This window comes from Haemaphysalis longicornis, unplaced genomic scaffold (genome assembly GCF_048455015.1).
Source record: "Haemaphysalis longicornis isolate Haplotype H1 unplaced genomic scaffold, Haemaphysalis longicornis Haplotype H1 scaffold_9, whole genome shotgun sequence".
Taxonomy (NCBI): domain Eukaryota; kingdom Metazoa; phylum Arthropoda; class Arachnida; order Ixodida; family Ixodidae; genus Haemaphysalis; species Haemaphysalis longicornis.
In genome coordinates this window covers 74891299-75035477 of record NW_027526460.1, presented here as the reverse complement: position 1 = coordinate 75035477, position 144179 = coordinate 74891299, and the positions used below count along the sequence as shown (strand labels likewise).

Genomic DNA, 144179 nt, shown 5'->3' with positions numbered 1-144179 from the left:
AAAGCAACGAAAGAGGCATGTTGGTCCGCTGCAGCCTTAGTCGGCATACTTATCATTATTTTCAGATATTTACCGTTTATACGTAATCGCTGAGGCCACGAAGTGCAGGAGTTTGAGGTAAATTGGAAATTTTGGCCTAAATGTTTTATTTGTCAGCGAATAAAGCATCGCTTGCTGCCAAACAAGCGAGGGGGGTGCTATAAACCACCTAATATTTCGAATATAACAAACCTGTATTTGGTCTTCATGGCCCCATTCAAATACTTCCAAATGAAGCCTGCAAATATTTCAACTTTAGGTTTCAAACAGCTAGCAACTCCAATGCTAATCAATAAAGTTCGGCAGATACACAAGAAAGAAATCCAGAACTGTGTAGTGGAGCCGTAACGACCAGGATATTATAAGCCAGAGAATGACAGAGACAAATTTCATAGCAGTACCTCTTAGTATACTGGTATGTTTTAAACAGCTATGTTACGTTTCCTTTTTTTCTGTCTAACCAACATTTCAGTGGCTCATTGCTTAGTCCGAGCCTTCATTTCCGCACGCGAAACTTGTAAAACGTTCGGCGCCCAGTAACACCGCAGACAGCCCAAGCAAAGCTACAAACCATGTGAAAACTTCTGCGACGACTGTAAGCTTGGTTGCTTGTTCTTCGGCTACAACGGCTCCGAAGCCGGATCTTACTTATTTTTCACCGGCGCAGCCCACACACCTGAAATGCATCGTAAATGGTACACTCCCCATATACCCCCAAGATGCCCATACTGTCACACAAGTACCTCAGCATACCTCACTAATCTTGTGTGGTTATGTCCTACTTTTGCCAAACACCGAACATTCATGGCACCACAACTGCACCCTGATCCCCAACAACTTGACAAAAAATTAATCCACCAAATAGCACTTTATTCTCTAAAGAGCGGTCTGGCACGAGTTGTCTGAGCGAAGACCTCACCGGTCCTACTCACAATGGACTATTTTGCCTGGCCCATCAGTTGGGATGGACTCATTTGAAGCGTGAACCTGAAAAGAACTGAATCCTCATAAGCGTGAACACGAAGCTACGCAGTGCAAGCCAAGAACTGCACTACTAGTCCCAGTGCTTTTCTACCCTCTCCCCTTTCCATTTTCCTGTTTAGACCAGCGGTCTCCCGTTTTCAATAAAAGCTTTACTACTAATACTTCTTTTCTTATTCGACTACCACAATTTCGTAGAGAATTCAAGGCGTAGTTGTTAAGCCCAGTCTCGAAGATTTTCTGCAGCAGCGAACTACCGTCTCTTGCCTACGGACATTTTTTTTTTGTAGGAGTTGACGTCGGGGGTAACTAAACCTCTCGCAAGATTCGACAATCTCCAGTCCGAGGTTGCTGTCTGAGCAGTCGCTAAGTGCGGCAGAAGCGCACAAAAAACCGGGCATTTTAGCGCTGTGAGAGCAGGACATGCCTATTTAAACGTAAACTTGGTGTAACCTTCATTAGAGAGTTATAGCTGACCGTTTCTGACGGTCCGCTCCGCTCCGATAGCAAGCGGGAGCGCCATTGCGCATGCGTGGCACGCTAGCGCGCTACCAGCGATACCGGAGCGGGGCCCCGCTTACGGCAGCTTACGCTACCGCGCGGAATTTTAACATGGCTGCCCTTGCAACGCGAGTGCGCTCCGGTGAACTTCGTTTCTTCAGTTGAAACACGACCGACGAAGCCGCGAAAGCGCTTCCGAATAGGCAATGGTGCCACACACCTCAAATATCTTTAGAACGGAAATGAAAAACGTCGACTGAAGCGCGGGGCTGCTTCTATAAAGAGCCGAGGAAGACAGCCTTGGCTTGGCTATTCCAAAGTTTATCGGCTTGTTTATTGTTATTTAGAAAAATTATACCACGTCAGTGACTACATTATGAAAAAAAAACGTTAAATGAGGCCAAGAAACACGGTATTTGTCTTGTTTGGGCGACGAAATACAAATTCTTATGTTTCCTTTGGCATGAAATTTGGGTTTACAGGAGCACGCGAAACGACCAGTCACGCGAATCATTCCCCGTCGAGGGAGATACGGTTATCGCTTAGCTAACAGCCTTTCGGCTGCTGACGCTCCGGTTGTGCTGAGCGGGACGTCGGGAGCATAGCGGAGCGTCAAAAACGGTCAGCTAATCTATTCCTTCCGTACGCCTCCCGAACCTAGGCATACAATCTCGCGTCATTTGTCGGCTTTTTGTCCCGAAGATGCCAGAAGACTGACGAACATATGACGACGCATGAAAGTATTCTTCCCCCTTCCAATTCATCATGAAGTTCGTCCACAGTATCTACGTGATTCGGTGGAAGTTTGACTGTTGAGAGAGACGTCAATGCACCGCGAAAGTACAGGAAAAATTGCTGCGATCCACAAAGCAAAAATGAGCAAATGCTGAGATATAAGGACAGCTGGAAGGTCTTCAATTTGAATCTCAAGTTTCCTCGGGCACTGACAGAGAAGTCCCAACAATAAACAAAAATGAATCCCCAAGTGTAGTAGCCAACGTAGGATGCACCGTACTGACGTCACAGGCTACGTCATGGGCTCTGTACTTATATTGGCATGCGAGCCGCTTGCTTATCGCATTAAACCTTCGCCACCAACTGAGTCCAGCGTCGCCTTGCTCGCCGGCTACAACAGATGGCGACGAGATATGGAACAGGCTCAACCGAACGGCGGGGGCGGATCCCGTGAGCAACGACAGCTGGAAGGTGAAAGGCAAGGTAAGGCCAGATTCCTTCTATGCTTCCCTGGTCATGAAACTCTCGGCCAAGTTTCGTGCGGGGACAAAGGCTACCGCGAGGGGCGCCACCGCAGATTGGAGGGCATTGGGTGGCCGCCGCTGCTCTGAACCCAGACCAGCAGTCAGGAACGCAGTAGCAGCATGCCCGTTCGCACCAAATTTTTTCGCCACTCACAAAATGATAAGTCGATTTGAGCGGCCCACGACAAGTAAAGTGAAAGCGCGCTGCTGATAAGGTGGCGAGCGTCTGTTTTATCTTACTCCGTGGTCCGTTCTCTGCCAAACGCGCTCTGACCACGCCCCAGGCTGCCCTCCGATCAACACCAGCGCCGCGGCGCGGCCTCCCGGGGCAGCGTACGAAGCTCTCCCATAGCGTGACGGCGAAGTTTCATGACCAGAAAGGCATTGAAGGACTCTGGTATGGCGAAGATGTGGGAATTTGACGCCTTCATAGAAGAAGGAGACGAAGATTTCGCTTCGTACGTAGAATGGTTTGGGCACTATTGCAAAGTAGCCGGCGTACAAGACGAAGAACTTAAGAAGTCAGCCTTCATCTCGGCCATAGGAAAAAAAGCGTACAAAACGCTCAAGGACCTTCTTCTACCGGCAAAGCCTGAAGAGAAGACGTTCGAGGACTTGGTGCAAGGGCTGAGTGACCACTACGAGCCTTCAAGTTAAGTCATTGCGGAGCGCTTCAAATTCAACAGGAGGTACAAAGGAGAAGGAAAGTCCGTCGCGGCATTTGCAGTCATGCTGAAACACATGGCAGCCAAGTGCAACTACGGTACGTTTCTCGACAACGCTTTACGGGACCGGTTCGTCGCTGGGTTACGGAATTCCACCATTCAGACGGGATTACTGAAGAGGAACGAGTTGACGTTGGCCTGCGTTTTTGCTAAGAGCGTTGGACTGGCGGAGTGGGAGTCGAGGAGATTCCGACCAACTGCGAGTACGGATGCCAACGTCCACGCTCTAAAGAAGACGGGAAAGAAACCGGAGTTGCCCCCGCACGGGGCACCTTGAGTAATCTTGGTGACGGTGAGTGGCGACACCGCTTACCCCGAGCCCCCCATACTTACGTTGTTACCTACCGTGGCTAGAAGTTGAAAGGTGAAGGGTTAGAAGCCGCGAAAGGTGGCCGTCGGAGCCTTGGTCAAGCTCCGGCCGATGGGATCCCTGCCTGTCTACCAGGCAGGGAGCTCCGGGACCTCTTTGACTACCAGGGTAAGGTCAAAGGAGAAAGTACCCCCGTCTCTCTGCTTTTATACTATGCTATATGGCATTTTCTAAACTCCCCCCCAAACGTGATCGGCCCCCGAAAAGGGGCCGCACCGAAGTGAATTTCCCACCGCTACCTACCATAGAATTCTCCAGACCTGACAATTTTCCCCGTTTTTTGATCATGGAATCTGCAGAAAAATCTGAACCTCTTACATTGAAGTCAGTCTTCCTCATTGCTAAGTTTCTTGAAAACATTCTGGGCAAGAACTACAAAGCAAAAAAGTTAACCAGTGGTGAAATCCTTGTGGAAATACAGAATCAACAACAGTCTAAAATTCTCCTCGAACAGAGCATGATTGGTGACTTGCAAATTAAGGTCACTCCTCACCGCAGTCTAAACACATGCCAAGGTGTAATTTCTCAATTTGACATAAAGGACGAAAAAGACTCCGACTTGCTGGAGGGCCTGCGTGAGCAAGGCGTTACTGCAGTCAGACGAATCACCATCCATAGAGACAACCAGGAAATAAAAACAAAGCTTTCGACCGTTGCAACCTCCCTCAATATGTAAATGCCGGCTTCATCCGTTGTGAAGTCCGTCCCTATGTTCCCAATCCGCGTCGGTGCTACAAGTGCCAGCGCTAAGGGCACGGCACTTTACAGTGTCGGGGGAAACTGACGTGTGCCAAATTTTCTGATCCCGACCACCCTACAGACAATTGTAAAGCCAGTAGCATGAAATGCCCAAATTGTGAAGGACCCAATGCAGCGTACTCGCGTACCTGTGACAGGTTCAAACTCGAGAAACGCATCATTAACTTGAAGGTAACGGAAAACATCTCGTACCCGGAAGCACGCAAAAGGTTTGCCTGCTTTGCTTTTCCAAGGTACGCCGACGCAGCTCGCCGGGGGGCAGAGCGGCGTCTGGTCTCGGTGGCGACCCAGTTCAGTGAGTCTTATCTGGTCCCACCCCAGCCCCCCACTGGGTTGTCTCCGACAGCACAACCCGTCACCACACCGCTTGTTCAGTCACCAGCCGCTGTGGTGGCAACTGAGTCAGTTGGGGGCGCTGCTGCATCCACCATTTCTTCTCCACCTGTCCAAAGCTCAAGTGAGGGTACGGATACGGAGATGGAGATGGGGGATCCCGCCGCAGCTCCCGCCCCTGCCGCACCGCCTGTGGCACTTCTGGCAGTGCCGATGCCATCGGTGGCGGTGGTTGCAGAAAAGAGCACCCACAAGGGTGCCAAGTCCAAGGAGCCCAATCCGTTGGGCACTCCGAGGACGTCAGACGAAGACATGGACGTTGGACCCTATCTGTCTGCAGTGCAGCGGAAGGAACGGGTACCATCGTCCAAACCATCCGATAAGCCCAAAAAACCAAGAGTCACAGCCCCGAAAGACAATACGTAAACACTCATTCTCACACATTTCCAGCCGCTTTTGCAAATAATGGAAAGGGAAAATATTATACAATGGAACTGTAGAGGCCTCATCAAAAATCTTGACGATATATATCAGATACGGCACACCAAGCCAGCAAGTATAATGTGCCTACAGGAAACTCATCTGAGCAGCAAAAACACAAACTTCCTGAATAATTATATGGTATTTAGAAAAGACAGAGATGGATGCACACAATCCTCGGGAGGTGGGGCTATTGTTGCTCGAAAATGCATTGCATGTAATACCATCTCCTTAAACACTGTCCTTCTGTCCTTGAAGCTGTTGCAATTCGTTCAATAATATTTAATAGATTAATAACAGTGTGCTCCCTTTACATACCGCCTGACTTCCAGCTCTTAAGCTCGGATTTTGAGTTGCTGGTAGATCAGTTGCCTGAACCTTACATCTTGATAGGCGACCTGAATGAACATAATTCTCTTTGGGGCTCTTCCCGCACCGATGCCCGAGGTCACCTTATTGAGAAATTCTTAACATCGTCGGGAGCATGCCTTTTCAATAAGAAACAGCCAACACATTACAATATAGGACAATACTTACTCACACCTTGACCTGACTATAGGATCGGCAGTACTTCTTCCGTCTCTTGACTGGGATGTGGACACGAATCCATACGGTAGTGACCACTTCTCTACTTCATTAACGTACATATGCAAAGGCCCTACCAGTTCACCCTCCCATAAAAGGTTCAATGAAGCAAGAGCAAACTGGAATACATTTACAGAAATATCTAAACTACACTACACATCAATAACACACCTACACGTACATGAAGCCACCCAACTCCTTACGGCGCACATCCTGGACGCCGCCTAAAAGTCCATTCCCCACGTCTCTGGTGCCCCTCGCAACCAGCGGAGGCCCTGGTGGAATGAGGACTGTAGGCGGGCGCGAGAGGCCCAGAACAAGGCGTGGGGTATCCTCTGTCGGTACCCCACGTCGGGTAACCTTCTCATGTTCAAACGGGCAAAGGCGTTCTTTGCCCGTTTCTCATAACCTTCTCATGTTCAAAACGGGTGCGCCGTGAAGCAAAACGAGAAAGTTGGCGCTCATTCGTAACATCCATAAACTCGTACACTGACACTCGCAAAGTCTGGACACGAATACGCAAACTAAAAGGACAACAGACACACAGCCTGCCCCTGCTTAGTACGACAGGGGACACACTGGAAGACCAGGCTAACACACTCGCACAACACTTCCAACACGTGTCCAGTTCAGCACACTACACCAACACTTTCATGAAACACAAACAATTGGCCGAAAAGAAGTCTTTATTTGATTACGACCAGTCAACCTCCTCTTATAACTCCGAGTTTTCACTTCATGAGCTGAGGGCTGCTCTGAGCACTTGTAAACCCTCAGCTCCAGGCCCAGACAACATCACATATACAATGACACAGCACCTACACTCACACACTCTTGTAACACTCCTCCACCTATATAACAAGATTTGGCTTTCGGGGCACATTCCAAACTCTTGGAGGGAGGCTATAGTTGTAGCTTTCCTGAAAGAGGGCAAGGATCCTTCCTTTCCCGCTAGCTATCGACCCATTGCCTTGACGAGCTGCCTTTGCAAGCTTTTCGAGAAGATGATTAACCGGAGTCTTGTGTACTTCCTGGAGTACAATGGACTTCTCGAGAGCTGCCAGGCAGGCTTCAGGGCAGGGCGATCTACGCATGATCAACTCGTTGCCTTAGAATCCTACATCAAAGACGCATTTATTCATAAACAGCATTGTATGACAGTATTTTTCGATATTGAAAAAGCGTATGATACTGCATGGCGCTATGGAATTCTTAGCGATCTTAAGTCTTTTGGTTTGTCAGGCAACATGTTGAATACTCTTGCAAGCTACATGTCGGAGAGAACTTTTCGTGTGAGAGTGGGCGATAGACATTCCTGAGTTCACGTCCAGGAAAACGGTGTGCCTCAAGGGGGCGTTTTGAGCTGCACGCTGTTTATTATAAAAATGAACTCGCTGGGAAAAGGATTGCCACCAACAATTTCGTACTCGCTATATGTAGACGACGTTCAAATCTCTTTCAAATCATGTAATCTATCCGTCTGCGAGAGGCAAGTCCAGCTTGGTGTCAACAAACTTGCTGACTGGGCAGACAGGAATGGATTTAAGCTTAATCCAGACAAGTGTACCTGTGTTGTATTTTCAAGGAGGCGCGGAATCCATGCTGATTTTCATATTAAGATTAAAGGTGTCTCAATCCCTCCAAAAAAAAAGAAACACAAATTTTTAGCTGTGGTACTAGATGAAAAACTGACAGTTATTCCCCATATAAAACACCTGAAACAGAATAGCCTCAAAACCATGAATATTCTGAAGTTCCTTTCGCATTGCTCCTACGGAGCGGACAAACAAATACTCCTCCACGTTTTTTCCAGCCTTATTGGCTCACGGTTGGACTACGGGAGTGCCGTCTATGGGTCCGCCTGTAAAACTGCTCTGAAAATGTTGGATCCAGTGCTATACTTGGGTCTCCGTCTTGCATGTGGAGCGTTCCGGACGAGTCCCATTGAAAACCTGTATGCAGAGTGTGATAGGTGGAGCCTTGAACACCAGCGTTCTTATACTTCATTGCTGTATGCTATTAAGGCGACTTCTATAAAAAACCACCCATGTAGTTTTATCATAAGCAACACCTCATCCGATCCGTTTTTCGCAGCACGGCCATCGATACCCGCTCCTTTCTCTATCCGAGTGAGAGCCCTCGCTGAAGAACTAGGGATTTCATTTGAGGAGAGCATGAAATCTTCTATTGCTGACCTCATTTCGCCTTGGGAGAGGTCAGCAATTTTGTGTGATATTTCTTTTAAACATATCAACAAACTAAATGCGCCTGGAGAACTTATACTACAGCACTTTCTTCAGTTACAACACAAATACCCCCACACCACTTTCTACACCGATGCTTCGAAGTCTTCTTCAGCCGTCGCATACGCTGCACACGGCCCCAACTTTACCAGTACGAAGACGTTACACAGAAATAGCAACATTTTTACGGCAGAAGCACACATGGTATCTTATTAGCAGTACAACACATTACACAAACTAGAACAGAACACTCCTTTATCTTCACAGACTCTCTAAGTGTGGTAACAGCCTTACATTACTTCAGACCTACAAAAAACATTGTCCTCCAGCATCTAATCAAAGCTTTAACCCTTGCTCATCACTCAAAACTGAAAATAATTGTTTGCTGGGTTCCAGGTGACAGTGGTATTCTGGGGAACGAAATTGCTGACCAGAGTGCCGCTGTAGCTGCTCTCCGCAGTAGCATAGATGTACCATGTGTTCCCTACCTCGACCTGAAGCCCCTGGTACGGACAGCCTTGCGCAAATCTTGGCAGGAAACATGGGGCACACAAATAGAGAACAAACTCTACACTATAAAGCCACACTTAGGCAGATACATAACAGACAAACAAGACAGACACACGGAAGTAGCCTTAGCCAGGCTACGGATAGGCCACACTTATGTAACACATTCACACTTGCTCACTGGGTCTCCGAGACCCGTGTGCAGCAGGTGTGGAGAGGGCCTATCCGTAGTTCACATACTAATCACATGCAAGGCACTCCACACCACACTTTCCAGAAATCTACAGACAACAAATCCCACTCCACCCATCCCACTTCTTAGGCGATGAACCAATGTTTACTGTCAAACGTGTATTTAATTATCTATCAGAAGTTAAATTTCTGAATCTCATATCGTATCATGCATAATCACAACCTGGCCCTATACACCAGCCATCCTCATTGTCTTTATTTGTTTTAAGTGCAATGCACTTCTTAAGCGACCCTGAACCTGCGTCCACCGGCGATGTCCGCGCACGTGGAGATGGGCGCGCGCAGCCTGGCCGCTGACATAGCACATACCCACGTGGGGGATTGGCCAGGAATCTCCTCGTCTTCCTTGGCAACGGGGGGAGATGGGCGCGCGCTGCCTGGCCGCTGACATGCCACATACCCACGTGGGGGATTGGCCAAGAATCGGGCGTGAGAAGGGCTAATGCACCTGCTTAAAGGAGTACTGACACGAAATTTCAAAGCTGAGATCCGCTCTAGCAATCAAGTACAACGACAACACAAATAGGTGTCTGGGAATAAATGCATCTTTCTTTCTTTGTAGTTGTGTGTGTGTGTGTGATCTCTCTTTCGCGAACATTACCGAACCGCGCAAATTCAACTCGTGCATTCGCACTTTCACATTCTTCCCCTCGGGGAAATGCGGGGAATTTTTTACTAGTGGTGCTATTCACTTTTAGTATTGACTTTTATCTGTGGTAGCTAACCATCTTTTTTTTGGCGCTCTTTGCCCCAGTTGGCCTTGCGCCATTAAAATGCCACCATCATCATCATGAAACCGGAGTTGCCAGCGAGCCGAGAAACAGTTCAAAGCAAAGCCGATATTGATGCGGTGAAGAGCATGACGCCCGTTGCTGCCGTTATCGGAAATTCAAATGCCATGTTTGCAAGCGCATGGGACATTTGGCGTCCATGTGCAGATGCAAGCAGCCGACGACTGGCACCGCCCATTACGTGAACGACGCAGCGAGCGGAGGCACGGAACTGCTATTGCACGGTGTGTATCTGGTGGGCACGGAAAAACAACCGTATGAAGTTGAAGTGCAGATAGCAGGCAAGCTTGTGAAGATGCAAGTAGATACGGGGGCAGCCGCATCACTCGTTCCAGAATGCCTTTACCGGCAGCTAAAGCAGGCGCGCAGCTTGCGAAGTGATGCTCAAGATTTATGTCGGAGCAACGCTAAAAGTCAAAGGCCAAGCAGAAGTGTTGGTCGACTACAAGGGACAGCGGAAAGTTCTACCAATCATCGTGGTACCAGGAGACAAGCCAGCACTCCTAGGCCGCGACTGGATTGCGCACCTCGGAATGGACCTAAGCAGCATTCACGACGTGCACGCACAACCGTCTGTCGACAGCATCATGGAAAGGTATGCCAGCGTTTTTTCACCTGGTCTCGTCCTCATCACTGGAGCATCGCATACCGAATGCCTGGCCCGGGTGGAAGCGGTCCTGCAGGTTTTCATGGAACACGGCGTCAAAGTGAGAAAGGAAAAATGCAAGTTTTTCTTGAATTCTGTCAAATATTTTGGTCATATCATTGACGCAAACGGTGTGCACCCGTGCGCCGAGAAGCTTGAAGCCATAAGGAAAGCACCCACACCTAAGAACATCCGTGAGCTTAAAGCTTACCTGGGAATGATAACTTTTTATTCCAGGTCCATGCCAAACATGTTTTCGAGGCTAAAGCCTTTGTATGAACTGCTTCAGAAGGAAAAGAAGTGGGTCTGGTCCGCAAAAGAAGAAAAAGCCTTCGCGGAGAGCAAGAGCCTCCTTACGCAAGACAGCGTACTAACATTCTATGACCCAAAGAATCCTCTTGGATTAGTCTGCGACGCCTCTCCTTACGGGGTTGGGGCAGTGTTGTTTCATGTCGTGAACGGGCAGGAAAGGCCGATAGCTTACGCGTCACGAACTCTGAGCAAGGCCGAAAGTGGCTACGCACACATAGAAAAGGAAGCTTTGGCTGTGGTTTTCAGAATCAAACGGTTTCACAAGTATCTTTATGGCCGTGAGTTCACCATTTATTCCGATCACCTTCCCCTGGAGGGACTGCTTGGGCAAACAAAGCCAATTCAGCAAATGACAGCAGCACGCATGTAGCGCTGGATGCTAGTACTAGCTGCATATCGCTACAAATGTGTGTACAGAAAGGGAGCCCAAGTAGCAAACGCGGACGCGTTATCGCGATTACCGCTTCCGAACGACGCTGACGAAAGCGACTACGTTCACTTCTTTTCAGCAGTAGAAGCCGTACCACTATCTGCGCAAAAGATAAGTGACGAAACCCAAAAAGACGCAGTTTTGTAGAAAGTGCTAATGTATGTTTTGAATGGATGGCCATCGTACGTGTCAGAAGACAACGTAGCCCCATTCTTCTCCCGGAAAGACGAACTGTCGGTTGACTGTGGTTGCATAACATGGGGAACTCGGGTTGTTATACCTGAAGCTTTACAATCCGAAGTCTTGTCGTTTTTGCATGAAGGGCATCCAGATATCACTCGCATGAAAATGCTATCAAGAAGCCATGTGTGGTGGCCAAAGTTGTGTGACCGCATTGAAGAAACGGTAAAAGGTTGTTCGACTTGCCAGCTAACTCAGAACTCTGCGCCACACGTGCCCATGTTGTCGTGGGGATGGCCAGCAAGTGGCAGAGAGTTCACCTGAATTTCGCCTACTACAAGAACGACTGGTTTTTAGTGCTTGTCGATGCGCACTCCAAGTGGGTGGATGTTCTGCACATGAAGTCCACTACATCACAGGCGACAGTTGAAAAACTACACACTGTTTTTTTGCTGCTTTTGGGCTTCCAGCGAGAATTGAGACTGACAATGGTCCCAAATTTGTGTCGGCTGAATTCACAAATTTTCTCAAATCGAATGCAGTGTAGCCAACCAGGACACCCCCTTACCACCCAGCTTCAAATGGCACTGCGGAGAGGCTTGTCCAGACCGTCAAGCGGAGCTTCATCAGACAGCTACGGGACGAGCAGAACACGGTAGTGACTCGGACGATGCAACATAGGGTTGACCAGTTCCTGTTCACCTACCGAAATACACCGTGTTCGACGACCGGTAAGACGCCAGCCGAACTGTTATCTCATGGAGGCCACGCACGAGGCGGAGCATCTTGCATCCGGAGCTAGCGAAACGTGCCGAAGCAAATATAGCTCGAAGACAGAACCAGGAAACCCATACTTCATGTAGGGAGTTCGAGGTTGGCGACAACGTTCGCGTGCGAGGAAACCGACCGAGCGATCCACGTTGGTTGGAAGGAACAGTGCGACTAGTTAGCAAAGGAACATACGTAGTCCGAATCGAAGACCACGATCGCTTTCTGCATGCGGACGATATTGTTCCTAACACATGCCTTGCTCCTCTTCCCAGAAGCATGTAAATTCCTGAGCAACCCCGCATGGCGCAGCCGGTCGCCACTCCGTCACAACGCGACAGCGACACCGCATCGCCGCCGGACGGGCCTGCAGCAGAGCAACGGCTTCCGCCAGCTGACCGAGCCAGCGTGACGGAACTGCCATCACAGCAGTCGCCTGACGCCAGCTCCCAAGAAACCGTGGAGCCACCTGAATTACGACGAAGCACAAGAATTCAGAAGCCTCCCGAACGTTTTGGCTATGCTGCTAAATAAAGGGGGAAGGGATGTAGTAGCCAACGTATGACGCGCCGTACTGACGTCACAGGCTACGTCATGGGCTCTGTACTTATATTGGCGTGCGAGCCGCTTGCTTATCGCATTAAACCTTCGCCACCAACTGAGTCCAGCGTCGCCTTGCTCGCCGGCTACAACACAAAGACTTGAGACAAAGAATGGCGGTAAAACTGCAAACAGCGACCCAATGAAAGCACAGACCATGCTATGCTTGCGGTGGGCAGTGGCAGCGTCCAAGGAGCTTTTAGGGGCGCAGCACCTTAGAACCTCGCTTTGTCCGTGGCTGTCCCTTGGCGTCCGTGTACACAGTGTTGCGCATGCGCGAGGAGCATTGGATTGGATTGAATAGGAGTTGGACTAGATTTGATTGCATTCGATTAAATTGAATTGTATCGGATTATATTGGATTGGAATTGTAAATACTGTACACACGCGTTGTCACTCTTTATATGCGGAAGTGGGCAATGCAACGGGTGATTTACGGTAAAAACAATCCCCAGTGCTTCGCCCACTCGTCATAATTCACTTCGTGGAGATGCGTGAATTTTTCTAGCTTAATATAAACGCAAAAAAGGTGAAGTTCATTAATATTTTGCTCGCCTTGCATGGAGTGTCGCGCCTGTAGTTGAAGACGTGGGGAAATAAAGCATAGTCGGACTGATCAGCACCCATTGCTATTATAGTAAAATAATGTCTGCTTTACTCAGAATAATGTCTTCAAAAGCTGCATTTTCCCCCAAGCTGTCGCGAATGTGTCTTTACATTGTCCAGCACAATTCGACATTGAATCGCACTGCCTGTACTCCGTGTGTATGTTCCGGTCTACATGTGATGCAAGCATGCGAAGATGCTTTTTAAACTTCTGAACGCTTCTGACCCGTTTATGAGACTACCAATTTTCAGAGAATGTTCTCAGGAAAACACCATTATCGTTATCATGTTCAAAGACAATTCACCTCTGCTTCCGGCGGCACTCATGTGAACGTCTGGATCGCAGGCATGTTGAAAGACACGATGTATAATATATGTTTCAGGGGCATTACAAGGTCATTATTATCGTAGACCACAAACTAATTTTAAAGGCACAAGTGGACCGAAATAAGCTCTAAGATAGCGCCTTCTACAGAAGACAACTCTCTATGTGACACCTGCAGATACACAACTGTTCTGACATTGCGCTTCGCGGTATAGTCTAGAAAGTTTTGGAAGTCAGATACTGTGTTCGACTCCGAGTCGATGTTCTGGAAATATTTTGTAAAAGCGTCACGCCAAGCTGAACCAACTCATCTTTAGAAATTATGCAAGGTCGTCGTTGGCTCCCCACCAATGTTCAAGCCATGTTCACGTGAGATTCTCACGTTGGGGAATATACTTAAAACTGTGAGTGTTCTGACGCATAATAATTATCAACAAACTTATTTTGAGGCATCTGTGAAATGATATGGTTAACATAAATTCTCTCGGAAAAAATATTCGCGAGAAAACTCGTGGTTCACAGTTATAGCGCCAAACAATAATTTGGTAGCCCTTTTCGCTGTAGTTATTTCAATTTTTAGATGCGGAGCATCTTATAGCAGTGGCCTGTCCCTCGCCGGCGTCGGCGCCCTCCGCACTCACACTGCGCATGCGCAACTCTCCTCGTTACACCCACAGCTCCGCGATACTACACTATATAAAAAAAGAAATAGTTAGCGGCGCCCGGTTTCGATCCCACGACTCTCTGGCCGCAACGGGAGGTACGCGGTGCTCTTCCCACTACGCTACAAATCCGGGACAGGAGCAAGTGCTACGAACGCGCCTTATGCCCTTGCCTCATTCAAACTAGATCAAGAAGCTACTGCTACAACGAAGGCACGCGAAGCTGAACGTCAACGGAAACGACGAACTGAAAACTTTAGAGGGGGATGCTGAATTTCCCGTGGGAAAGCTGTGGCGGGAAGCGCCACGCGCCTTGCAGCTCAACCAGCCCCGTCCGCCGCGCCTCTGATGCTGATTGTGGCAGGATGCCCCTAGGGATTGGCCAACCAAAGAATCCATCACGAGATAGGTTCGCGTTCAACCACCGTCGTCATCTTCCCGTAGGGGAACCGCCGAAGAAGAAGAATAACGAGAAGACAAAGCTGCGAAGAGGAGGGCGTGTACATTGCTCTCAGCCGGTGCACCAATGTCAACAACCTTTACCTCACCAAAGCTGACGGAGACTACCGATTCTACCACAGAGACAACATCGACAAGAACATGATGGACGAGTTTCGGCGCCTTGAGAACCACCGCCTTCTCACCGTAACACAACAGCACTTGCGTGCCTTTGCCACCGGTGTGGACCCGGACGCGGAATTCCCTCTGGCGCTAGTAAAAACCGGAACACTCAACATAACGGCAACACAATGGAACCACACGGAACCGCCACGATGCTTCGCATCCTCATCAGGGTTCCCCACGGGAAGATGGTGTAATTTTTTTGACAAACGAATGCCCTGCAATAATAGGCACTGCGTCTATACGCACGTGAAAATTGAATACTTACAATCAGGAATTTAACGCTCACAATAAGAATCGTGATTGTGGATGTGAACGTGCCAGTTTATGAAAACGTAGGGAAACTTTACCTGGAGAAAAATATCGCTAAGCGCCCAATCTAAATTTTAGGAACAACAGGTCACTGCTTTCTCGTAGACCATTATTGCGAATTCCGACTTCCCCGTTGAATTATCAAATAGGTGTATTAGTTCGTATTCCCGTGTTTGCGGCTGCTAGTATTTGAGTTCCCTCTTGGGAGCAAAAATGTCTTGTAATTTACTGTTGGTCTAAGTTACACTGAAACTCACCAATTATAAGATTAGGAGACGCGGATAAACCTTCGAGGTCATGCAACATCTGGTTTTAATAGGTTACAAATAAACAGAACGCAATTTTCCAAGCTGAATCAGACAAGAGGCGGCGTACCGAAAGGTTGCGTTGTTTTTTACCAACTTTTCAAAAGCTGTGATCGATTTGAGAAAGACAGCATTAATTTTACTCCACAGACTAGTGTCCTCTAAGATGCACACGAGGTTAACGTGGCAATTATTTAAATCAATTGACTGGGGGGCTCATCACGACTATTAAGCAGGAGAAGCTTAATCATTTATTTTTTAGCATTTGTCCATGTTAATACACTTCGTTGCGGCGACCAATTCTTTAGCTTACTTACAACAGTAGAAATATCACTTGATTGGTCATTAGAAGAATGCTGTTACAGGCACACCTGCCTATCCAACATCGAACAACATTCCATGTTTTTTTTTTTTAAACCAGTGAGACCAATATTGTCGGAAATATTGTCGGCTGTTTAAAGGCGCATATTTCAGGTTAACAAATTACAGTGACGGTAGCTAAGAAAATCCCTCACAGCGTCAGTTGAGTGGCATGTATGGGCCTGCTCACTGAACTAACAGCATACGATCGTAAAGCGTCCCGGTATAGAAAGGCTATATTAAAAAATTCGCACATACACAGGGTAGAGGCTTTTAGCGCATGACGGTATTTAGTAGCTATTTGAAATTGTTCGCCACTTCGCAGTCCACAACGTTCATTACTCACCCCTTCCATCCGAAGGTTTGACGCGTCGTAGACGCCACTGGGTTATAGGGAGATCTGTTGTAAAATACTGTGTGTGGTATACTTGCGGTATAACGGGGACTTAGCAAATACGTCTATCTGAAAATCTCTTTTGTCGATAACAAGCAGGGGGGTAACAGCGCAGAGAACAAACGTACATTAAGCTGCCGGATTTTTTGTTGACTGCGGACGACACACACAACTTCCCCCGAAATCGATCCTACGTTTGCTTGGCTGTGAAGGGTGAAGCCAGGAGTAGAATTTTCCGAACCCTCACGCAAACGGTAAATCGTGCTTTTACGTTCTTCAAACAGGCGGTTAAAAACAGGACTTATGGGAAATGACAAGGTGCAGACACAACGCCGTGAGAAGTGCTTCAATAAAATCGCGATAAGTAGCAAGATTGAAGATAAGCAAATACCAGCTTACGGCTTTTGCTTTACCGAAATCACAATTTCTTGTATCCCGACTCTCTGTTGAGGCCACCAAAAGACTGTCGATAACAAACTCACAGACCCACGAAACACACCTATACAAAGCTGCCCGGAAACCTTCCATCCGTCACGCCAGCTAGTTTTTCAGCAATGGTGACGTGGCTCAGTGCCGGAAGCCCCTCCATCACGGCCGTAGCCGTGATGGAGGGGCTTTAGGCAAGCCTATCTAGAGCACCTGCTGTATTCAACATGCGTTGCGCCAAAAAACAAAAGGGAATTTCGGAAACTGTGTGAAAACCGCAACCTGGAAGCGAACAAAGAAAAGAGAAATTGTAAGGTCGTCCAGACGACACAGAAGGGGAATAAATGGGCATGCTGAATGCTTGGGTGTTCTGTAGAAGTTAAAATTCTATGGGTTGAAAGCGCCGAAGCAGCGCTCGGGCTATGGAGGGGCGCCCTAGTGTAGGGCTCCCGATTGATTTTGACCACCAGGGAATCTTCAGCATGCACGCGAATCTCGACAAGTGCGCATTTTTTGCTTTCCGTCTCCATCTCAAAAGCAGCAACCGTGGCCGGGATTTAACCCGCGTCCCTGGGCGCAGCCGCACTATGTCGTGTCGAATAACTCCGGCTTGTAAATAACGGACGATTATTCGTGCCCCTGCAATCAAGGCAGCCTGAGGCTCTTTAATTCTATAAATAACTGGAATTATAAAAGCGCAACCCCGGTTATATGTCCCAGGGATTTACGGCAACCCGGATTTTAGGACGGAATGGTCGAACCCGGCGAAGTCCTCGTAAAAACAGCGCATTATAAACCTCAGTTATCCGACGTGATTTCATGCCTGACCCGCGTCATCCGACGACCCACGCGAAGCGCACGAAGTGCCACGGGCCTGTTGCGCAGACCTTGAGCCCGCTCAATTGGTTCTCTCTGGCATAGCTTTCTACTCCGTCTCACGTTTCTTTTGTCTCCCCTCCGGCAGCAAGATATCCGGAGGGGATATCTTGCTGCTGACCACATGAAGGCGGGTTCGTTCGCCGTCCCGAGACCGTTTTTCGGACGTAGACGGAAAACCAGAACTCCATGTGCAGAGATGTTGACCCACGGTAAATATCCCCAAGTGGCTTAACTTCCTCTGTGGCCCTGCAACATAAGCTGCTCCCTTGATCAGAGGTGCAGCATGCGGGCATCAAACGCTCCAATTTTTTTAAAAAGGTGTGTATCCACGGAAAACAACAAAAAGAAAAGGCACCACGCGTGGTCTTAAAATATTACCCGCAAAATAAGGTAAATCAAGCAAGCATAACACCAAACGGTGAATATTGCTGTACTCACCTTCTTTTCTTTGCCCGCCAACCAAACGTGTCATCAATGAATAGGAAATGAGTCCCGTGATTCCTGGTAGAATCGTGAGTTTTTCAGGACAAAACCAACGGGAACTGAACGTAGCAGAGGAAAGAATACAAGGATGACTGCGATCGTTCAGCAACCTAAGTTTAATATCATGAAGGGGGAATATAAACACCGAACATAAAGAAACAAATATCACGGTGCACGAGCTAGAAAAAAGTGAAAAAAAATAGCAGGTGAGCTGGGAAATTGATCAAAACCAGTTTACAAATAGGAACCAAGCAGATAGGCAAAATGTTTTGCGATGGTGACAGACACTCGCGTGACTAACACCTGTGTCTGTCCTCCTGCAATGTTGAACGTTTCCATAACTTCGCAAGGTCACGGGTTCTATTCCCGGGCGTGGTGGCCGCTTTTCTTATGGAGGCGAAAAGCAAGAAGGCCGTGTGTGGAGATTTCGACGTACGTTAAAGATCCCCAGGTGGTCAAAATTAATCCGGAGCCCTCCATTACGACGCGCCTCATCGCCTGCGTTGCGTCGGCGCGTTAAACCCGACAATCAATTCATAACATCACGGGTTATGTTTTGTCGTTGCCTAAATAAAAGTTCTGTGGCAGTAACACTCAATTTCCAGCCGCTAGACTTAGTGCAGTGGGAAGAAGGCCGCGATGATGCGCGGCCTTTTAATGACAAGTCATGTTCTCTGAAACGCATAATACAACGTCCAGTTTGGCCAACTGAGGTTCGGTCAGAAGGCAAAGGCAGGCTGCACACAATACCCGTTGCGCAGGTGACGTTGCGATTCTCATGCTTAACACCAGAAACCACCACTTGATTGTCACTGCCACGCTTCATGTTTCTGTCGAGCCTGCCACATACAGAACGCAACTTGTTGGAGTCAGGATAGCGACTTGCACACCATAGCGCTGCCACACTTTTTTTAGGCGGTGCGTATGGCTGGTTCAGACTGTTGCTGCAACTGTTGTAATAACTTTAAAGAATGACGTCATTTCACGTCTCAGCCTACCGAACTGCGTGACATGTCGTTTTTTACGTTTATAGATCACGATATGGCTTTTGCGTCGGTAGTCTGAACATAGCCTAATAATATGAATGTAAGTGAAGACAGCAACGTTCCTAGGCTTCGGTGTGTCCTATGTTACATCCCGACAGCGGTATTTTGTTTTTAGGAAATTAAAAACTTTTACACAGGTGCATGACCACAGGTGCTGTGGAAATCCTGCCTCCCTTAACGATCACATTGTGCATTAAAATCTGTTTTTCATCAAATCTTTGCACGACTTACTAATCGCTTAGCGAAAGCACGATAAAGCAATAGTGTTCTTAACGAGGTTAGTGTGGCCCAACGCAGCTCATCAAAGGCTTTATAGATTGTGGCGCATACATACAGCAAGTATGTTCCTTTCCAAACACATAGGCTGAAATCCAAATACGACATGAATGACCTTATCTTTGTTTGTTTCAACAGCAAAATTGAGTTCTAATCCCCTTGGCTTAATTATTCTTAAAATGTCCACTGTTGGTCTAAGGCTGGAAGATTCCTCAAAATTAACAAGGTAGTCGTTCACCTAACACCACAGCTTCGTGGCCGTACCATTCAGGTCCCTTTCCAGGGAGCGATCAACTTTGGCCTGAAAACTCTCGAGCCAACACACACGCCCTACTTCTGCTTGTACACCGTAAATGCAAATAACCAAATATTTTAAATGAAAAGTCGAAAGTTTTATCAAAGCTAAAGCAGATAGAGCAGAAAGCTAGGGCACTTGCATTGTTGAATGACATTTTGTCGTCTATTCTAATACACTCTCATGGCAGGAAAAAGAATGTTTTTCCAACTAGCCCTACTAGTAACGTTTCTGGGTTTCAGGGAGGTAGAGTGGACAAGCTGGCGTTTTTGACAGATGCAAATAGTAATGCTAGATATACGCGGCAAAACTGTTAAGGTACTGTGCACACTTATTCCTGTTTCAAAAACTGCATCCCTTGACCTTGCTGGCAGTACATATTTCGTCTTGGAATGAAAAGCAGAACTTCAGCAAATAACACATGCATGAAAGTCAGTGCGGTCTCACACTGTCTCATACTCCTAGAGCTCGTCCGTTCTGCCTCTTCTGCAGTTTTCAGCTCTGTTTTGTTTTCGGAGGTGCCCTTTTACTCACTGCCAAACTCGCTACTCTACTGCTGCTGCTGCTCGTTCCGGAGGGGGTGTACTGCTTTCGACGAGCTAAGGAGCGTCACTCCACAAAACTTCAATCTCGTGCTTCTCTCGTAAAATTACCCTTTCAGTTTGTGATGGCATAATCTGTTATAAGATTACGGATGGTAATGAACAGAACGATGGCCGGGGGCCAGGGGGAACGATGGCATATTCACTGTGATGCACACTTCCATGATAGCTATCGTAAAATGTATTCCAGTGATCAGACCGATAATGCAATGACTGTGGGTTAACTAAAGCATATTTTTATGAAAAGTGTGCGTTACAGTTTCAAGAAGGTGACAGCTAAGCGATTATTCTAAGTAACCAAATAATTGAATTTATTGGTTGCATACACGTGGCTGCCGTAGGAATGTTTTGTTATGATACGCCGCAAGTATTTGCGGTGGTGTTAAATGGCCAAAGTTGAGCGCGTTAGTATCCAGGCCTAACTCTATGGTTAGCTTGAAGGCTGATTTCACAGCGAGGATTTCAATTTCAACAAAAAAAGGAAAGGGTAGAGAATATATCCCACCGTCAGATCTGAACCATTCTTCCGTGTTGGATTGGACCTTCTCGGTCATTTCCCCTTATCCCGATCTGGTAATAGGTGGATCGCCGCTGCGCCCCATTACACCACGCGTTGCGCCATCAGAGGTGCCCATCCCACCAGCGGCGCCACGGACGGTGCCGATTTTCTACTACACACCGTCATTCTGCATCACTGTGCTCCGATCACGGAGCGTGATCGGTCCGTGATCGGAGCACACTAAGAAGCACCGATCACGGACCGTGGTCGGTGCTTCTAATCCCAGGTCGTCGACGACCTTCTTCGGACCTGCCGCATTAAGCGTAATTTCACCACGGCCTATCATCCGCAGACCAATGGGCTCACTGAACGATTTAACAAGACACTCACGGATACACTCGCTACGTACGTGTCCGCAGACGACCGTGACTGTAACGTTCCTCCCCCTTACTTTACTTTCGCCTACACTTCGTCGCGCCTCAGCACTGCCGGCGACTCTCCTTTCTTCCTCCTTTTCGGGCGTGACACTGTCCTGCCATTGGACACCATGTTGCCTGTCTCGACCACTCCCCGAACAGAGTATGCGCGTGACCTCATTGCCCAAGCTGATGTGGCCCGCCAGATCACTCGCGCCAAGATTACGGCGTCACAGGCAAGTCAGTAGCGTCGCTACGACGAGACCCACCATGATGTGTGCTTCCCATCTGGCTCCTTGGTCCTCCTGTGCACACCTTCACGCCATGTTGGGCTGTCTGAAAAAAACTACTGTCCAGCTTCACAGGCCCATTTAACATCATTCGCTTGGTTACTCCTGTGACATACGAAATTATTCCAGTCACGCCCGCGCCGTCAACTGCGCAAGCAACATCTCAACTCGTGCATGTGTTCCGCCTGAAGCCCCACTTCATCCACGAATAAGTTCAGCCCTCAACTTCTACGTATTCAGCACCAGGACGTTGCTTCTACCACCGGGGGTCATGCCACGGGCTCGTTCCCCTGGCTCGTTCCTATAAACTTAACCAGTGACCAACCCCTGTCTGCGGGTATGCGCCCTCTGGGATAAGTGGACCTATAGGCTGGAGGAGAAAGATGCAGACGCTCGCTGATGTTGGTGTGCGTGCAGTGCCTGAAACATCGCAGCTGTCTTGTCTGCGTTTACTACCCCGTTTAATATGTAATTACTATCTGTAAATGCATTGCCTTCGTTGCCACGTCACAGTATTTTATGTTGCATAACAGTTCTCGTGTAATGTGCCGAGCTGGATCCGAGTTGGAACTGTGCAAGTGTATTAGCCTGGTCTTTAGGTGTCCGCTGCTGGGCTAACCAGGGGTAGGCTGTATGTTGTTCTGTGAATTTTCCTGTTCATGTCCATACCTTCCGTGTGTCTGCATATGAATTGATTGATGTTAGGGAGGAGCTCCAACTGCATCGTTGGGCCTCACGGCACGCACGTGGTGGTGGTGGTGGTGGTGGTGGTGTTGGTGGTTATTGTTGTGGGATCAGGCGGCGTTAGCCTGGCTGGATATGCCGGCAATTGCTCCGCTCAAGCTTCTCCTAATTAGGCAAAGGTAGTGTCCTTTTACCACACGTTTGCCAGCTCCGTCTCCTCAAGGAAGCTCAGGAGAAGGCGTGACACGTCTCTTCGCAGCATCCAATGTTCCCTTGGAAAGACGATGCTTCCCAAGTGCTTTTGCCCGTTCAAAGAATATGTAGTTCTTCGACGTAAGGTATCGATGGAGGAAACCCCACGCCGTGTTCTGGGCCTCTCTCGCGCGCCTACTGTCCTCGTTCCAGCAGGGCCTCCTTGGCTTGTGGAGCACCGGAGACCTGGAGAATGGAATTTTTGGCGGCGTCGAAGATGTGTGCTGTAGGTAGCTGGGCGGCCTCTTCAACGTGTAAATGTTTTATAGACGTGTGGTGAAGTTTAGATGTTTGAGTAAATGCATTCCAGTTTGCTGTTACTTCGGAGAACTTTTTATGGGAAGGTGAACTGTTCATTACTTTGCTATGTATGTTAATGTGATAGGAAAGTGGTCACTACCATCTGGGTTCATGTCCACGTCCCACTCAAGAGATGGACAGAGAATTGCAGGCCCAAGAGGCAAGTGAAGTTGTGAATAAGTGTTTTGTCCAACGTTGTGGTATGTGACTGTTTTTTGTGGAGCAGGCATGCTCCTGAGGATGCTTGAAACTTTCAAAAAAGCGACCTCGAGCATCTGTGCGGGAAGATCTCCAAGGGGTGTTATGCGCATTAAGGTCGCCTATGAGAATGAAGAGTTCGGGTAGCTGATTTTCCAGCCCTTGGAACTCAGAACTCGAGAGCTGGAAGTCAGAAGGTATTTAAAGGGAGCACACCGTTATTAACCGGATGAATATTATAGGGAGGACTGCTACAGCCTCAAGGGCGGTGTTTAAAATAGTGGTACCACATGCTAATGATTTCCGGGCGACAATGGCCACACCGCCCCAGGAGTGTGTGCAGCCACCCCTGGCCTTTGTAAATACCATGTAGCAATTTCGGAAGTTTGTTTCCTATATATTCTTTCGCTACCACGTCTATTCAAATCGATCCCCGTTGATCGATGATTTATATTGCCTATTTCTACATGTAGAAATCGTTTCTCGTACACGTAATGCGCCGAGTGGTTAGTTTATGCACTGCATTTTTTTTTTATCTGTTTCAATTTTAATGTCAATGTTGCTACGGCTACATTAAAATTTTTGACGGCGTTTTTTGCAGGCTGATGTGCGTGTGTTTTGAGAAAGCGGGCGTGGCTACTGCAGTGGACAAAAAACCATGCCGCTCGTGGTTAGGCTGCTAGGCAAACGTGTACGTCCACCACCCCAATGCGAACTTTCCGGTGTCCTCAGTGGTCGAACGGTTTGAGTTGGTGTGTTACGCAGACAGTAAGATGCCTTACACGCGGAAGAGAAACCGACAGCTCCATGTTTTTCCACTAGAATAAAGCTCGAGTACTTCAAAATTTTATTGGTCTAAGAGCTGATTGCTCGATCGCAACGTAAACGTGTTTTGTTTTGTACATTTCGTGTACTGCGTACAGCATCGCAGGTCATCCTTCGTGACAGAGTGGAAGGGCACTAAGGGCACTTTGGAAGGGCACTTTGTTTTCCTTTCTGTTCTGCTAGGTCACATATCTACACTCACCCTCTTCCACCCTGCCCTCCTTCAAATCATTGTTTTCTCTTCGCCTTTCACCAGGCATCCCCACCAGGCATTACAGGACTTCATTCTATGCATCCACCCTAAGCTGCAGTCTCCTCAACGTCGTGGTTATTCTGATCTTTTTACTATATCAGATCGTTCTCGGTCATTATTGGCCTCGAGGACATACCGTGGCGCCACCTACGAGTGACGTCACTTGTAGGACGCCGAATCGTGTTGTCGTCTGCTACAGCAGATTTCCCGTGCGTATGCGGAAGCGTTTTTTTCTAGTGGCCACCGTCTCGCCCGCTCCTTGTGGGTTTGATGCAAATTACCAAAAAAAGTTGTCTGTAAACCAAATAATTCGGGCAAGCAATCAGCGACTCGCTTGTTCCCGGCGACACCGCCGCGTTTAGGTAGTTGCTACAATCGCGACCCACAGCTCTTACATACGCAGCCAGCTAACGCCAAGGACGATGGAACTGATGCCGAGAAAAGTACGCTGTAAATTCATTATGAAATACTTGTGACGGGACATGTGTGTGCAAGCAAACACCTTGTAACAGCGACGGAAACGCGTCGCTCACTTTTGATCTCACCGCGCGAACTTCTCGTATTGCCTGGTAAATGAATGACGCGAGAACGCTGATCAGATTGCTTCGCCGCACATGCTTAAAAGTATTTTTATGGTCTGCAGTTTGGCTTGGTCAGAGCCTATTTCCCCTACGATGTTTTTATAGTCGTGCCCGGATTTGATTAACGATCACTGCCGTAGCCTGTACTCTGCACTGCTGATGTTTACTTTTCGCGACTTGTCCGCAATGTATGAACGGTATGAACGCGAGTTTTTAACGCCTTCGAGCGGGTTCGGACAAGGCTATATTTAGTTTTCATTAGGTGCTCGGCGTGGTAATTTATAATTGCAGCGTGTTTTGTATGTTTACAGTAAGCCGGCATTTCTCAAGCATCAATTTCGAAACTCACGACTGCTCACAGAAGGCGAGGCTGCGTACGAGGAGAAACACGTCGTTAATGATTTCGGGTAATGGGGATATTTAGAATAGGAGAACCGAGTGTTGGGGGCCCCCAAGAAGTTAGAGGTACCCAAACGCAACACGCGCGTGCGCGACGGGAGGGCCTTCGCCAACAGCTCGCAGCCGGCTTCGGATGCACGTAATCGGATGTTGGGAACTTTAGGCTTGGCGTCGCAGCATATATTTCATCGCCGTTAGAGTTGCGAATGACAGTCCGTAACAGAACGTTTCAAAGCGCTGGGAACTCTGTAAGCGCGGTGATTTCCGTTGAAGCGATCGACGATCAAGATACCTGCACGGCCTCGGCCGATTCTTGCGCGCAAGCATAGCCATCTTTCGGCCGCTCGCCGCACCGTGCGTGAACGGGCCGGCGCTGCCGGGACCGACCTCCGCGGCCAGTCGGCGTAAATCGCGGCAGATATTTGAGCATCGCTTTGAAAACCACAGCTGATGACACTACCTATCAGAATTTTTCATTACACTAACATCCACTTTCACCAATCTGGAACTTCTTTTCCACGACTTGTGTGATTTTAAAAAGCGGCGACAAGTTGTTGCTGCCGCGACCTGCGTCGGTTCTAGCCGCACCATCGGCTGTGTGGGCAGGCACGGCGGGTGCGTGTGCTTCTGCGAGCAGTTAACGCTTCACGATTTCCTGCTTTATACATTTCTTGCAAACGAGGGAAATCTAGAAACTTCACTCGGCGATCGTCGTAGTCCGCATTGTTGATCGGGGAAGCAAGCCGCTGCTTATGCTTCGGTCGCATGCGTAATGCACCACCACGCTCATGGTGTTTGCGGATAATCTACCACAGTTGATACGGTTATACAGTCACCATTAGGTCGAACTGCGCTTGACGCACTGAGAATTAACTTCAAACGAAGGAAATTAACACGAAAATACATTTAGAACAGGCTTCCTAAGCGAAGTGTCACGCGCTGCAAGCCAACTACGCAGCAAGATAGGAACGGTGATCCTACGAGTGACGTCAAAACGATCGCAGCGCCGGCCTCTCCAGTGGTGGGCCTCGCGGCCAATAGTCATCATTTTTTTCTTTGAACGTGTTTTCGAATTTTGAGAATCAGTTGAAAAAAAAGCCAAATACGTTGTATTCGGCATTGGTTCACAGAAAAACGAAACCACATCAATTGCGTGACCAGGGAATGTCGTGCTAGTAGGTTGTCGTCGACTGCTGTTCGTTGGTAGGCAGGGGCAGAAACAACTGGGCGCACGCATGATGGTATAGCTGTATAATTGTTGTCATGACTTGGCCGTGCAAAAAATCGAAGATGGAAGTATGTCCGCTGTGTCTAAATGTCTCAGAGCAGGATGCAGACCTGAATCCCCCGTTCAGTTCCTGAAGCCGCTATCATCGAGGAACAAGTTTAATAACAGCCCCCTGCAACGATTATGTGGAAATCCACCGTGAATATTGGGGCGCTGCGTTTACGCCGCCGCTCGACACAGCATTCTTTGTCTTGTCCTTTTCACATCGATGCGAAGTATAGAAACAATGAACTAGGGGAACAGAAGTGCCATTATCCACACAACGCGCTTTATGACAGCTCCTCACGCCAACCGCGATGGACTGTCCACTTCCATGGAGCCCAATGAATAGCTGAAGCTTTGTTCTTAATGTAAGTCGTGCTGTCTTCACTGCAATGTCGAGAAAGGAATATATTCGAATAAAACAAGCTGGGCACGCCATACGTTATGTTGGAGATGAAAAAATCCTGGGTACGCACATGAGAATGCGAAATCTACTTCGACATGCATGCCGAAGAATGTTACACAACCGACTTGATGAAGCACGTAGGGAGACGCCCGTAGGAATCGAGTAGATTCACTGGTCAAATTAACGTAAACAGTGCGCACTATTGCGTGAGTAGGCTTTTCCTTACTTTATTTAAAACTTGACTCCGTGGTTTAAATTCTCATGTTGAATGCAACCCGACGGATCTACAGGTATCATATGTGTCGCAATGTTTGGTATGGATTGAATGGATTGCAATTGGTATGGATTGAAAAGTATGTAAGCTACCATAAAAGGTGTGTTCAAAACTTGAGACTACAAACCTGAGATTGTGTAATACTGCGGCTTTAAAAGCACGAGATTGCGCTGTTGAATTCGCATGAAGGCAACGTGAAGCAGGGTTTCGGCTTTCAAACAGAGCGTTTCTCTTCGCAGGTGCAATTTAATCCGTTTAATCAAAGTAAATACAGACTGTTCGTACTTTATCCTGATACCAATCAGGTAGCCCTATATTCAAGATACGTTTGGTGTCTCCTTGCGAAAACAAAAGCAACTCGTAGAGCGCAAATTTCTCTAAACTTTGAGCAGGCGTAGGCAATACCTGCACTATATCTTGTAGTAGATAAGTTGCAGATAACAGCACAATAACTACACAGTCATCTTCACCATAATACCTTCAGAGCAACAGTCATCGTCTTTACAGGGTTCATAAAAGTCCATCGGGTGTCAACATCCACAACTTCTGTAGTAAAATCAGGTTTTTCACTCTAATTTTATGACGGCTTTTTTGTAGTTTAATTATTGACGCCCGGGGGATAAGTGGGTAATACATGGGACAATGAAATCATATAGTTACTCAAAAAAGCACAGTAGCGCATTACAGAATACACAATAAATTAATTCCGCATAGACAATAGGTTTTTACATATTTGGCGCCTCGGGCGTTTCTATAGCGCCGGTCATATTCGATGGCTGGAGTCAGTCCGTGCAGGTTTTTTATTGTTAAGGGGTGGAAAACGTGGGTACTACTGAAAAATTCTTGGCACGATGAGACTCCTGATATGTGAGCATTTCCTAAACGAGCTAATGTCCGAAGCTGATGTGTGAATTACGGTAACATAGGCTCGGCGTGCTGCCATTGATTATAAAATAGTTTATGAAACAATCGGTCCATGGAGAAGTACATTGCATCAAGTTGCTGAAAATAGGTAGTTGAGGATCCATTTTATATTGCTTTGATGATTGATGTCCTATCATTGTAAGTGTACAGCGCACGAACATAAAGTTGCAAAAGGAAAACAAGCATGGGTTTAGTAAAATGAGTTATATTTTTCCCACAGCGTCCATTTGAAACGCACAACATGTTCATATCCCGAAGAAGCAGCCTGATGAGAACACAGGTCTCCGTCCTGGATACTACAGGCCTCGCTGTTTTACAAAAAAGCGGATTTGCTGTAATTCTGACCTCCATGACAGCCCTCGGCCTGGCCGCCACGGCTCATAGCCACGTCACCTATAAAATAGGTAAGCCTGACGACTGTATTCAAAATTTGGTGCCATTATAGGGGTGCGAGCCATTGGCCTGACGCTTCTTCAAAATGGCCAAATAAATTCCGTTTAGCAGGAAAGGGATGGAGCGTATAGCAGATCATCACCATTTCTTTGATGAGTGGTGAAAGCCTTGAAATTAAGGCAGCCGCCATGAGAGGAGGGTGCACTTTAGAGGTTATGAATTAACGAGAATCCTTCTTACGCCGCAGGTCTCCGTACAACTAATATTTTTGCCCATGTAATACCGTTTGTAAGCGGCTTTTATTTATTCGCCAATTCGCACCGCTAAAAGAAGTCACGGATTGAGAAGGATGAAATGCAGAACAGGAAATTAGCAGGGAAGCACCACTCCCAACACCCGTCATCCTTGTCATTCTGGGCATGATGGATGAGTTTACGACTGTAGCGTGGGTTTGACGAAACCATCAAGTGCGCGCGCTTAAACGATGCAAAGGAAATTGTTAATACAAATTGTGAAATACGCCATTCTTTTTTTAACCTCCTCAGCTCTAAGGAAACACAGCGCAATTTAACACTAAAAATGACACTCACAAGACGAATTGCTATTATAAACTCGTTTAATGGTATCTAGCAATGGGATTTTCTATAGGAAGCAGGGTCAGCACGGAACCCAATCGGCGTATTCTACATGGATGCACGTGGATCTGCCTGCTGCCAACTAATGGCACCTTCACCACCATCAGGGCCCCTTAAGGGGTTCTGGCTTCAGTTTAAGGATGTTTTGCCATCTAGAGAATTTTCGGATATTCCTCGGTAAGTGACGCGCAAGTACGGAAGTGTCATTGAAAGTTGTTTTGCGTATGCATGTTTACAATTATCTGCGCAGTATCCTGGTGCCCGATACTACTTTTGATGTGCGCCCAGCTGATGATCGAAAAACCTTCAAGTCTCACTAACGTATAATCTTCATTACTCGGTGGACAAACCTTATGTGCACAACTCAAAGAGTACCGTTCGCCTACTCACTTTGGTCCATTTTGCTCGTTTTATTTCTTTCCCTGGGCCATTTCGTGGTTAGATGTCGGAGATAAGCGCTTTCACTCTAGTATGTTTGCTACTCACAGTACTACTGTGGCCATTTTATTCTAACAGGCATGACACGGCCGCCCGACAACCGTGCCTACACTGCTCACAGTGACTGGGCGGAGATGGCATACTTTCATGCGCGCTACCTGGAGGCCACCATCGCGAACCGCACTGAACTGCCGCCTGTCGCTGTACAATGGATCAACGGCTCGGACGACGTTGACAGTAAGACATCCTCGCAAGGAATAACTGGGGTATCCACAACCATAAATGTTCCTGTGCAAATATCTGAATATGTTGCCATTACATAACCTCGATTTATTCACTGGAAAAGTTAGATGGTGTTTAAATTGTGCTGGGCTGTTACAGCTCACGGCAGCTCGTTTGAATGTATACAGGGAAGCGGTCCTCACGCCAATAGCGCCTTGTTACGACTCAGCGTGCCCCTATCCCGTGCGCACGTGCTACAAGTTTGCTGTAGTGTGGTGAAGTTTCCTGTGCTGCGGTGAAGCCGCCGTCTTGAAAGAAAATACGATACGCAAAAGCATGTCCGCCGCTCGTGCTCTTGCTTGGGAGGACTCATGGTGGCGGCAGTTGCAGAATGCGGAAGCAGCTAGTTCTTACGGTATCGAATGGAGACGCGAATCAGCGAGCGGAGCGGATGCTGCCTGCGGAGACCTCTGTATTCCCTTCTCTCTTAGACTGAACGTGCGCCGGCTTTCATGAGGCCGAGAGAGACAGTTCTTGTGTGTCTGTACTCTTTTCGGACAGTGCGCAAAACACTGGGACGGTGGGGGAGCCATTGGTACTTCTGGGTATAAATTCACCGCTTTCGGTGCCTGATGAAAGAATGCAACGGGTTCTTTTTTTCAGGAGTGCTGCCCTGTGCGAGTCATGCTGTAAGATCGGCCGTCAGTGCGCTGTTGCTGTATCGGCGCTGTTCATTTCTCTCCATGCCATAAAGCAGTTAGTTAAGGGGGCCGGGCAGACAAAATCAAAGTTTAATTGATTTAAAAAATTGCCTGGTATAACAATGACCCCACTTTTAACCCAATGTTCACTCAAATAAGCTATATAATTAAGACAAATAGAATGAACAAGTGACCCTCGAGTTTTTTTTCTTTCCGCAGTAGACCCTATGACATATTATGGGCAGCTGTGCGATTGGCTGTAGCCGGCAAAACCAAACGCAAGTTACTCAGTGCTTATAAGCCTGCAGGACAAGCTTTTTTAGCTTAACTGTAAGGAATATTCATTTTAAAGCAGGAAAAATGCTGGGGTAAGAAATGGAAGTTGTAAAAGTACATGTAGGCATAGCAGCACCGGAACTTACTGTCTCATGGTACTACGCGCAACACGCTTGTTATAGCTGCACAGCAATCCGGCGCTTTGGCGTTGCCTCACACGAGACTGGTCAACTGGCGTAATTGCCATTATCTTGCGCGACTGTTTTTTGTGGACATCCAATGTTTCAGGAAACGATTACTACAAACCGTAGCAAAAACAAACCAGGTGCAAATACGGTCAGAAGCAAAGCGAGGGCAGACAGCTATTCTGAGCACTGTGGTGGCGCCATCTAGAAGGACTTACGGTAAAAAGGGTGCTCCGCAGTCCGCTCCGAACTAAACAGCGTGCTAATATTCTCTTCAATACCTATCCTGGTTACGTCATCGCAGACATCGCCAAAGACAATGTTGTGAAAGAAGCAAAATTATAACCTAAATGGATAGTTTATCAGTAAATAATTCACCGTTTGCTTCCGGACAAGCGTGAGGGCACTGTTTTGTCTGCATGACACCTTTAACACGAATGCAGCATTTATACGTGGCGCTCATCCGCCGCGCTACCACTACACGACGGAGGTGACGGAGCTCGGTACGGGTTTGCCGTCGCCAGTGTAACAACTGGTACCAGCGGGTGCGGGATACAACTTCCCGGTGTCAAAGCGACTGGGACTTTTGAGGATTCTTGGTGGTCAATGGAGCGTGTGGGACGTTCCTTCACTACGTTTAACCCGGCTGCAAAGGATAGCCGGTAGCGTGTGTGTCGCGTCGGTTATTCGCGCAGGACCTTTTTTGGTGCAGTGGAAAAGTAGTGCTATAGGCAGGCATGAATTTAAAAGCATTAAAAAACGCAGTTGTTGAAGCCTGCAAAAGAGTCGTGCTTGGATGCTTCGGACGCGCTGAGAAAGCCAGGGCTGATACAGGCTACACTTGTTGTTGGGTTTGACGACGATGAGCTGTTGGAGTAAATTAGGCTGATCAGAGAGACCCCTAAAGGTCAGACTTCAGATGCTGAGCGCGAGCGATGGGCTGGCTCTTCAAGGAGCGCAAAATAAGCGAGAACATGAAATCCAGCTCGGGAGAGAGGAACCATAATAGCATCTAGAGCGAGAGAAAGGGGAACTTGGCTGTGAGCGAAAAAAAAGCATAGCATGAGCTTCAACGGGACAGACTCCGGCAGGAGGAAAGAAAGCAACAAATAAAGCTAAAGCGGCATGTCTCGACTTCAGCACCAGGCTGACAGCTGAGTGCAGTCCACTGCAACTTAGCGCTCTACGTTTCGAATAAGTGACCAAATGAGACTCTACAAGGTAGGAATGTGCATCGATGTTTTGTGAACCAATTTAGATCGTACGTACTAGAAGGCCCAGTTCAGTCGCCAAACACGACCTCAAAGATTGCTTACACTTTGGCCGGGTAAGGCATCCGACGTGATGGGCCGCTTGCCAAAAGAGAAGGCAGTGATTACGAGAAGGTCTAGCCGTCTGCGTAAATATATGTTGTCTGCTGAGGCGTTTGAGCAGAAATTTCGTGTGGCAGAGAGAGATAAGTGTGAGACGAATTCGGGGTTAGCCTATATACTAAGGGCCAACATGGAAGAGTGGTTCAAAGAAGCGAACGCTCGTAGCGAGCACGACAAGGTGGTTGAGCGTTTCGGTCTAGAACGGTTTTACCATTGACTACTGAAAACATCAGACACTGGATGCAGGACCAGCCGGATATAAACATTGTGGGGAGGGCAGCTCAGCTCGCCGACGAGTTTTCCGAATGTCGCGTTCCGCAGGGGCCGGGGAACGGCGAAAGAGATTTCAGGCAGATGCCTGACAACTGAGGACCGGAAGGAAAGCGGTGTCTTAGGAAAGCGGGGTAGCGAACAAGCTCGTGTTGTCAGATGGAGAAACTGGCCCTGAAAAAGAGAAGGGGCAGACTCAGAGGTGCCGCTCCGAAAGAAAGCTTTGAAACGCGCAGACAATCTGTGTGTTATAAGTGTGAAGAGAGGCGGCATTCCGCTGGGATCTTCAAAAACTGCCACCTTGTCTTTCACGTAGTACACCAGGCTGAGAACAGCAGACAGCTTATGGAGCCCTACTTGAGCGAGTTCTTAGTCAATGGTAAAAAGTGCCGAGTACTGCGCGGCTCCGCGGCGGCGGTAGACGTGATTCACTTTTAGTACGCCGAGTCAGGTCAGTTGAAGGGACGGGTGTTCGGGTGAAACAGGCCGCGCGTAGCGCATAGCGCGGTCCTGCGGATTGCTAGAGTTGGCATTGAAGGTTTGTTTGGTGAGCTGTTCAACGATGCAGCAGTTCCGACGCGATTTCTGTCACAATTTTCGCACCTGTTCTCGACCAGGTTCCACCAGCTCTTGCGGGAGAAAGGTTTCAATTCCGAAGCACTTCCGAGCAAACGGACCATGCTCGCTGAGAAAAGCGCTACTACGGAGAGTGTCGCCACCTGGAAGAGAAATGGGATAACGGAGAAACATAGCCAAGATTGAACTGCAAAAGACTTCAGAGAGAGGGTAGCGCAAGACCACTGGGCGCTATAATGTGGCGGCGTATAGTTCAGAGTGCTCAGATTCACATAAGCCATGCGTACTGCTACCGACCCGAACGTGCACAGTTCTCGAGTAACGACGTTTCGCAGGAGAGCCGAGCCACCAGGCTACCGCGATAGGGTAGCACGAGTCCGCGGAAAAAAGAGGTGTTTCTTTGGATGGGAGTTCAGATTCGAGAGACGTTGTGGTAGAGCCTGCAGGCGAGACTTTACACAGCTTGCATTGTGCAGCTGAGTGCAATGACGATGCCGCAACTGAGGAAGGCGACTTCGTCCTGCTACTAACTCAAGTACGCAATGTCGAGCAACTGCCAGCGGAGCGTGGAGAGATTCCCGTGTCCGGTGTGGCTGAGCTGTCTTCTGAGCCCTGACCGCACGTATCTGGTATAGCCCTGACAGTAAAAAAAAGAACGATAACAACCTTCCCGTGTTCGATTACTAAAGGTGTTGCTAAAAAGGGCAAGCAACGACCAGGCAGGTAACACTTTTGGGCGTACGTGCGGCAACATTTCTAGCGCGCGCATGCTCAGTGGCTGCGCTGCATTGTGCCGGGCTCCGCGGAACTCGCCGCTTTCGACTTCGGGAACTTTCTCCGCGCGCTCAACATTTCTCTCGAGCAATTACCGATATCCTCTCACGTGGTCGCAGCACCCTTCAGAAGGCTGGCGCACCCAACGTGCGCTTTGAAAGGGGAAAGCTTGAGGAAATACTGAGAGCTCGGGTCGCACCTTTCAGCGTGAGAGGTGGTCCGTGCACGACTGACCGTCCATAGCTTTTTCTTTCCTGATGTAGGTTTCGCTAGTTACGATTGCAATTTCGTTTTCTTGGATGTTTCTGTTGCGACGAAATATCATCCTTTCAGATTTATGCTCTTGCATCATACTGCTGGGAAGAAATATAACGTAGTACAGTTATTATTGCCCTATTTTTGTCACAACTATAAGCATGGTAGGACACCAGTGTGAAAGTGTCTTACGCTTTCTGGTGATGCTGTTGTGTTTTCGGTGTTATTTTGTCACTTCCCTGGCCCAGCCAGATAGGTCCTGGGGAACAACTCTCCGTCAAGTACCCGACCCGCTGAAGCACTAGCACTGCGTCTTCCGCAGAATGACCTGACACCGGCACAATGTCGTTCCGCCCTGTCCTGGTGTCGAGCGTCTGCCGAGCATTTATTTTTTCAAAAGCATTTCTCCGGACAACAGTTGCTAACCCTTATTCATCAGGATCCCGAACCCTCGGCACGGAGAAGCTGTTGCGATTGAGAGCGCCGCTACCCTGCGCGCACGGGCTGCAAGTTTGGTGTTGTTCGCGGAAGCTCTGTGTACTGCGGTAAAGCCGCCATTCTCCAATATGTTTTGACAAGCCTGACTGCGTCCGCCACGCGGGCCCACGCTGGCGGTGAACCACAAACGGTTCTACAGCGGATAAGGGGGCTGTCCTGTACGGCCGCTGTTCATCTCTCGCCATGCAGTGAACCAGTTAGTTTGCCCTCATTTTTTTACGTCGTTCACAGCAAGGCATTACTTATGTTCGAAGCTCATCCAATACGCTAGTACTACATGAACGAGGCGACGCTGCTCTTGGTACGGGATGCCTTCGCCAATGTAACAGCCTCCATTATTAGTGTAACGCCCATGAATAACCTGCTTGGGTATTGCAATGACAGTGACACTTTCTATGAACCTAGCGATGTTTTAAGCGTAAAGTTGCAACGGTAGCCCTTAAGGTTAACACAAAAATGGTATCCTAAAACTCACAAAGGAGGCTCTGATCTGTAGCCGTTATGTTTATAATAGCGTATATAGCCCTTGAACAGAGATACCTGCGCCATGTTACGTACTATTTACTGGGACACGTGGTATGGAAGTGATGTCATGTAACACTGAATTATACACGTTATTATTGTATATTTTTATATATATCGGTGGCAGGTTTTCCAATAAATATGTTAATGTTTTAGTTTGTTTCGGGCTGTGGCTGTTTTTTTTTTTTGTATGTGGCCTTTTCGTAGAGTTGTCTTTACACCAACTGTAAGAGGGTGAGATATATCATTCAAGCAATAGATAGGCTGAAGTCAAAACCTCTAAACTATAACCAAGACATCCAATGCTACTCTTTATAAAACTCAGCCAATCTGCCTAAACAGATGTTCAAATGTAGCCGCAATGAGGAAGAAAGCTTCTGCTTTAGCGAAGCGGAACTGCTGAGAAATAAGGCCGATAAGATATATGCGTAGATATTTTTGCTTTCTAAATAAGTACTCACCAAGAAAGTTCAGAGAAATCAATTTAACCCCGTGTTTCTTCACGGAAACTTTGTCCCCTGCTTTCACTATCTGTCCTGAGAACTTGTTCAACGGCTTGCCCGCAGTATGCGAGTTGCGGTCGAGCGGAATCGTGGCGCTGATTTCGGTCGAAGAGTGCAGCGCGACTGCAGCCTTGGCCGCAAAGGCCAGGAGGGCCAAACTGCCATTCCTTGCCTTGCACACCATTGGATGCACCCGGGAGGACGTGCTCTTTCCGCGGGAAGCCGGAAGGGGCACCGGTCGTACAGCACAGAAGGCAAATGATCAGGAATCATGGACAGAGAAAGAAGACCCTGGCATGTTTTTCGAGACTCACCTGGATGCCATGGACATACAGGTCGTTCTGCAGAAGTTGACGACCATGCAAGTGTACCGGGCGCTCGTCGTGTATGACGCGGAATTCGGTACGGCCTTCTGTCAGCAAGGGCGGATTCTTTAGTGTTATGGGGAATAAATGGAAACACGATGGGAAAATCTTAAAGATAAAATTCGCCAGATGCACTTACGTCTGGTTAAGAATAGCAATGCGAAACCCTTTTATCGCCGCTGTGTTGTAGCAAAAATTCGTTGTTGAATTCGAAATTCGTAGTTCTCTGTAGTTGAAAACCCTCCTCGTTACCACATTGTGATACTTGAGTCTTTTTCCTGACGCAATGTCAGAACAGATCAAAAGCGTCGAAATTGGCTTACTAGCTGCGCCCTCACTGGGGCGGAATTCAGGCGTCACGTCATGAATATTTTGACAGTAAAATTGGCACCTAAGAACTTTAGGGGACTAACTCTTTTGTGTAAACTTACAAATTGCTAGAATCTGCTAAAGGCGCCAAATGAAGCAGTAAGCAAGCGGTGTGTGAATACCTGCAGAGTAACCGAAAGTTCTGTTTGCGAGCTGGTCATAAAATTTGAATAGAGGATGCATCTCCAAACTCTTGGTTTTGCTCATGACGTAGCCATAATGAGTTGAAGGCCGGGCCCACAATGCTTGGTTGGGATCTGTTAACCTTGCAAAGTTAACAAAGGATATGTTCCGCGCAGCAAATGTCGCGCTCACTCCAAAATAAAAAAAAACTGCCAGTTGCCATTTACAAATGTATTTCTGTGTTCCTGCTCCGGGAATGCAGGCCGCAACTACTTTCGTAGCTCCCCGACAGCTTCTTGGTTGTTTGTTTGTTTGTTTGTTTACCCATCTGGAACTCGCAGATACCGAAGACCTTACTTTCAGTTACTTTGCTCGTGTGTGCAAGGCAGCATTGGGGAGAAATATTTGCAATGAAGTAAAAGAGGGAATGACGCGTCTCGCTGCCGTTTTTTTTACCTGCAATGCTACTCGCATTTCAAATACTTTGGGAACCCATCAAATACTTAGGAAATCGAATTTCTAGAGAAAAATGTATTCTCAAAACTTCGAGGACACGGCAGTGTAAAAGTACCCAATGCGGTTTTCTTCCTGTCCTATATTGCAGCCATTCACGGCCTGGGGCCGCTGAAGGAGCAGGCCGAAAGCCACAACTTCACCCTTTCTTTTGTGCCTCTGGAAGCGAATCGCACCCGTGTCAAGGAGGTCATCAACCAAACCCTCTGGCGCCTGAAACAAATCAACAGCTACTTCACCTCATTTGCCATGCTCCTTTTTTCTAGCTTCACCATAGCTGATCGCTTGGAAGCGGAGGTGAGTTGCACAGTGAATTTTTTCCTAGCCTCTTCCTATTGCTGTAATGCTGTAAAAAATTAAGTGGTACTCGGCCGCAATCGCAATGCTCAGAAAAATATCTCCGGAGAAAGACCTTGCGTGATTTTCGCAAAATTAGACGTTCTTTGATGTGTAAGCATGTATTTGTGGAAGTTTAACACTTTAAATATCCCATGGCTAAACGTGGTTGAACTAAGTCGACAGATAGGTAGAGAGTTAGGTCGATAGGTAGCTCGATCGAAACAAGGTCGAAAGATAGCTCGTATTTTGCTACGAGAGCACGCAGTGAACGCTCACAGACATCTAAAAAAATGCAGACGCTGCTCGGCGGAGTCACGGCTGCAGGTGAGAATGCTCAGTTGACTTGGATGCACCTCGCGCATCTTACTGATCGTGCGCTCTTATCTTGTCTGTGCCCCAATACATTGAGACGCTTTCACTCCGGAAGCGCACTAGACAATGGCTTGATTTTGGACGAGGTTGAAGGTCCTATTGAAGAAATAAGGCGTTTCACGGGTTTGCAAATCAAATAGTGGATTGGTCCTAAAAGGGAACCATTTTCTTTGATATCTGAGTTCCACATAGTGTGCCTTTTCAGTTTGTCATTTTTTATTGCGTTAAAGCAGCGCGCTCATGGTCAAAATGGCCACTTAGCGCCGTAAATGTTTTATATGGTGCGCAAAAATTTAAATGCATTTGATTGAGGAAAAAATATTTACTATAAAGTTGACTGTAGAAATCTCGCTTGGGATATAATCTTCGTTATTTCCTTCGTGCTAACTCATATTACACGCCATAAGAGTTGCCGGTAAGTTATCAGACAATCCAGAAAGAAGTTCATTTCCTATATGTTTTTGTATATGCAACCTCCTCATACGGGAGCATCTTTTTGTGGCTCAGACCCACTCAATGTTTAGACTAAAATACTGCACCCACGAAAACTATACTCCTCAATGAGAAATTTCTGCGCTGCGGGAACTGCAGTCTTTTCGGTCACGGCGCATATTTGCTGCGTCTCAGGAAGTGACCGCGTGATCAGCGAACGCACGGCGGCACGCGCTACTGTGCCGTTGTCTTGCAGCGCACCACCGCCGCCGGCGAGCAAGTAGTTGCAAATCGTGTTTGATCCTCCCACGCAAATGTCACGTGGTTCGGATCAGCCATGCATAGAGAAGCAGCGAGCCTATTGTTACAAATCGCGTTTGAACCTCCCGCGCAAATGTTCCGTCGTACAGATGACCACACGGAGAAGCAGCAAGCATGTTGTTGCAAATGGTATTTGAACCTCCTGCGCAAATGTCACATTGTAAGGATGAGCCACGCACGGAGAAGCATTGCGCACGCTGTTGCAAACCGTGTTTAAACCTCCCGCAGAAACGTCCCGTGATTAGGTTGAGTGGCGAACGCAGCAGCTCCTGGAAAAAGTGCGAGGTGAAGGACGCTCCTTGTAGGTGACGTTGCTCCTTAGCGGCGATGTATGGCGAAAGTATGAGGGGACGTAGTGAGACAGAGGAATATTCCCATTTCCCCCCTCTGGCCAACCGGCCTTCCTTTCCCAATAAAGGACTTTACTACTACCACTACGCCTTAGCCCCCCGTGCTGCCCTCTCCTTCACACTTTCGCAAGACGCTGCCCTCCGTTTTTTTCCGGCTTCGCTGCTTCGTCCGCTCACTCAGTTACGCAGACATCGACGGATGCCTTCGTCGCCACCACCGCCGCAACGAAACCTAGGTACCGGGCGCCAAAATTCTGCGCCCTAAAACGTCTGTGCTCTCCGCCAACCATTCAAGCAAACTTTAGCCTTAAACGCGGGAAAATTGTAACTGCGAACCACATTGATGCGTACAACAAAATACTTCTCATTCAGAGTGGATTCCGCTTGCCTTTCGCATGCCGCAGCTCATTGATGAGGGAGTGCTCGACCCCAGCATGCGGACCCTAGCCTTCTACAGCGGCTTCGACCTCGGTCTGTCCGGTCGGTACAAACAACACCACATTCGTTACCCGTACGAGAAGGTAATCTACGTCATCCTGCGCCGGTTCCACGAAAAAGCGAGGAAGCTCCTAAAAACGGCCACCGCTCAAAGGAACTCCGAAGACAAAGCGGTGAGGAACGGGCTCTGTTCGAATCTACGAATGATGCGAAACTGGTGGGCTCGTGTTGTAATAAAAACCCCCAAATGAGAACTCTCAACCGCATATGAGGTTATCAAACACGGCGTTTCCTGTGATAAGGGTCACATAGGAGGGTGTTTATACAGGCAGGGTATATAGGACGAGAGCCACAGAGAGGCTATTTGGGATAGGCATAATAGATAACTGCATAGGATATCTGTCCAGGAGACTGCCACAACAGGCCCATATAGAAACTTTGGAGGGGTGATCTCCTTCACAGCTGTCTCATTCATGGTGCACAAATGCTTTATGTGGTAGCTTTGCGCGCGCCAACTTCGTGCCATGACGCAATCCAGGCGTGATCGCGCTGAACGACTGAACAGCCCACGTACTCCTGCGAGACCAAAGGAAAGACAAATGTGCCGTTCGACACTGCGTTTGCATATATATTCTTATAGATGAGTGCTCTAAAACAGATAATTGGACATTCTTTAGCTGCTAGTTGGATAGACTTACGTCCTGTGGGCCTTCATCTATGGATAGAATGCTGCGCATGTGCAATAAGCAAAATGTTGTAATTAGGCACATCCGCACTAGTAGTACATCGCACTAAGCAGAGCGTACGATTTCGCCAATGCCAAGTTGCAACAAGTAGCGCTGCGGAGGGTACTGCAACAATTGCCTGATTTAGAAGGTTAACGATCACACTAAGAGTAACTTCCGGATATCCTTTACCAATAAACTGTGTTCAGATATACCGCGCAATCCTCTGTTGTTACGCAGTCAGGCATTGTGAAGGTATGAGTTTCCTTGTAGCCTTCGGAATGCAGGTTCTTCGTGTCAAGAGAGGTAAGCGTGAAGGGGGAGTATACCTGCGGCAGCTGACGCGGTAAAGGGTGAGCACATCAGGTTTGAGCACAGGGTTGAGCACAAGGGTGAGCACATCACGGCGAGGAGGCTGCCGGTCGGAGATGGCCTGGCGTGTATGCTTACGGGCTGCGGCGTAGCTTGCATAGTTCCCGAAGAGCCCGGTGCGGTGGGGTGCCCGGATGAGAATGATGTCGGAACGATGGGGTAAGCATGAATGATTAGGGCGGAGGGAGTACTATGAAACTTGTTAAAAACAAAGTATTGTTAGGGGGAGCGATAGCCTCCTCTCCCCTTCCCGAAAGACCGGTTGAACGAGCAAAAAGCTTTGATAACCAGGCTTCCAATGTGCCAAAACGGTCACTTGAAAATTGCGAAAAAGGGACGGTTCTTGATAACGATATACACGCAGCGATTATAGAGAAGTACAATAATATACCACTATTTCAAAAACCTCGTATTGGTATGCCTTTAAATAGTTCATAGATATGTTTGCTTAGTGCGCGAAAAATCTTCGCATGGGTTCGTGCTATGTTTGAGATTTGGGTCTTTCAAGGTTTCACGATTGATTGGACGCACTTGAAGCGTAGTTGAGACGCACTTTTAGCGAAAGTTCCGGCGCACTTTTAGCGAAGGCCCTGACGCTGTTTTGACGCCGTTTTAATGTCACAAAGGTTCTTGCTTCCCACAACTTTCTTTTTTAAGGGATGGTAAAGTTTGTATAGCGGCTCAAGGTTCTTGGGAGTCAGCGATGTCAGTTAATTGTCTTAGGCTGTAAAAATTCTTCGCGCAGCGGCTGCTTATTCGGTCGTTGTTAATGCCCGGAAAGTGTCTGTCTAGAGCTGTTGTAGCAGTTGGTTCCGCGTTTCATCACGATGGGTGCTCTAGGTATCTTCTGTTTCCTGGTCTCGACGCAGCTCAGCTTTGCCGATTGCTTCGCCGTGGTATTTCTGAACGTCATCATGGAATACATGTCCAGTGTCCGACTGCCAGAGACAATGGACAGTGGCACTGCAATGGACGACTTCCTCGAAGGAATGAAGAAAAACCTTACAGTAAGCCTCAGCACAGACATCACTGCAACAGGCAGAGAAGTTGGAATGGTGTATAGTTGTTTGCAATGAAAGTCGGGCAAGAAACGCAAAGCTAGGAGAGCACAATATTGCAAATTACAAATTATTTCTTGGGGCTGTTAAGCCGATGATGAGCCTCCGCTGACATTCAGCGTAGAGTAATACTCGGTAGTCGCCGTTAGTTGTTGGGCCCGTTGTTGTGGCTGTCCGTGTCTGCGGAAGCACGACGAAGCCTACTAGAGTGAAGACCAGGTTGAGCGGAGTAGTGGTCACGTCCTCCGTGTCGCTTTTACTTCTGCCTGGGGGGCTAACGAATGTTTTGTGCCTTTTCATGCACTGGCCACATCTTTCCGGCTTCTGCAATGGTTAGCCAAAATGCGCTGCTTAAGACAATTAACAAAGGCCAGCTTTAGCACGCATTTTCTTGTTCAAGAACCGCTCAGTTGTTTTGTATCCCACAGTGCTTTCCAGACCGGTAAAACAAGCGCTGATGCGCATTACGCGCGGAATTTGTAGAGAATATGTGAAAACATCACGTCAGTATCTCGGTTTATGTCCTCCCGAGTTCTCTTAGTTGCTATTAAATTTTCTGTGCTTCCTGCTGATCGACAGCCTGAGGAAACATAGCTTCTTTGCGAAGTCCGGAAGCATTTTAAAGTGGCGGGCTGGGGCGGGGAAAATTGACGGGATAAGTCGTGTCAATTCGACAAGGCAGCAAATGAACCCTTTCTTCTTCATGAAACCACATGACCATGACTCCCGCAGAAATCTTCACAGGATTTAGCGTAGCACGGCGCAATAGATTGTCCTGTCTCCAGCTTTTCGTTAGTTAGCCTCAACTGCTGTACAGGTGATGATGGTAGCCCCGGCTTCAAGTTAGGCAGGCCCTGCAGGTAATCTTGCGTGATCATCTGGCAATTAACGAACCTCTTATTCGGTGCTTCAACGGCGTCTGTAAAGCACTCATCGGTATGTCGCCGTCCTGACATGAACCATGCGGATGCCTTGGTCCCGACACTATGCACACACTAGGAGTAGTTGTCAGGCATGCTGAACCAGTCGTCGTGAAAAACGGCCGCAGCAAACGACTACCGGAAACGAACAACAACATATTTACGAGGTGAAAGCCCCATTGCGGCATTGGCCAGCAAGCAGCCAGATAGCGCGTTCTGTAGACCACTCACGGTGCGGCGCCCAGGGCGCGGCCATATTGGCCGACGTGACGCCATTCGCCATGGCGGGCCTTTCCGAACGCGTTTTTGCCTGTGGTCTTTGCTGGGGCCTGTGCGTATCGGCGAGCGCCGGCACGGCTTGACGAGAAAATTTGAACCGTTCTTTCTTTTGATTTTTGCTATAAGTGGAAATTCACGTCTAAAAGTAGTGCGCGCCAACGTTCATAGGTTACCCCGTGACACGAAATTCCCCATTACCGTTGTATCGGCGCTGTTATGATCGGCATTATTTGCCTAGTTTCCTGCTCAGGCGTTGCGTCCAACAAAGCTGTACGACGGCTCAGTTTTTTTTTTTCGATTTTTACATGCTTTCCTACAGCAACATACTAAAAGCCAAGGGCTGTAGAATCGTGTAATAAAACAACTCTACGTGTATTAACGACATTCTAAAGCTTGTTTTGAAAGCTCTTCTTTCTAGCCTATGCTAAATTGGTGGGCTGTGGAACTACTGTATAATGAATATAAAGAATTGTAAAACAAAATACCTTTGCAGGGGGGGGGGGGGTGGAAGTTGAATGTTTCTACTTGATCTATTCAGCATGTTTCGACATGCGATAAAAAAGCTGCGGCTCTCCACGTATTAATTGTCAGCTGACACCATCGCTCTTGTATACCTGTTCCCCGTAATCAGCTGTTGCCTCTTCGGTATGTTCAAACTGCCAGATGTGGCATACACTGCATGGAAAAATCGCATGTGCAGAGCGCATAACTTTAAGCGCCCACGTGTCCAAATCTCGAAGTAGTACTTAGGGCGTACGGTAAAATTTTCAAGCTCTCAAATCGAGTGATCACATTTTGTTCGAAGATAAAACTTTTTCCCCGACCTGGCATATAAGATCTCTTATGTAAGCACTTTTTTATTTTTATATTGCGCATTGATTAAATATTTCGCAGCACATGCGACGTGACGATTTCTGGTTCCTTGGCTTTTATTTTCACTGAACCATTCGTGCGTTTTTTTTTTTTTTTTGCTGGATCAAGCTTTATTTATTCCCGGCCTAATGGCTTCTCTTAAATAAACATGCATGCTACCGATTCTAGCCTTATGTAATATTTAGATATTTAGTTACTGACAGTCGGAGTTGCTGATTTTCCTTTTGTAACAGCCTTTCACTTGTGGGTCTGCCTCAGACTACTCTGCAAATTATCGTTAGGATAATCTGATTGACATTAAAATACTTTCGCGACGAAATGTATTGCTCAATATATCACAGATATCGCCGTATTTGAGAGTGCCCTTTGAAGGGATCTGACACTTGCTGAAGGCGCAAGCTGTGCATACCACTGAAACAACAGTTGTAATTGATAAATGTGGAACTTTTTTATAGCAGAGCACCTTAGGGTTACGGCATGTCATCGCAGCTCGTCCGCGACACGCTATCTCGCCTCTGCGGCACGCGGCGTCACGGACCCGAACAGAGTGCCGCGGCGTCCCTCACCCAAACGGATGATTTGAAAAGATACCCTCTTGCCCCTCGATTCAGCATTTTTGGCAAAAGTTGAGAGGATACTTCATCAAGAGGTTCATACAAGCAGTACCGTTCGAAAGTCCTGAAAACGCTGGCACTTCTCATACATGTCCCCATTACTTTGCGCAAAGAAAACTGCACGTACGTTTGAAGCAAACCGGGCGGCCCCTCGTTCATTTAGTTTGGATTTCTTATTGGGTTAGTGTTTACGATAGTGAGCGAAAAAATGTAGCCGCCAAAAAAAGCCTCATTCAGGATGTCGCAAAAAGGCTCCAGCACGTGGAGATGAAAGCAAGAACACGACGAACAGACCTCCAGTTCGTTCCGTTGCAGCCAGCACAAAAAACAAAAGATAAAGAAAAGGATGCGAGTTGTCCCATGCCGACGCGCGCGAGCAATTTAAAGGGGGAAAAATTGAATTGCATTGAGGAAACCTTTCTTCAATTAATAAAGACAGAGGTGTGAGACAAAGAGGGGAGAGCGTAAGGGGTGGTTGCAAAGACCGAAAAATGGCCGCACAGCCTCTATGGAGAATCAATGCCTTGCTCTTCCGACGGCTTTCATGTTGAGCGGAACTGATCTAATTTAACTTCTTAAAGGGACTCTGCAACACTTTCGATAAGCGCTTTCACTCTTTCCTTCGCGTCTGGAACCACTGCGAAAGCTATAGTTATCGCGAGCACGGAGCGGCACTGCGTGCATTGCTCGTCGCGCCAGCTACGCCTTCCATTTCTGCATTGTTTTTGTGGCTTTTTTTAATTTTCTATAGAAAAGCGTTCATTGCCGCAACTGAAGGAAAAACGGCAAACAACCGTCACATGTCCTTAGTGACGTAATTCGAGCCGTCGAAGATCGTCAGGACCAGGAAAGACAGAAAAACCTTTTTAGCGAGTTTACAAGTTATCTGATGGGCATGGAGCAGTAATTTTTGGCTGAGGTACTTTGTGACCCCCTAATCAAGTGCTGGGTGTGTTGGGTAACTACGTTCTGCAAGCATTTAGGATTTCAGTAAAAGTTTAAAAAGTTTTGCAGGGTCACTTTAACCATACTTGGCCTGTTTAATCTGTCGTGTTTAGCGCGACAAGCCAGGCATCCTGGGGTAATCTTAACTGTTGCGTGCGAATGACTGAATCACACTTGGTGGTGATGCGCCGGGAAGGTCACTTGTTTCAGCAACTTGCAGCGCTTTTCCGAATTCCCTGTTCCGTTTCACGGCGACCAACAAGCGTTTAACTGCTGCCACGATATTAAATCATGACTTTTCTTTGTGCCTAATCTATTCTGATAACGACGCAATTCGAGCGGACCATGACAGCCTGCGGCGAAACCAAAACTGGAAGGGCCAGTAGTTGCGGCATACGGCGACAGCGCCATCTGGTTGAGGCGGGCCTAACTATTCACGGTAAACGGCCTATAACACTTCGCACTTCCGGCGGCGAACCTTATGAGAGCGTCACCTGCGTCGTTTCTCCTGCAGCTGTCATGTGACTGATGTGCGCCAAGTGCTCGTGGCGTTATTTAGCCACCACCACGACGAAGATGATGATGATGATTGCAACTGCCATCCCCTTTGTACCGGGGTGATGCCGTGTCATCTTTCCAAAAAAAAAGCAAATATTAATATGTTTTACACTCTTAGTTTAATACTAGCGCTGCTCTTTGGGCAGGCACAAAAAGCTTATTAGGCACAAAATACTTATTTTTTTCTGTTATAGGTGGTAGCTGCCCTAGACAACATTCGCCTCTGCTTTTCGTCCACCAGGATTCTAATCTTCGTTTCGCCGTCTCGACAGCCTTGAAGTTAACTCCCTGTGTGCTACCACGAGGAGTCAAGCGGCCCCGTCTCCCTCGTTTCCAACTCCATGGACTGATATAGCTGAGATAATATGCTGCTTTTGTCCTGTATTAAGAAGTCCAGGTGAAGCCGCTCTTATTTGCTAATCGTTTTGCACCGCACGTGGGATTGAACAGCGTGACTGTTTCAAATGTAGTTTCGCCATCCCGCTGACATCGTGGTCTTGGTGGTTTACAGCGTCTAACATCGCTGTGTGATGGGTGCTTGGCGTTGCCTGTCAGAATTTCCTCATCCACTTTTCCTACCTGGCCATAACCCCGCCCATTCGCCTATAAAGAGTAAGCTGCCGGGACCTCTTGGTTTTCTTTTAGGTGGTGTTTCGCTTCCGATAAAAGTAAATGAAGTTGAGCCCGCAGGATGTGATGTCATCGACGCTGCTCTTTCATTCCGTAGTACACAGTTTGAGAATTAAAGTAAAGAAGGTCGGCGCCACATGTCTTCAAACGGTGTTGCGGTTGTGTAGGTTGACGAGTCTGACGCTGTGTAGACGTCCCGGGTTTTGGTACATTGTGGTGGACCTCTGAGTTCCCCAGTGGCGGCGCTGCTGTCAGAGAGTAAGAAGCACACGTTTTGCGAGGCAGAAGAGCTATAATGCAAATTAACAAGTGTTCGAGGCAGGCAACTTCAAAAAGGCAGGCAACTTCAAATTCTTTTTATAGTAATGCCATGTTCAGACTAACGACGTAACAGCCGTATCGTGCGCCATGAACGCAAAAAACAGCGTTTCCCGCAGTTTGGTTGGCTGAGATGTCAAATGACGTCATTATTTAAAGATATTACGACAGTTGCGACAACAGTCTGAGCCTGTCCTAAGCAGTAGAAAGTGTCTCCGTGATCAGCCTCGTCGTGTTCAGTCGGGATTTTCCACCAGGAGTATTCCTGGCTGAATACCAAGAATTTCTACATACAATTGAATTTAGTCTTAGTTTAAGAACTAAGAAGATCGAGGCACATTTTCCTGCGACGCAGTGTTTGCCTAAAAGACAGAAAAAGTAGGCACAACAACACTTGTGTTGCATTCTGACGCCGCATTTGCTTCATCGGCGCCTTCAATGTTTGCCTGCAGAGTGAAATGAAGACGCTGAGGATGCACCGCAGCACGATACGGTACTACACGTTCTACCTGGCTCCCGTTAGGTCGAAAGTGTACCGCCTAAAGCACGTCGATACGTGGAAACAGAAAGACGGACGACTCGAGCGTACGATCGTCATGACGGAGGTGGAGGCATACCTCAAAAACCGAGAAATCAAGGTGGCCCTGCAAGAGGTAAGCATTCCCCGACCCTTTTCAAGGCAGCTGTCCAATTCACGAGCAAACAGCGCACCGACTAGATGAGAAGTAGAGGTAGGACGAGCCACCACTGCCAGTCTCACTAACCTGTGTATTCATAGATTTGCACAAGTTCTATCTATGATTATAGTATAAATATTCGTTTATATACACTAAAAATGGCTTATTTATCGGAGGAACTTGGCAGAGGACGCTATGCCCTGACGGGAATAATTTGTTTACAAAACCTAAAATGGCTGATCGGAGTTGGAGCATAGCTAAAATTTTTTACACCGTTTTACCCAAAAAGGTGTAGCATAAGTTGAAAAAGGGTGTTGGGAACCCTTTACACCCTTTTTCTTGAATCTCAACACCCTTTTCCTAGCTCTACGCCCTTTTTGTGTGAAAAAAAAGGGTGTTGATCAACTTCAACACCCTTGGTTTTTCTTCAGGTGTTGAAAGGGTGGGAAAAAGGTGTTCAGGGGTTCATTGAATAAGGCCATGCTTGGAGGCGTAATAGCACTGTAAAGAACAAGACATCCCCTCATATACTCCTCTACTCGCAAGAAATGTTCAAACGCAAAAAAAATTATTGCTCGTATGAAATGATCGCTCGTTTCCATATGCGGTGCACCTCACGCCTCATGTTTAGCTTTGGCACATGAAACACCAATTTGAACCTCCAATAGTCGTGTGGCGAAAAGGGTGTTTACCGACTGCAACACGCTTGGCTTTCTGCAGGTTGTTAAAACGGCGTGAAATAGGTGTTCAGTCGCAAAAAAGGAACAGGGTAGCTTCGGGTCGACCTAGTTTTTTCCGGTGTTGCTACGTTTTGTTATGTTTGCTAAGTTTTGCAATGTTCTTGCTAAGCTAGGATGACCGCTGAGGGGTGAGACCACAAGGCTGTTCCAGTGTGTCCCCCCCACCCCCTGCCAGGGTATCCAAGGGGGAAACAAGCTAGGTAGGCCCCCAGCTATGCTGTTTCTCCAGCCTTGCACCCCTATTGCAACCTGCGCCATTTTTTTTTTGCCTTTTAGAATCCAAAAAAGACTAGTACCTTTGAAATGGTATAGTAAGAGGTGCGCATCCGCATACGCCCCTTGTGCTCACACTCTAACAGCTGTAAAGCCGGCTTCACTGTTACAATACGCTATCTGCGGTGGTGCACCCTTTACAGGTGCCGCAGTTGTTTTTTTTTGTATTTTTTGCTAACGCCACCGAAACTAGCTCAAGCTGAAAAAGCTTCACTGGTAATAAATTATGCCAATTCATATTGCTTTAAACATCGTGAGGTACAAAACACCCCCCGCTTGTAGAAAATATTCAGTCCACCCCTGTGAACAGGTACAAAATGCCTCCAAAGTTGGAGGTCTCTTCACCTTTTTCTTAGTTGGCGGTCTTTTCTTACACCCGTTTTCTTAGTTTCTAATACCCTAATTGGTAGCTTTACACCCTTCTGGGAAAGAAGGTGTTGAAATAATGAACACCCATTTTGAAGGGTGTTAAGGTGGCGGAAAAGATTTGTTTGGTATTTAATAAAATTATAGAAGTTATGGTACACAAAAACTACCTCGTAATTAAAACGATTTTTGCAAATCCGCGTCTTCATTTGCATATTCTCATAGTAAAACCAATAGTTTCAAAATTAGCGCTAAAATATCTGTTCTTCGCGAGAAGCCCACCGACTCAATCGGGGGGCTTTTCTTTGCTGGATGTAAAAGCAAGAACAGCACATGTATTACCACAGAACAGGCAGGATTTTAGGGAAGCAAAGGTCTAGCTTTGCCTGTACAGCCAGAAAAGCGTAGTGGCGGCGTCGTGAACTACCAAGGACGCCCGCTTCATGGCGCTCTAAACAAGGCTTTGTAAACATGGCGGATGCTCTTTGCACAGGGCGCTTGAGCTCCTCAAGAACATGGGTACCCTTGGCTACTGGCTGGCACGCTGGCCGCGTGTTTATTTGCGCCGCGCTAGTGAAGCGATGTTACGCCAGGGGACCAGATGGCCTCGACTGGCACAGACCACAGTGAGCAGCAAGTGAGAACAAATCGTTTATTGACATCCGCAAGTTTACAAAGCCCAGGACATCATTTCATTTCTATCGCTGCAATTGTACGTCGCTTTCGTGACAACTTTTTTTTTTGCCGAACAACTCGTTCACTTGCGCTAAGATTTCGAAGTAATGGCACATTGCTTCCAATATTCTGCTGCCCGTTCTTTTGGACGTCGCAACAAGTTACGAAAAAATATTCTTTTTAGACGTCGCAACAAGTTACGAAGGAAACAGACGCTTGGAAATTCTCTCGGACTAAAGCTGTAGTTATTGCGAACGCTATCGCTTACTGCGAACATATCGACATTTGAACGTAGCAACGGAACTAAACTCCGTGAGCGAGTGTTCGAGGCACGGTGTTTTTTTCTGTATCTCTTTTGGCGGGTGTGACGGGCCCAAATCACGCGCTAAGGAGCATCACAAGTTGAAAGAAAAATAAAGTAAATACCTACGGCATTAAAAATATTTATCTGACTTTCTTTACCAACAATTTGAAAATTTTAAAAGTACTCCGATATGCACGGTTGCATGAAAATTGCTAACTAGTTTAATTACAGTAATGTTTTTTGCATGCCCCATTATTATACTTGGTGCTGGCATATACAGTAGCTTTACCGTTCAAGAATAGGATGTACATAACGTTGGTATCAGCTGTTTATTACGCTCAGTTAAATTTCGCCTCTCCATATTCTTGGAGAACTGATGGAGACAAAATAATGATGTTCTTTTGATCCGCGAGCCGAGAGGACGATCTCGACTCGCTCCGATGACCGGCGACCGATGCTTGGAGCGGGTGAGGGATGAGGACTGCCTTCCTTGGTGGATATTAGGTTTATTTACACTATTTACATTACTCCAACTTTACATCAGGTCAGAGTGACGGTTACATTGTCACTCTGACAGCAGCAGCCTGTTCGGCCGAGATCTATACTGAACTAGATCCCCTCTCGACCGACCCTCGACCAAACCCAACACTCCGGTTTTGATACCAAAAACCCAGCCTCCAAAAAGGGGGCGTTCAAGAAAGAGAGAAAAAACTTTCAAAACAATTAATACAAACCATTGATTGGCCACAGGAATCAGCCAATCACACACATGTCCCCACCTGCGGTCACGTGACCCAACCCTCTCTCTTATGCACTCAGTGCGTTTCCCACGCACGCTGTTGCACCCGACCAGCAAATACAGGACATCTGCGGCCTAAAGTGGACACCCCATTACGTTCAGCGGGCGGCCTCTGCTCAAAGGCCAAGCCGGAGGCTTACAGCGCTCTTCGCGAGGCTACCATCCCCCCGCGTCTGCCTTGCCCCCTCGTCTGCGCGCGCGTCGGGACAATGCGGGAGTCGGCGCTAATCCCCTCCCAGACTAAGGACGCCGCCGCCTGCCGTCTGTCCCCCGGGAAGAGGCGCTTCAGGCCCAAACGATCGTCTTCGCGGCGAACGACCCGTCAACGACCAGCGCCTCCGCCGACGTCGCAGATTCTCCAACTTACACCGCGTGCCCTTTCGACATTAAGAGACATGACCATTTGGCTTCCCGTGAGCTCGTCATGAGGAATGACCCAGCCACCTCCGACCCCACAGAGGTACTCAGGCTAAGCGCCCCGTCTTTTGACACACAAAAGGACGGGCACAAAACACGCTCTCCGCGGCTCCGAACCTGGCGTCCGTGCGGTTACATGAAAGGGACACAGGATCGTAGCTATCTGCGGAGGCGACGCCAATACATGAGCCATCGGCGGCCTTCATTAATTACCTGCGGAGCCCGAACTTAACACGCTCTAGGGTGGTTACGAATCATGTGCTGTAATATAATACTCATGAACGAGATATTTCACTTGCTGATGACATATAGAATATAATTAAGCACGCTAGGTCTAAATAATTTTACTTGGGTCTAGAGTGGACCTAGCGGCTAGCTACGTAACAATAGCACATCGCACATTTTGATGTGTCTCAATATTTGCAGTACATTGAATACTCGGCCGAAGTTAAATATTTTTAGACATCGAATATTGTGTGCTTGAATTGAACCAGAACTATTCTATTCATACTCAGATATATGCAGATCACATGTATGAACGCATTGATATATGCTGACCTTTTTAACATTTGAGGAAAATACTTAGCACTTTGTAACATTTATCTGGAGGCAACACAATACATTTTCTCGTGCTGAGAACTTGATGTGGTCGCCTTCCGGTGTGTGCTTCTTTGTTCTTTGGTTGTATCTGCAAAACAAAACAAGGAACGAATAAAAAAGGTAAATTAAATTGGAAGAACGAATGCTTAAGAGAATAATGTCACACGAATTCAGGGAAACAACTATAAGTGGAAGTTAAATATACATAAACACACCAGTCAGGAGCATGGCTGTCATATCACGCAAGCACGAAGAGTTGAAATGGCCTGCCAGTCCTTGGTGCAGTTGTTGCGTGCGCCGACAATGTTGAAGGTTCAGCCAGAATGTCTAAATGAACACCGACCTGTGAAAAAAAAATAACGCAGTATTTTTTAGTTCACGCGTATTAATCATGACGCAAGCATCAGCTGTCACAAGCCATGCTAATGTAACCTAACTAGCATCAACACGTCTCTATGAAGGCAAACTTTAGTTGTAGTAAAGCGCTGTTGACTAAATGCTCACTAACGCGTCAAAACAGAAAGGCAACCGTTAGGTAAAGCTCGGCCGAATAACTGTCTTTTGGCAGCCTCAAAACTTCCATCCGAAATAATGCCACACCTTTTGAGGCAAATGAGCCCACAACTTTTCGGGTTCTAGATTGTCAGAAATGTTCGAGAGCGGCCAGGAGAGTTGAGGGGCTGTTTCTTAAGGGTTTTTCTTTTTTTTTCAAGTTTTTTTAGGTAACTGCGCATGCGCTCTGATAAAAAACTCCGAGGAACGCAAATTTTTTATTTGAATCATGTAATAAGACAATATTCCAGCGGAAGTCACGCACAAATGGGGTATTGATGGCGACAACTGTTTCGTTTGCCAAGTTTTTTAAGCGGAGTCCATAACACTACCTTCTGTTGGTAGATTCAAATATTCTGGCCTCTACAGCTGTCTTCCGATGCGGAATTTCCAACATTTGTCACTCCACAAGCACTCAATTCCCTTTTTTTGCCAGTCCTCTGAACAACTGATCGAAGCAAAAGCACATAACAGCAATAACAGTCATGAAACCAGTGCTCCGCGCACATAGAGACGGTGGGCCATTGCAGCATTTTCAATTTGAATTGGCGGCTTTGTGGTTGCGAATTCAGAAGCGAGGAGGTGCTTCTGTCAGCTGTTTGTAAAACGTTGCGTACATTTTTGCTCAGTGGATGTTTGATGCGGAATTTGTTAATAATATTTTTAAACAACACATTGTAAGCGAACTTTATTGGCTCTCTGAGTCACGGAATGAATGTTTTGTATTCTCTACCAAAAGTAACCTTTCGGTTGCGCCATCTGGTGGACTTGATGGTCGAAAACTGCGGTGTAGGTTGGTCACGTGGGGCGTCAATTTTTACGCCGCCTATAGGGAAAACAGGGAACGTCCAAGCTTGAGAGGCCTGGTATTACTAAGTAAGTATGCACTCCCTGTACCACTTGCATCCCGTTGGTTTTCTTGCTCGATTCATTTGGGTTCCAACTGTTTGTGTTGAATGCTACGCGCTCCGCCAATTCACATTGCCACTGCGCATGCCATCACCTTAAAAAAGGAATGTGAGGATGCTCAACACCCTTTTTTTAGTGTGTTGAGCATCCTCAACACCCTTTCTTAAGGGTGTTGAGCTCAACACTCTTTTTTCATCCGTACACCCCTTTTTAAAAAAAAAAACACCTTTTAAGGGTGGTAGCCATGGGACAAGATTTTTACAGCCTTTTCGGCCAAAAAGGGTGTAAAAAAGTTTAGTGTGCGGCATCAAGCGGGGTTCTCTCCATTCTCCCTCGAGGATCAAACACCTTGGTTTTAATACAAAAACTTTGTTTCCAAGTGGGGAGTAACAACACAGATTGAGAACACGCCTGCAGTTAACCCATATTTTAATGGCGCTCATTGGACGCAAAACGCTACAAATCACAGGCTTATGTAGGCCTAGTCCCCTTGCCTGATGGTATTTCCACCAAGTTGCCCGGGAAACTTTAAATGTGTTCCTCGAACACAAGTCAAACTGCAAAAGCAAACAATCAAAACAACTGAGAAGCTCTCAGCACTTAGTATCAAATTTCGGAACGGTACATCTCATGTCGGGATCCCATCCATTAAGTGCACGCCAATTATTGCACTGCGCGCAGTAAATTACTTTTATTTGTCAGCATGCGTCCCCGCGTTCAGATGGCGACACGGGTCCCGCGATCGAGAGATACGACTTGCCGGCGCACCCCCTCGGAAATGCTGTGCATTTGATCATGCCCCTCGCGAGGGGGATGTCTTTGTATCGTCTTTAATTTTATAAGCCGCTTTTTGCATAGTTCCTCACCACCTATCTGGAACCGCTCAGGATCGTGTGGCATTCTTGGTCTATGATGGCCAGGGCGATGGCTGTTTCTTTGGCTATCGCTAAAATCAAGCATCTATGTATTTTTCATTAAAGGAGCCATGAAGAGAAAATGCAAGTTGGTTTTATTCGAAAGATTTCGTGTTTTATAGTGCCCCCAGCGCTTGTCCGGATACAAACGGTGCTTTATTCACTGAGAAATTAAACAATTTAGGCTAACATTTTGATTTTCCCGCTGAATCGTGCGTTTTCGTGGTCCCAAATGGCATCACAGGAACCGACCGCTCTGCAGCCTAGAATACCTTCATTCACGCATCCGCCGTACAGGGTAGAGACCGTATACGCTGGCGCCGCCATTTTCGGTTGCTCGCTCACCGCCGAAGCAAGTCATTGTGTCAAAACCGCGCTAAAATTATCGCCGCAACGCGGTTTACTGAAGAAGTTTGAATCATATTGTCTGTTTCACGTTGCTAGGTCTCGTGGGAAACGAAAAGAATAACGCGTTGAGCCCGTTGGCCCAATTGCGGCGGCACGGGACCGTTCAAAGGTTGTCTCCACTCTGTACAGCGGTGTTGGTTTGCTCCCGCGTTTCTTTACGTTCCGCACGGCCGGTCTGGAGGAGCGGCGAGCACGCAGTTTCATATGAAAGTGCGCGCCCGCCACTCCTCCAGCCCGGCCATGCGTTCCGTAACCTAGATGGCGCCACCATACCGTGGCAAGCGTTTGGTTTGTTTTTGCCCGCATTTAAACCTGGCTTGTTTTTGTTCTGGGAGAAAATATTCGTTCCCTGAAACAGTGCTCGCTCGACAAATGGGGTCACGTAAGACACCGTTGCTTGCGTCAATCGGCCAGTGTCGTCTGAGACAACCCCAAGCCCCGTAGTGCTGTGCAGCTAAACCAAGCATGCTGTGCGCAGTACGAACAGCAGAACGCATCAGTACTTCTATGTTTACATGTGCTTTCGTAACTTCCACTGTTTGTCCCATCATTCTTATTGCTTTGTAAAGAATGTGCCCTAAATTTAAGCGCAAATCGCTCGTTCGTCTAGTTTGTAAGCTCTACCTAATTTTCGTCTGCTTCTGCCAGCCTCCGCCAATCGCAGAGCTTAGCTCATGTGACATCATAGGTTCTGTTGCGGGAAATGAGCTGGTGGGTCGCATGACCATTCCCGTTTTTCCTAATTATGTAGCTTATTTGAGCGAAGTTTACGTTAAAAGTGGTGTCAGTAGGATTATAACGAGACAATCTTTTGAATGAACCAAACTTGTGTTTTCTCTTCATGGCTCTTTTAACACGTACTACAGATATCTCTTAGGTATTGCTGTTTTGCCTCAGATATGCGTGACGTTTCGCTTTTGTTCAGCAATGTTGAGAAGTATGAACAATGCCAACAGACATAGATGTTTAGAAATGGCGTTGCATATATAAATGTCTCGTGAAACATATGCGTTAACTTTGGCAGGAAAAATAAGATGAACAAAGCGGCGCTGCCTTTTTCTAAACATTGCACTATTTTTAGGTCATAGTAAGGGGTGACAGGTGGGGATCACAGAAACGGTGTCGCTCCCATGGGGCGATAAAATAGGTGAGGCAAAAAGGGCAAGCAAGAGGAATGGCGAAGTACGGATATCTGGAAGGAAGAATGGATTTACGCAGCGCAGAAAAAGAAAGCTTGAAGTTCACGAGAAAGGCTTTCCCCACCAGATGTGCAGAGAAATATAGTAATGTTATTATAAACATAAATGATATAATAACGTTATTTTCATTATTTGACAGAGCTGTCAATCTCTCGTGTGCGCAGTACCCGCCTTACGTCGTGTACGAAAAGTCACCTACCGGTGAGACAACCGTGAATGGAACCCTTCCCATTCTCCTGGATTACATTCAGCAGAAATTTAAGTTCAGGTATGAACATTCCTTTCATTCGTAGAATTTTTTATAGACGGTCGTTTTTCGGGGCTAATTATAAACGCGTAAACCTTGGTGTCTGTCTGTCTGTCTGTCTGTCTGTCTGTCTGTCTGTCTGTCTGTCTGTCTGTCTGTCTGTCTGTCTGTCTGTCTGTCTGTCTGTCTGTCTGTCTGTCTGTCCGTCTGTCCGTCCGTCTGTCTCTAACTCTATTCAGCCGTCAGGCTAAAGGGCAAGAATAGTTGACCAAGAAGTATATATAGACTGGAGCATTCCAAACTCCCAAATGTACTGGCACAGGCCATACCTGACCACATTATTACGCCTGTAGAAATCCTGAGGCACATTGGAGGCAAGACGTGATCGCACCATCAAGACCATCGGTGTTATTTGGACTCGTAACACGCGTTGAGTTTCTTTTTACGAGAGTAAATTAAAATAACAGCTCGTTAAACTCCGCGCAGACAGACGCGATATCAGGAAACACTACAAGCTCAAGGTTTGGCTCGTGCTCTTTTACGCAGAACTGTAAAGAAGAGCTAAAAATGATGCCCACTGTCGCATCAGATGGCGTGTCAGCAGTGAAAAGGCACGAAAATTCAATAAACCCGCATCACTTCGTAATCAGGTGAATAGGAGGAGAGGAGTAGGCGTAATTCGATGGAGTGGGAAGGCGAGGATGACCAACGTGGTAGGAGCGGCATAAGATAATCAGGAACAGATAATTTCGTTTTCTCCTTTGAAGAGCGCTAGGTCACATGGCTAAATTGGAGAAACTTCGGCCTAATACTACCCTCAGCTTGATGCTTACAATCTGAGGTACGCACAGTACCCATGCAGCTTTGTGCAAATGTGGTTCCTGCAACACTTGCGACAAATGACACGCAAAGTCAACATACAGATGTGACAGGATCCATCGAGCAGTTTGGTGGGTTAATGCTACACCACTAACCTCGAGCTCCTATAGATTAGCTGCACAAAACCGTGGCAATCTGTTTAAAGGCGAAGGGTATACAATTACGGACGGTAGCCGTCGGGAATAAGAAAGGTTCTTGCGTACAGGCTCCTTTTCTTACTGCCAGGCCGGTAGCTGCGAATATGCTGAAAACCACCAAGGAACAGAGGAGCACACAGCACACCATAAAATTACAAACCAAATAGGGCGGCCAATCTTGAAGCGCAGTCCTTTTTATAAATATCCATGCAGACCGAGAACACTGTCGGTCCAACCAGGGCCGTTCAGGGCAGTGGCAAGCGGGTAACACAATTTCGCTCCCAGACAAGATAGCCGCGAGTGCCCCAGGCAGCATGCAGGCGGCAACAAACCCCAAAAATGGTTCACAAAGCGAGTTCACAATCGTACCATGCTGTGTACAAAGTTATACCATTCTGAAACAAAAGCATGCCTTTGGGGGCTCCCGTTCAATCATTCAGCCCTTGGCAGGGAGGGACTGTGTTTTGAGGCTTCTTGTGGCCTTTCAAGCCTTACTAATGCTTTATCATCAATCATTACGACGACATTCACCATTTAGATTTGGGCCGTATATATACATATTTATTAACTTTTCAAATCTCACAGTTGTACCTTCAATACCGGACGCAAGTGATTTTACAGATTCTTTTTATCAATGTCTAGACGCTTTCCGTCCTTCCTTACCCTTGTGGATGAGCACTACACAAAAAAACAATTGTTCCTCTACTCGCAACAGTACATCAGAACAATTTTTGGTACATTACAATGCTTGTTTACGAAGCGGGGAATCTAAAATATGGTTTTTAAAAGCAGTCCTCCGTAACGAAAACACCGTTTCGCGCCAAATAAATTCAAAGCGAGATATTCAACGCCCCATCTTTTTCTATAAGGTTCTATGTTGTCAGTATTACCTCTTAAAGGATTCGAACTTTTTTTTGCGCTTTTTGTTCGTCTATGGACGCACATCCGACGTTGTCATCAATAACGTTCCAACCAGCCCGAAAAAGAGAATAAACTTTATTACGAGCACTGTAATGTGGTGTGGGTCCTCAGTCCAGGACTCCATTGGAGAACCCTGCGGCCACGGCCCTTTCCACCCGCCTAAGCTGGGAATCGAGACCGGAACTGGACAGCTCGTTCTCCCACTGTTCACGGGAAGGATGTGCGATTCTTTTAATCTTAGGGTTTGTCCGAAACGCTCTCCTCCCGAAACTCAAATGAAAGTGATTGTGTGGTGCAGTTTGTGAAATTTTGCTCCGCATTCCGGAACGTAGGAGGGCCGCGGTACTCTCCAGCCGAGTGACGACCCGCAGACTGCTGGTGGTGACGGTGACATAACCGCGAGCTGCTGTGCTCGTCGGTGTTTGATGGCCGCACAAGCACAACGTTTCCCACCGATCCTGGAGGGGCCGCCAAACTTAGCGGCTAGCGAATATTAGGCTGGGGGTGATGCCACATACTTGTCACAGTAGGTCTTTGCCAAACTGCATGAGTAATCAAAACGACCCCCGCAGCACGCACATGCCACGACTACTAAAACTTCTCCGTACTGTTCAATCCTCAGCAGCTCAAATTACAGCACAAATGCACGTAAAGGGAGTGAAGCCTCTGATGAACATGTATGGTGCCCAGGGCGTCCTACCAGCTTCTCGAGAACGTGACAACTGCTGGCATCCGCCTAGACGAATACAACTGGACCGGAGCACTCGGAATGCTCAACCAAAGGGTGAGTCCAGAGCAAAGCAGCTCATTTGGTTATGATGACAGATGGCAGCCTTGTCTCTCTCACTATAGGTACTACTACGTGTCACAACAGTGTCAAAACATGTGTGACCTCCCAAATTTTTGCAGTCTGCCAAGCGGATATGAATGTCTCTTTTAGCTGGGGCAGGACATTCACGAGCTTGCCAATGCAGTGCTTTTGACTAATGAACTCATATTGCTAGCGGACGTTAACACTGGACGAAGAAGGAAAGGATGAAGCACACGCTAGCACCTGCATTTCGTGTATTCCTTCTTCGTCCAGTGTTAAACTTCGCCAGCAGTATGACTTCTTTAGTCAGTAACCAACTCGCTTAACTCTCCGCCTCACACCACTTTTGAATCTTTATTCATTCTCAGCCAAAATATGAGGGCTTTAACTATGGAAAAACGGTGTATCGGGGCTCACTACGGTGTGCGTGCACCTATATTACGAGAAGGCGAAGGGAGTAGGTGCACGTCAAGCTAATCGAGATTTATGTGGGTAATGAGAAGGATGAGTTGTCTTGCAAGTTGGATACGACACTTGTATTGCTTCAATGATGATTCCAACCTTGACTCACCGTGGCGGCATGTGTGCTATCGCTGTAATACAATGGTTAGGGCCCGTATAACAACTGCTTCCGTTTTAACTGATTCTTGGCAACGCAGACGATGCTTTACCTTCTATCAGTGTGCGTGTTTACAGTCACAAGATACGGAAAAGAAAATCTAGCAGTCAGTTACAGCCTTACGCATAAACATTCTTGTTACCAAAATGCGATGAGGTCAAGTGTAATGAAAGTCATTAATTCGAAACTGAAGTCAACTTCCTTGGGTCAAATGACCGGGGACCCAGTGAACAATAGATGGTACAAAACTGGCCGACGAGTGACTTAGTGCTCGTATCCTTAAACAATGTTCTTATCGTCACCAAATATTTCACGGAAGGTCGTGTAAACAACATAGAGGAATTTATTGTGAAATATACGTAAAGTTTCCTATGCGCGGGACTGGAATCCGGGGCCTCCTAAATGCAGGACATGCCTGAATCCCCAATGCGCACGCACGGCTAGAAGGGTCTCGCTGACTAAAGAATGGACTGTCATAATCGGCTCCGGCCCTATATGGAATGTGAAGGTCGTGACCAGCCTGAAAGGTGCGTGCAGTGGACTACGCGCGTCACTCAGGAGGTGTACCCCCTTATTCTGATCCCCCCTTCCCTCAAGCCCCAGTCGAGAAGATCCTCGAACGCAATCTTCGCATGAAAAGACATTGCGGGACCCCCCCCTTAGTTGAGCCGACGAAACACGTGGAGTGTACTACAGACTAAGAAGGCCGTACATAGTCGACTGACAATGGCCACCGACCACGTTACCAGCAATTAGAACCTAACATGCTTCCACAAGAGGACCTGCTGGTTCATTTATTGAATAATTGATTATGTGGTTTAACGAACTGACGCTAGACAGGCGATGATGAACACCGTAGTGGAGGGATCCTGATTAGTTTTTAATTCAATGACATCTTTAATGTGCGCCGAAATCTCGAACACACGGGTGTTTAGGACCAACTGAAAGCGTCGGAGCCTTCGATGTAGAAAAATATGTTGCAGCCTTGAGCTAAGGCCTTCGTAAGTAATCTCAGCATTGTAATCACAGAGGTAGTAATTGAGCGAGTTTCAAATTACATTTCCGCTGATCGCACAAAGATAAATACAACAGGGGTGATTGGCCAGGGATCTCAGTCATGGTAACTCAGAGAAAGTAAAAACACAGAACTAGAAAAGTACAGATGCAGGTAGAGGGCAGATTCGGCAATATGGCACCAATGCTTTCGAATTCGCTACATCGCAATGAATGCTTAAGGGCTCTCGCAATTGTTTTCTTATAGACGGGATGTTAGTGCATTAGGAATTCAGCCTCTGGATTAGGCCGCGAACACCTACAAATCCTTATATTCGGACTGACGTCATTCACACCTTTCACAAGGCTTTCACGGTGCCAATCTGAGTAGAAAAATTTGCGCTGGCCAACATAGCTGGCAGTGTATGTTTTTCTTATTACGTCGGCGGCGTCCTGTTCTGCCATGATGTTACGCCCCGACAATGGTTACTGACGCACTGCAGAGAGAACTGCACGCACCATTGGTCATTTCTTGTAGAAATTTTTTTTTTCCATTTGTGTGGAAGCTTGTCCTTCGTCCCTTATTCCATTGAGACGTGTTGGTGGGTATCTCGGTGCTGCTCGGTCTTTCCGCTGCGCATAGGATGCCAGCGTTTTACTTCGAAATATACTGCTAAGATATCTGGGGCTGCAGTCATGCTCCGTCGCGGGAACCCAGGACATGTTGTGACTTTCGATTCGTACTCAGCCTCTCCCTCTATTTTTAGATGCAAATCAGCTTATTGTCGCGCCTGTTCCCTCCGCCGTTGTGCATCGTCCACACTCCCACTGCGCATGCGCATCCTCCTCCGCCTCCTCTCCGACGCTCCTCTCCTCTCCGGGATTGCGCAACGAATGGCAACACCTGCGGCTCCGCGTGCGATAATGCGACGCAGCTTAGGGTTAGAGGCGCGACGGTAGCCGCAGCATACTCCGCTGGGGGCTTAACGGAAACTACGAACTGAAAACTAATTGGAACTTGAGTCGACCCCATGGCTGCTTCGCATACTACTCGGGGTTCCCTTCGGGAAGATGGTGAAATTTTTTAAATGCAGAGCATTTCAGTAACTCACGATGTCACCCGCGTTGACGTCCGTAGTCGTAGTCCGCACCCCTCCCCCTACACTATATAAAAAAATACTATCCGGCGCCTGGTTTCGATCCCTCGACCCTGCGGGCGGAACGCAATGTACATGGTGCTCTACCCACTGCGCCACAAAGTCGACACAGAATGGGAGGCTACGAAAGCGCCTTATATACTTGACTCATTCAAACTACGTCAAGAAGCTGCGGATACAACGCATTCACTACCACCAACTCCCCAAACACTAAACGTTAACGCAATACACCCACCCCCTATGCGACGCATTTACTCGAGTCCCTCTCGCGGGGAGATGGGCCCAAGTTTTTTGTATATTCTTACGTGTGCCCACTGGCATTGCAGCATCTCGGGTGTGCTGCATCGGCGTGCAAATATTATTTGGCACGCGAATGTGGCACATGAGATGTGTGAAAATAATATCTATTTACAAACTTCGGGGGGGGGGGGGGGGGGGCTGTGTAACTAGTATAACTAAATCGATTGAAACGACCGAAGCTGGCTCTTAACGAGACAGCAGACAAAATTACATGCGGCACAAGCAAAGACGCGGGCAACATTTTTTTTGTACCCATTATAAGTAGCAACGACACGGGCAACATCTTTTGTCTTGTTCCCAGTGAGTAAAAAAATTCTGGCCAAACTATACTCTTATAGCGGTAAAGCACCTTCAAATATATTTTAACGAAAATGCATGTCTGAGCCACACTAACGTTTTCAACTCCTTCGGAGTCAATCCCAGAAGAGCTCTAACACTTTCAGGCGCATCTGCGCTTACAAGCTAGTTGAAGGAGATAGCCGAGGCTCCACCACCACATTTTTATTTAAAGAATTTCAGTGCGAAATTTTAGGCATACATCTCTCTGCGTGGCTATGTATACTCCATGAATAAGTGATTTGGGCGCAACGTTGACAAACGTCGCGGACCAAAGCCAACTGTCAGAAAGATAGACAATGATAAAAATGTGCGCCAACGCGAAATGTTTGTAAGGGAGCACTGGAAAAATGAGTCCGGGAAAGGAGTTCCGGACTCATACAAACAAAAAGGCGAAAATGAGCGAACCATGCGACTTTCACCATTTCCACAAACATGCAGATTTAAAGGAAGGGACACCTTTAATCGTTGTAATGGTGTAAATGGGGTTAATTGGTCGGACAGAATTTTGAACAAACAAAACGTAAGAAAAATGGAACAAAAGTTTCACGAAAATTACTGACAAAATCAGAAATATGCATCTTATACATCTCCTCCCCCAAAACTGAAGAATAAGCGGAAAAAGTAGGGAAAAGAAGTTCATAAGAAGAATTAAAACTGAGAAAATCTGCGAGCCATGTACGGCCTGCATTTTTGCAAAAATGTAGATTTGGCAGAAGAAACACCTTTGATCGCTAAAGTAGCGTAAATTAGGATAATTGGTGGCAAGAAATTTTGAAAACCAGGAAATGAGAAAAATTATAATAATGAAAGTTTTACAAAAATGCTCCGACAAAATAAAAAAATTCATCTTATACATTTCCCACCAAAACCAAATATTAGGCGAAGAAACAGCGCAAGAGTGCGCTCAAAGCACCAATAAAAAATTGCGAAAATCGGCGAACTGTGATACGTTCTGCATTTCCACAAATATGCAGATTTGACGGAAGTAAGACCACTAGTTAGCACTAATGGAGATAACTGGTCAAGCAAAATTTTGAAAAAGCGGGACATAAAAAATAAGAAATAATTAAGTTTACACAAAATGATCTGGCAATATATGCATATTTTACATCTCACCAACAAACACCAACGACTAAACCACAAGGTCCTGAATATAACATTCGAAATATGAATAAAAATAGCTTGAACGGACCAAACCTGAAGTACACTCGAAACTGAAAACCCTCGGATCTGGTGTAAATAGCTTGTGTTCCAGCGCAATCCATATACGTAGTTTTATTTACTCCCCAAAGAGGGAGTGTTTTCTAAACTCCCCTGAGGAAGAGAGATTTCTCAGGCAATTAGCGGAATATTTGTTCTCTTCATCACTCAACTGGGAAGGGGAGCTTGGGGCATTTAGCAGAGCATTTCGTGCTGTCCGTTACTCCGTTGAGGAGAGGTTTTTTCTCAAATTTAGCGGACTATTTCAAAACAATTTTGTTGAGGGCATGCTTAAACGAGTCCTTTAGGTCTTGCATTGTCGAAAAAAAAAATGGCTGTGGTTTAGCTCAGCTAACCATAGATATGCATAGCGATGTTTCGCTTAGACTGGTTAAGACTTAATTTCGCTTAGTTAACCTTTCATTTCGCTTTAATTATGATACCATTCATCCAAAGTCTACCGTTGGCTACAGTTGTAGCCCCGCTTCTTCCGTTTTCTGAGCCTAACAGCTCGGCGGGCGATATCCGCGGTGTGGTCGGACGCGGCTTTCCAACGACGGCTCAAAGCCCCCAGCTCCCGCGCAACGCTCAGAGAAGACGATCCGGCCTCGCTCTCATCTATGTCCAAGTTCACATACATGCAGAGACACATGTGGTCAGGTGCGAACCGGCTGAGAAGAGGACATGCGCCAAGCTGGCACGGCTAGCGAACGCGGCCGTCCGCCCGGCGAGTCACGTTGTCCCTTGCCAAGAATACGGCGCAGCTGCGGCCAAATGGGGGTGATATTTACCACGATGACTAAATCGCTCGACGAAATTAGTAAAGCGCTGCTTTGAAAGAAACATAATTACCGGATTGAAAGAGATAGAGAGAGAAAGATAGAGAGAGAGAAAGCTTTAATGGACACTGAAGAGGTTAGCCACACAAACGGCGTGGCTTGCTACTTCAGATGGGGGTGAACAGTCAGGCGAAAAAAGAAAAGAAAAGAAAAGGGAGAAAAAGAAAAGCAACAATGAATAATAGGGAGAAGAAAATAAGACCACTTCGGAACGTAGCAAAAATTTACAGCACTGGGTGAAAAAAAAATCTGAAGATCCCAAGGTTAAAGGATCTCGATTAATCCCAAGTCAGACAAAAAAGTTAACAGAGCCTTTGTCCCTCGTGCCGCGTCAGCGTGATTTTGCCACGGACCAAGAAAGGGATGCAGCTCAGAGTTTCCGCGTAGCAGTCGCACAGGAGTTCTTTTCGCAGTTTCACGATGAGTTCTATGCTGCGGGCAGTAACACAAGACGTGCCGTATGTCTTCCCTCACAGAGCACACAGAGCACAAAGGCGAGTCCGCCCAGCCTATTTTAAAAGGAAAGCTACCAGTGAAGGCAACATTCAGGCGTAGTCGGTGAAAAACACCCTCTGTTTGCTTTTGTTGGCCTCGCTGAATCTGGAAATTGCAGTGAGGGTCAATCGCGTGCAGAGGCAAGGGTATCTTTAAGAGGGTCCTGCCAAGCTTGCAACTGCAGTTTCCCTCCCAGTGCATTCACGGCCGTACTTCCGTCTTGTCTGGAATATGGGATTCCAATGTACACAAGCAGATTGTGCGCCCCTTTCGCTGCTGTGTCAGAGGCGACGTTCTCTTGGATGCCGGAATCACCTGGCAGTCATTGAAGCGAGATGCAGTGCCCGTCTCGTAGTCCAAGTGTTTGCAACGCGTGTAGATCACGCTCAAGTTGGCTGCAGCGGTGGGATGGCTTCATCAGCGCTTGCAGGGCTGGCCGCGAGACGGTAAAGATGAGCCATTGCCGAGCGGGACTTGGTTATGTGAAGGAGTGCCGCCCTAATAGCAGTCAACTCAGTGAAGGTGGACGACGTCTTGTGACTGAGTTTCTGTTTCACAGTTAGTCCCACTGATGGAATCCCCACTGCAATAGCTGACGACTCAGACCTCACAAACCCGTCTGTATACACGCGAACGTGGCCAGGATAACATGAGCGGATGTGCTCTACCGTGAAGTAGGGCAAGGCTGGCTCAGGCAGAGATGATCTCTTGCCTATACCTGGTATGGTGGGGCATATATCCCATGCTGCAACTTTCCATGGCGGAAAGGCAGGCTTGCTTGGGCACACTCTAGCACTCTGAAGTTTCTCTTGGACAAACCAGACAGCGCTAGGTGGCTTTACCGGAGAAGGTAAAGAAATAGTGCCTTATAAAGTTTCAATAGTAACCGAACTAAGCAGCCCCATGTTTTTCCTGTCAGCATCCGGAAAATAGGCATAAATTAGTGCAAGCGTTCCCTAAGGTAACGGATATGGGGGGCCCAAGATAGTGATCAATCTTATCTAACTCCAAAAAATTTATGGCTGTGAACGTAGGGTGTTTCGGGGTCATCTATGACCAGAGGATAGCGGGATACAGCCCGCCTCGTAAAGGCAACTGCGGCACACTTTTCGGGTGAAATTAGCAATCTCCAGGTACTAAGGTACTTTTGAATTCCAAGAAGAGCTTTCTGCAGTTTCGATCGTATGTTTCTCCGGTTTCTGCCAGAAGCCCAGACACAAATGTCATCAGCATAGAGAGATATATTAACTGCTAACACCTTGGGGTAGTACTTTAGTGATGCGGATGAGGCTGATGCTACATAGGACATGACTTATAACGCCGCCTTGAGGGACGCCCTGAGTAATCTCATGCCGCCTTGTGTCGCCTTCATTGGTGGTCATATAGACGTACCGATTCTGCAAGTAGTCACAGAGCCAAGTGTGTATCCACTCGCGTAGCCCGACAAACATAATTTCCTTCCGAATAGCTTCATGAGGAACGCTGTCAAAAGCCGCCTTGATGTCGAGGAAGAGAGCTACTGTGATGTTTTTTGCAGCCTTTTGCCGATTAATATCTTTCACCAATGCAATGACAGTGTCGATGCTACTTCTTCCTTCTCTGAACCCTGACATCTCTGGGGGATACACTTCTCTGTCCTCAAAATCCCAGGCGAGTCACTGCAGCACCATTTTCTCCATTACCTTTCCTATGCAGCTTAGTAAAGCAATAGGGCGGTAAGAGTTGATGTCGGTTGCCGGTTTTCCTGGTTTGAGGACCTTACTTGGCTACCAACTTTCCAGCTTGCTTTCACGCGGCCTGTCTCCCACGACTTGTTGTAGAAGGTAAGCAGTCGCCGGAAGGAGTTACCGCGGAGATGTCGCAAAGCTGAGTATGTAACGCCATCGGCGCCTGGCGAAAAAGGCAAGTTAATGGACGCTGACACTGTGATTAGCTCGCGCACAGTGAATAATTCATTCATGAGCGTAGCATTCGTAGTAAGCCAATCATTCAGGACCTCTGAAATCACTGTAAAGCTCCGGGGATCTGTAACCTTGGCGCAAAATTAATCAGCTACGTCCAGTTAAATGACGTCACGCTGGAGAGCTATTGATGATAACGAATGAGCTTGACTCGGTGTTGCTCTCAGGCTGCGGAAAACTTGCTAAATGCGAGTCAGCGGTTTGCGGGGATCCAGCCTGCAACAAAATTCTCTCGAACGCTGTCTTGCGAGCTTATTCAAGTGCCTCTAAATGCGCTTCTGGGCTAGTCTTGAAGCTCGTCTCAAATATCATCTGGTGACAGCGTTTTTCTCGCACGGTGCTCTGCTCTCCTGCGAATCGCACGAAGGCGTTCATACTCTACGTCCACTGGGGGTCACGCCTTTGACACCAAGCTCCGCCGTGTTGACTGGGACTGGGCCCTGGCAATAGCTTCCGCCAGCTCTTCGTTCGTAGACAATGCATCAGCATTATCCTCCAGCATGTCTCGGAAGGTCGTCCAGTTTACAATCGACAGTGGCCGCTTAGTGGTACCGCCGCGAACTCCATCAGTCATGGTGTACTTTTGGATGCGGTCGCTGCCAAAGCTTTCAATGTCTGGATACCAGGATGCAACAGGCAGCAGATAAGTGGACACTATAGTCACATGCAATACGCTTGAAGCTCTGCCCCGAAAGAACGTGGGACAACCACTGTTGAGCACTGCTAGTCCTGCTTGGCTGGCCACATCGAGCAGACGATTTCCCTTTGGTGTAGTCTTAACACTGCCCCAAGCTAGATGGTGCGCGTTGAAATCCCCCGTAAGCAAGTGCGGTGGCGGTGTATTGTTCAAGAGCGCTTGCAGGCGCTTAACTTTGAACTGCGCCTTAGGTGCAATGTATCCTGCGATTATAGCGAAAGCCACCTGATTGCGCTTGACTGTTGCCGGGACATACCCATTCGAGTCATCTGGCTCCACATCATGCACTAGAAAAGTTAGGTCATTGCGAATTGTAAGGAGCACCCTGCTGTTTTCTGAGCTCGTCAAAGACCGATACAGAGAGTATCCTGAAAGACAGACATCCCGACGCAGTCTGGATTCTGAAATGGCGACGACTGGGAACCTGTGCTGACTGAGGAATAGCCTTAAGTCAGACAACCGGGATGATAGTCCGCAGGCATTCCACTGGAACACTGTAGCCTGATTCCGAAGAGTTTGCATCGGCACTGTCATAGCACTCCCACTAGAAGTTAAAGCCAGTTTCGAAGGAAGGGGGTGATGGTGTCAAGTAAAGTGAGAATAGCACGAGTCACAGGAGACGTGAATGGTGCTAGAACTGACCGTACGGCATCAATGAGCAAGGGTATTCATGAGCCAGAGTTCATAGATGGTTGCACGTTCAGCCGGTTCACGTGGTCTTGGCTGGCACGTGTCCAGGCGTGCTACCGTGAAGCAGCAGGGCAGGTAGGCGGGGTTGGAGCTTGAGGAACTTGCTCAGGCGTCGGCGGTGGTAGCGGCGGGAACTCATAGAAGTCAAAATCGGTGTCATGATCCATACCTTCAGTGGTGATGCCGGCGCGTGTGACCGCAATCGCATCCTGTGGTGCAGTCCCCGTAGAGAGCAAGGCTGCAGGAGGTTGGAGAGGCACACTCTGTGGAGCATCAGAAGTGGACGCTAGGCCTAGCGTCCCAGGAGCAGCTACAGCCATCGAGCCAAGATGTGTATCTGGTGGATAGGGAAGCCCCGGAGGCTCCGTGGAGCCCACGGGCAGCATCGCGAACGTAAGGGAACACTGTTCTAACCACGTTGTCGGTGTAAAGACTTGATATGGCACACAATTATCCAGAAAGCGCAGAGCGGGCCGCGCACCACACCAGAGTGAAGGTGCTTCATTGGCGAAGCGGTAGATATTTACATCTTTGGCGAAAAGAAACAACCGAAAACTTAAAAAGAAGAGCATATTCCAAAGTCTTTTTCCACTCATAAACTCATAGCCATATTTGAGTTTAAAGAGCTCCCATGCTAGACAACCGGCATAAGAATGCTATGTATTAGTAGACAATTCTCTGGACTTCATCAGACTTCTGACACTAAAACTATTTCCACACTTAAGGGGAATTTATATTGTCTATTACTATAACGCCTTTGAATTCTAGCAAAATACAACAATACACCCTTTTAAAGAGTGTTTTAGTGTGCAGCACTTAAGTTATCCCTACTGTGGTATGAACGCATCACCGGCTTTGTAACCGAGTGTACGAAGAAAACAAAAAAGGCAGAATGAAGACAGAGGAGGAAAGTGGGGAGAACGTGTGAGGGGTACGGTGGTATGCCGAAGCAGCATGAGACATTCTCCTCGGCGGCGACGCGCTACCAGATCACCACACAAAGATGTGGGCGTGGAAGACAGGCCCGCAGAAACGGGGAGTATTAAAGCGTGGATAAAGTGTAAGGGGGAGGGCAGTATGCCTAATCCGCGCCAAAAATGCCTAGAACGCCCAGCGTGATGCCGTTCATCAGTCTGGGTTCTTCGGTGGCCTCATGGTTGCGTGGCTCATCTGAGCCACATGCGCGGGACCTTCAAACACAATTTACAACATGCTCGGCGGAGGTGATAATGGTAATTTGATAATGGCAGAGTAGCGCGGGCCGCCGGGACTTCGCGACTTCGCTGATTAGGCGATCACTTCCTGAGAAGCAGCAGCTATGCGCCGTGACCGAGAAGACTGCATTTCGCACTGCTCACAAATTTAGCATTAGGGAGTATGGTAATCGCCTGCCATTAGTCTCTATTTCCTTATGCGGTGTAAGGGTTTTGTCATAGGCAAAGAAGGTCTGAATAATCTTGTAGTGCATAATGGCTGGTTATTCCAACTGACATATATTCATTTGGAACGGACGCATATGCCACCGTTACACCGCGACACCCCACTCACTACATTCCAGCGCGTATACTCCTGTCCCCACTCCCCTAACCCACCCCTCTTCCTCACCCCGGAGCAGTGAGAGACTGAGTTGTCCGCCCGGTACTCGGCCCACCAGGGGGCGTTAGTTTCTCGGGCCATCGAGTCGGCCCGTCAAGAGCCATCCTGGATTAAGGACGCTTCACCGCCACCCTTCTTTCTTTTCCTTTTGCTCTAACAAACATTTACTACTACTATTGTTCTGTTTAGGAGTTCTTACGTCCTGTTCTGCTCTGCTTTTCCCCCAGGAGACTGACATGGTGACTTTTCTCGACTTCACTGAGGCGCGCTCGAAATCCTTCACGTTGACTACACCCCTCGCCAGCCATCCGGTGGTCATTATTGTGCAGACACCAAGGATCTTGTACCGCCAGTGGCTCTTCATGCAGCCTTTTACCACACAGGTGTGTGAATGATATTTTTGCACTTGCAGTGGGGCAGGCTGTGTTCTGTCATTGTTCCCTGCTTTTTATTTCTCCTTGGCCCGCTCACTGGTAGCACGTTTAGAGCAGCATAGCACACCAAACAAATTTGATGGTGGCTGAATTCTCTACAATAATTTATCCAGTCGTTGATACCCTTGCCGCGTGTGCGTGTGTGTGTGTGTGTGTGTGTGTGTGTGTGTGTGTGTGTGTGTGTGTGTGTGTGTGTGTGTGTGTGTGTGTGTGTGTGTGTGTGTGTGTGTGTGTGTGCGCGTGTGTGTGCGTGTGTGCGTGGGAGTGTGTCTGGTCCCGTTTACCCGAAATTTTTAAATACAATCTTTTTTGAATAGGGCTGACTTTTCAGAGTTCTTACGACACATGGGCTACTAAGTTGATGTAATTTATCGGGCATGACTACAGAGGCTAGCCACTGAAGACAACATCTTGCCGAAAATATGCCACAACTGAGAAGCAATGGCAGCTTTAGGCGCAGTACAGGAACTGTACTGTCGCTAGAAACTTTGCCCCCTTTATTCCCTCTAGTAAGTAGTCTTTGTATTGCGTAGATTGTAGTTGATTGCAATAAATACTTTTAAGAACAACACCTCAAGCTATATTTCTTTTGGTTTCACAGTAGCTGATTTATTGTAGTTTTAGTGTTGAAAGATATGCTGAAAAGGTCAGAGAAAATTCCCAAAAAATGGGAGCAAATGTGACTCGGATGAGTTTGTTTACCGAAAACGTTTGAATATATCTGGGAACTATTTATGGAATCTTTCCATTTGTATTGTTAGCATGTATGCGTGGATATTGCAAAATGTCTTCTCCAAGCATAATATCAGAAATGCTGCTGCTATAGCGCGCTAATTTATTCGACTAATACCACAGCGATTGTGCAAACGAGAATTATAAGCTACTTACCGCGCAAAAATGGCCACATAGGTCACAGCTCTTCGTTTCGAGTGCCTACAGTTAAATCATTGATATATCTGGGCGTTTATAAACCGCGTTCCTATCTTCACATGATGTATTCATGACTGGAACATACTACGGTTTCCACTGGTTGCCACCTTAAGCATGTGCAGATGAACACTATCATTTCTTGGATGTCGGTGCTATCCTGCTGCAGGTCTGGCTCCTGATAGTAGCCAGTGTTCCAGTAGTGAGTGTGGCACTCTGGCTGGTCTACAACCGATGTCCTGAAGAAGCGGTCCGACCCCGTAAGGTCCGCGGCTTATCGAGGCTACAAAACTGCGCATGGTATCTCTACGGCGCCCTCTTGCAGCAAGGTGCGTTCGCAGAATCAACGTCGCCAGTTTAACAGAAAATGGGCACCGAGCTTTTTTTTTCTACTTTTGATTGTGTTGTCTAACATTACTGTTTTTTATTGAGTAAAAAGACTGATTCGCTACGCTGTGGTTTACTGAGAATGAAACGCGCGCCAAAACTCCGCAAGGACGTGGTGCGCAACATTGCAGCTTAATCGTTGATGCTACGTCATGAATGTCGTCGACATGAACTCTTACTCATAGAGCCTCAAACTAATGAAACTAGTGGGGACACTGGCGCTGCAATCGTTCAACCACCATGGAGCTGACTGTGTGACGTAGACTCGTGCTTTTCGAACTTGGCTAAACTTGAGGCTTGACGGTTGTTATATGAACGAGGTTTGGTACTTTTTCGAGCCATCAGTTTCGGTTTTACCGTCGAAATCGTCGGCGGCTCGTTTCGAAGCAGAATTTGTTTTGGAATCCGATTCCAGCGGCTGCAATGCGCAAATGCTTCACGGCTGGAATGACCAAGTACGGGAAGCAATACATCTCTTTGTACCTTCTACTCCAGAACCCTTCATGTGATACGTCATTTGAAACGGATGCAAACTCAGTATTCCGCACCGGGTAGTGCGAGCACACTGTTTTCTCCTAGTTCCGTTCATGACGACGCTTGCGATGATAATACGACCACGGTAGCGCTGAAAACATATAAAAATCTTTCAACAGCAGTAAGTGTGTGTACAGCCGGTGATTTTTTAATATTCCGGGAGCGTCCACCAGCGGGTGGGTCAACACCTTATCATGTTAGAAAGCGGGGAAACAAGTGAGGGTAGGTCACAAGCATAAGACGATCGCGCCAGTGCAACCGTGGTCTACTAGGCTGTTGCCGCAAGCACAGCACTGCCCCTTTTCGTTGCTAATCAGCTGTGTGTATTCATCCGTGTGAGAAGGCACACCCACAATCCCTGTGACCGCCCGCAACCATGCAAACTTGTGGAATACTTTCAGTGCCTGACGCATATGGTGTTTGAAGCTGAAGGTAAAAATAATGTAGTGAAATGAATACTCTGTAAATACGGTAGTAGGATCTCGTTAAGCCGTACTAGACAGGGCGAGAAAATGTATGCAACGGTAGAGTGGCTTTACGTGTTGCAACAGAACATGGTAATGATATTGCTTCGGGGCCTACCGGTCCTTTTGGGCCATAAACTATGACTTACATAGCCATGTACTAATGAAGCTACATGCCAGTAAGAGACGATTACCGGCATTCATGCTTGCTATTCAATGAAGTCGCTGTCAGTCTGCATTGGTCACAGTGTTGTCCCATCCAGTGGTAGGTGTTGCTCTAGCAATTGTTTGTATTAGTTAAATGCTGGCTCAGCGCCTGGTGACAGGCATATTGAGCAGACACAGAAAGACTTGGGCAATGTAAAATTTGACTTTATTGTGCCAACAGCAAAGTGCAGACTTCGGTTTCACTCATCTATAAAAAAGCACTCACCACAGTCAAATGCTGTAACATTAATTAAATAACCACAGCATCCCTCAATACAACAAGTGCCAGAGTGCCAACGTACCTTGAGGAAGTTGTTTCGAAAGTTTGACGGCTGGTGAGCAGCAAATATGGCAGTGATAATGAGTGAAGGCATAAGCAGTCACATCAATGTGTTTATCGTTTCATGCAAAAGCGACTGTACATATATTGGTACCAGGATTTATTTTGTAGCTACTTACCTGCATAGCCATTTTCGCAACCGGCATACCGATGTATGTACGCAGGGGGCTTTATGAAGGAACCAACAAAATTTCCATTTGAAGCCCAATAATGCGCACTGATATATATAAGCACCGTGGGTGTACGTTACATGCTCACAATACTGCTCTCCTGCTATTACTGATCATCACCTGCTTCAAGAGAGATTGCCAAGTGGGGAACAACAGACTGTAAGTGGGGAACAACGGCGTATCTTAGGCTACGGCAAAACAATTACATGAAAAGAACCCTAGAAAAGATTATAGCTGTATATCAAAAGTGTTTGAATCAGCATCTGCCAGCACAATAGAAACTTGGCAAAAATATCTGATCAACGAACAAAACAAGGTTCTCAAAAAAGCGTGTACTCGGCACGACAATATACAGCCTCAGTGAACAGCAGTGGGTGGAAACATTCTGCAACTTGATGACAGCCAGAAGTAGGTGAGGCAGCCTTCTACCCCACTGATGGGAATCTTTTGATCCGTACTACCAGTGCGAGATGGGAAAGGGCTGCTTAATATTTTTCAATCCATTATTTGCACAGATATCACAGGTGCACAACCAAAACAATGCAGCCACAACGCATAATCTCACTTTTATGTGACGTTTGCGTGGTGAAAGCTGAACCCCTATGTCACTCCTTCATGCATATGTTGCTGGAGGAGGTGGCAGCGTCACAAAACCAGTTGTCGAAAGACGCACGATTGAAACTGGCTACAATGGGGATTTTGAATGGGCAAAGATTACATGACGGCTCCCTCTCATAGTTATTGGCACCATGCGCATTCCTCCTCAGCAGGGTCTCTCAAGTGAATACCATTTCGGGAACACAGTGGGCTAAAATACCAAGCAGAATACTTCCCCTTCCTCCTTTCAGTTCAGTAAGCGCGTCCACAAGTCTTCAAATGGATCTTCGTGCTACCAGTAGTTAAATGAGGTTGGTATCATGCTGTGCCAAGGCTATTGCAAAGTAAAGCTACTGCTATAAGTCACATTTATACATACAATAAATGGTCTCGAACAACTAACTTTCTTGCACGTGAGAAAATTAGTTTGAATCTTCAGAATTAGTTTGAATCTTCAGTGCCTAACACTCCAGATTCAAAGAACATCTTCCATGGCACTGCAAGGTACTCTCCTAACCAGACGTTTTTCTCTTTATTGTGGGGCTGAATGTCAGGATTGTTTTAACTATTTACATATCGTAGGCTGCAGTCAACCTCTCACCAAGCCCTTTTGATTTTTTAGGGGTGTCCTTGCTAGAAGTGCAGTGTTTTCCACAGGCTGGCCTGCCTCGTCTTACGCTGCTGATCATCCATCCAATGATCTTGACTAAGAATTTGCTTGCATGCCTGGTGCAGCTTCTTGTGTTTTCTGCTGGTATGCTCCTTGCACTATTTACACAGCTGGTACCTGTAGAGAAATTAATGCCACTGTCTGTCGTTTTACAAACAAGGCTTTTGTACAAATTTCCAGAGCAAAATTATGATTACTGAAAATCTAGCACACTGACATGCTTATATACACAAAACTCTCCTGCAACATAAGATATTCAATGGTTCTGGATTTCTCATAAAAACAGCACAGGTGCGATAAGCTGCTTGCTGCCATGTTGACGTTGAAGTCTTTATTTAAAACAAAGAGAAAACATATACACTGAACTCATAGGGACTAAACAATGTTTTGAAAGGGTCGTGTTTTAACAAGACATGACTTCAGCAGTTGGATTGTTCAAGACCGAAAACGCACCACACAAAAAGAGTAAATGAATTGAACTGATTGCGGAGCAGTTTCAGAACAACGAATGCATGAAGGCAGCTTGTGTGTCGTGGACACAATACCAGAGAAGCACTGTTTAGTTGCTATCGAGAAAAGCATCGTCTGATCACCAACATTTACACTGTCACCTTCGCACGTAGTTTAAAACTGTTCCTTCGCTTCGGCATGCATGTATGGATGGCACTGCAAAAATAGTAAGCTTTCAATTGTACACGCGTACCTGGCTACATCTGGGCGTGAGACCACGTTGGCAATCTCTCTTTAAGCAGGTGATGATCAGTAATAGAAAGAAGTCAGAGAGAAGTCAGCTAAAGTCAGAAAGAAGTCAGCTAAAAAAGTCAGAGTTACTCGTAACACACCAATGTACATCGCTACGTACTGATACGACGCGAAACGTGTGCTGTTCCTCCTTTAAGGCACCTCATGTCGTAGGAACCTTTCATGCAAAGCCGTCGGGTAAACCTGTGATGTTTCGGTGGATAACGGTTGGTTTGCATTTCATGCGGAGTTGTGGAGGAACGTGTTTGAAGGCATATAATAGGCGAGGGAATGCAAAAAGGCACCAAGGCTGGTGAAAAAACGGTGTGAACCAAACCCACGTTTTTTTTTTGGTAGTTCATATTGTTGAAAAATTGGCATAACGCTTTTTTATTCTTATCCAACTATTGATATCCCGAAACACACCAAATTAATAAAATTTGTGTACCAGTTTGTTACCTTCAGGTATTTCGGCTTTTTTTGCCGAGGCGATCAAAAAGTAATTCTTATCTTCTTATCATCGCCTACGTGATCTTAAAATGGCGATTGTTTGGCTATTTTTGAACCGCCGTATTAAAACTGACGAATCGCTTACGCCTGTGCTACACGGTAACTTTCAATTGACAATTGGACTCTCGCCCACAACTGCACCCCATGTATTTACAATGGGGCACTCGATAGACAATTGGTTCAACGGCCTTCAAAAGGTCTTTGAAACAGCCGTGTAACATGGGCATTAAGCTACTTTCGTTTCTGAGCACCCGAAACAGCCGCTGAGGGACCATACAAAGAATTCTTTTCCGCGTATGGTGACAGGCGGCGTTCACCTCCCGGTCGGCACTTCTTCCCGCCTGGTGGTCGGCGCATGGTGGATCTACGTGGTGCTGGTGATGTCCTGCTATAGCAGCACCCTGGTCGCCTTCCTGTCGGTGCCAGTACCCCGCTGGGTGGTCGCCTCCTTCCGCGAGGCTCTGCAGAGGGAAGACGTGCACATCTACCTCCCGGGCGGCACTGGAGTCGAGGACATGGTTCGGGTGTGTGCTCGTCGGTCTTTTCTATCCGCAGAGTATTCGCCTTACACATTGAAGTACCATCATTAAAATTACAACACCTAATACCAGTTATCAGACATGGCAACGCTGTCCAGCGCAACGGAATCATTAGGGGCGTTTTAGAGGAAACCTTAATGTATAATGGGGAGCACGTAAACGTTTGCTCTCTTTTCCCCTCTCCTTTTCTCCCTCTCCCTTCCGCCGTACTTCGTTTAAGGCCTTTATGCCCTCCTGAACACCCTCGTTGAGCACCATGTAGGCTTAGTACAGCGTGTTGTTGGGCTAGTTGGTACTGCATTTTTAAGGGTGGTAAAACTGCGCGAATCTTGAGCGTCTTGCAGGCGCTGTAAAACACCAGAAGGGCCAAACTCTGGAACTGTTCTTCTCGGCAAAAACACATAAGCCCGAAGTACCTTTTCGCGCAATTGTTTCGGAGTGTACCCAATGGCAGAGGGCGGTGTCGGGATATCTGCAGAGACACCTGGACTCCCTACGCCATCATGATCCGTTTATGATCGCTAACTCGGAGTACCTTGTAGATTTTTTGAGAACGGACAATCCAGGCACGTGTCAAATTTTCAGTATCGATGTCGAAAATTTGTACTATTCCATTCCTCATGGTGAATTAATGAACAGTGTTAAGCGGTGCATCACAGAGGGAAATGATGAAATGAAGTTCATTAACAATTGTGTGGTAGCGGTGAGCGGTTTTCTGGAAATGCTGTCTTTCTACTTGAAGTCAACCTTTGTGGAGTGGGAGGAGGGCTTACATATGCAAAAAAAACGGGATATGTACTGATTCTAGGGTAGCCCCTTGTCTTAGCAATATTTTCCTCAGTGAGATTGACAGACGTACTGAGCAGAACCTGTGTGGGTTGGCTATGAAGGTAGTCAGATATGTTGACGATTTCCTGATCTTTGTTGATATCGGCGATGTGTCTCGCCGAGTGGTTGATGTCTTAAAGTTGTTTAAGGAATGCTCCCTGGGACTTCGGTTTACATGTGAGCTTCCGAGAGGCGGTCAGCTACAGTTCCTGGATTTGCGTTTGTCTTTGGAACCAGGGCATGTATGCCCTAGGTCTGCCAAACCGCTTTTGACTTACAGCTCTGGGCACTCCAAACTGGTTAAATGTGGGACTGCCTTTTCTGTGCTAATGTCGGCCGTTTTTAAGTCTTGTATGCATAACATTGGCAGTAGTTTTGATGCCCAAATCACCCGGCTTAACTCGGCTGATTTTCCTCAGCAAATAATGCCAGGAGTGCACAGAAGGTACTTAAAGCTGTGAATTCGTCCGCGGGATGTGAAGCTGGCCGTTGGGTTGAAAGAAACCGGATCGCTGTTATTCCCTACATGCATCGTGTCTCACATGGCCTGAAAAATGTAGCCGGTCGTTACGGGGTTCGCGTTGTGTTTTCGGCCCCGAATAAACTTGGGCGAATATGTAAAATGGTCAAGACAGAAACAAGCTGTCAAGACAGAAATCTGGCACCGAGTGCAGTGCGAAACATGTGTCACCTTTTGTTCCCTGCTCGACGGGCATAGTGTACTCTTTGCCGTTTTGATGTGGTGATGTGTACATCGGCCAATCAGTCAGGTGCGTCAATGTACGGCTGATGGAGCACCGTGCTTCACTCAAGAATAATCCTTTTGCACATGTCACTCGTCACTGCAAGGCCAACGAGGAAAGCGGTCAAGAAAAATGCAACCCAGTGTATAAGGACACGAGTATTCTTTGGCGCCACAATGACGGCTTGACAAGAGAGTTGGTAGAGGCGTTCCATATAAGAAAAAGTGAAAAGAAGTGCATTAGTCATGCTTCTGTGACACTGTATGATAAGAAATTTGCCTTCATGTCGAAGACGTGCCTTAGGTTGTGTTTTGTTTGGGGGAAGTAGGCCACGATAAGATTGACGCACTGCTGCGCAGTGATGACGTTTACTGACACGTGTGGTGTATGATCGTATATATGTGTGTGCTTTCTTCCGATTGAAGTTTTAGTTGAGAGTCAGCGCCGTCTTGTGTCCCTTCTTCTCGTCGTCGTTTTGTTAAGCGCTGTTTAGGATGGAGATTGCATGCTACCTGGGCGAAACGAGAAGACAAAGGCCGGTTAGTGTCTCTCGTCACCGGTTTTGGTATTGCATGGGGAAAGTACCCACCCACTTTTACCACTCTCAATCCTACAACATGTACAGCATTTGGCGCGGCCATGGAGATCAGACATTGGCCTAGTCGTTGTTTTAAGTTTTGAATAAACGAGCTGTCCTTATACTGTGTACAGCGCCCAATAAGACTTACACGTAAAACTTGGAATAATTACGGCAAACAATCGGCCACTTATCAAGTACCACATGTCTTGAACATCCTAGGGGATAATTTAAAATTTAACAATAGTGCAACCGTATTTAAGACTGAAACCAAGGTGATGTTTATAGAAAAGAAAGTGAGATATGGCAATCACTAGGCGTGTCTCATTCTAAGGAATTTAAACTGTATTGTGTGTAGACGTGTTTTTTATAGACATAACGAACTATCAGTCAAGAAATGTGTCGTGTTCTATTGTATCTGCTGGTAACAGGTATTGCAGAAAAAAGTTTTATGTATATTGTATAACTTGGAATTCTCATAATTGGAAATGTACGATGTTTTGGATTTTTCTTAATTTACTTATTTTTTTGTCTCTGTATTGCTAAATATTATTGCTAAGCACGCATATTTGATTTGAACATGTCCTCTGCTGTGAACCCCTCGGTTGTGAACTCCAGAGGGTCAGGAGCCCTCGTCAGGCACCCAATGCCTTTAGCTCCTGCGCCGTCAGCAGGCATTGTAACAACGTCTGCTGAAAAATAAAGTCTTCTTCTTCTTCTTCTTCTTCTTAAAAATTCAGGTTCCGTGCCTGCGGACGACTTCAGATGGTTATTCGGGCGATTTAACCACACGCAAAACTGGCATGAAAATTTTCGGTGGGGGGTGGGCACGGGTTGGGTGTTCCCCCCTGGCTACGTCACTGCAGTAGAGTGTGCATTTGACTTTGTCTCTTTCGTTCGCCAACAATATTTCCGCAGAAGTCGATGAACGAGGAGATCGTAGACCTGAGGAAACGGTTGGAGCGTGGGCGCGGGGCCAGCATCATGAATGTGGTCAGCGATGCCCTCGATCCTGTGGCAGCCGGGAAGGGCATACTGATTGGTAAGCACCACCACACTGGCTTCGTGTACTCTGATTTATCAAGCATACATTAGATTCATTGCCTAAAGGCTGTCAAACACCTCTCAGCAAATTTCTGTCGCAAACAAGTTAATTTCCCTTCGAAACTGAAGCAAACTCTGCTGAATGCATACTTACGGCTCCGTTCACCACCCTACGAACTTTCATTCCGACAAGACCAGATCAAAATAACAAAGTGCAGTATTGGGCCTCAGCTATAGTCCGTGTTTTTGTTGCGCTGTTTAGTAATGACAAAATAACAAATTTACCGGTTTCTATCCTGCTGAAGTGGGTACCTCGTATTAAGGCAGGTGTAGTGCTCTGACAATGCAAATGGAAAAGAGAGAATGGATAAATGAAATGCCCATGCTGACACATATTTGTGAGTCCGGCCTGCAATCCGGCTATGTGAATGCACCAGGCGACAAGATCCAGTCGTTCATGAAAATGTTCCGTTTGGCTTGTTGGTACATTATGCCTCACGAAATATAGCGCTAACTGGACACAGAACATGAATAATTATTTGCCTTCCATACTTTGTGTGTCCGGTTAGTGCTATTCAGTACAGCCCGCTTATAACGAACGCATCGGGAAACAGGAATCAGTTCGCTGTATCCCCTTTCCGCTACATCTGGAAATGAAATCTATGTGTACAAATGGTGACAGGAAACGAAGATTTGTTCGTTATAGCCGGAATTTTCTTAAAACCGGGTTCGCTATAAGAGGACTATGCTGTATTTTGTTCATGCTCGTGCGTTACAACAGCATGCGCGCAAATTTATCAGTGAATCTTTACTTGCAACTGCCAGAAAGTTGCAATTTCCGTGAATGTAGTAAATTCACATTACCGCCAATAAAAAGGCTGTCGGTAAAACGGTCACGCCGTAAAAGAAAGAGATATTTCGGCGGCTGGTGTGAAAATAGCGCCGCTAGAGAAAGTACGTAAATGTTCGCAAATGCCTGAACGTGTTCCTCCAACGTGTTTAAACAGGTGTGCGCCTCGTAGGCAGTCACGGCATTATCGTGGAACTTCTGAGCCAATCTGAAACAAGGTAAACTATTCTTCGGTCCGTAGCGCATGGCTAGGGCTTCAAATCGGCTTGTGATATATATTAAAGACCCCATTAAAGTTTTTCTACCAATAGTGCCCGGAAGTGTCTACTGTACTGCTTGAAACGCACAAGGCACTGAAAAACGGGGGTCTGTCCCACCGCTGGGCAAACTTCAGTGAGCGCTCCTTCATTCCTTCGAATCGTCTTCCTTGTTTTCCGGCAATGGCGTACAGATACTAACGGCTTTTGCATTATAAGCGGTCAGCATTGACTGACCCCCTGAGCTGAGCTTTCGGTGGGGCGTCAGTCTCGAATGTGAGCCAGAGGACGACGCAAACCAACGACAAGCTAAGTGCAAGGTGATAGCAATCTCACCTGGGTGAGAACAGTCCGTTAGCCGACAGGGGGCTGTTGCAAACTGTTGACACAGTGCTGGCGCCATAACAATTACTTCAAAATCTAGAGGTTCACCATAAATGACGTCACAACTAGACTTCGTGCCAATTTCGGTGATCCTGCTCCTTTAGCGGGGAATTTTCTATCCGACGTGCGCAACTGGATGTGTACTGGTTCCACCAGAAGACGAATAATAGCTCCTACAGCTGTCAGCAAAAAAAGGAGTAGCGTCGTTATTTGGCTTGGGAGGGAAGGGGGGGAGGGAGGGGGAGGGGGGGTGCTAGGATGGGGCGGAAAGCAAACATCCGTGAAAGAACATGTTTTCTGGAATATTTGAAAACACTTGTCATCCTGCGTAAGTATTTAGGCAAGTGTGCTGCGATGTCAGTATTAACGCCCCTCTTTACTGGGCATTGTATCTCGTACCCATGAATTCCTGGTGTACGCACTGCATGCGTGAAAAGCATTTCAGGGGCTTCAGTATCTTGAAGGATCAATATGTACGCAGCAATAACAACCACTTTGCAAGTCCCTGGTCTCACGAAGGAGGAAGCCACAAGATGCCCATTGATGAGCCCTTGTATAAAGCTTTTTCCATCTAGCTCTTTGTAATAGACAGACGCCTACAGGTAAGTGAATGTGCGGAACATTTCGAATAAGCATGGTTAACTAACCAGGCCGAACATGTTATTTTATGGAAGGAAAAGTAATCAATAATGCTACCGAACAATTTTAACCACCTGATCAACTTAGTTGAAACACTGAAAAAGCTGCTAAAAAACTTCGGTGGCCGGTAGCACACGTGGCGTCCGTAGTGTGGGCAGGAGGCCCTTCAGTACCAGACATTACTGGGCGTAGCAATGACTCCTTCGGCCTCCATTGTTAATTTATTCAGATCTCAGTTTGCTTAGTTGGGATGCTTACTTCAAGCAAGGAAACTTCGGCAGTCAGTAATTGTTTTTTTTTATCCGAGTTGCGATGCCAACGGGAACTCTTCGGCCAGCTGCTCCCCGTCGTGAGACGTCTGTCCTCACGCATCGGCTGTAATAGAGAGTTTTAGCATAGCGGCTAACGTAGGCTTACGCTACGGTAGCGGGTTACCGGGACCCGACTGCGCAGACGCGCGCAGGGAGAGCGAGAAGGTTGCCCCTCAGCGGAGCGAATGCGGGGGCATAGCGAAGGCCGGCCCGCAGAACTATTCCACCCTACCAAAAAGAATATGCACCTGCCCAGTCGGGCCCCGCTACCCGTCGCCGTAGAGTTAGCTGACGGTACCCGCTATGCTAAAACTCTCTAATGACTTATGTGACAGGACTGACTTGTCCGAATATTTTATTGTTGCTTTTCTCTTTCTACTCTTCTTTTTTACCCCCTCTACAAACCCTCCCCTGACTGGAAGGCATGTTGGTGAGCTCCCTGTCGCAGTGCACTTCCTTTTTTCCCTTTCCCCCAAACCACAAGAACATGACGTAGTGGCGTTCATGCCATGGTAAGATGATTCTGACTGAGTAACGCTGCTAAAGATTATCGCTTCGCCACGCACGTAAGAACCGCCTGATCATAACATTAAAAAAAAAGACGGTAGTTCTTTTCTTCTCGGAAATAAGTCAATAATTTGGTCGATTTGATGTGACGCAGGGGACGTGATGTACCTTCGTGCTCTTGTCATGGCTGACCACCGGAAGCATGGATGCAAAAAATGTCGAATCACAATCCTCAACGACGTCGCTTTCGACATCACCATCACCATCGGAACCCGAAAGGGCAGTCCATTCATCCAGGCACTTGACGACGTGTGCGTTTTGCGCTACTCTCTTTGCATGGCTTTCAGAATGTGCAACGGAAGCACGTCCTGCTGGCCGCTATCAAAAGTGATTCTGTGAACTGTGGTTCCTTAAAAAACCAGACTTGTTAAACCGATATACAGAGATAGTCCCTAAACGAAGGGCGCTGGGACGGCATCAAAAAGTTCAGGGATGATTACATGAATGTAATGCTAAAATTCAGCGTTTCGCTTGCCATATAGCTTCTCTGGCATGAATTATAATTAAAAATAATAATTACCATAATTTTTATACAAATATGAACCAATGGTGTAATACTTTTCCTTAGCCCATGAATACGTTCCTCCATTCACCGCACCGTAAGTTCCTCTGGAGAGGGAGAAAGAGAAAATGTTATTGCTTCGGCAGCCGTAGTCCGGGCCTTCGCTTCGATGGGCAACACCATCGCGGCTTTCATTCGCGTGTGTTATGGGACAAAGGGTGGTTTGGTGCTCGTTGCATAAAATGTGCACATATGGCAGGCGCCCAGAAGACCAGACTTCCTGCCTCCCCTAGCACATATAAAGCAAACGATGTGGGGAGAGTGGCACTCGGACGTTTCAAGGACTCAGTATTTGTACACATACGTTAGTCACAAACGCGTTAGAGTAGATGTTGCCTTATAAAGCTTCCTGCTCAACAAATCGTTCAGACCCGCCGCGGTGGCTCAGTGGCTAAGGCGTTGCGCTGCTGAGCACGAGGTCGCGGGTTCGATTCCCGGCCGCGGCGGCCGCTTTTCTGATGGAGGCGAAAAGCAAAAACGCCCGTGTGTACGAGATTTCGGCGCACGTTAAAGATCCCCAGGTGGTCAAAATTAATCCGGAGCCCTCCACTACGGCGCGCCTCATCGCCTACGTTGCGTCGGCGCGTTAAACCCCACAATCAATCAATAAAAATCGTTCAGGTGGCCGTCCAGCGTGTACTTCAAAGCATGCACACCCGTCAACTACACACAAATATAATCAAACCACGTGCGGCTTCAAAAAAACAGAAAGTCGCCGAGTTGATTGGGGTGGAGACGACCAGTGCAAGAGGGGTTGCAGTTTTCTGGTGTGCTGCACATAGTTAAGTTCACGTTTTTTGACACGAAAGTGTTTTATTGCCGGATACACGGAGATTTCGCTGGCGTCCTATCCGTGGCGGAAGTAATGCCAGTACAACGAAGCAAGCGGCCTGTAAAGGGTGCACCCCTGCAAATAGGGTCTTCTTGCGGGGAAGCAACCTTAAGTACTAAAGAATACGTTATACTTAGGGTTTTTCGTTTTCGGGTTTTATATTTTAACACAAAAGTGTTTTATGCCGTGGTACCCCAAGATTTCACTGACATCATATCCGTCACGGAAATGACGCCAGTCCACCTTTCCCAAAGCGCCCCGCCAACAGGACGTCGCTCCCCAAGCACAGCTACAAGACAGCCGCCGACCCGCAAATCATGCTCGGCGGCAGATTTCGCTGCACATATCACTTTCGTGTTTTCTGATTCCTATGACAGAGGAATCAACCACCGTTTTTTATTATTCCCCAAAGGGAGTTGGAAAGCGTGACCCTCCGAATGGCTGCTCTTCATGAGCACGTAGAGGTACCGTATTCACACCGCAAGTAGACGGCGAGGGTTTCTTAGGGAACCCGCTTCAGGTTTCTATCCCGACGTCGTAGCTTCTCGGTTACGAGGTCCCCCAGTGCATACGCGGCTATATGACGATGGGGAAAGAGAAGTACGTGCAAGGGGCAAGGGTAACTTTGCGTTTGGATGTCGTCCCGTTTCTTCGTGTATGCTTTAAGAGAATAAATTATTGCCTCATGAGTACTCGCTTTTTTGGGAAGACACATCTGCTTCATTCCATGACGAACGTTCCAGCCTTAAAGTCACCATCACGGATTTCTTTAGTAAAATTGTAACTCATCCTTGCATGTCCCACAATGCTCCCTCAAAACTATTTTTGCATGAACTTTCTTTCTTTTTGTAGCCGCCCTTTTATCTCCAGGGCTTAAAGCAAAGATAGTTCTGCCAAAACATTCATAGAAAAACACTTCTGGTTCAGTTGTCACCATTTTTCATGGACATCATGTTAAGGCCCTTGACTGTCCAATGTTTTATTGAGAAAAAAATATTTTTTTGCACTCGTTACGCCATTCAGGAAATACACAATGTTGCGCATTTTTAAACTTTTTTTGGCACATACAAGCACACTGTTTAGGATAATAAAGCATTTTTTTCTAAAGTTCGCCATTTTGCGCAATTTGTTAAAAATACATTCACTGAAAAAAGCACAAATATGCGAGAAAACAATCGTCAAATACGGAAAATCTGCTGTCCGGCCAATATTCACCCCTAAATGGCACATTGTTGTGCTCCTAGTAGAAATATCAAATACAAGGAAGACATTCTCTGGTATTAGTCATCGCAATTTATTTTGGAAAGTTTAATCTGAACAGTTCGTGCAGAGAAATCAATTACCAGATAAATCATTCTGAATTTGTATCCCGACGCTTCACCATTGCATCAAAAAAAAAAAGCAAAAGCCTTTTAAAAGTTTGTCATGAGGCAGTGCAGGGCCTTGACATGACTCCTATGCAAAAATAGTGGTGATTGAAAAAGACATGATCTTTTATTAATTTTTTACAGACCTAACTTTGCTCTAGCCTCTAGGGATAAAAGACCCGGTCAAAAAGAAAAAAATGTTTGAAAAAAAAATACTTTGCTGGAGCATTGTGGGCCATCCAACGATGAGCAACAATTTTTACAGGAGAAATTCGGGATGGTCGACTTTAGGGGTGTAACGTTTGGCATGGAATGACCCATATATATAAAATGCATTGGCTGTTGTGCCTGTCTAGGTTTCTGGGCGATTTAACTTCGCGGTGCAAGGCATTTTCTTCGGGCTAACGCGAGGGGAATTTTGCTAAATTCGTGTAACTCCAAAGGTATTGCAAATAGAACTTCCCACTGTTTTTAAGTGTACACGTAAATGGCCGTGTGAATAAAAACCACAAACTTTTCCACGCAGCAGCCTCAAAATTTCGCCCAGGCGAACCAATTTTCAGCATTTCCGTTACTTCGCCGCCCCATACAGCAGGTGGAGTTAGCAGGCCATCACGGCGCTACCTGGGCGTTGCAAGATGTGGTCATAGAGCGTGCTTCACGAGTTACCACGCCTGCGTATTAGAATGAGCACGAGGAGGCGCGTTGGATTCCCTGCCGCGACGGCCGCTTTTCTGATGGCGGCGAAAAGCAAAAACGGCCGTGTGTACAAGATTTTGGCACACTTTAAAGATCCCAAGGTGGTCGAAATTCATTCGAAGCCCTCCGCTACAGCGCGTTTCATCGCCTGCGTTGCGTCAGCGCGCTAAACCTTACAATCAATTTGCATATCGGAAATGAGTTCAGGAAGAACCAGCCAGAAAACTATGGGCGTTGTACGTTAGAGATTTCGGTACGTATATTATCCAACCGAACTTTGCTCGCTTTCCGCCTGTAACATCCGGGCAGTGTGAACCTCTCAGTCCACTCTATATACGCGGCCAAGGTCTCAGCCACTCGTCTCGCGCAAACTAGGCTTACCCTGAATAGCAGACGGGGAGCGGAAAGGCCACCGAGCTCAGGCATTGGAGGTTAAGGTCTTTCCTTGGCCATGATCACTCCGTCACCAAATCCTGATGAGCATTCAAGGAGCTCCGTTATCGCGTACCCGTTAAGTTAATGTCTATTATGGTGCACTTAGTTCATCCAGGAAGAACATGTGGCTGTCCGTCTTTTGATCACCATCGGCAGCAGCCTGCTCAGGTCCACCCCATGACGACGGCCTCTCCCATTGACCTCCAAGCGCTCCTGTCCTGCGCCGGTCGAGTCCACAGTTTACCCCCAGTTTCGTATTTCACCCCTCCATCGTGTTAGTGGCCTTCCCCTTCCAGACCCATCTCTGGAAATCCACTCTGTTGCCCGTCTTTTGATGTATTCGCGTAAATAAAATACTTGTCCTTTCGACCATCGAACCACTAAAAGAACAACATGCCGTTGGTCTGCCTGCCGCCTTTAAAGGCGCTTTGCGTGAAAGCTATACAAAAGCGCAGCTTTTAGTTCATACGTGCCTCAAAAATATTTTGCGCGCTGGGTATTTTGGAAGAATTGAACTCAACGGCATACATGAGGTATTTCTGTTTAGGTTCCTGTTACACAACGTGCAGCATGCTTGAGAATCTCTGCGTCATTTCTACATTAGTAAATAATACATGTGAACGCAAAAACAATGCACAGATATGCTTTCACTGCATTCGTACGCTTGCTGCGTTTTTATTCTGCGGGATCTCAGGGGCTCACACATAGACAGTCAGGCGAACGGGCACCAAATGGTTGGTATATTTGATTTTTTTTTCGGGATAACTCGGCCAAAATGTTTCCCTCTTTTTTTGAAGCCACGAGTCGGCCACGCTTCGCCCTTAGAAAATCTCCTTTTTTCTTCCCGACGCGTGCGTCGTTGCAGCCATCGAGTTTCTCAATATTACCTAGAGTGGAAAAGTGTCGCTGCGATCACATGTCACCACGGGAATTGTGGGTACCGTGAGAATCGGATTGGCAGTAAGTGGCGAAGTGCTATGGATTTGACTTATCGGCTCTGAACTGTTTGTTAATTCTCTTTTCGGCATGCGTTTCGACATGACACTCCATGGCATTCAATGGCGATCCCAGAAAAGTCTCAATAACAACGTCATTAGCACCTAACCCCCTGTTCTTGCATTAGCGGGGAGTTTATTAAGATGAAGTAGTAACCACCTGCAGCGACGGCGACAAGTGACGCGAAAAAAGTTAGTTAGCGGGTACAACAGGCAGATAGTGTGGGCGATAGCGACAAGCGAAAGAAATTAATACACTACCGCCAATGTCCTCCGTCGTCGTCAATCTTTGCTGCCGCTCAGTTGTGGGCTGCTTCTTGTTAGCAACAAGCGAGTAATGGCGACGACCCCGGCCACCTGTGTACAAACGTTTTCGCTCGTCGCTGTCGCCCACACTAGCCGTTTGCTGTGCCTATTGAGATACGGTTTGCGCGTCGCTTGCCGACGTCGCTGCATGTGGTTATCCTTTGAAGCATGCACTGCCTTAGAAAGATGCAATGAGGCAACATACATGCCGACTCGACAAGTAGTTATTTATTTGCCATTAAAATTATCAATGCAATTTCATAATGCTTTGCGGGCGCGCTTGAAGACTTAAATGCGGTAATAGGCTTCCCGTCTAGGTCTATTTATATCTGCTTGGACAAAACAAATAAATACAACGTGACGAGATGCCACTTTGGCTTCTCTAGATATTACATTTGCTTCGCCTGCTAACGAGTGGCGAAGACGATAATAATGCAGTATTCACAGGAAGCATCGACTAAGTTTAAGACAATCTAAATAAAATATTTTCAACTAAATATTACAAAAGAGCAAAGACACCGTCTTGTTTCGAGTGTGTAATAATTCATAAATATATCCGGGATCGCCCCGCTGTATCTGATGGCGGGAGAAAAATGCGGGACTCCAGCTTTTTTCTCTCTCTTAACAGTCTAATTTATTTGTCAACCTAAGCCCTTTTACGTTTCCTGAGCGAAACGAACTTGCACGAAGGACTATAGCGCCCGAAACGGAACTTGAGTGCGCGCCTTCACACCCCTATCTCTTCCTCTTCAACCCGCCCTCTCTTTTACCCCCCACCCCCCTCCCCCCGTGCAGGGTAGCAAACCGGGCTCCACACCTGGTTAACCTCCCGGCCTTTCCGTCCTTTCTTCTTCCTTCTTCTTCCTAACACCCTAACACTGTATTTTATACAAAGTAAAAGTTGTTAACAGCAGCACTTTTGGCAGCCATTTTTTTAACAAAAACTCAATTTGCGTAGCCGCAAAGTCGTCGCCGGCCATGCCGCGCCAGTCTTCTGGCCGAACTACACGGCATGGCGGCACCCATGGAAACAGGGAGCGCTTTCATAGAGTCACGTATACACACTAGCGCCAGATTCCCCCTAGGTAAGCTAGTGAGAAACTCTATGGTTGCAGCCTTATGAAGCTCCGCACCACGGGCAACCACCGCTTCATGCTGACCGACCACCAGGAGAAGCAGCACCCCTGCATCCGCAACTACGACGCCGAGGTGGGCGTCCTCACCAAGCCCATCGGCCTATCCGAGCTCGAGAGCGCCTTCCTCCTGCTGCTGCTGGGCACCGCCGCCTCCTCGATGCTCGTGCCCATCGAGTTCGTCGCCCACTGGGCACGCACCCGATGCAGGGCCCGGAAGCTGACGTCCCCTACCCCGGCCGTAACGTGGCCGGCCCTGAGCAGGACCAAGGTAAGACACACCGTGCTGGGCTTCACGGAGTTTTTTAGGAACAAGACCGTTTAAATCTAGGGATCATTGTCAAAAAATTTCCAGAGAAGCTTGTATTGGCAACTCGGGTCGCCGTCGGTGTTTCCGGTGCCGCCCCCCAAAATCCTCCTCCTCCCACCTTCCCCGCGTCCTCGCCCAGAGGTGGTCCTCCTTACCCCTCAGCTGGCGGCTGCCCCACAAGAGGCGCGTCGAATCACGCCATACAGTCAAACCCGTTTATAGCGAATTGCAATATGCACCGCGATTAGTTCGATATATCCAATAGTTCGATATAGCCGAACCCGCCTATAACGAACTTATCGTTACAAGTTCGCAATCCGCGGGAGCCCCCCTCCCCATCCTCAACTCCACCATCCCCGCGTGCAAAAACGAACAGAGTAAAGTAGCCGTGACCGTACCCAAAATAATCCATTTATTTGCAAGTATTAAAGCTACTTTCCGCCTGAACTGCCTACTTTGCAAAGAAAAAAAGCGGTGATTTTCGTTTTCACTTTCGTTTTGGCGGCTTCAACTAGCATAGCATTCTCTACACGAAACATTATTTGCACCAGTTCGAGTCCGCGTCCTCCAAAATCTAAGAAGCATTGGCGGAGCACACTGACAGCCGAAAGCGCTTCATTATAAGCGTCGGATGGCTTTCACTCGCGACATAATCGGGAATGTGGGGGAGCTCTTCCCACAGTTCACCGATGCTGCTGTCTTGGTCCGGACTCGCTGACAGGGCGGGTTCCGTCGCGAGTCCCGCGCGTCGGAAACAGTTACGGAAAGTGTCGGGCGGCATGCCGCTCCATGTGAGGCGCAATGTCTAAGTCGCAACTCTTGCTCCGTGGTCGCGGCCAATCCACATCTCAATCGCCGCTCCGAGACCGCGCATTTCGGTGGCCATTCTAGGCGCGCAGAGTTCGACATATCGGATGTGAACTTCGTTATAAGGAATATGTTTCCCATGTATTTCCGTAACTGAATTATTTTTGTTCGATATATAGCATAATTCGCTCTATCCGGGTTCGTTATAGCCGGGTTTGACTGTATTCCCATCCAATCAGTCTCTCCCTTCCTCCGGAGAAGGGAAAAGGAGGTTGGCACACTCCGCGCGCGCTGTTTTCTCGCCAATTCAGGGATAGCTCCTTCATGGATAGGCAGCGCTTGGTCCGCTCCGCCGAAGACGGCCAGCCCTTAAAGGGACCCTGCAACACTCTTTGAACAGTTCAAGTAAACCTGCGCAACGTTTAGATTACACTGCCAGGAATACCTGAGCCAAATATTACACGTGCACGTGAAGCGGTGAGCGCGCAAATCGATGTGAAAGACGCGGAAAAACAAACCGCTCTCTCTTCAGTTGTCCTTATTATGCATGGCCTGAGGGACGTCACATAGGCCATGGCTGCCCGATCGGCTGTCACTGGTCAACTTCGCGGGTAGATTCTCCCATTTCCGTCGTCGTCATCGCTGTGTACGAACCTCTTCTATGCCTGAACCTGTAGGCACAGTTTTGCCGTTTCTTTTGTGTTTTGAGTGCGCGCGGAGTTTGAGTGATGAGCTCAATACTTCCCTTTCAACGGGACCACTCGACTACAAACGTTTATTGCTTCAAAAACGCCCTACCAGCCCGAGCGCGCACTTGCGAGCAGGCACCCATGCCTGCTTTTTTGTGGCACCAGACCGGAAATAGGCCCCTCCGCGTTGCGGAGAAAAGGCGAAAACTACCCGGCATGTGATATATCGAAGGCCGCCGAAGAGAACGCCGCGAGCCGCCCCCCTCTCCGGGAGAGAGTGCGCAGCTTTCGTCGCGTTGCCCGCGGTCGAGTTGAGAGGGAACGATTATGCGCGATTTCTCATCGCGCGTAGTTTCGTTAATTGTGAACGGATTTTCATAATTCTTGCGGGAGGAGATTTCTGGGACAATAGACTTTATCCCAAAATACATTACTAGTAGTCGATGGCAAGTGTTGCAGGGTCCCTTTAATGGGGTCACGCAGACAAAATACATTTCTTTCATTCGAAATATTTTGTGTTTTATATTGCCACCAGCGCTTGTCCGGTAGCAAACAATGCCGTACTCACTGAGCAATTAATCAATTTAGGTCAAAATTTTGATTCTCCCGCCAAATCGTGTGTTTTCATGATGCCGGTCAGGAAGTCGGAAGGGCCGGTATTCAAACGAATTTCCAGTGCGTCATTAAGCTCTGCAGCCTTGCTTACCTTCAGTCCTCCCAGATGGCGGCTGCCATACTTAGCTGTGAACCGTTGGCCACCGTTGCTTTGTTTTTCACCGTATATGCACCTGGCTCGTTTTAAGTGCCTAGCACTTTATCGGCTCGCCTTTTCGTCGTAGCTCGCTAACGGTCGACGCCAAGCGACTGCCGGAATACGGCGGAGCAGCGAGATAACGACCCAAGTAGAGCCTGGTGTACCGTCGTCAAGGCGACACGCTGAGGCTTCGAAAACCACGCGGTTTAAATAGCCATAACCGTTCGAGCCTCGTGAACCGCTGGCGCTTGTCATACATTTCCTCGTTGTTTAGCGCAAAGAAACTGCGGGTACATTTCAGGCAAAATCTGCGTATATAACCGGCAGACCCGCGTTCATTTAGTTGGGAACGCTCGTTGCGTTGGTTTTTACGATAGTAAACGAAAAAGTGGCCGCACAAAAAAAAATGGCGCGTACGAAATGCCGCAGAAAGGCTCCAGCCGCGCAAGAAACGAACTACGCGTTCGAAATGGCGCAAAACAGCTCCAGGATTAAAGCAAGCACAAAAAGAACAGAACTCCCGCTGGCGCAGTTTCAGGCAGGGGGCGCGCGAGCACTGCAAAGGCGGGAAATTTGAATTGCATATTCGTCAAGAGAGGAGTGAGACGGGGCGGCGAAGAGCGTGATGGGTGGTAGAAGTGAGCGGGTAACGGCGCCACCACCCATTATGGCGAATCACAGCTCTGCACTTCCGACAGATTTCGCATTGAGTGGAACGACTTTAATTTTTGCTACGGTAGAAATAAGTCGTTTCGTGAAACAAAAGTTATGCTCGACCAACAGGGTCACGTGAGACAACGTTGCTTACGCCAATCGGGCAGCTCCGTGTGAGACAACTCCAAAACGGCGGGCTCCTGTGCAGCTAAAAGAGGCATATGCACCCGGTACCAACAGCAGTGCGCATTGGTACTTCTTTGTTTACGTGTATTTTCCTAACTTGCATTGTTTACCCCATACTTCTTACTGCTGCAAAATGAATAGGCATTACATTTAAGCGCAAATAGCTTGTTCGGCAAGCTTATAAGCCCTGCATATTTCGCGTTTGCTTTTGCCGGCCTCTGTCAATCGCACAGCTGCGCATATGACATCACAGGTTATGTTGCGGGAAATGAGCTAGAAGGTCGCATACCCATTCCTTTTTTTTTTTTTTGCTAATTATATAGCATATTTGAGTGAAGTGTGCCGTAAAAGTGCTGTCAGTATGATTCTAACGAGGCAATCTTTCGAATGAACCAAACTTGTGTTTTGTCTGCATGGTCCCTTTAAAGAACAATGACCGGAGCGGGCCCGTGAGCGTTCTCGTGCTCGGCGAGCTTATCCTGACTTTTGACAACTGAAAAGCCAGGCGAATCAACGGGGTGCTGCTGCAGGGGTTCGGCAAGCAAAGTTTGGGCATTTGGATTGACAGGGATTACGCAAGTGATTGGTGCATGGTTTAACAGGGTTTGACAAGCTTCGCTGGCGCCCCTGTTCTTGGTGGGTATGGTTACAAATTTTTTATTTCCGCTGTTTATTTTCTTCGGATCCAATACACATTCTTCTCACTCCTCTGGTATTGTAAATTAAGAAATTGTTTTTATGCCATCGATTTTACTCAGCATCTTGCTGCTGGCCAGCCCAGTATTAAGCACCACGGAAGTAAAAAGGTTTCCACTTGGTTTCCGAAAACCGGCGAGCAAATGTTAAGGCAGAAGCGACAGTAAAAGAATCTTGGATGAGCAGGATTCAAACTAAGGTTAGCAAAGGCAGTAGGAGAAGGAGGCTTAATTCATTACGAAGTGTTAATTGGTCAGAATTAGAAGAAATGCCCTGGGTGAAGTAAATTTCTGCGAAAAAAAAACTTGACATCCACCATAAATGCAGCCGTACGGCTACAAAAGGAAACCCACACAGCTACTCCGAAAACTTCGCAGTAAATGAAAAATTCATCCGGAAAGGATTTTTGTTCAAATGTGAAATTTCCGAGAAAGTTGGTTAGCTTTACTTTGTATCCGTATTACTGCATTTATGGTGAATGTCAACTTTCCTTCGCATTACGACGTAGTGTTGTAAGAAAAAAACGAAGCTTTTTAAATTTATTTTTTCATGTTTTATATTTACCGTAGTTTTTAAATAGCCGACTAAAAATGCTGTTCTCATTTTTTACTAGCTTTCGTTTTTGTTTCCGTTTTCAGAACTGAAAGATTCTTTTTGAAGGGGTTCGGGGTAACTTAAATAAATACCTCTTAGTTGCACTATTCAATATCAGGCATATGCGAGTCCGCGTAGATTCCGGTTTCATTCGGGTTGATAATTTTATAGCTGAAGTTCGAGGCGATCTGCGGAAAACAGATCACTGAGTAAGCGCTATAGATAAACACTTCAAATCTGAAAAGTAAAGCGGTCGCATCAAAAACAAGAAACATTGTAGTCATATAGACGTTAGTCCTAAAGTGTAGTTAGCCCTAGAAAATTTAAAATCTTGAGAAATTCAGGAATAAATAAAACTTGCACCTTGACTCCCTGTAGTTTTTTCGTGGCGGTGGAGATAGCAGGCAGGCCTAGTCCGGCAAAGTAGCCGGCCATTTATCTGCCTTGGTTTTGTTAGATCATGTCTGGAGCGTGAAGTAGGCAAAATTTGCTACGCCTGTGTAGGAGTAGTCCTGAAACCATTCGTGAAGCAAGTGGGAAGTAGAGTGGAAAAAATGAGTTTGCGAAAAAAATGTCGTAGAGGGAAGCAAAATACTCGTGCTGTTACTATGTAACGAATGTTCTGGACAAAGGTTGAAAGAGTTCAACAGAGCGCAGGTGAAAGGGATTACACCCCTCCAGTCGATACTCTGCATAGTTGGCGCTTAGCGGCCGATTGTTGGGATGAGCTGAGGATTTGTAGAGATTCTTAGCACCCTTTGCTGTGTTGGTGATGAATCCGGCCGTTAATTCAGCAATACAGTGTTGCGACCGGGTGGGCCGACCCGAGCTGAGCTCCATCGCCTCCGACATACGTACGTGTGGTATCGTGGTGTAAAGCGAGCGGCCAGCCGCTGTTGCAGCCGTGAAGAAGTCCAGAAGCCGTAGACTAACGTAACTGTTTACTTCATAGCGAGAGGTGATCCGAAGCCAAAGAACAATGCCCCGACGGGCGAGGTAACAGTACAGGACTCGAGCAGAGTGAAAGCATTGATTCACTGCTCAAACAGGAAAGGATCTACAGCGCTTGGGCGGCTCGTATTTATACCCAAAAGCGCCAACGGTCAAAACAGCGTTCCCTCTAGTTGGTGCACACGCCACGAACGTCGCAGACACACACAACTCTCTTTCCAGAGTTCGTGGGCAGTCGATAGCAGCGGCGCACGCTGAGCCCCAGAGAGGGGAGAGAGGAGGACTCCGCTGCGATCGCGGGGCCTCTGTGTCCTTGAAGCGCGTCCGGGCCTTTTGCGTCGGCACGCCATCGAAGTTTCAAACGGAGACCCAGGCTTGTCCAAGCATGAGAACATGAGTCACCGACACGGGGTGGGGAGGGTTTGCGTGAAAGGCGCACGTAGTGGAGGCTTCGCCGCACAGCCGAGGAGTGATAAAACGAAGCCTGACGGCGGGCCGATTCGTAACAACAGCAAAGGGTTCTAAGGCTATGTCGGTTCTGCCAGGAGGTCCCAGAACATTGATCCCAACAGCACTTAATATGAGAACTGTTTCGAGCAAGGGTTGCTTAGTTGCGGTTACAGGGAAACTCTGAGACAATAAACAGGGTGTCATTGGATTAGGAGAGCTAGAAGAACAGGGGTACGCTTCGGTTTACAAATGAGCAGGTGAGGGGTTGGCGTTGTTATCATGACACGAAGGGTTTTGGAGGGGTGTTGTTGATCCACACAGAAAAAGCAGGAAATGTAGAGGGAATATACGTCATTCATGAGCGTGTCGCGAACATTGGGCTGATGCTAAATAGGAGATGCAAGTTACAGGCATTGCAAGCCTATGCACAAACGACTAGGTACGAGGATGAGGCTGGTAATTATTGTTATAAGGATGTCGAATCTCCAAATATAAGAGAAAAAGCAATGTACATGACAGTGATAAGAGATTTCTGCGGAAAAATAGGACAGAAACCGGTAGGTTAAGCTACATTAGGGAATTTTGGAATAGTTAGTGTAAAGGGCTGAGCTGATGTCCAGGTTGAGAAGGCAAGTAAGGATAACGAAATCATTCTTCTGCAAAGGAAGGCCAACGAAGAACATGAGAACATCAAAATGCCCCAACTGTAAAACTAAAAATGACATAAATTTATTTCTAACTGCCAAATCAGGTTGTGGAAACGTTAAGGTGTAAAGCAAGGTCAAGAGGAGCTAGCCCATGGTGGGAAATAGCAGAATTTGCTATTCCCAACCCCAACCAGCGCTCGTGGTTGACACTTTCTTCTTGTGTTTCGTCTGTGTTGCGCTGTTCCCCTCTTTAGAATTTTCTAGATCTATGAAGAGAACAAAGAAACCTTCTGAAAGAGATGAAAACAAACTCGCAATTAGTGATATACCGACACGTTGGTTTATAAAGTTTGAAACTACGCTTCAGAACTAATTGGCGATTAGAACCAGAAAGGGACGAGGATAGCATAGACGTACTGAATAGAAGCTCAAGATGCTCATATAGTCAACAGTTTACAAAGGATGGTGTGAGAGCCTGGCAACGGACTGGTAAACCATGAAAGAAAACGCAGGAGTTTATTGAGAGAATGGCAGAAATTTTTATTTGAGCAAGAAAGTTTAAGTTAAGTTATAAGAGGCCGTGTACATCTTACGGGATGTAGAATTGGAGTCTGGACTTCTTGACGTCCATTAAAACACCAAAAGTGACCCTAGTGTAGTGCAATACTTGAAAAGTGGAATAAGTTTTGTGAGCACGAATCTTGGTGAAAGAAACCGACTCACGGCTTTGTACCGCTCTTCCGAGACCGAGAAAACCGAAGAAATAAAGGTGAGTTCGCGGATTTGTTAAGTCATTAGGAGGGCCAAGAAGTGTGACATTCGTGGCATGTCATGGAAACGATCGAAGAAGCGTATAACAGAGGTGAGTGTTTAAGGACAATGAGGAAGGTTGCTATTGGCAAAAGGTAAATATATGCACTCATGGTTGCCACTGGTGACATAACAAACAGGGATGAGGTAGTGAGAGTAGCGAAAACGTTGTACGCCGAGTTGTACGCTAGCAACGTTAGGCAAAGAAATAACACTGAAGGGATCAACTCGCCTCGTGATGTTAAAACATCGGGAAGCGAGTAGGCAAAGAGGTGGTGGAGAAGGCGCGAAATTGCACGATGAGTTGCTGTATACGATGGAATATCCCTGAAACACCTCAAGAATGGCCGAGGCACTGTACTAGAAGAGCTTGCAAAATTTTCAGAATGCCTCAGGATTTTACAGGTGTTCCTCGTGTGGGAACATACCAAGACTAATTGGGTGCACGGGAGGAGGGATGTAAGCTAGCTTCAGATTTATGAAGTGAACTAATACTTTTCAACAAAATTTTCAGATTTGCGCTGCATTGCATTGTTTCCTGGGCGGTATGTTGGTCTTGATAGGAGCTGCACAGATCGTTTTTCCGGTGGAGGCGAAAAATGAGTTCGGACGTGTGCCGGAATATTAGCTCAAGTTACCACCACTTCGTGGGAATTATTCTGCGGCCCTCCACTACAGCAGTCTTCATTGACAAAATTATATCAACGGAGCTTAAAACTCATATTTGAATGTTTTATATATTGTTCTGGAGCAAAAGTGTGAATTAAACTCAACTACACTCTGTAATAAATGAACAAGAATGCCTGTAACAAAGTCATTATGTTGTAAGAGAGTCTGTAATGTCGTCTGCACAAAGTGGGCTTCATGTCCTGCCCTTCGGTTCGAGAGCTACCTCTGTATAATGATTTGTGCCTTCATTGACGCAGGGGCGCCGTTACATCAGCTTGCAGCACGGCTGGAAACGGGCTAACGATTGCATCTGGACAACGGTCGGTCCCGGAGGCCATGTACTGACCGACACCTACCCAGCATTCGGCCGATTCGGCAGGCGGCCATTGTACTTGAAAGAAGCGCCATCTTTCCCTTTTTACGAGGGCTGCCGGCCTAGCCGGGTGCGGGTTAATGACGCGCTGTCGTCGCAGGTAGGGCTCGAGATGCAGAAGGGCCATATTGTCATCGTCGGCGCCTGGCCCTGACAGAGCACAAGAGCCGGAAGTAACCCACTGGCTTTAAAATATAATCACCAGAGTGAAGCTCACAGACACCCTGATGTCTGAACCTTGCACTGAAGGGCACCGTACATCCCGATTCTCCGTCCGCACCGTGGTCCCCATTGTGAGGCTAGCGCCCATTATGGCATTTTCATTAAAGGGCACAAGAACGGAAAACAAGTGTGTAATGGATGCTCGTGCTATTACGTTACTTAATTGACATGGTTAACGTTCCCGTGCCCTCACAAAATGTTACAAAGTTATAAATATGTAAACTCTTCTATTCACAACGTACTGTTCTAGTACTCTGGTCCTTTTTCTACACGCAACCACACAACACTTCCGAAAACATGGTTTTATCGGTAGTGCAGTCAGCCCAGCATCTATCATACACACCTTTTATATCCACATTGGATGGCGAGAACTTCAGATCTCGAAGAACGGCATTTGAAGCCACGATCACAAAACACATCTTGAACGAAGCGTTTACCTTTTTTCAACCTGGCCAACTGACTGCTGCAGACCGGAGCATCACAACGACACCAAAAGTACTCACCCAAGACTCCCGTGCTTATACATACATACCAAAAGTACACGTGTGCATAGAGACCCGAATCTCGCACCTTATGCAACGTTAGGGCGTTTAATCCGTGAAGATCAGTTGTCACGCAAAAAAAAAGTCCGAGAAGCACTCGAGACCCCCTGGAAATGCTGGTTCTAATCCTTTGGCTGTTGCAGTTCCCTTTCCGCAGCATTGGGCATTCTCCAGAACTACAGATTGTGTGGTAGCATGGAAACGAATCCATCAAAGGAAATGAGTCGGCACACGCCGCTGCCCGCGCCCACACACACCGGGCCGTTTCCAAAGGGGGAGTAAAAACTTACAAGATGAAGACGTCCTTAAGCCCACGCTTCTGTGAAAAGGATTGCGACGCGAAGATATGACAATAAAATGATCACGTTCGGTAACATATTAATGCGAGTTTTTCCCACAGCCCCTTGCAATTGTATTATGCACTGTGCTTGCATATCACGGTGCTTTCTCTGTGTTACTCTGCCTTATTTTTAAGTATTGTCGTGAAAGGAAACCTGCGCAATAACTTTTTTTTTTTCAGAAGGAGTGGTCGCATACGAAGCGCTTTATGATCGGGGTAAACTTGTTACATATGAGAAGAACGGACCTCACGAGGCAATTCAGCTGGTTGTAGACAATTAGCGCTGCCGAGAAAGCCGGTGTCGGCCACAAACGTGGCCCGGAGACATCGCATATAAAATATGTTGTAATACTGAATATACTGTCAAATATCCGGCATTTCGGGATTGAATCCATCGGGGATATACGATACGCAATTATTCAGTGCCACTCACTGGCAGGTTTTCAACGAGAAGAATAACAGCTAAGGCCGGGTTCAGACTGTGGCCGCGAGTGTCGTAACAACTTCAAAGAATGACGCCATTTGACATCTCAGCGAACCGAACTGCGTGACATGCCGTTTTTTTACGTCCATAGATCACGATATGGCTTTTGGGTCGGTAGTCTGAACATAGCCAAAGTCGTGTGGGCACGCTGCGAATGTTGAGGAGCGATGGCTTTTCGAGAAGAATCTTCACCCGAGAAGAATTTTCAGACGAGTAAGATCCTGAATGTATGTTTCCCTCTTTTTGTCTACTTTTGGCGCACCGCCTCTGTCACATGTTATTCTTGGACATCCTAGGAATTATTCGAGCACAACAGGCAAATTAAAAAAATGGCGGCGTATTTGAGCACATCGTGGCAAACGACGACGAAACATTATAGTCGTCTGGCGTCCCTGCCAAGTAAACGCCTCCCTTCTATTTCCCGCTCACCTCTCATGCTGTTCCTCCGCCGCCTCGCTCCTCTCACAATAAATACGCTAGCGCTTTGCTCAAGTCAGTTTAAATTTGCCGCGTCCCACTCCTACACGCCGAATGCCTTGATGCCAGCGCTGCCTTACGGCGGAGATGGTTGTGAATCAAGGCACCCTACTACACGCGCGTTACAAGTGAAAATCGAAAGTTATTCAGTGGAACCTTTCCTTACTGTGCGGGCTTTCTTCATTGAATCCTCAGTCGTTGCAAGAGCTGTAAAAGAGGAATATTTTTTCTTTCGTCCGATCAACCTGAAAACCTTAGTGGTGCTCCTCCTCTATTCTCTTAATTGTTCTTTTTTCTAACACCCAGGGCATTACACCGTTTGCTCATTTTCGCTCATTTTTATTAGTGTTTCGAGCGTTAGTTGTTCTGTTTTTGGAGGAAATGCACAATATGCATAGTTTTGATTTCGTCAGATGATTTTAGCTAAAATTTTTATTTGGCCGTGTCTAGAGTGCCGTCCGACGGTATTATAAGCAATCCACTATATCGATGTCCACCGGCGTTTTGTGGCAAAATTACCGCGTCTGGCAGTACATCGCTCTAGATAACGTAAAGCTAGGCAACCTAACCTAAACATAACATAAGACAACCTAACGCACGCCAATAAATCATTTAAAACACGAAAACTAACCTAAAGTATAAAAATTACACTTCAATTAAATAATGAAAAAAAAAACGGAAATGAGATCCGGTCTCGAACCACCGACTTCGCAATCAAGAAGCTAAGACATCCTCTACTCTACATTTTTTTTTTATTTCGGCTACTCTACAATGACAGACTCTTTGGTCGGTGCTAGCCTAGTATTAAGTATTCGAATGTCGTCGGACGGCACTCTAGCCATGCCTGCAACGGTCAGCTAGAGTGCCGTCGGACGGCACTCTAGACACTGCGTTGATATTTTTCTATTTGCCTACCTTTGGGTTTTCCGAAAATTTGTTTCACCAATTATCCCCATTTACGCGATTTTATGGAAATGGAAGGCGCTGCACGGTCTACTCATTTTCGCTATTTTTTCGTATTTCGAACGAACTTTTTTGTGCTTTTTTGCTTAGTCTGCGGGTTTTGTAGAAGATGTATAAAAGGCATGTTTTTTATTTGGTTCTATAATTTTTTGTAAGAATGTTAGTTTTCTATTTTTTAATGTTGTGGGACCAACTAATATCCATTTATGCTATTTTAGCGATTAAATGTGTTACTTCGGCTACTTATTCATTTTGGAGGATATGCCGGGCGTCACACAATTTACTCATTTTTGCTATTCTTTTATTCGTGTTTCGAACGCTCTTTCGCGAGCTTTTTCGTTTAATCTTCGGTATTGTGAGATATATAACATGAATATTTTTGAGGATGTCACACCATTTCTGTAGACATTATTTGTATTATTTCTATTTTTTGGTTTTTCGTAATTCTATTCGACCACTTGTCTGCTTTTAGGCTATTAGAACGATTTGAGGCGTTTCGTCCGCCCGTTATTCATTTTTTTGGAAATGCAGGTCCTTACACGGTGCTGTTTGACGGGGTACTGGGAAGACACTGTTGCGCAATAGGCACCGGACACTGCAGTTTGCGCGCGACTCCAGCGCCGCCTCTCGCCCCCGCATAGCAACTCCGGGTCGGTGGATGTCGCGACCGGCCGTTCAGCGCAAGTAAAAACACACGTGATGCGTGCGGTTCGACGTTATGTATAATTGCAAGTTGCAGGGTCTGAAAGGATCAAAAGGCTACAGGAAAGAAATAGTGGTAGCACCGCTACTGCTGCGCGAAGGACAGCCACAATCGCGAAAGGCAGCCTGCCATCGTTCTGTACAGGTTTCGCGCTCGGGCAGCCGTGGGAGAATAAGCGTCGCAAGAAATGATTTTAGCAGTAAGAAAAGTCAAGGAAGTAAGAAAGTCATGACATTTTTTGTCAGTGGAAGGAGTAAACTTATGAGTACGATTACGGTTTGTGCACAGCGCAGACAGGAAGGGCCGTAAAACTAAAACGTTTGCTTTCAGTGTTCATACACATCACGCGCTGCGATGAATCGCATGCCGTCGTAGTAGTTGCATAACACAAGGTATTACCGCTTCCGCCACTATTGTTTTATCAGCAGTAACCTTTTTGTAGCAACATTCACGGCACCGAATGGATACCAAAAGGCGACTCAAGAATATGCATTCACAGCACTTCGCGGGTGATGCCAAAAGCAATGTCAAGACGGTCAATACGCATCCCGCTTACTGCCCTACTTTGTTCCCCGAAGTGTACATAGTTCGGCCACGCATTCCAAGCGAGAGCGTGGAAAGCTATCAAAAGCAAGGTTGCATTCACTCGCACTGACTTCTTTAATACGTTTTGCGTACTCTGAAAGTTGAGGTTATTATTGTTTAAGCAGAGGATGGGGAGGAGAATTCTTTAATGCGATTTTCGTACTCTGAAAGTTGAGGTTATTATTGTTTAAGCAGAGGATGGGGAGGAGGAGGAAATGCTTTCTTGGAGAATTCCGAACGGCCTGAACAAACGGTATCCCAATTAGCCGCTAAGACGACTCCAACATTACTCACAAGATAGAAGCCGAAATTAAACGGAATCTTCGTAAAGACAACCGCCACTCCGCAGCAGATTTCGAACTGTGTGGAACTGCGTTTACTTTTGTCAACAGCTAATAACGTTTGGAATGCGTTGTTAATTAGTGACAACACCAACCGAGCTGAAGAAGGGCAACCGAAAAAGTAACCGTAGTGTGGTTGCTCGAACAGAGGAAACAATAACAAAAACACGGTTCTGTCGTGGAGCGCCGTTGTATACGCTGCTACTGACCTGAATTGGCGCTGTAAATAACCTTCCCTTGAGTCAGCTTGATCGTGGCTCATATTGAGTGGGAAAACACTGGGGTTTGAGAATTTAAAAAGATGTTTAATTAACTGAAAAAACTGGGATTACATATATAGACGGAGGAGCACTCAAAGAAGACGTCTGACGCGCTGCTCGGGCGTGGGGCGACTCCCTTGGGCGAACAGCACACACACGCACCACGCGAGAGTCCAAAGCTCGCACCATACATGCTCGGTGGTGTGAACATCCGGCCGCGGTCGTTGCGGCGGTGGTGGTTTCGAGTGCTTCGTGATCCGAGCCCGGTCCCCTCGGCAGGCCGCCGGTGTCTGCTTTCGTGTTCGCCTCTCGGCGCAAGCATTCCCGGCGCGATAATTATTTGATGCTTCGGAGACGGCTTACACTTGCTGTGAATGGGACTTCGCAACGATGTCTGTCCCGTCAATTTCTTTGACGGCGCACACGCGCGCGGGAACGTACAATCTCTAACTTTTCGCGCACGCGAGGCCGACAGTAGTAGGTCAGCCCCGTAATTGTCCGGAAATCGCACAGAAGCACTTGAGACACGGGGAAACTATTTGCCAGAACAGTTTTCAAGGTCTAGACACCTTTCAAAAACAAATGCAGAATCGCAAAAACAAACCGAGAGGTGCCGAATATATGAACGCGCGGCCGCCGTCTGCCTCTCACCGACCCGAAGTTAGCTCAAGCTTCCGCGGGGCGGCGCTGGGGGTACTTTTTCGTCGCGCCCTCTGAGCAGTGACCGGTGCCTATAATAAACCAGTGGTATCATTCTGCCTGGCTTCGCAAGTCAGATGCGTGCGACGAGGTATAGCGCGCGTCCGAATGACCATAGCTTGAAGCGCAGCCTGGGATCTTTTTTCAGAAAAATGTTTTTAAACAATAGTAAAGGTAAGTAACTATAACAACCACAGGCCCATTTGGTTTCCCGCAGGGCTGAAAGGAAATGCAGGTGTGGCGAAACCGTTCGCATCGTCTGCTCGAAGTTCGGACGCGCTTGTGTCGCAGCATTGAGCTTGGACACATGGCGCCATCTCTGATTTCTTCTTGCAACAAACACTGAAAGTAAACTACCATTTTATGAAGCTAAAATGGAAGATTGGGCGAGTTGGCACATATTCATAGTAACAGCACTAACAACACGAGACAAAGAAAAGAGGGCACAAACACAGCGCTGTGTTTGTGCTCTCTTCTCTTTGTCTCGTGTTGTTAGCGCTGTTACTATGAGTATCACATTATATTGCACCGGTACGCGTACGTAAGGCTTGCCTATCCAGATAACACTAGATAACTTCCAATTTTAATTGTTGAGTTCGCATTATTTCAAAGTTTATTGCAAAGCGGAGCCTTGCGTCTCAGTTTACTGGTCGCAGGAAGCGCATAATCAGGCTCTCTAAGAGCCTTTGCAGCCTTCCACGCTATGTGTGAAAGAGTATGAACGAGTGCCTTTGGCGGTCGTTTCTGGAATGTTCGGTAAATGGGTAAAGTCGCACGATCGCCACCAGACAACTTCGCTGTTACCGCCAGGGTTCGCGACATTAAGTCAGTGAAGATGGGCTGGTTTTTTTCTTGTTTCATCATAATCATCATGCGCACTCACACTGTGTACATTTGTCTTTCCTGAAACTTGTTTTGATTACGGCACCTCCATCAGTGAGACCGAGAATGCGTCGCTTTAAAAATACTGTTGCATGCCCCTCCTATTATGTAGTGTTTTTTTAATGGAACGCGTTCTGTGGTAAAGAAATATTGTAGTACAGAAAATCAGAGCGCGAGCCAAGAAGCGCGCGTCACGTAAAGGAAAAAAAATGTTTAATGTGAAAGCTGTCGGGGGTGCAGAGCAGTGATTCGCCATAATGGGCTGCAGAGCCGTTATCCGCTCACTGCTGCCACCTTATGCATTTGAAATTTCCTGCCTTCGCAGTGCTCGCGCGCCTCTTGCCTGAAACTGCGCCAGCGGGAGTTCTGTATTTTTTCTGCGTTAGCTTTAATTTCGTATTCTGGAGCTCTTTTGCGTCATTTCAAATGCTTGATTCTTTTTCTTGCGTGGCTGGAGCCTTTCTGCGTCATTCCGAACGCGCCATTTTTTTTTTTTATTGGGTGACTGGAGCCTTCCTGTGTCATTTCGAACGCGCGATGTCTTTCTTGCTCGGCCGTTTTTTTCCCTTGCTGTCGTAAAGACCAACCCAACGAGCGTTCCTAACTAAATAAACGCGGGGGCTGCCGGTTGTATACACAGATATTGCCTGAAATGCACCTGCAGTTTTCTTTGCGCTAAACAACGAGGAGATGTATGACAAGCGCCAGCGGTTCACGAGGTTTGAACGGTTATGACTATTTAAACCACGTGGTTTCGAAGCCTCAGCGTGACTCCGTGACGCCGGTACAGAAGGCCCTACTTGGGTCCGTTATCTCGCTGCGTCTCCTTATTCCGGCAGTCGCATCGACCGTTAGCGAGTTAAGACGGCGAGGCGAGCCCATAAAGTGCTCTGACCGTTTCTGAAAATGGGCGATAGACCGCAGAACATTCATCACCGCGCGGTCTGCTTGCTTCATTTCACATCACTGTGGGCGACGACGTACCAGGCCCTAGTCACGGACGGTGAAGACAAATGAGATTCGCCATGGCGGAAGACCACACAGAAGCAAAGGTGCTCCTTGTCGTATCCTCTATCGCGCCGAAGCGGCTATAAATGAAGCTGCAGCAGTAGCCCGAGGTGACCAACACAGGAGTCAAACAGAAAGGTCAACAGCAGATTAACAGAGTTCCAACAAAGCTTTCGTTTTCATATTCTTTGAAGGTTCCAAGGCTCCCGCGCTCCCGCATAATTTTTTTCCAGGCCGTGGCGGCCGCTTTCCTGATGGAGGAGAAAAGCAAAAACAGTCATGATTTCGAGATTTCGGCGCACGTAAAAGATTCCCAGGCGGTCAAAATTAATCCGGAGTCCTCCACTACGGCGCGCCTCATCGCCTGTGTAGCGTCGGCGCGTTAAACCTCATGATCAAATCAAAAGCAATCAATTTTTTTCACGAAACGTTTTGTGATGAGGTCTTGCAGGGCTCCTCTTCCCACGTATGTTCAAGCGAAGAGGTTTCCGTTCATGGCGTGTTACGTTCACTAAACAGGTTCATGGTAGTTGTAACAGTAAAAAAACCATCAGTGGTTACTTTGGTGAAGCGTGCGGTAGTGTAAATAGTAAAACGCGTAAAACATTCACGAATGATGCGTTTTGGAGTAATTATAGATCGACTGAGTAAAATACCTTTATGTTCTCCGCCCAACTTTACATAAAGAAAAAACCTTTATCAAAGAACCATTGCTCTATACAGGGTATCACCTATTTCAGAGAAAGCATAGAGACCACAGGAGGCAGAGGCTCTCAGCATCAAATACAAGAAAACAGTGTCCATCTCTTCAAAGTTATGAAGAAAAATTGTCTGCTTGAAAGTTGCAGCTATTCAATTACAACTGTTACTGCATGATTTACAGTTACTGGCGCAAATTCTTTCTCGAAATAAAATGTAAGTTCAAGAAAGATGCAATAATGTTACAACAATTGCAGCATATGCCTTTGTAGCAAACGTAATCGTTACAATTCATGGCTCGCCATGCCGGGCCTGCATTACGCACTGAAATATCTTCAAGAAACTATAAGCTATCATTTACCGGAGGCAAAGTCACACATGCTGTGTGAACGAATGCACCTATGTGCCGTTCTTACGTTTCACGCAACGGGTTGACGCCACTCTCCCAAAACCAATTCTCTTTACGCAACAATTGATATTAAGTTTGCCTAAACTAACCTAACCCATTCATCCTAAGCGCAGAATCTGGAAAAACCAATGAGATTTTTTTTTTCAAAAAGGTGTTTCACTGCCTTCTTAAAACGTTAATGTTACGCTAATAAAACAGTAAATGTTTCTAGCTACCGGTGTAATGTTATTGCTCAATTAATGTGTCTTATCCGGCATTCGCCAAAAAGAGCCCTTGGCAGACATCAATATGAAACGTTAGGCGTAAACTTTGACGATCCTGCACCCCCCGACAGTTCATGATGTCTACCGTGATGACGATGATACCCTTGAAGTGTTGTCTTCTTCTATTTAAGTACAGTACCGCATATCCACAGTTGCAGAGAATCGCAGTGGGCGATTGGTGTACTCTTTAAAACTTTAAAATCAATTCATGCTACTTCAGCGCAGGTTGATACAGTAACACTTTGTTACGCACAAGCACTTAAAAATAATAATCATCATAGACATCGTCATCGCTGTAGCCATCATCATCATACCCACAATCAGGTAATAGAAAATTCTTTATCACCATGGGTGTAATTAGGCCAGCCTCGCCTGGTATTCAGTGCTTGGCAAAACCAAAATATCTAATAAGAGAATTTTATGAACTAGAGGACGCGCTTTTGCGTAAACTTTTTTTACGAAGTGAAACACCGCTATACGTTTTTAGGTCTATCATTAATGGCGTATGTAGGGGTAATTGAATGATTTGAGTCTTTCTACGTTGCTACAAGCGAAAGGTATTACGGAGCCCAAACGCGTTGGTTGAGCGGAGAAGTGCGAGCGTGGGATTGCACCACTTCAACTAAAGAGAAACAAGCGTGACGCTTCGGTGGACGGAACATTTAGCTGTATAATAACCGGCATCACCCTCGTTATCGCAATTTTCTTCGGATAAACAAAAGCTTGATGTGGGCGTATTGGTACATACTGCTAAAAAATTAATCGGCGCTAAAACAGAAACAAAAAAGAAACACGTAACACACATTGTGTGTTACGTGTTTCTTCTTTGTCCCTGTTTTAGCGCCGATTAATTTTTTAGCAGCTTCGGATAAAATATGGAATGTAGGTAGGGGGGGTTTTAAACCTCCCCAACCGAATGCCGTATTGATTACACTTTAAACGCGGCCACTATATTTTTCTTTACGCCATTGGAAAACACGTAACGGGCCATGCATACTATCTTGATTTTGCTCCCAGGCAAACTAGGCCAACTCGTATCAGCATTACCGGCATTCAACAGTCATGAGTGTCGATCTATTAGGGGCTGCTGGCGGCATCGCGATAAACTATTCGACTAACTCTGACAATTTAAAAAAACGACGTAATAAAATAATAATCATATTCATCATCATTGTCGTCGCCATTATTAGCATCATCATAATCATCTAGCAGCGTCATCTAAGAGCTTAGCGGTCTTCGCTCTCCTTCTGGTCGATCTGCGAACGCCACGAGCCGCCGGACAGCAGACTTCCAGCATGGCTGAAACAGCCAACCACCCCGAGGACAAAAAGGAGACAGGTACTGACACCATTTGTTTTCCAGGACGGTTGCACCAGCTTCTTCCCCAATACCCCTAGCCATTGCGCTGACGAAGTGGTTTTTCTCCAAAGCGAAGAAGATTGGTTTACGACAAACGCCGCTGACTGGTCTCCAAAGCCGCCCCTATCATAACTCGCTACCGTACCTCCAAACATAAACCACATTTCTGGTACACACAAACCGGGGTGCCTTCTTCTCAGGTTGGAGGGGGGAAAAGGTCCTTTGTGATTAGCGAGGTTAGTATGAACACATACAACGGGATGGGTGGGGCGGCAAGGAGGCTGTCCAGCCCTTGCAGCACTGGAAGGGCACGCCACCACCAATCAGCAATGACACAAAAGGAAGATTTAGAACGAGCTCTTTCAAGGACGTATTGGAATAAAATTCTGTCTAGACGCATATTCTCTGTACTTGGGGCCCGCTCTCGCAGCCGTACCGGCTTATTCGTAAACAGCATGAGCCCCCTACCCTCTCTCGGAAATACACTTGAAGGGTCGATGAGTGGCCATGGCCTCCAGTCCTCGCCTGTACCAATGGCAAGGCAAAACGCTTCTGTGGATGCTGGACTGCATAGTACTTAGTCTCATACTAGGTGCACTGGAAAAAAAGGTTTTAAGATACTGATGGGCAACTGCGTTTGATGGCTAAGACAAATTTATCCTGTGGGAAGATCAGTTGCTAGGTTCCTAGCCCCTCTTCAAAGAATGAGGGCACAAAGCCGCCATATTTGGCTCTCATGATTAGTGGATAACTTCTACAACTCACTGCAATCACTTATTTATAATGTCCGGAATGCATTCCAGATGTCTAAGAAATATTGGCTTCTTATACTCTGCACCCAAATTGTTGGCTTCAAAAGCACGCAATCTAATTTGCTAAAATATCTCGAAGCCAACCCTTGCACGGACGGAACCCAGGTGCACTGCGTGTACTCCGCAGGGTCTCCTCCGGCGCCGTCGAGCGCACCTCCTCCTCTACGCTCGGTGCTCAAGCCGGCCCCACCACCACCTATGCTAGCTTCGTTATCAGGCCCGACGCTCTCCATGACTAAGCCGGTGCAGGCGGCCCTCGACGCAGCTTCGAACGTGGTGTCAACGACTGCCAACGCGGCAGCCTCGGTGGCTCGCGTAGCCACGCTAGGTGTCTTCAGCACACCCAAGGCCGCCATCGAGCAAGACAAAGCGGAGCCCCATCGCAGCCGGCATGGCCGACACGCGGCGGGGGATGGCAGGCAAGTGCAGTTGTGTGGAATGTCGCATATGCTTATTATACGATTGCTAGTTTAGGGCATCCTGCACAGTACGGGTTTGGGAGGTATGAACGGACGAGTTTGCCGGTGGCTGTTGGATACTTAATGGTGGGAAGGGCATGGATAAAAAACAGGCCTTCTCCACTAACCTGAAACTTGAGGGGGGCGAAGCAAGCAGTGTATGAGTGTATTCAAAGAGTGCAAGTACGTCTTGCTCTTGCCACACGACGCGCTCATTGGGCACCGGAGTAGCGCCGGTGGGAGGAGCAGTCGCGCGCTTCCTGAGGCGGTGGCGCCCTCTCTTGCATAGGCTCCGGAACGATCGCCGGGTGGCGCTGCACTCTCCCCTCCGCGGGAGTACGCCGGGGCGGCCGCCGCTTCGGCATGTGCTTTTCTCGCTCCGTGCGCGTGCTGCATTTCTCGCGCTAGGAAGAGGGCTGGGTAAAATTTTCTTTCGACTTATGAAACCCTACGCGTCAGCACATGTCCAGAAAATTCGGTTTAAACGTAGAGTATATAGTGAGTTCATTTTTGTCGGCGTTTGTCTTGTCGTCTGCTACAGACGCGCCGTCTACTACCCGCCGCTCGACCGGCAGACTGCCCCGACGATTTCAAGGGGTGAAGCGCGTTGTTCGGCGGCTGCTGTCTTTTCGTCTGCAAGGTGACAGCTGTTCAGCTTGTCACAGCGTAGTTTTCTCTTGTTTGTTACTTCCTACGCGTGTTCGCGCTTCGAACATTCGGATTTTATGGATTGCAGCAACACTGAGGCTTGCAAGAAATGTAAGATAAACGTGATTGATTATGGTTAAAGGTTATTTCTTACTCTTGAAACAATCAGCTGCATCTTATAAAAATGCATTAAAAAGGCACAGGCTAATTAAGGGGTGCGCTACACAGCGCCGCATTTCCATTTCAGTTGTCCCTGATGGAATTTTTGTTCGCAATGTTTGTCACCCGCTTGGAGTACAACTATGGGTTAGAGTTCTGTTCTGTTCTATGGTTCTGTTGCGGAAACCACAGAACAGCTTGTGGTGTATAACTTTTAATTACTATTAATACGAACAATTTGGTGTATAACTCTTTTAATTACCAGTATTTGTAAATGTGGGAGAAACAAAAAAAAAAACGAACAACACGCAGTCCCGTTGAGAACACAAATTATAATAACAAGAATGAACGGAGCTACTACAGCCAGTCAAATTGCTAGAAACTATTTTTCTTTGTCACCCATGCAAAATATGAACCTATTGTGCCATATATGGACGGTATCGAACGGCACCAGCTAAACAAATCCCAAGTTAATTTATTATAGCGGAAAACAATCATTGGCAGCACGCATTTAAAAAAAAAATAGTAGAGGGGAGGACTCGTTAGAACACTAGTTCGCATTTTCAAATCCGGGAAATGTAAACTGAAAGTGCACACATGCAAACTAAAATGGGCCAATTTGTTTCACCTTTCGAACCACAGTGATCCATGCTTACCGTCTTTGCTTTTGGCGCGCTTTCGCCGGGAATTCGTTGAATTTAACGGATGGATTCTTTTCTTTCGCCTTCTTGTTAATGTCGTGGCAGCTGACCATGCAACAATATCAGGGGTTTGCTTGGATTTCAGTTTTACCACCTTAGACATCGCGAAACGACTGCGGGAGTGTCCGCTCTTTCGCCCCGCGCACCCGATCCGAGGGAGACGCCCGCCGGCCCGCACGGTCCGTCTAACAACCGCACGTGCAGCTAGCTCGCTGTGCACGCTGTCGCACTCCGGGATCCATTTCCGCCTTCCCCGACCACTCGACGTACCCGTCCCCCCTACTCCGGTATGCGAACAAAGCGACCGCCGCCTGCACGAGCCACTTAAGCCAGCACGTACAAAGGGCGGCGGAAAGGCCGCTCACTCCCCCGACAAACTTTTGCCGCGCGAGGGCAGCAAACCCGGCAAGCACTTTGCACGCTCCATCTACCCCAGTTTGGGGTAGTGGCAGTGGTCAACGCGTGCGCAGCGCAATGTCCGCACCTTGTGCGAGGGGCTCTTCTTCGGTGATCAATGAGGCCCCGACCCCATATAACTGTGCCTTTTATTGCCTCGACCAACCACCCGACCAAATTGTAACCCGTCTACAAACAGCTCCTGCATGTGCTTGACGATTTCTGAAGCGGACAGGCAGCGTTCCCCGAATCTTTAAATCATGTTAGTTAATGTTGAAGCGGTTTTATATAGTAGACACTATTGTTTTAGTACGTGTTCTGTTCTAGCGCGAAGCGTGGGAAAAGGAGTGTCCCGGCGTTGTAGTACCGTGACTACAGAAGGCGACGGCAGGAGACGCCAACACCCCAAGCTCTAAGGGACTTCGCCCCTGAAATATGCTTGAAGATCAAGGGGCTCATCTTTCAAATGCGTTAGCATCTCGTCCCTGTCCATCGCAAACTTGGTGCTCGACGCGACCGTTCCCCTCACCGCGGCTTCGGAAGACCTCAACCGCAGGATCCGCACCCGTGCCTCAAACGCCACGCCAACCGTGCTTGGCGCTCTGTATCAGTGGTCACGTTTTCTCGCTTTAGCAGCGCGTTGGCTGCCCGAGGATACCTTTGTTGTCTACTAATATCGGACTTTCGGCGCTCTCAATTCCATTTCTTCCCCTTTTCCGCCGGCCCTAGCGGCACAATCAATTTCGAACGCGTACAAGCGGTCGCGTGAATCGCAACACCCGTAAAGGCAGCGGCAGCTGCCTCTTCGTGCTTCTACTTCTCTTCATGGCAACGTGGCTGGCGTTCTGAAGGCCCTAGGAATGTCATCTCCACTCCAGTGTTTTCTGCCCCTCTATCACTCCCTTTGGATACAGACGGCACAAAAATACAGAGAACGACATCGAACTTTTGCTCGCATTCCCGATCTGTTGCTCACGGATTGTTCATTGAGATCTCAATACCTAACACTGCATCGCACGTTTAGGAGGGATGCATCTCTCTACTAACAAAGGTATACAGCTGTGATGTACAAAACTGTTCCGATACGAGAAGTTCAGAAACTCTCCCACCCCTTTTAACGTGAAAACTTGGGCGACTTGGTGATGCATGTTGAACCGCAGCGCAAACGACAGAACAAACTACGATAGCAAGAAGACACACGAAGCGCTTCTTGTGTCCTCTTGCTATCGTCCTTTGTCTTGTCGTTTGCGCTGTGGTTCAACACCCTTTTTAATTTTCAAAAAGCACTTGATATTACGATGTCAAACGAAATAAATTCCGCTTTTCTAAGGAGTTGATGCTTAAGTACGAACTCAGCAAACTGATCATTGTTTCCCGTCGAATTCTCTGCGAGCGTGCATCATGAAGCATAACCATCATCATTACCATCCGAACTCCCAGTTAGTGACCATGCTCCTTATTAAGAATCATCAACGAGTCATACTACTCGTCACCCTAATGCTAGCGGAACGAAACTCTGAAACGAAAATTAGTTCTCATGAGGACGTGGACATATGTAGACGTTACCATAGAATGATCGTCGGCATCCAGGTTTAAAAGGCGAGTTATGATCTTCCGCATGTGGGTGAATGTACGCTCATTTTGGGGAGATGCTTATTGAGCTGTGCATGCGGGTTTCTGTCAGTAAAACGCCTCCCCCCCCCCCCCCAATACTAGTCAATTATGCAGAAAAATGTATTCACAGTTGCGCGCTCCATGTCTGCGCAGCGTAGCAAACTGAGTCTCCCTTTGTCTTCTGTAAGCGCAGGCGGTCGCAGACAGCCACTTACAACGAGCCGACTTCGAAGTCGACCTCGCCCGCGATGTCATCTTCGTCTAGGACGAAGCAACATGACGCGAAGCGAGCGCTTAGCGCGTCAGGCAACCCCTTGAAGGCCATGTGCACCGTGATGCTCGTGGTCTGCACTTTGCTCCTGCTCATCGTTGCGGCATACCTGCTGTTCTGGCCACCGCCTCGAGGGCGGGAAGAGCCTGCCGCCCTGTGGAAGCACCACTCGAAGGTCCCCGACATCACGGCCGACTCGAGCGACACGACCGAGGCAGAGTGGTGGACTCCGGAACAGCCCAGCTGGTCCAGGGGTGCCCCCACCACCAAATCTACCACCCTCAATGCCAAGGCCGGTAACAGTACGGATTAACGTGCGGAATTGGACAAAACAGTCGCTACGGATAAATAAAGAAACAAGGGGAGGGAGGGCAGGACAAGCGAAGAGGAGGGGAGGATGGCTTATGAAAGAACTGTCGCCGTGTCCAAAACCGTTGTCATGCTCTCACTGTGCATGAACGCCGAAATGCTGAAATGGACGTATTTTTTTCTTACAAGCATTGTGAGATATAAATTGTGACGTGTGCGAATCTGCGCCTGTTTGTGGCTCTAGTGGGCAGCGGAGCGAGGTATGGAACCGAAGATTTTGTTTCCTTGAAAACGGTTGAGTAATGAGTAGACATTATAGTAGAATGATAGTGTTGGTGAATACGCTCATGCGAGCTTTTCCCATGGCCTTTTGCAATTACAATACGCATGGTGCTTTTTAGTGCTAGTCTGCCCTTGCCTTTATTGGAAGTGTATGTTTGTCAATGAAGAAGAATGTGTAAGATCTCGTGAGTGAAAAAAACTTTTGCAATAACTTCTATTTCAGGTGTACTCACCACATTTACGAGTCTTCATCGGTGGAGTTAATATTTGTTACATGAAGAACCGATCGTGCGAGTCTCTTCGGTTGATATGGGAAATGAGGGCGGCGAAGAACTCTGGCAGAAAATGAGCGCTTCCGGAAACATCACCTATTTATATTTCCTCATACCGCATGAAGGCACTGTGAACTTTCCGGCATTTCGGAACTAAGTTAAAGGGAATATAAAATTGACAAACAATCGACGCCACTTTTAGGGTGATTTTCAACAAGGGAAAAAAAACGCGGCCTGGGTTGCTGTACAAGTGATTTGCCAGAGAAGCTGTAACGTGCGTCCGCTGTTTGAAGTTCGAGGCGTGGCCTACCCATTCGAAAGTAACGTGTGGCCGGTGTTTGCCATTGCGACGTAACAGTGCTCCACCCGCACTGCCACCGCCCCTGTCCTCTGTTGTCGCTCCAGCTGTGCTCCCCTCCCTTCTTTGCTGCGCGCGCTATACTGCGAGACTCTTTTTAACAGGAAAGTGTTTTATTCCGGGATACACGAAGATTTCGGTGACGTCTTATCCACCACGGAAATGACGCCAGTACAACGAATCAAGCGAGCTTTAAAGGGTGCAGCCCTGCACACAAGGTCTTCTTGCGGGGAAGCAACCTTTAGAATTAAAGTGTACGTTATACTTACGATTGTTCGTTTTGGGTTTTTTTATTTTAGCACGAAAGTGTTTTATGCCGCGATACCCCAAGATTTGAATCTCATATCCGTGTCATACCGACACGGAAATGATGCCACTACACCTTTGCTGAAGCGACCCGCAGGCAGGACGTCGCTCACCAAGCACACCCACAAGAGAGCCGCCGACCCGCAAATCACGCTCAGCTGCAGATTTCGCTGCACAATTCCCTTTCGTATTTAAAGAGTCCTCTTACAGATCACCATAATTTTTGCTTCCTTCTGTGCTCCCTTCTATGCGCCATTTGCACATGCCAGTGTCGGTAAAAGCGAAAGTGTAGCTACTTCATCTATAAACCCAGCCAATCTCTCTCTCTCTCTCTCTCTCTCTCTCTCTCTCTCTCTCTCTCTCTCTCTCTCTCTCTCTCTCTGTTGTTGCTGTACCTGCTCTCCAACCTGCTTTTTTTCGCTAATGCGCACAAGGTTGCTCCCGGGAAGTTTTCTGCGTACACGGGACCACTGGCTTTTTCTTTGGCCTATCCATGTATAGCTTCGCCTTAAAACAGAAAGGTTGGGAAGACAGGCCGAGAATGTTGAGGAGCAACTGCTGTTCCTGGGAAAGCAAGTCCCTACTGAGTCGAATTGTGGTCAAGCCAAAATAGGAGTTTTCATACAACTATATTGTTGAGTGTCGTTTTATTTCCGAATTTCTGTTTGTGGCTCACCGCTTGCGTCTTCCGTTAATCGCGTTCATGCCGTGTATTACTTGAGCACGTTCTAAAACTTCTGAAACGCATTTTGAGTTACCAAGAATTGGTGCTACAGAAAATGGAAGCGGGAGCAGAGGAGCGCAACCGGAAAAGGGAAACAGCAGCTCCAAAGGACGCTTCTGTGAGACGGTGGTGGAGCGCACACCGGGAAAGGAATGCAGATGCACCACAGGAGGTTAATGAGGAAGAACCAATGACCGTAGGCGTTCTAGACGGCGATTTATTTCACATCGTCATGGGTGACGACACTCCAGGTCGTAGCCGTGCGCGAAAAAAAAACGAGAAAAAATTAGTCCGCTGCGTCGCAGACGATGGTGGTGGTGGGTGACAGCGAAGCTGCCTGACTTTCCTTAATCGCAAAACTGAGCTTAATATAACTACTGAAAGCCAGCAGATCGATTTCCATTCGCGCCAATGCATTTTTTTTCCGTGTTCTAGTGCTCAGGCCATCTACTGAAACCTTTTGTTACTTTTGAACTTGGAACACTGCCACGAGCAGGCGCAGCGAGCGCGTTTTGTTTTCTCACATTTTTTTTTTCAAATATCAAGCAGCCATGTATTTTAAATGAAAGAATAATGCGAATATCTTGTGACGTGGCAACGAAGGGGGAGTGTTGAATCTCCCGATGGGTACGCATCAGTAATGATCAGCATCATCATGCAATTTGCCCGTGTCAGTAAAGTTATCGTCCCCGCTAAGGGCAGCCATGGTCCAGGTCTCGCTTCTCTCGTTCTTCCGTTAACATTTTCTGGTGCCGTTAAACCCGGGAGGATGACCGCACGCGACGAAGGAGACCACCTACGTCCCCTCCGGCTTGAGGTACCTAGAACCCCGCGATTTCGACTGTTCCGCTGATCAGCCCCGCCCTCAGCCGGAGGTCGGCATGGCTGGCCCTAACCGCCTACCTACGACTGACTTGAACCTTCAACGGGACGCAGATACGCCCCGTCACGTCCAGGGTACCATGCTTGGGAGCAACTGTACGTCCCCAGAGTACCAAGCTGGTGACGACATGGACGCCCTGCGTTCGTTGAGAAAGGTTCTTCGCGCTGCAGTTACGAGGCTGCTTAAGGCAGCGACCGCGCTCCGGCAAGTTCCCTCGCCATCTGCGTTGGACTTGGAGTTGGCTATCAACGAGCTCGAACAGAAGGACGCCGAACTCAACAAGCTGAACGATATGGTGGGTATGCTGCTGGAAGGAGACGAGTTCGAACACGATTACTACGAGATTTTGCACTACCAGGAGAGGATATGCGGGGCCCTCAGTCGGCTGCGATCGACTTTGAACGATCTGCGGGCAGCCGGCATTAATGTTACCGGAAAGAGAACTTCACACCGTCCACACGACCCCTCCCACGTCGGCTCGCACACGTCGACTTCGCCAGCTGTCCTGCCGATGCTCCAGGTTTCAACTTTCAACGGTGAGCCACGTGGGTGCAAGGGGTATCGGTGCCGTGTCGAGACGACGGCCCACAGCCACGTACCAGATATTGACAACGCGAGAACCAGCAGTGAGGTAGCGTCGAGCGTTCAGGCAAAGAACAACTGTGAAGAACGCGAGGCCACGTCAGCCGCATACAAGGACAACTCGGCTGCTCCCGTCCAAGTACATGACAGAACGCTTAAAGTAAACGGCGTGAACGAAATCATAGAGCAACTATCGTGTGAGCCCAAGTTCGAGTACGTCTTTGCACCCGACTTCATAAAGAGTGAATCGTTACCAGACCTTCGGAAAGGCCGACTAGCACCAATCTCAGTACTCCAGGAGGTTTCACCCGAACACAGATATGAGTTCCGTATTCCTGGAGATAGAAAATCTGCACCACTTGTGTTTACTTCTCTGAACTGCGAGGAGACCCAGTGGACTGATCGAGAACAACGAGAACCATGCAGAGTGCCGACAACGAGCACGAAAATGAGCTCGTCAAGAGAAGAAACTTCCGAAAGATTCATCCGAAGTTACAAGATTTTTCTAAGAACAGTTCTCGGCTGTCTTCGCACGAGCCACCGCACCAACAAGACACTGACAGTTGCGCGACAACGCCTTTCGGGAAATGGCTGCAATACTATGGATTATCTAACCATTCAAAAGACTGGGTACAGAGTTTTGTGTACATCCACTTCGCTTTGGCGACGCCAGGCTGTGCTCAAGGCTGCACGATGGCGCATGCACCGCCGGAGACAAAAGAGGACAGCTTCTCCCGACAGCTCTTTCAGGATTGCCCTTATGGACCGGAAGCCAACCTTTCAGGATTGTGGCCTTATTCATCTTCGCAGCGATTTTCTCGCGGGCGGGAGAGAGATGCGACCACCCCTTGAAAAGGACGCCTGAGCAGAGGCCACGGGTCGCCAAGAAAAGCAGCGCTGTCACGAGGCTCAGGAAGAACTGACCCGCGTGGTTGCAACCGAAGAGTAAATATTCTGCGTTCAAGGCTGGACCACAAATCAGCGTAGGCGAGTTCGAAACGAACCAGGAGCGGCGCATCAGCTCGCGACGGAACGAGGGCTTCAAGGTGCCACTCAACGGGGCTCCTTACACAAACATCGTCCATAAGGAAGGTGTTGCAGGACGCAGGAAAGGATCGGTTCGCGCTGCAAATCTTGTGCCAGAACATTGAAGGACGCTGCTTGTGCCCTTAATAGCAGACGTGAACGTTGCGCGCGCGGGAGGATGTTGAATCTCCCGATGGGTACGCATCAGTAATGATCAGCATCATCATGCAGTTTGCCCGTGTCAGTAAAGTTATCGTCCCCGCTAAGAGCAGCCATGGCCCAGGTCTCGCTTCTCTCGTTCTTCCGTTAACATTTCTGTTTAGAAATGTTAACGGAAGAATTCACAATTCACAGGGTTCTACGAACCTCAAGCCGAAGGAAACGTCGGTGGTCTCCTTCGCCACACGTGTTCATTCTCCCGGGCTTAACGGCACCAAAATGTTAACGGAAGAACGATCGAAGCGAGACCGAAGCCATGGCTGCCCGTTACGGGGATCATCACTTTATTGACACGGTCTATTTCCATGATGATGATAATGAATGGCGCGTACCCAGAGGGAGATTTAACAGGGAGTATTTAGAAATTGCAATTACAAAAATAGACGGGATAGTAAAGATAGACAAGTCAGCCGCGATGTCCCAGCTACTGCACGCACACCAACATCAGCGAGCGTCTTCTTCTTCTGTAGCCTATGGGTTCACTTATCCCAGAGGGCGCATACCCGCAGAGCAGGGGTTGACCACTGGTTCCGTTTATGGTAAGGGGCCAAGGGACCGAGCCTGTGACAATATCTATCCCGAAATATGCTTTATGTTGTCTTTTTGCGGATCATTGTTGACAAGTATGAACGTCTCTTCCAGATTTAGTGGTTTAGAAAAGCTGTGCCTATACATATAAGCGTCTCGTTCAAGCACCCTTTTAACTTACTGCATGTGTGTTTGGCCCTTGCTCTCGTCCTCGCCGCTGCGACTGCGACATCGCCTCGACCAAAAAGGCCTCGCTGTTGAAAGTACGCATGGCGGAAGAAGCTCGGGAAGCTAGAAATTTCGCACACCGTAGCCGCCGTCGGGAACAAGCAAGTGGCTATGGATGAAGCTGCGGCAGTGGCCCGACGAGGGAAGCTTGAAAGTTCATCTGAAAGTACAGCAGCAGACCAACAGAAAGTCCAACTAAGCTTTCACCTTCACCTTCTTAGAAACTGCTAAGCATCATTTGGGCGGCTCTGATGCTCAGATTAGACCTAGAAGCTCAACGGATGATCATCAATCACGCTAAGGTAGCCGCCAGGTCTGAAAGGATACTGGCTGACTCCTACGACGGGTTTAAAAGAAAGATTGATACTGAATAATAATTTCCATTACCATAATCATCATCTAAGCACCATTTGCAGTGTTATGCGCCGTAGCTGCTCCTTTAATGTAAGCCGCACGATTGTATACGGTTGTGAGTTAACATCAGTAAGGGATCTTTAATGTGTGCCAGAACCTGACCCACGGGACTTCGTTTTTAGCCTTCATCAAGAAAGTATTGCGGATAGTTTTAACCTCAAGACCCTTAGGGAAGACCCTAAGGTACGGGATCCTCAAGGGGTGGTACGTGGGTCAGGAGCTCTTGGGACCTTTGAAGCTTGTTCCCTCTTCGCTTCTCTTCAGGGCTATGACTTGAGAGGAGAGAGCTCAAGCTGCGAGTGGTAGAAAGAGCGAACCTCACTGGCCAGCTCGTGCACAGTCTCATTGCCCGTGTTGCCAGAGTGTCTGGGTACCCAGAGGACCTTGACATCAATATTGTTGTTCCGTTGTAGTTCGTGGCAAGTCTGCTTTAAGCGCTGGACACATGTACGATTGGTACACGCGATTCGCATGCGACTGAACGTTACGACTGTCGCCACGACTAGTCGTACACGCCTGAATTTAAGACACATGGCCCGATGCGCGCAAGCGATGCGTCGTCGGCGTCGCTCCGCCTACTGTTTTTGCTCCATGGTCAACTACGACGATCGCTGAGCTGAATTTATAGATTCTGCGCGTTTGTTCGCAAGAAATGGACAACGCAAATAATCGTGAAGCACTTTCTGCCTTCTGAAACAGTCCGCGAACACGCCGGCCGCGCCTGCGAGCTCGGCACACTCAGCGGCTAGAACCGGCGCTGACCACGGTAGCAACCGCGCTTGTCGCTGCTCTTCTGAATCAATCTGATCGGTAAAAAGAAGTTCCACATGCGAGAAAGTAGGTGTTAGTGTGGTGAAAAATTGTGCTAGGGATTGTTGTCAGGGCTTATTTTAAAACCGGCGATCAGATATCTGCCGCGATGCAAGCCTACGCTGACCGGTCGCCACGGCGAGCGGTGCGCCGAGCGGCCGAGAGATGGCGATACCTGCGCGCAAGCATCAAAACAGGCTACGCAGAAGACTTGGTCACCGATCGCTCAAACGGCAGTTATAGCTTAAATAAAGTTCCACATGTGAGAAAGAGGATGATAGTGTGGTGAAATGTGTTACGGATTGTCATTCGCAGCTGCACAGATAGCGGCGATCAAATGTCCGCCAGGATGCTAAGCCTAAAGTTCCCATCACCCCACCTGACCCCAGCAACGCAAGCCGGTGGCGGGCTCAGCGGGCTCTCATTGGCTGTGGCCTCACAACGATCTCAACAATGGCACGACTGCATCTGGCTTGCCAGTCGCACGTCGTGAGCCTCCTCCGACCAGCGAACGACACCAAAACAGGTCCTAACGATCTATCGTAACGATCAGTCGCATGCGAATCGCGTGCACCAGGTTTTTGAGTGCCGTTGCACTGTCCGTTAAAACCCTGATCTGTCGTACTTGCTTGGTGCCATCTGTAGACAAGAATTCAAGCACCCAGACGAGGCTAAGGTGAATGGATCGGAGTTCGAGTTCTGTGGTTGAGGGGGTCTCTTCTAGAAGGAACCTTTCTGAGTGGTGGGCACCGTCCTCTCTTCTCGCTGCCATAGCTGCGATTCAGGCCTCTGGGTCCCATGAGCAATCTGTATGGATGCGTAGCTCCTCCGGGTCAGGTTTATGTGCGTTAAAGGCCTGGGCTATTGTTTTTCGCTGCTGGGCGTATTTCTGTACGTTTGTCTTGCGCGATAGTGGCTTGAGATCCATTATTTGGATGTCTTGCCACGGCAAAGTGTGGGGTGGAACATCTTCTAGTACGGCTTGCATCTGAGGGTCTTCATGTAGTAGGAGCCGCTGTCCTTGGAGAGTGTTCTGACGGCGGTCAGCCGCACCTTTCCGTCGATCGTTTATTAGATCCCGCAAAGGTGGGAGTCGTGCATAATGGTACGGTTCGTCGATGCGTGTGTGCCGTGGCAGGCCGGTCACTACTCGCAGAGCAGCTCTATACATCGTTTCGAGCTTTTCAGTTTCTGCTTTCGTCAGGCGGGAGCACAGAGCACCATACGTGGCGCGTGAGACGAGCACGGCCTGACAAAGAAACGAGAGCGATGAAAGTGGCGCGTACATGGTGTAACAGAAAAGACTGCGGATGAAGTTATTCGCGCCTAAAAACAAAAAAAACGAAAACGAAGCAAGCGATGCAAATGTAATATTGCAGCAGATAAGCTGCTAGCAAGTACCACTGCAGGCTTCCGTTTTTAACACAGGAAAGTAGACTTAAAAGAATCATGCAGACTGAATACAAGTTTTTTTTTTATTCGAAAAATTTCGTTTGAGTGCTCCCAGCGTGTGTCCGACAGCAAACGACGACGCCTTAATCACTGATGATTATCAATTTATGTTAAAATGTTCAATCTCCCGCCAAATTGTGTGTTTTCGTGACGTCTGCCCTGGTGCCATGAGAGTGGTATTCAAACAAACTTCAAGTGCGTCGTTAGGCTCTGCAGCCTTCCTTACCGTCAGTCTTCCCAAATGGCGCTACCATAGTCAGCCGCGACCGTTGTCGCCGTTGCTTTGTTTTTGACCGCATTTGCTCCTGGCCTGTTTTTGTTGCGGTAGAAAGTAATCGTTTCATGAAACATGGAGTATGCTCGACAAGCAGGCTCACGTAAGGCAACGTCGCTTACCCCAATCGACCAGTGTCGTGTAAGGCAACTCGAAGGCGGCGGCCTGCTGTGCAGCTTAAAAAAGCACAGCGTGCCCAGTACCAACAGCAGTGCGCGTCGGTACTTCTGTTTACATGTATTTTCGTAACTTTCATTGTTTACCCTACCATTCTTACTGTTGTCGCAGAGCTGGGGGTCGGGGGGGGGGGGGGGGACCGGCCGTCGCCACTAAATAGGGTACTTCCTGTCTCCGACAGTTGGGGCCCAGTTATCGGACCCTATGGGTGAGCGGTAACCCGTGGCAGTGGCCGCACATTTGGCAATTGGCACTGTCTGATGCCCTCGCTGAGCAATCAGTCTTGGAAGAGAGTCAGACAAAAGGATTGGAGCAAAATTGCTTCCCTCATTCCCACCCTTTTTCCCATAACCCATCCCGATGTCCAAGTTCGCGTTCCCAGCAACCCACCCTATCCGGCTTTTTCCTAGGGGGGACAAGAGGGGTCCCCCCGGGCTCGCTCCCCTGGTGGTGGGTCGCAAGAAAGTCTTTCCCGTTAATTTCTCTCCACTTCGTGTGGACAAAATTCTCTTTGCCGGTTGGCCCTATTTTTGTACTGTTGCAATTGGATATAACCGGTTGTACTTCGTGTGGTACCGGGGAGCTATTGAAAGCTCCATTTACTCGATGTTGTAAGATGAATATGAATTGCATTCAAGCGCAAACAGCTCCTTCTGCAAGCTTATAAGCACTGCCTAATTTGTGTTTACTTTTGCCGGCCTCAGCCAATCGCACAGCTGGCCTATGACACCATAGGTCCTGTTGCGGTAAATGAGCTAGTGTGTCTCATGGCCATTCCCTTTTTTCTGTATTATATACCTTATCTGAGCGAAGTGTTCGTTAAAAATGGTGTCAGTACGATTTTAACGAGGCAATCTATCGAATAAACCAAACTTGGGTTTTGTCTGCATGGTCCCTTTAGGCGCCTCGAAGGACGTTTTAAAGCCATGAACCAAGACGCCTGCAAGGCATTCTATTTCTTCGATAAATATGTTCACCATATCTTAGTAATAAAAACTCCTGCTTATTCCTTTCAGTGTTTTATGTCATGTGCTATGAGTTACAGAGAAAGAAAAAAATCGTCCATTTCTTCGAATCATAATTTTCAGATGTTCTCTGAGAAGCCTTAAAGGTGTTGTGCCACCAAATTTGCTGCTTGTGCATTCTGTGTTGCAAACGTTTTATATTTCGTTAGAAAGCATGATACATGCTCTCACATGCACATATTCTGAGTAAAAAATTTATTATCGCTCTATTCATGTGAACAGGATTCGGTTTCGGTTTCTGGACGCCGATTCAAGCAGTGACGTCACAGTGTTGCGAGGTTGCTCTGCCACGTGTGTCTACCATGCGGCGCTGCGGTACGCTGCGACTTTACTGCGGCGCCTGCTCCCGCACACACGTCTTCACCACGGAAGTAAACGCGCCGACTCGTCATGTCAAGCCGCGACAGATCCGACACGGGCTCTTTGTCTGCATCCTCGGAAGCAGACAAATGAAAACCATGGCTATGCAAACCATGGAAATGCAATTGGATATGCAAACCATGCCCCTTAAAAAAACGCTAAAAAATAAATAAAAAGTTGCCCCCGCCGCTAATTGAACCCGCAACGTTGACCGAGCGGGCGCGCCGCGTGAGACCACTGCGCCACTGCACAAATGGTTTCACGCCGCCGCGAAATAGCTGGTGTACTAGATGGAGGCCCATCCTTGGAGTCGTACGTCGGTGTTTACTAGCTAGTTTACAGAATTCCTGGCTTGAAAACTCAAAATTTCTTAAATAGCGCTTGTGCAGCAAGGTTCCGCGAAGCCCCCGCAATAGCTTATCGCCATCAACTCTGCTCCTTCGCGAAAGCGCTCGCAAAAATAAGTGTGCCCGGCTGCGACTACGATTTTGCACTGTAGGGATAGTGCTTGCCGTACTTTGGTTTTACCTTTTACGTTAAAAACCGTTGCCGCTACTGATCTCTTATCACCCACATTACCCTACGTAACTCTTCTGCACGAAACTGACCTTTTATTTTCTAGAGGCGAGCCGATCGCACACGCATTCCGGGGTAGCGGCGTCGCCGAAGAGCACGGCCGAAGCGTCGAACGCCAAAATACGGATCGCATTAGCGCTAGTGTTGAGTTTTATGGCCTTCATGGACCTTACTGAGTTTATTACACTCCAGAAGCTAACAAAATAGAGCCGCATTCATTGCCGCACGAATGTTGTCGGAGCGCAGTTTTCGCTTCTCGGGCGATTCCCGACGACGCGTCGGGCGACCAGTCAGGCGACCGGTTTTGTTGGCGTCTTCGCTGGGCGAGTCAGTCACTACGGCGACTTTCCATCGGCCGACGTGTTTGTGTCGCCGTCGGCGTAGTGTGACAACGCGGTCTGGCAATTCGGCAGTTGGCCGATGGTTGAGCGACTCGTCGGCGTCGCGTCGTCGTCGCCGTCGTGTCGGCCTAGTGTGTCTGATACGACCAAGCGACCAAACAAACTGTGGTAACTGGAGTTCACGTTGACGTCGCTCGAGTCGCTAATGTGGTATGACGTTACAAACTTTGTTATGCTGGCAATTCACTGACGTCATGGTTAGTGGCGCTAGCGATGGGTCCCGATCTTCAGAAGAGCTTTTAGGTACTTTTAAGAAGCGAATTAAAATATATATTAAGCGCTTGCTGTACCCAGCACTTCGTGTTGATGGTCCTTGCATACAGAGAAAGCCTACAGCAGGCTTTTTACAGACTTAAAATTTGGTGCCACAGCACCTTTAAGTTCCAGAACACATATTAAGTGAGTAGGAGGCCTTTGAAGAATCTGCATACGCTTGGTATTGTATGCACTGGATAAGGCAGTATTTAGGCGTTGACGCTGTATGAGCTGGATGAATAGTAACTTCATTTCATGAAATTGATGCATTAGCACTGCTTGCTGGGGGCCGGCAGTTTCGCAACACCCGCCGCGGTGGCTCAGTGGCTAAGGCGTTGCGCTGCTGAGCACGAGGTCGCGGGTTCGATTGCCGGCCGCGGCGACCGCTTTTCTGATGGAGGCGAAAAGCAAAAACGCCCGTGTGTACGAGATTTCGGCGCACGTTAAAGATCCCCAGGTGGTCAAAATTAATCCGGAGCACTCCACTACGGCGCGCCTCATCGCCTGCGTTGCGTCGGCGCGTTAAAACCCTACAATCAATCAATCAATCAATCAATCAGTTTCGCAACTGAACTGTGCCAATTATAACCCGGGTCGCTTCGCTCAATTTTGGAATAAAATCAGATGCGGAGCCTTACTTGTAAGAAAACTGATACGCTATTGTAAAAATTTTCTAGTCAGAAAAGACTATCAATTAGGGGGCGACCAATAAGTTGAGAAAGCTTCTGTATTGTTGCCCGCAGTCTGATTCAATAAAAGATCAAAAATTCATATTGTTTGCACTGGAGTTATGTTTGAACGTAAAAAATCTCAAGTTTTCACATATTTCACAGCCAAGCTTGCAGTTTTTGTCGATGCTTTATTAGCGAAAGCCAATAAATATATAACACATGAATGAATAACACGCGATGTCTTCTTACCTCAACTAGTCTCTTCTTGATGTGAACAATTTTATTCATGCTGAAAATATCTTCTTTCCGTGCCAGAGTCGGCTTGCTCGCGCTTTTAACACATCGTATTCTTTCGAGTCCTGTGTTGCAAGTTAAAGTACATCCAAACGCCCACTGAATGGTCGATGACTTCTGGTTTGAGAAAAAGTGTCACCTTTTCGATCCATTTCTTGCTTTTTGTTCGACAATACGCAACATTATGCTTGTTTCAAAGTAAATGAAGCTTCATTTCATCTGCTGTTATTCTTCACTTTTTCCCTGACACAATACGGTACGTGTGAATCTTTGCAGGGGGACGGCAAACAAGGTTTGAAAAGCAGTTGTGGGCCTGAAAACTATGAAATCGTGTACTATATACGACTTCAGTTTCTCACAATGGCAACACGGAGAGTCAAAGCGATCAAGCAACTGATTGCGCCAGTAGTGTCAAAATATTGCCCCTGGTTACTCGTATACACAAACGCCGACATCATAAAGAAGGGAAAGCTCTCGTGTTCGCCGGAGTGAAAATTCCGATTAACTTGCACAAGTCAAACATTTTATGGAAATCCAGGAAAACACATCTTACCACACGTTTTAGTACCAGAATCTCTTTAAAAGTTTAAAAAGTTTAAAAAAACTTTAAAAGTCAAAGTCTGTGTTTTTTAAAAGACGCTGCGCAGAATTCCTTAAATATATTGGCAAATACGCTGACTTTCTTACATACAAGTCGCCCTTTTACTGTCTTTTTATTCAATAAGTGCTTCCTTTTATTTAATACGTGCTTAGACAAGCTCTGGAAATCTCGTTTTACCTTTCGTTTTAACTTAATTTCTAAGGTACCGCTAGGAGTTCATCAGGTACGTGAACTGTGGTTAATTCAGTCCTGGCGGGACGTTGAATTATCCCTAGTCGGCTGTAGTTGCTGAGTATTATGCTGAGCCCACGCCATCGCAGCTGTACGACTAAGTCTGCTCGCTGTAATCAGAGCTGATGTATCATTTTTGAGCAGGCGTCGAAATAAAAGAGGGGGTCCTTACGTAAGGAGTACAAATATGACTTGACTTAAATAAGGTAACGTAGATGCTGCGGAGACCTCATAAGCTAGAAAGAAAAGAACAATGCTTAAATGAAAGGTTAGTTTTGATGCTTTGAAAAAAAATCTGAAGGACTTGTACTTTACCTAAATACCATGAGGTTATGGTCAAGATTTGTTTCACCCATAGATCTCTCGGCATCTAGCATTATGCCTTCGCCGCTTGGATCTTATCATTGCTAGTTAAGTTGCCACAACAGCCTTTTAGTGGCATGTATCCCACTGCTCCAATAGTAATATCAAGCTCTGCGTACGTAAACACTGTTTAACAAGACATAACATCTTCCTTGCAGAAGCGTCTGTGATATGCGAAAGTTGATCTGTTTTATATACAGCAGTTATGAAGGATGTCAACTACATTCACAACATTCTTTAACCCCCATATTCTTTCCTGGTCATTCGAGAAAACCTTATATGAAAGCTTGTGTACTTTGGCCACTAGTGAACACACCACAGTCATGGTTGGCAGCTAATATACAGTGCAGCCACAATATAAGCCCGGGTTGAGAAATGCGTCTAGATCTGTCATGTTCGCGCTGTCTCCTGTGATGAGTGGCAGTGGCGCGCAGTTCGTTTGATCCTGGGTGCACCATCAGAATGGAGTCTTGCACGCACAGAACAAGGGGAAGGGCAGGACACACATTGGTTCACTCAGCAGACAGGCCGTGGCAGTCCATTGGTCGATGGTGGATCCCTCTTGTCCGCTGAAGCCTAGTTCACGTCGAGTCAGAACTTGGTGCACCAGTACATTGGATCGCGGCCGGCCATCATGGCTTGCTGTTGCAGTTGCTGCTGCTGCTGCTGCTGCTGCTGTTGCAGCCGGGGCAGCTGCTGGAATCTCTGCTGCGGCGGGCGCGACTGGGAGATGCGTAGTGTGCCGAACCCCTGAGGCTGGGGGCAGCTGCGAGCAGAACAGAAAAAAGGCGAAAAGTTTGCAGGCCTTTTCTTGATGTTGGTAACAACATAACCTCAAAGGAATGGTGATGGTGCAGTCATGTGCACACATAACTGCATACTACTGCCGGATAGAGACCAGTGCCTGTCATTGTGCTCTTTAGCTCACTCACAGACCACTATCCCTTGTGGAGACTATTCTGCTTTTCACAGGATCATGATGCCCGTCACTGTTTCTAATGAGAAACTGCAGCGGGATGCCACAAACCATCGCACTTAGTAACCACACCCCAGTTAACAGGCTGTGGGTCATAATCCTGCTAAAATAACGTGCCACGTATGCACGGAGAAACATTCTTTGGCAGCAGAGTGCCGTCTTATCTAATGGGTTAAGTGCCGTGGGCTAAAAGCCTACTCCTGGAACTTTTGAGGAGCAGAATTCATCCCTTTTTTGTTAAACCTCAGTTGTGCCTTATAGTTGGAAGCTTCAAAGCTACGTGCAGCTTCCTGTGCTCTACAGATGAGGACGTGTACTCAGAAGTACAGTCCAAACGATGTGTCAGGTGAGAAGGAGGGCACGGAGGTCAGCAGAATGGTTGCGCTCTGTGGTGGAAAGTGTGGAAAGCTTTTACTAAGGTCCGCAGTCTCCATTATTTCTCGTTATATGTGTTCATCAAGAAAGCGCGAATACACATTTTATTGCGCAAATCAACCCGAACGTTGTCAGAAGCAAACATGTTAATTTTATCTGTTTGGAGTTTTGAAACCTACCAGTGTACTAAGAGGAACTATAATATTGGGTTAGGAGATGATAGACTTGCGTATTGGTATACCGGAGCTCCACAAGGAAAACTCATCGTGGCAAAGAAATGGGACAGAAACTTTGGCGCACCAAATACTGAAGAATGCGAACTCTCCTTTATTTTATAATAAAGGCGCTTTAAGCAGTTGAGATCCCTGCAGACTGTAAAATGAGGCGCTTTTTAGATGAAACTGCCAGCGCAGCCAACAGGCAGCAAATATTGGTTCCTCACTCATGCCGCTATTCAAGCGAGACTTTTAGAGAGAAAGCTCTACTACACTACATCTTTCCATATCATTCATCACGTTGCAAGGACCTTTAATCGCCGGCACGGGAGCAGCGCCTTTCTTATCGCTTCGCTTGCTCGGAGCTTCACCACTGCGGTACCACGTGATCAGGTGAGGGGGAAACGGCTGCTTCGCCTTCATAATATTGTGCAGCAAAGCAGAGATGGCCGTGCTATTCAACGACGTTCCACAACGTTTTTCGGTATGCTCCGAACATCGCAGAGAGTGTTCTCCGCAATGTTGGAAGCATTGACAAAGTCTTCACAGGACAGTCTTCACTGGGTCCGTACCCCATAAAGCCGAGCTGCAGTGCTGAATTAGAAAATTTTAATAACAAGCGAAAAAGGACCATGAGATCATGGATGTCTCCCTTTCATCTGTAATACTGCTGAAAAGAGCCAATTTTTACGCCACCTTTTTTAAGGTCGTTATAATTACCAATAAGTTCCGTTGAGGCATTGGTTTGTGTTATACTTTTATTCATACCTAGCAAATTCGGCTCAAGTACCTCTAAGAGATTACTGAAACATCCGCGCTTAATGGTTTTCGGTGTTACGCACGCTATAATTGCACCAGCAGTATATTCACATGAAGCTTGAATAGTGTGTATGCCGAGGTGCACCCTGGTCTACTTTATTCGGCTCTCTTGCTTCCTTCAAATTTAAGATTTCCTCCAGTGATGATAATATCAACGCCAAACACCGTGTACGCAGACGCATTTCCGCATGTGTTGTCTTTTGCCTGAGTTGAGTTTTGTTCTTTTTCATTAGCGCTATTTGCACAATCCAGCTAGGCCTGTGAAAGATGGCGTACAGGAAGGAGTAAGACAACTTTTGATAGAGACCCAAAGATGCAGTAAGTTTTACACAGGAAAAATTTAACATCCAGCCGAGCTGCAGCCATGCCGCTCTAAAGGAAAGCTATATACAGATTTTTGAAAACCTTAGCAGTTGAAGTAAAACTTGTAATGTAAACAAAATGATATACAGTCGGCTTTCGATAATTCGTAGTGGCTTAATTCGAATTTTTGGTTAACTGGAAGGGATGTGCTCGTCCCGGAAATATTTCATGCCATTTAATGGACGAAATCGCTCGGTGGTTGCAAGATAAAACTCCTTACATCGGTAATTCAAAGTTATTTCGATTAAGAAGTATCGAGGTAACCGTCCATTCTCGATAGAATTCCAAATTTTCAACTGCAAAAATACCGCCGTGTTCTGTGATGACATCGGCGCCATCGCAATTGAGGCATTGATTGATTGAAAATATCTTTATGCTAAATTAAAGAAAAACAATAGGTAGGAAAGATGGTGGCTATCCCAATTCGATGATTCCACTGGCCTTCAACACCGCTATGGATCTCTCTACCAACCATAGCTGGCAGGCAGGGTCATCGCTGCGCAGGGTGGCCTTCCACTGCTGCCTTGACGTGTTTGTGATTGGGTGTACTGTTGGTGTGTACTGGCTTGACAAATCTGCAGCCCAGTTGCGCCTCGTGCCGCAGTATGCGCCTGTCTCTTTCGAAGTTCTCAACCATTTTCTTTCTTGTTGCGGACAGCTACGTGTAAGCAGTCTGTGGAGTAGACTCTTCGGGCTTCAAATTTAGGGATAAGTCTCAACTATCACGGCGACCCGTGTCGTACGCTTGACTTGGGGACGAAAGTTGGTGATATGGACGGAATCGAGAAGGGAGACGCGTTGCGAACTAATTAAAATGCTGTTTTAGTATTCTTTGTTTCATTGGAAGGTCGGTAAGTTCGAAGGTTTTTGCGGTCCCCGTGGAGTTGGTATTAACAGGAGTCAACTGTATAGCTTTCGTTCGTAGCCGTGGGGCTACAAGAGCTCCTACTGCAGACAAGGGTAGTGGTTAGTGTGCCTTCATTCACCCGTAACTCTGGAAAAAATTAGGTTCTTCGCGAAAGTTGATGTTTTGGTGATGTGCAGTGGGCTTCCTTGCCCGAAAACAAAAATCCACTCACTTTGATGCGTCAACTGGCATGGTCCCAACAAGTAGAGTTGAATGAGGACTTTCCACCTGGTAAGGCGGTGGTGGCTCCATGTGCGGCATTGGGCCGTTGTAATGCAGTCCGCCTGCTGCGAGAATGAGATGCAGAATTTGCGTTAGTGTACATCCCGTCGAGCAACTTCACTGCCAGGAGGCTCAAACGCAGCATGCATTGCCGTTAACTTTGGATTACTTCACATTTGTGAGACTTAAATTTATGGTACAAGTGACAACGTAATTTGTAGATCATATCCCGAGTAGAGGAACGGTTTCCGTATACCCTATTAGCAGGTACTCCTCTTTGAATTTGGGGAAGTTAAGAGAAGTGAATACTGGTGCTAAAAGTGAAGATTAAGTGCCCTTTAATTTGTTTTCAGTTCCGTTCTCGGGAAGGGAGAAAATCCAGCAACAATGAATTAATATGGGGCATCACTCTTGTATAAATGGACAGGAAAAAAAACAGAACATCCAGCTATCACCCAATATTTCTTGTTCCTATTTGTTTCGAAAGGCTTAGATAAACTGTTTTCTCTGGAGTGAACACCGGAGTTAAACTGATTACAATATTTGTTTCAGGAAACGCAAAACTTTTAAGAGGAGCCTACTCAGTGGCCTTTAATGCGTATACAGCACATTCAACGGTGAAAGCTGCACGCGCAAGTGCACTTCGGGCTACAAAGAAATGGCAACGATCTCCCCTCTTGAGTGGTACGGAACATTCAGCACAGCCCCTGTCCGCCCTCAAAAGCTTCGGACATGAACACCCCCCCCCCCCCCAAAAAAAAAAAAGACTATGGCCCACTCTATCTCGCAAGAACATCCAATTTTTACTACAAGGAGCGACTTCGACGCGTCCCTCCGCTTAAATCAATACAAGCTCACGTGCTATTTTTAACACCTCAGATTTCTTGGCACTTAATTGAGGGAAATCAACATGCCCCACCAGTGGAAGAAATTACGGGCACGTTAGCGCGCAAGCCGGGAGCGAACCGATAACTATATCTGAACAAATGTGTGCTCCACATGAAGGCAAGGACGAAGTTTCTTTCAGTAATCATCATAACGCAAACCACTGCCTACTAGAATATTGTCGACAGACCAAGCGAAATGTTTGAAGCAAACTACCGTGCTTGTCACCTTTTATTTCCAGTGCTTAGGTTCCCCCTTCATTAAGCTCTCGGTCATTCGCCGTCCGCTACTCACGAGTCCTGTTGGGAACTCATACTCGCACTTCTGTATTTTCACATAGAGCGACACGCAAGACAGGTACGCGGCAAGACGCCATATAGTGCGTGTAAATGTTGTTACGAGCCACAAGCACGAAAATAGTGTTCCGCGGTTGACTGTTCCGTGGCAATATTTTGGTTCCCTTTCCCTGGAGTGGGGGCATTGATACGTTGTAGTTTGAAGGTGCAATGAAGACAAAAAAAAATTCCCCCCACCTCCCCGAAGGGGATCGTGCGGAAATGCGAATGCATTGGGTGCACCGATCAGTGCGCTGCGGCAAGCAGTCACGGAGAGAGGCGCGCGCTCCACTGCATTTATATATATATTTTTCCGAGCGCAGCGAGCGGAGAGAGGGTACGCGGAGAGGAGAGAGAGACCCGCGCAACACGCCCGCCCCACGCGCGAGCTCTCTCCGCCGAGCTCCGCGATGCGAGCGCCCTCACACGCCCGAGCGCGCTCCTCCTCTCCACTCACTCTCCGCTACTCCGCCCGAGCTCCGCGATGCGAGCGCCCTCACACGCCGAGCGCGCTCCTCCTCTCCCCTTGCCCTCCGCTACTCCTGCCCGAGCTACTACGTGCTCCGGTTGCTAGGCGCGCCACAGCTGTTGCTAGGCGCACGCCGGCCAAGGCACGACAACCCCCGACTAAGAAATGCATTCGCATCTAAAGAAGAGCTTGTCCATAAAAAAGATGCCCTTGTCGGGATAATTATGATACCAAGTTTAAGGCAATCTTCAAACAAATAATGGAGATATTAAGGAGAACACATAACAGCAACCGCGGCTCTACAGCCATTTTATGGCGACGCCTCTATGACGTCACACATCTTGTTTGTGTGATTGTCGGCCACCAATCAAAGCTGCCGCAAAGAAGCATGAGTGGGCGATTGTAGTGGCGGCTCTACTGCCGTTTGATCATACAATTTCAATAAAAACGTGAAGCCAGCGCGCTGAGAATGCTTAGTGCTGGCCTCTATATTTCGTCACTCCTGTCCATATTGCGTAACTGTAGCTCAAGATTGGAAAGTCGTCATTTCTCGCGTTTTGTTTTCGTGTAAAAAAAGGTCTTTCTCGGCCAAAATAAGTTGAGTGAATTACCAAGGGCCAGTTTTAGGTGCGGAGTACCTTAGGACCGCACAATGTCCGTCCGCGTCCGTGCGCATAGCATTTACAATCGCAAAGAATCACACAGGCACCGGCAGGATTCGAGCCTGCGTCTGGTATGCCAGACAGAGTTAGTGTCAGTCGACTTACCCATTGGGCTACCACAATGAGTCAGCTCCCGAGAGTCAAACGGCTTACTCCCTCGCCGGTAACGGTGCGGAGTACCCTAGGACCTCGCAATGTCCTTCCGCGTCCATCCGTACGCACACCACCATCAAGCGATTTAGGTTATAATTAAGGTGCAACTGACGGCTCAAATCGAATGACGGTCGGGGCGCAACATGGATGTCATTTCGACTCCCCGTACTCCACGTCCTCGCCATCATCCACGAAGTAGAGATGCTGCCATTTTTTTTTAAACTGTACAAGGTCGTATTTAGTCTTCATTGCCCCTTTTGAGGGTTGAGAATTCAAACAAGTGTCGCAAGCGCTGTGCAACCTTCGCAACACGGAGCAAAAAAGCAACCCGACCTGAATATGGCCACCCGAGCTCAGTTTCTTTTACTCGCCGCCAGACGGCAAGACCGGTCTTTGAATAGCAAGTAATGTTGACTACCGTCCGGCCCCAGAGGCGTTGCCAATTTCTGTGATAGTCTCTCACTTGAGTTTCGTCTCCGCGTGTTTGGTGTACTGTGGACTCCCGTTAAGACGAACTCGAAGGTACCATTAAAATGTGTTTATATTATCACAAATTCGCCTTAAGCAAAGGTTTTTTCATCGTGTACGTTACAAGAGGGCAAAAGTGTTCTTCGTCTTAAGCATGGGGTTCGTCTTAACCGAGTTCATCTTAACGGTTGGGGTTCGTCTTAACCGAGTTCATCTTAACGGTAGTCTACAGTATATGTACGCTAGTGTTGAGTACGTGTGATAGAGTCCTGCATTCATCCACATGCATCTTTTGACTGCGATTGTCAAAACGGAAACCAAGCCTGTAGTTTTGAGTAAGCCTCCTATTTTATGTTTACAATCTAAGGTTTGCATCTTCTTAAACGCGCGTGATCATCAAAAGTGCGCGCCCCATTTTATGCCGACATCCCCATTTTATCCCGACATGACCCTGCCTCAGTGTTAGTGTCAGAATAACGCTTATGAAAGCACTGCCAATCAGTCTTCATCGTTTAGGATATGTCATATCACAAACCGCGTAGTAGATGGTCATACCTGGTCTCGCACTTTTGGAATTTTCTGCGTTAGTAAGCAGCTGCTTTCGCTGCTGTTGATATATTCGGATTCACGACACATCAGTCTACCGATATACGTCAACTTGGTTTTACATTTCAGTTTCCGTTAAAGGCTGCGCGCACAAAAACAATGTCAGTTAGAATGGTGTTCGCTTCCTCCGGCCAGTGCAGAGATCCATCCATCTATCCATCCATCCATCCATCCATCCATCCATCCATCCATCCATCCATCCATCCATCCATCCATCCATCCATCCATCAGTCAATCAATCAATCAATCAATCAATCAATCAATCAATCAATCAATCAATCAATCAATCAATTGTGAATTTGTGTGGTAAAACTCGAATAACACCTTCGTGTATATGGAATTCTATTTTTCATTTGTATTATGCGCAGAAACGTTCGCTAGTAGAGCGGTGGTGTCACCTGGACAGGGCGTCAAAAGGCCGCTGAAACTTGAAATGTCCCGCGGTGGAGGCGGCGGCGGGTCCAGTTCGCTGAAAGGTTCCGGGAGGGAGCCACGGTCGGAGGCAGGATGCTGGTTGCAGGTGCCCGGGGCAACCACGGCGCCAACGCTTCCGACTGGCGGGGGCATCACGCCCGGTGTAGTCGCGCCACTGTCGTGCCCGGAGAACGAGTACGTGTTCGCGCTCGAACTGCCGCAGTGCATCCTGTAAATGGGCCCTGAAACCGATGAAAGAAGAAAAACTATTGACTTTCAGCGAAACAAGATCCCCCTTTCTTTATTTCTAACAGCTAGAACAATGCAATGAGAACTCGTCATATACGAAACAAGTGCAAAAAAACTAGATGATAGAAAGCAGTGCTTCGTCCAAACATCTATCAAACAGTCTTTCTCCAGTGCGATCAATACACCTTCGAGTTTGCTATCTAGGTACACAACTCAAATCAAGGATACAAAAAGCGCTGGTCTCCCGAAAAACTGTTCTTTTTTAAAATCAATGGCGTGTGGCCTTATAAAGCCAGCGCTGGTCAAGTCTGGAAGCGCAAAGGTTAGGCAAACTCCTCGACTATGCCGCTCTTTAAATGCAATCGCACGTGTTCTGATTGGCCCAGTCGGACCATTTTTATTCCATGTGAATGCTTACGGACGTGCATAAGATGCACTCATTACCTCCAACACAGCATGAGCGGATAAATTGGACACGTGATCCTTTCGAATATGTTGCTTTATCGAAACAAGGAGGCGAAAATGAACCAGCCGATAACTGCCCTTCGGATTGAGGGCACTCAATCAAGACGAAGTCTAGGGGCCATATTTTGAGTGCCTCATCCACTCCATTTTCTCCCTCCACACTGCACAGGAGAGGATTCAACAATGCTTATGCATGGCGAAATGGATTTCAAGGATCTCCTCCACTGGAGGCTTGAGTGGAGGAGGGATTCCACTGGAGGCTTGAGTGGAGGAGGGATTCAGAATACCAGGATAGGAAGAGGATAGTAGACAGCAAACAGGACGGGAAGGGAGAAGGATAAGGATGAATCCTTTATGGTCCTCATTACCTAGTAACACTGGGTTAAAGTTGTCAGAGAACGTTTTACAGCGAAGCTGTTAGCTTCTGGTTCGTCTGGATTTGTACTGACGTCCGTGTGTAGAAAGGTGGGAGTTAGCCACAGCCGGGCGAAGAAGAAAAAAGACAAGCCAACAAGAGTATGAACACGGCACGGCCGCCCACGTGCCACTTAAGGTCAAAGAAGACATTACTGATTCGCTTGCCCGGGGGAGATCACTTGATCACTTGTTCCTGCTCCGGAAACTTTGTGATGGATGTACTTAACCAAGAGTGATTTTGTCGGCTATACCCGCCGCGGTGGCTCAGCGGCTAAGGCGTTGCGCTGCTGAGCACGAGGTCGCGGGTTCGATTCCCGGCCGCGGCGGCCGCTTTTCTGATGGAGGCGAAAAGCAAAAACGCCCGTGTGTACGAGATTTCGGCGCACGTTAAAGATCCCCAGGTGGTCAAAATTAATCCGGAGCCCTCCACTACGGCGCGCCTCATCGCCTGCGTTGCGTCGGCGCGTTGAACCGTACAATCAATCAAATCAATTTTGTCGGCTATGTTACGCGCTAATTTTTTTTCGGATTGTTGGTGTCTACTCAAAAACCTTTGTCTCCCTTGTTCGGTTACGTGTTTCGCTGTACCACGCGAGTTCTCCGCTGCACCACAGTGCTGACTGTATCAATATGTAACCACTCCTGCCTTGGCTGCCAACAGGTGGCTGGCAGTATATTACAAATAAATAAAAATATGGAACTCGAAAGCGACACCACGCCCCGACCCCGTGCACATCCAGATGCTAATCAGGTGGGCGCCGTTGGCCATCAAAATGCAGCTTTTTGAGCGCGAAGGAGAAACGGCAGAGGGACGATATAAAATGAGCAGCTCGGCACCTGAGAAGTAGTGTCTCTAAATACATAGCGCAGAACGCTGCGAACGCTTGAGAGCGCCACTGAGCTGTTTGTGATAATTGGGATTTTACTTTTTGTTATGAGTTCCTTATGATAATTAGGATTTTGTTAGCGTTACCAGAACGAAGCGTACTTATGTACGTTTACTGGTGCAATATTTGTCAGCCTTTTAGTTTCAGTATCTGTTGCAAGAGGAACTCCGCGGTGGCGTGTCCACGTGTCCATGCAGGCGCAGCCCGAATTTGAGCGCTCCTGAAATTTCAGCCGGCGACGCGTCCGCTTTCGCCACTTGACCTCTGTCTTTCCTTTCCGTAACGTAAGTAGCATTGATTCATTTACGGTAATTTTTTGTCTCACGTTCTATCATGGTTTTTAAAAATTCTTATGAAGAAAACCCTAGGCTTTGTTTCGAGCTTTGGTCTTTCAAACGTGTTGTAATGCCCGGCGCGTGCCTCGGAAGACTGAACCACGGCGCGGGGCGGCTGGATATAATCTGTTTATTTGTTGCAGCGGACTACTTCTGCGGCCTCCACCGTGACGGCCATAACCTCCCGTGCCGGCTAGAGAGATCTTCAAGGACATTTGCACATAAGACATAGGATTCTTATAAAATATTCTGGCGTGCTTTTTTGCGTTGTTATTTGGTACATATGGCATATTTAGCCACAGCTTGGATGGTTATCCACTTTTGAAAGACAGGACGACTCCTGAATTTCCTTTTTATTTGAGAGCCGGTGTAGGAGCGGGAGAGGTCAATGTTTAGCCGACGACTCCGATTTCACTCTCGCCGAACTACCCAATCATTCGCCAGCACATTAATACCATCGCGTAATTAGAATTAAGTCACAGGGGCTCAATCTCGGGCAGGAAGATGCGTGAAGAAAATTTGGTGGTTATCCCTCCACGTCCCTCTGTTGTCTTGAGGAGCTGCTTTTCGTGGCAACATTCAATCACATTACCCATGTTAGGTCTGCGTCCTTAGTGTTGTCAGCTGGGCCCCTCTTCTCTCTTCTCTCTTTTTAATTATATTTCACTCTTCTTTCCCACCTCCTTTCCTCTCCTTTAACTACTCTCACTGGTCCTTGTTATTTCCCTCTCTTTTCTCTTCTCTTCTCTCTTCAGCCCGTTAAGGCGTCTGCTTCACGCCAGATAGTTGCAGGCCTCTATCTCCCCATTTCCAACCCCACACAATCACTTTCTTCTTCTTCTTCGTGGAAATTATTTCGTGAAACCTTGTTTGTGGGATCAGAATCCCAACAACAATCTTTTGAAACCATGCACTAGCAACCACGTTTTAGCGGGAGTATCTTTAAGGAGTATATAACATGCGTACGGATGCAGGTTCTAGCTCGGCCACGTGGACCATTTTTCTGACGGAGCTGAAAAACGCAAATAACCGTGTATCGATATTTAAGCCTAGTTGGAAGATCCCGAGGTGCTCAAAATTAATCAGGAGCCCATTACAACGGCACGCCTTACGGCCCTCATAGTGCGATGGGCGTGCTTGAAATTAAACGTTCTATATATGATTGTAATCGGCTACAAAAAAAAAAACGCCCAAAGAACGAACCACCAACCATTCAGACGTCCACGGAATGCTTAACGCCCCAATAAGACATTCGTAACACCAACCCTCACCATAACCTTCATGCGCGAAGAAGGCCTGGTATAAGGATAAAGAGAACTTCTGGGTCGTGTGAGAGACGCACATCAGTCGTAAGCAAGGCATACAAGGCCCCTGCAGGGCTGAATGTATTCTCGCAAACTACCTCCCGTAACCACTCCTTTTATTCCCTTATACCACGAAGCCACTGACCTCGCCTCCCCCAAATTAAATTCTACATTGATTCATTCGCGGTGTATATATTCAATTGCATCTGTGTTGTAATGCCGTTCTTGTACTCTCTGATTATAAATGCATGTTTTATATGTTATTACGCTTTCTGTTACCAAGTGTATTTCCGTGAATTGGTCATATGAGGTCGCGTCGTAGTAGGTTAAAGTTTGTTCATTTTATGTAATGTCTTGTTCCTGATAAATAATTATTCCCCATATTATTATTACTTACTTACTTTTTCGTATTATTTACTATTGGTATTTATTCTACCACTAGGTTGGTGTGTTCAGTGCTTCGCTTGCATTAACGCCATTCGAATCGGGCCTCCATTTACTTCGCCGCCTCCCCGTAGTGTGCTGCAGTAAAAGACGCTTTAAACGGAGCATGGCAAAAGGAACCAAAAATAGCTACCGAGGGAGCTCCTGTCTTCGGTTAAATCAAGACACTGCTCTGATTAAACGTAAATGGCCCGAGAAAAAGAAACAAGAACCGTTGGGTGCCGTTGCCATAAAGTTTACCGCGACAGCAGCTGCTTCTTCATTGCTTTTTGATTACCTCCTTCCAGGAGGACGACGCCACGTAATGGGCTTTTAGTCACCTAATGGTCTTGCAGTACCTGTGAATCCATTAGAAAGTTTCACCCCTGCGAGAAAAAAAAAAGGCCATGGTGGGCTGCTTTATCGATCGCCACCTGGATCAGCTACACTTTTACCGAGACCCGCCGAGCCTTAAAAATCCCTATTTCCCGGACAAAAACGATATGGAAATAATGGGAAACAACACTTGCTCCCGCTCACCTAGGTAAGGTTTACAGCCTGTTAGGAGTGAATAAACAATTGTGCATATAAAGGATATTTTTGTAAAAAGCTAATCTATCGTTTAATAAAAATAAAATAATAATCATGCAGCCATTTTACCCAAGTGTATCAGCACGTGTATCGAACATCGTCAGAGTGGCTGCGTGAGGCCTATTGTTAATGTGTGAGCATCACTTGGCTGAGTTGTCGAGATCCGCGTAAGCAGGAGATACCGACAAAGCTTGCATTTTCTGATAGAAGCCAGGAACCTGCCTTCACAATTCGCATCGGCTGCGAACGCAGATTTGACGCCCAAATTCCTATCGGTGGCGAACGCAGATATATTTCTTGTGCACTTTGATCGCCATTCACCAAAAGGGCCAATATATCAGGATTCCCTGTGAAAGAGGAGATGAATTAGTGTCTGTACATACTTTTTTGCTCTTTTTTGTGTGCTTTTTATCTAGTATGCGGTTATAAAAAACCTTTCCTTCTCATAACACTTCAGCGGGCTGTGAGCGCTGCGTCGTTGTATCTAGCCTTCCTTAGTCTCGCCTTTTCCGCTGTTTTGCTGTCTAAGCGAACTGAACCACTGGCCCCCGTTAACTTGTTTTTGTATTTCTCCTAACAATTAATGAAGCAGCCTACTACTGTACTTCGAAATATTTAACATATATTAAATACCTCACACTGTCCAAGGGGCCTGCTAATTGATTTCCTGTTAGCATGGACGACGTATTGACTTCCTTGACGTTGAGGCGGGGTGAACACTGAGGTGAAGTGCAAGGAATTAAAATCTACGCGTTAAGATCTTGTTGAGCTGAGCTTTCCTACTTATCTCATTCCTCTATCTTTTCCTCCTCCCCATTATCATCCGGCAAACGTCCGCTGCACGACGAGGGCTTCCCGCGCAAATTTCTATCCAGTCGTATCGTCCGTAATCAGAAACTAATTATTTGCCACTCAGTGTTTTTTAAATCACTCCAACAAGTTTATGTGCCGTCTGGTTTCGACTCCGTCCTGGCTAGACATCTTGCTGCTCAAGTGTACACCTGTGTTCAGTCTTCAGCATTATGTGCTCTAACTAAATTCACTTTTTTGTGAATTTGAGCTATATCTCCTACAGGAGTTTGTTCCCCAATCTACAGCGGAATGATGTGTATTATGTGATAGTAAATCACATGCATCTTTGAGCTAACGTAGGTAGGTTTTGATTCGAAGTGCTTAATAAGACACGAGGTTTCTGCGCGATAAAAGTCAATACCGGCACACATTGGTTTTACATCATTTTATTTTTAGGAAGAAAAATTTGACATGAACCTGAAATTTCGACATCCACCTAACTGGGGCAATGAGGTGGTAGTGCAACAAACAAGATTGATAAAGACGCCATGACGGTAAAAACCATTTCCTGCACGGCCAGAGAGGCTGACAAGTTGTTCACGGTAACAGCTGTTAACCACATAATGCCCAGGGTTTTGCACCGGTGGGCGCTGAGAAGGCACAGACACACAGGTGTGTATGTGCCTGTAAAGGGGGCTTCATTGCAAGCAAATGCATAGTAATAAAACAACATCTTTCCGTTGAGTGCCTGATGAAGCTTTAATGTTAAAAAGAGAAAGCAGGTTCAATGAGACCAATATACATTAAAACATGTCGGTGTTGGTAGCGAGACTGGACGGGACTGGGAAAATGTTTGTCTTTTTTTGCGTGTGCTTGCGTGGCTTTCCACCGGGGTCTTGTGCCGCGTGCTAAAACTCTCAGCGGGGTTCAGCAGACATGGTACCCTTGGTCCAGGGCTCCAACGGCCCCCGCTGCTTTGCGTGCCCGCTGAATGAGACCGACAGCAGTCCAGGGCGAGCGGTGCCTCCCATTGCTCCGCATTAGGGTTTCGGATTCTGGGGGTAGCCGTTGTGCTTTCGCGTTCCCAAGTGGTGTAGTAGGGCGGGGGTTCTTGATTGCGCGATAGCATGCGTCTGTATATAGGGTCGGGCAAATGTTGCTCATTATGTTTAAGTTTAGGAAAATGCCTGTCTGAAGCGAGGAAAAAACTCTTCTATTGAGCATACCTATCCAGTAGATTGACGAACACGCTAATAAAAGTTCAGTGCCCTTCTAATTTGCGAAGCCAGATGAACAACAAAGCTCTGGTGCGTAATTTTAGAGCCTCTAGTATTAGCTGCTAATCGGGATATTATTTGGTTCCGGACAGTTCCGGTAAAATAACAATTACAGCCGTTTTCTGTAACCATACTCCCTCCGTAGATGGCCATGTACTGACAGCAGACAGTAATTATGTAACGTTTACAACTTAACTGTGCACTAACTAACCATGAAAAGTACATAGAACTCGGCATAATCGTACATCCGTCTTAGCGGCTAGTTTTCACATAAGTTGTTTCGCAATACTGTCGATAACGTAACAGTTATAGCCATTCTCTGTAACCATACTTCCTCCGTAGATGTCCATGCTTTACTGTGCAACACGTAATGTTGAAAAGGCAGCTTTTAAAGACCAAGCTAACTCTGGCATTTTAAAGTCGGCTTCACCTCTAAACACAAATTCTTTGGTGGAAGACATTTTTCTCGGAGAAATATTAGCTGTCATATTAAAATATGAAGGCTATGGGGCCTTTTATTACTTTTTATTAATGTTTTCGACACGCTGATACAGTGGCGCAGTTTCACGATACTGGGTAGTTGAGTGGCCGCCGCAAAGTGGCACTACGCTGGCGTGCTATTCTTGTCTACATCGCTCTATTGAAGGAGATAATCTGCTGGATCCTAGCCATCGGCAGCTTCGCTGCAAAAGCTAAAGCCAAGTTGTGTAAGACCGAATTCTGAAAGTTGTGTGTCAGGCAGGGTGCCTCGTATGTAAACCCCAGCGGCAGCAGGATGTACAACAAAAGTTTATATATAGAAACCTTCTCAGACGTTCCCGACCAAGGAGGTACCAAAGTACCGGCCACCAAGAACGCGTATCATTAGCACCTGTCGCTCGAGACCTTACCATGCTCCGTTCAGACGTCATGCTATAAATCGTCAACTGTCTTAGCTGGAGCACTCTCTACCCCATTATCGCCTCCTCCTGCTTCGGTGTACAGTACTTTAGCCACGACTGCTGCACGTCTTTCAAGGTTAAAGGGGCAATTAAGTGCTCCATGCTCGTTTGCACATTCTTTGTCAGAATGTTTGAATCTGATGTTCCAGCCAAGCCTGTGGAGGAGTGTACAAGCCTGTGCGCATCGTCAACACTGCAACACCAACCCCTGCAATGGTGTTCGTACGCAGGTGCTCGTACCTCCGTTGATGGTCTGGTGCCTGTTCTTGTGGGCCATCCTCCGCCGGCACAGCAGGCAGGCGCCCAGGGCGAGCAGGGCCACCACCAGCAGGGCGCCCAGTGCGACACCCAGAAGAAGCGTCTGGCTGCGAGAGACACACATGCGTTCGCCACCAACGCCCGAGTTAATTGCTGTCTATCTCTATCCAGCTGTGTAGTCTTTGAACATTTGGTAGAACTTTGTTAACTGGAAGTCACAAGGATGAGTGCTTTTGAAACTTGGTATAACTTGATGCTGGTGGAAAGCGCAAACTTATGGCCCGAACAAATGCAAGAGGACGGTGACACTAGGTATACAGTCAGTGTTTCTTTTTTATGAGTACTGGTTGGCGAGGTTATAACTGAAAGCGTGAAGTTAGGCCTAACATCTGTGTAAGCTTTTCTTTAGGTATCCCGTAAGTGGAGCTCTGGACGCTACAAACAACGATATACCAATTGTACATCAAGGTGTGAGTACCGCTAAACACGCTACAACTGAAAGCATGACTATACTCGAGTGCTCATTAGAGGAGCGATAATGGCAGCACATCCCATCCTTGTTTTATCCATCTTTTTATAACTTGGTAAGCTCAAATCCCGCCTAGTCGAGCGTTGTTTTCTCGCACATCTACATCAAAGAAGATCGCTGATGTCGATAAACTGTCAATTTTTCTTGGTCAACATCAACAGTGCCGTCATTATTCAATTACGAAAAAAAAAAACACCGCAATAAATGCCAAATCCCCCCATTTCTTCAACTGAGAAGTTTCTAAAAAGGCTGTGAAGCTTTCCTTCGCTGTCGTACACCTGCGTTTCAGGTGGATGTCAATGTTTTCTTGAAGTTTTAACGCCATAGTAGTATTGAACGGGCTCAATCAAACGGGACCAAAAGGCACCCATAAAACGGCACGATCATGTTTGTTGGCGATGGCTTCTGTTCGCGGCAGTCATGCACACCAACTGACAGTATCTCTGACGTTGTATAGGCCAGTGCGTGGCTTCATAGTAGCCGCACCCGTAGCCGTGAGGGCCAGCAATCTCAAGGCATTGAAAGTAGGAATGTGCGTACTCGTGCGGCGGCGGCGCTGGCGGCTCCTCGTCCCTCTTGCGGCAGCAGTAGGGCTCGGAGGCCGTACCGCAGCAGTACACGGGCTCGCCGCCGCTCTGTGCCGGGCAGGGGAAGCCGTTGTTCCACTTGCCGAACTTGTCCGTGTACCCGTAGCAGAATTCGCTGCTCAGCACTGCGAAGGTTGGGAGGAACGCCCCATTAGCACGGCTGTCCACATTATATTTTCGCACACGTTCCACCCTCTACTCGTCGCAATGCCGCTTATGCGATGCTGTAATCTGAAGCCACACCTACGCCTGCTGCTTTTCCCCTCCCCTGAGTAGCGGGAGAGAGCACTGACGAGCTCGGGCCCTGACAACCAGCCTTGGCAGGTGAGAAGAGCTCAAGAAACCGGATGTTATCAAGCGTTACCAGCTCAACGCAAAGTACTGGATGCGTTGTTCGATTATCTGGACGAGACTGCCGTCATTGAAGTGATTTAGCTTAGAAAACAGAATCTTCAAACTGCTTCATCGCACTCTAAAACTGAACATTCAATGTTTTTTTTTTTTTTTGCTATTTTCCTCTCTTTCACTTAATTTCTTTCCTCTCCTTTCTTCAGCCCGGTGATCTATCGGGCTTTTTCGTTCTTCCCTTCCGCCTCCCCCCACCGACTAACATGTCAGGGTCGAAATTCCGCCAAACATTTCGGTTTTCTCTTCTCATGAAGAGCCTTCTTGCTTTCTGATATGCTGCAAATGGCAAAAGTGCACGACGTACTTAGCGGACGTCGGCAGTCTTGTAAAGGAGCCGTGAAGACAAAATACAACTTAATTCGATGTGAAAGAAGTGGCCTTTGTCTATTCACTCAGCTCCATCCCAGCTACGGAAGACGTTTTCAATTTCGCGCCACAGTAATGTAGTATGGCCAGGAGTGACGTAATATGGGCCAGCAATAACCAACATAATTATCCGCGTGTTAAGCGCACATTAGCGTACTGGTAATGCCGTCGAACGATATAAGTCCCACTACAATCAGCCGGTCATGCTTTTTGGCGCTGGCTTAGGTCAGCAGCCACCAATCGCGCAAACAAGATTATGTGACGTAATAGATAAACAGCCAGAAAGTGGTTGTGGTGTCGTCATTGCAGCATCTGTTTTCCTTAATATCTCAATTATTTCTTTGAAGTTTACAATAATATTGGTACCATTGTTACCAAGACAAAGCCGTCCGCTTAATGAACGAAACGTGCTTCATCTTCATGACCCTTAAAGCTTCGTATTTCTTTTTATATCGAGGCGCCGGCCCACACGACATTGTATTGCTCCTTACAGTGGTTCTTTTCGCTTTTATTTATTTTATACAGTAAACCCGCTTTTTGGTTTGTTACACATGCCCACACAGTAGCCTGCGCACGTGCACCATCACAACCGTCAACCACCAGCGATGCCCTTCCGAATGTTGTCCATTAGGTGGATCTCCCCTTACCGCCTCCTTTGACGGGACACAACCCCAGCTGTTCGGGATGACTAACAAGTACCGGTTGGTTTGTTTATGGTGTACTCTTGGTGTTTTGTTTTGTCTTCTTCCTCGT

General features: G+C 47.3%; 2 protein-coding genes across 3 annotated transcripts in view; one reads left to right on the top strand and one right to left on the bottom strand.

Moving 5' to 3' along the window:
• The first annotated feature begins 35612 nt into the window (after window positions 1-35612).
• LOC144151895 (glutamate receptor ionotropic, delta-1-like) lies at window positions 35613-97643 on the top strand. The gene is made up of 14 exons (XM_077683057.1): window positions 35613-35947; window positions 37007-37212; window positions 39134-39340; window positions 41134-41271; window positions 46912-47112; window positions 55457-55560; window positions 58167-58260; window positions 69401-69556; window positions 70704-70863; window positions 75461-75678; window positions 78760-78883; window positions 81988-82144; window positions 88205-88493; window positions 96697-97643. The coding sequence occupies exons 1-14, from the start codon at window positions 35842-35844 to the stop codon at window positions 96964-96966; spliced, it is 2430 nt and encodes an 809-aa protein (XP_077539183.1). The 5' UTR covers window positions 35613-35841; the 3' UTR covers window positions 96967-97643.
• A 26772-nt stretch (window positions 97644-124415) lies between these two features.
• LOC144151481 (uncharacterized) overlaps window positions 124416-144179 on the bottom strand; it is a 71436-nt gene continuing 51672 nt past the window's right edge. Inside the window, exons 3-7 of one of the 2 annotated variants that reach the window (XM_077682539.1) lie at window positions 142606-142777; window positions 141519-141643; window positions 133582-133839; window positions 129556-129670; window positions 124416-126494 (exon numbers count right to left, since the gene is read on the bottom strand). In XM_077682539.1, coding sequence (XP_077538665.1) covers window positions 126320-126494; window positions 129556-129670; window positions 133582-133839; window positions 141519-141643; window positions 142606-142777 — 845 coding nt within the window. In that variant the 3' untranslated portion in view covers window positions 124416-126319. The remainder of the gene's footprint in view (window positions 126495-129555; window positions 129671-133581; window positions 133840-141518; window positions 141644-142605; window positions 142778-144179) is intronic. The other variant, XM_077682540.1, reaches the window with a different exon arrangement.

Coding starts and splice junctions, on each gene's coding strand:
- LOC144151895 (XM_077683057.1), top strand. CDS start 35,842: ATGTTTTTCGAGACTCACCTGGATGCCATGGACATACAGGTCGTTCTG. Junction 41,272..46,911: donor GAATGAAGAAAAACCTTACA/GTAAGCCTCAGC, acceptor GTTTGCCTGCAG/AGTGAAATGAAGACGCTGAG. Junction 88,494..96,696: donor CGGCCCTGAGCAGGACCAAG/GTAAGACACACC, acceptor TCATTGACGCAG/GGGCGCCGTTACATCAGCTT.